At 44.2% G+C, this 144,179-nt stretch overlaps 2 long non-coding RNA genes across 3 annotated transcripts; both read right to left on the reverse strand.

The window, feature by feature from the left end:
* Nucleotides 1–5,118: 5,118 nt before the first annotated feature.
* Nucleotides 5,119–11,038, reverse strand: LOC138745339 (uncharacterized). Its single transcript, XR_011346188.1, has 4 exons — nt 10,933–11,038; nt 9,628–9,817; nt 8,898–8,978; nt 5,119–5,583 (listed from the first exon to the last, which is right to left on the reverse strand). It is a non-coding gene; the product is annotated as an uncharacterized lncRNA (long non-coding RNA).
* A 12,612-nt stretch (nt 11,039–23,650) lies between these two features.
* LOC138745340 (uncharacterized) lies at nt 23,651–93,092 on the reverse strand. Of its 2 annotated transcripts, none has more exons than XR_011346189.1 (3): nt 93,079–93,092; nt 25,289–25,353; nt 23,651–23,781 (listed from the first exon to the last, which is right to left on the reverse strand). It is a non-coding gene; the product is annotated as an uncharacterized lncRNA (long non-coding RNA). The 2 variants fall into 2 exon arrangements; XR_011346190.1 differs by lacking the exon at nt 93,079–93,092 and adding an exon at nt 41,731–41,777.
* Nucleotides 93,093–144,179: the final 51,087 nt, after the last annotated feature.

Here is a 144,179-nt window from a genome sequence, read left to right on the forward strand (position 1 = left end):
GAATCTGTTGAGCCAGAATCTCTTCCAATTGAAAAGATTCTTGTGAATCTTGAATCTAAATTATCTTATACAATGCAGGGATTATCTAAGATTATGACTGAACTTGGTACTAGGTTTAATACTTTGGTGAAAATACATTCTCAACAGATGGCTGAGTTTGGAGCTTTTCAGCTTGAAGTGAGAGATAAATTTAATTCGTGTGAAGAAGATATAGATGAAATACGGGATTAAGTTCTTGATGTGACCAAAATGGTTGAAGACTTACAAACTCAAAATAAAAATTTGGTGAGAAAGATTGATTATTTGGAAAACCAATCCAGACGGAACAATATAAAGATTATTGGTTTGCTGGAAGGAATGGAGGGACCAGACCCAAGAAAATTTTTTACTGAATGGATTCCGCAGGTGCTGGGTCAAGAACATTTCCTGGAAGGTATAATACTGGAACGTGCTCACAGAGCCTTGCGTAGAAGACCTATTTCAGGTCAAAGTCCAAGACCTGTTTTGGTTCATTGCTTGAATAATTACGACAGAGAAATAATTTTACGAGTGGCTATTAGAAATGCACAACAGAGAAAATCACCCTTGATGATTCAAAATAATCGAGTTTTCTTCTATGCGGATTTGAGTCAAGAAGTTATGTTCCAACGACGGGAATTCAACCCTGCTAAAGAGTTGTTGTGGAAGAAAGGTTACAAGGCAACCTTTAGATATCCAGCTGTTTTGAAGGTTTTTCAAGATGGTTGCCAACCAACGTTCTTTGATTCTCCAAAGGAAGCTATAGCATTTGCTCAAGAGCTGCCAATTACTCGGTTTAAACAGAGACGTAGTCCGCCGCAATCTCTAAGGAGACAAGAGATTGAAGAAAAGAGCCGTGATCCAAGAAGGAATGGTTGTAATGGTGACTCGGTAGTTGGAGCTGATTAAAAGAAGAGTTGTTCTTTTTTTTCTAATTTTTTTTTTAAAAAAGGAATATTAAGTAATGAGGATGTTAGTTTAAGATGAAGTGAGAGTTGGGGGAGAGAACTGGATAGGCACTATTTCCTGAAAGTCATCTGCTACGTGTGAGTTATCTCACACCCATTTTTTTGGGAGTTACCGCATTGCGCGGTTTAGACGGGAGGGGGTATTTTTAACCTCCTACCTGTTTTTTTTTCCTTTTTTTGTATTAGTAGATTAAAGAGTGAAGGGTTTTTTTTTGTGTTTATGAAAAAAAGCATAAGAAAGTATTTGATTGTTTAAAAAACTAAAAATTGATGTGGTTTTTTTTTGTAAAGTTTATTCAGTAGATAAGGAATATTTGAAATTTAAATGTGAATGGGATGGATAAGTTTTTTGATATATTTTTTCTTTAACTTTAAGGTGAAAGGAGTGGTAATTCTGGTGTATATTATTTTGCTATTTTAGTTATAGAACGAAGGGAATAATGGTGAAAGTTATAAATTGAATTGTACAATTCTTAATGAGGCTTGAATTTTGTTTGTGGTTTATGCTCCATTTGTTGAAGATATAGATTTTGTTGTAGATGTGTTTTTATTATTTGGATATCTGAATTTTAACATAATGATTGGGGATATTTAAATGTGGCATTGGAGCTTTTATTGGATAATTATTCAAGAGTAAATGGGAAAAATGGTGGAAGAGTACTAAAATTGAATTGTACAATGTTTAATGAGGTTTGAATTTTGTTTTAAGATGGTGGTTTATGTGACTAATATGATGATAGATGTGAAGTTAGTTGATATTTGGTGAAGGTTTATCTCTATAGAGAAAGTTTTTTTCATCTTTTTTTTCATGCTACAATTTTTTTTAAGAATTGATTATTGTTTAAGAATTTTTAATAGATAATGTTACTAACTTTACAAATTTTTTATATTAAGTTTGAGTTAAATATATGTTTAATCTTAACTCTGTTTGTTAAATATATGCATTTAAGTTTGATTTAAATATGTTTTTTAAGTCTGATATCTTAGTATTAATTACTTTTCTTTTTGTTAGTATTTTAATCGGTTATGTTTTTGTTTTTTTTTGTAAGTGGGTTTTTCTTTTTCTCACATATATGATTAACTTTATTAATTCTTCACTCTTTATTTTGGGGGGGAAGGGGGGGTTGGTCTAATTTGAGTTGGGTTATTAATGTGTAATAATTATTGGGGAGGGTATACTTTATTTAGATTACTGATACTGTATTGTAATTTTATTATTTTGTTCTTAATTTTTTTACTGTAATTCTATATGATATTCATGTTATAAAATCTTAAATAAAATTTTTTAAAAAATAATGTGGGCCACTACTATCGGTGATAAAAATTAATCGTACCAGTGAATTCTTGCAGCCACTTCATTATGTGGGGTTTGGGGAAGCACTTAACAACCTCTACCTTTTCAAGCAGGGTTTAGTTCTGTGCCTGTTCATTTGACCCCCAAGGAAGTCGAACGTTTCCAACCTGAACTGGTACTTAGCAAGGTTTATAAAGTAAGTCCAAATTCCCGCAGCCAGGCACACAGTCACATTAGACGGTCTCTGTTTAGCTTCATTGCCACCACTTTGACATCTTGTGGTTACTGCCACCCTCTGCTGTTGGAGAATATCCTCCTTGGTCTCAGCCCCTCAATGTAACTAAGAACCCCTAAAATGCCCCTAATGTTTTGGCCTTCATCACTACTCCTGGCAAGGCATTCTTGACACCCACAACTCTGGGTAAAAGAAAATACCCCTGATATCTCCCCTAAATCTTCCTCCCTTTGCTTTAGACAGATGTCTTCTAGTGTTTGCTACTCCCATCTAGGTTTCAGGCAAACTGAAGGGCATCTTTCACCGAGTTTCTGGTTTTCCAGCAGTTCTGGATGTCTCTCTCTGTATGCACTGCTCCGTGGACCACCCCGCAGTATCCCATCTAGTCCTAGAGTCTCTGTGTCAGACATTCTCTGCTGACCACTGCCTGATGGCTTTGTGGTCAAATGTGTTTGTCTATGAAACCGTTCCCAGGAAGGTAAAGGGGCAAAGTCCTGCTGACTGGAACATTGTGCAGCACCAGGGCCAGGCCAATCTTTCGCACACCTGAGCCAGGTAGAACCTCAGCACATAGCAGCATTTGGTGCCCTTGCACTTTGGTTCCAAGCACAGCCACACACAATTATGGCCATGCTGGTTACACCCTTGTCCCCATTGATTGACGATGTACACGGTCCTTCTCCAGACTCTATCCATTTTGGACCCCCACATGAATAGGAAATTTGTTTTGGGAATTGACAGGGTGGTGGTGTGGGGATGGGCCAAACCTGGCCCACGTGCAGCAGGACCGAAAGTTCCTTGCACATTGCACCTTATAATCAGGTTTTACCCGAATGTCAGAGATGGGCATCTCTGTGGTTCTCCCTGTCTCCTGGACCTGGGGGTCTTTGTACTGCTCCCCATCTCCTTAAGTTGGTGCTTTGTTCACCACCACCCCCACAAGAAATCCAAGACCCCTAGATGGAGGGCAGAGGCGCAGAGAGATCAGTGAGAACACGGGTAGTTTCAAAAGGGTGGGGTCCATCCAGGCGCCTGATAACAGGAGGAACCAAGTGGGAAGGAGGATGCAGGGCATTCGATAGCAGGACATTGCGAGAGAGTGGATTCCTCGAACTCTTGAGGGGAGAAGGTGCTGGTCGATCCATCGGTTTAGGTGGGCAGGGTATAGACATGGCAGCTGACTGGAATTGTCAGTGGGTTACTGAGACCTGGGAAAGGAGGGGAAAGAGGGTGCAGTAGTGTTCTGAGAGTGCTGAGGGAGAGGCAACATGGGTGCCACCTCAAGGCAACGGTCCCCTCATTGTTTGCAGGGATGGGCTCTGTAAATAGACTCATAGATATGCAGCACAGAGCATCTTTGTCCCCCTGCCATCAGGAAGGAGATATGGAGGAATAAAAGCAGAGCAGCCAGGGAGGGAAATAGCTTCTTCCCACAGGCCGTGCGATTGACAAGGCAACATGAGCTGGATGGCAGCTAAGAATGAAAAGGGTGAGAGGAATATCGACTGATTACAACAGCTCAGCTAGCAGGGGAGAGGGGCTGAAGGGACTGTTTCTGTTTTGTCTATCTGGACCAGCCTTTTGAGTTCAAGCGTTAAAAAATGCAATCATTTTTAAATTTAATATCAACGGTACAGAAGGAATCAAGAGACAAGATGTCTGTCCAGCAGCAAGCGTCGAAGGCACTTCCTGAAACGGAGGCTCTGAAACCACAGGGAGGTTCTGGACGGAAAGAGGCCCAGCTTCTTCTGGAAGGAGGAGAGGAGAGGCAGGGGAAATGCGGGGGAAGGGAAGGGGAGGGGAGGGGCTAGGGATGCCGTCCACCGTTCATCTCCCCTTTCCTCTACCCCGTTCCCCTCCCCTTACCACTGCCCGTTCCCCTCCCATATCCCCTCCCCTTTCCCTTCCCCAGTTCCCGTCCCCCGCTCGCCTCCCCATTCCCCTCCCTCTTCCCTTCCTCCTACTCCTAACCCTAACCTCTAACAAAATCCTAAACCTAACCTTAACACTACCGATACCCCCTACCACCACTCCACGTCCCCTAACTCTACCCCCACCCCGTCCACTAACCCTAACTTTATCCCTACGCCTATGCCGCCACTTAACACCAACCCTAATGCTACCCACCATCCCCTAACCCCAAACCTCACTCCTCCTCTACCCCCCTGCTCCTACCCCCTTCCCCTATACCTAACACAAGCCCACTTCCCCGAAATATACACCTAACCATAAACCAAGATAAAGCCCTACCCCATGTCTCCTAACACTAACCCTAATGCTACCTCTACACTGCTCGTAACCCTACCCCTAACTCTACCCAACTTCCCCAACCCTAAACTAAACCCTACCCCTATCCCTTACAACCTACCCCCTTCCCCTAACCCTACCTCCTACCACTTCCCCATACCCGCACCCCCTACAACTACCCCCTTCCCCTAACCCTACCTCCTACCCCTTCCCCATACCCACATCCCCTACAACTACCCCCTACCCTATCCCTTACAACCTACCCACTTCCCCTAACCCTACCTCCTACCCCTTCCCCATCCCCACACCCCCTACCACTACCCCCTACCCTACCCCTTACCACAACCCCTACCCTTACCCCCTTCCACTACCCCTTTTTTCCTACCCCCTTCCCCTCCCCCTCCTTCCCCTAGGTTTGGGGTAGGAAGGGGAAAGGGAAGGGGGAGGGGAAGGGGAGGAGGAGAAGGGGAGGGGAAGGGGGAGGGTTAGGGGATGGGAAGGGGGAGGGGAAGGGGAAGGGGTAAGGGGAAGGGAAGGGGAGAGGGGAAGGGGGAGGTGAAGGGAGGAGGGCTGGGGTTAGGGCATAGGTGTGAGGGCAGGGGAAGGGGAAGGTGAGCGGGAGGGGGTTGGGATGGAGGAGGGGTAGAGGAGAAGAGGGGAAGTGGGTGAAGGGACATGGAAAAGGCAGGGAATGGGGTTTGCAGGGCCAGAGGGAGAAGAAGGGGAGGGATTCAGGCCATCATGATATTCTCCGTCCTCTGTTCAGCTGGGATGCGAGGTCCTTCTGGACTCATGTCTTGTCTCTGAGATCGCTCCTTCTCCTGGAAGAGAAATACGAGTGATAGAGATACTGTCTCTGAGGCCTGATCACAATGACTTTTGAGGGTCCCAACGCTTCCCCCATTATCCCCCCTACCCCTGAACACTGGAGCCTTTCCCCTTCCTCTGCTCTACGTTAGGAAGTGTGTTTTGACAAAAACCACGATCTCTCTCTGCAGGGCTCAGAGCAAAGTGTCTCCATCAGGCAACACCCTGGTTCTCCACGATATGGCAGCAAGATGCTAGACAATCATGGATGGATCAGTCGAGACCGTTCAGCTGATCCATCTGAACCTACCCCACAACAATGTTACCCTCCCCTCCCTCACACCAGTACCCTCCATTTTTCTTTAATTCTTGTCCATATTAAAATCCTTTTCATGCCTTTTTTGGACCAGCCTCCGCTACTACCCCGGCAATGCACTCCAGCCACCCACAACATTCTGTGTGAATAAAATGTACCCCTCACGTCTTGCCTAAATTTCCCTCAGCTCACCTTATTTAGACGTCCTCTGCTTTTCTCGCCCCAGGAATGCACACAATATTCCAAGTGTGGTCTGACTAGAATTTTATACATCTGCAACGTTACCTCTCGGTGTTTGAACTCAATCCCCTGACTCCTGAAGGCCAGCACACAATACACCATCTTAAACTCCCTCTCAATTTGCACAGCAACCTTGAGTGATTTATGGAGCAGGATCTAAATATTTCTCTGTCCTGCACACTGTTCATAATCATGCCATTAACCAAGTGCTCTGCCCACACATTCTTGTAATCCGCATTCAATAAAGATATTGGTCTATATGAAACTACTTTTAATGGGTCTCAAACCTTCTTTGGAATAACTGTTATTCGTGCCCTTGAAAATGACTCTGGAAATAAACCTGGACCAGTTGCTTATTTAAGTACATCTGATTGACAGGATTGAACTCCATCTGTCACTTCTCTGCAAACTGGATGACCTATGACAACCTTCTACACTGTCTCCAACATCTCTACCTCTGTGTCATCCCCTGACGCACCCACCCTTCCACTCCCATCATCATTCATAAAAATCACAAAGAGCAGGGGTCCCAGAGCAGATCCCTTTGGAGCGCCACTAGTCATTGTTCCATCTACTACTACCCTCTGTTTTCTGCAGACAAGCCAATTCTGAATCCACACAGCCAAGGCTCCATGGATCCCATGCCTCCAGACATTCTGAATGAGGCCACCGTGGGGACCTTGTCAAGCACCTTACTAAAATCCTCGTGCAGCACATACAGACCTTGACCTTCATCTATTTCCTTTGACATCTCCTCGAAAAACTCAATTTGACTCATGAAGCAGGACCTGCTCCTCACAAAACTATCCATGAGTTTGCCCAGCATGTTTGGGCATTGCCCTCAGCCCCAACATCTGCAGACTTACTGGCCAGTCCCTACCTTACCCCTTCCCAGAGCTTCCGCATCCATTAGAACATCAAGCATTGCTGCCCAGTACAGGCCCTTTGGCCCATAAAGGCTGTACTGACCTTTGTAAATGTTCTCCACAACCTTTACCTGTACCACACCCATAGGAACATAGGAAGTGGGAACAGGAGTAGGACAAAAATGGCCTATCGAGCCTGCTCTGCCATTCAATACGATCATGGCTGATCTAATTTATGACCTAACACGACCTACCCTGCCTTCTCGCCATATCCCCAAATTCCTCTATCATTTAAAAATTCTGTTCCCTTACATCCACATGCTCATCTCAGAGACTTTTATATGTACCTATTCTACCAACCACTACCACTTTCTCCGGTGACGCATTCAAAGCTCTCACAACTCTCTGCATAAAAAAAATCTCCCCTCACCTGAAGCGGATGCTCTCTGAGATTTGTACCTGGCACTTTAGGAAAGTTTTCTGGCTGTTCATTCCATCTAAGCCCCCCACAATCTTATTTAGAATAAGTTATTAAGCTGTGGAAGGGGCAAGTTGGGAGAGGGAGGAGGAGAGAGAGCTGGTGGGGGAGGGGTGAGAGCTGGTGGGGAGGGGACAAGGCCGTGTTGGGGAGAGGGATCAGGACCGTGTTGAGGTGGTGAACGGGCAGACACGGGTGGATCTACCTGCCGAAATTAAGGAGCAATAAGAAGGCCATCTCGGGATCTACCAGCATCTTCTGGGGCTTGATGTCTCAATGGAAAACCCCCTGAGGATGGAAGTAGGCCATGCTCTGCTACAGCTGGTACATGAACATCTGGCAACACAACGATATAACATGACCCACTCTGCCTCCACACTGGCAGGGTCTGGATCCTGAGGGTAAGGGGATGTGGGTGAAGGGCCCCTCCCTGCCAATCAACATCCATCCTCATCATCCTCGCCACCCTTCTCCCCTCACTACCCTTTCTCTCCTCACCAATACCCATTGAGACCCTCATGCACCCTTCATCGATATCCAGTCCCCAGCGAGACTCAGCCAGTAAACTCCTTTATATCCTCCAACCCCACCATCCAAGCTTGCCCCAGTGGACAACCTGACCACCCAGACCCACAACCACCTTGATGTAGATCATGGGAATGGGCTGCTTGGCCTTGTTGAAGTGCTGGGCCATGCAGTGAACCGTCTCAGGAACATAGTCCAGACCCAGATTCAAATAAACCTCCTCTTTCTCTTGGACACAATACAAACATGTCAGCTGGGTTTACCCTCCAACACCCAGTGCCTCTCCCAACTGGAGTGCCAGTCCCTCCTGCTCTCTGTAGGCCTGATGCCCCCACTGCTCAACACAACATGGCATGAATCCAAGGGCTCAGCGAGCAGAGCGTCAACAGGCCGTAGTGGACCCGTCCGCTGCCCCATCATTCGGCGTCTGGTGAGAGTGCACAAAATGTGCAGCTCTGACCGCCCTCCCTCTTGAGCCAAGGATTCACCGGGAGAGAAAAACCAGTGACGTTTCGAGATGAGAAATGTTTGCAGCCGGGTGTTGGCTGGGGTCGAATATGTGGAGGCTGAGTTGTTGGGACGATTCAGAGCAGGCGTTGATTTGGAAGGGCACCAAAAGGTTCTGGGGAAGTGAGTTATGGGGGAAAATACATTCGTAAAATGAATTGGGGAAACAGACTGGAGGGGCTGAGTGGCCGAATTTGGCGACCTTGTCTTGTGGTCTTGGCTGCTGCTGTCTGGAGTTGAAATGGCAAGAGGTCATGAGTTAATATGTGAGGAGCAGGGCAGCCAGCGTCAAGGATTCGGCACTGGTCAGAGGGGCAGGATGGAGGGAACAGAGAGGCTGCAGCGAGACAGATCGATTGAAGGAATGGGGAAGGTAGCAGCAAATGAGGATCTTACCTTGACTACAGAGGAGTAGAAGTTGAGAAGAGGGACGATGATGGTGTGATCCAACTTTCACACGATCTGCAGTTTGCGGTTCTATGGCGAGAGAGGAACATCAGCAAGGCTGGGCGATGGGTCGGGGCCCTGAGGGGCGACTTGTCCAAGTTGAGGGGGGAGGCGGGGAGGAGATTCGTCAAGAGGTCAGAGGTGGGGAACTCCAAGGGAGGCCGAAGTGGGGGACTTTTCGAGAGTCAGTGGGGGGGACTTTTCGTGTCGCTGGAGTGGGGACTCGTCAGGGGGTTCAATGAAGTATCATTTCAGTTTTTATGATTGTTTTCCCAGCTTCTACTAAACAATTAATTTGCAGAAAATCTCTGATATTTGCCAGGTGTGTGTGTGTGTGTGTGTGTGTGTGTGTGTGTGTGTGTGTGTGTGTGTGTGTGTGTGTGTGTGTGTGTGTGTGTGTGTGTGTGTGTGTGTGTGTGGGGTGGGGGGTTGTGTGTGGGAACGGGGGGTGCTGTTGTGGGATTGTGAGACTTTCTCTGTTTCCAAACCCCATGGCTGCTTTGGTCTCTGTCAGATGCTCCTCTTTCCACCCACCCTTCAAAAATGTGTTTGGGTGTTTGTCAATTGGGTGTAATTGTGTGAAACGGGCTCATGTGTCGCAAGGGCCTGTGAACGTGCTGTAGGCCTAAAGTTAAATATCAGGGTGTTCCATTTCCACACAACTGCTCCTCCCCCTCACCTTGAATCTCTTGTCCTGCAAGATCTTCTTGATGGCAATCAGCTCTCCGGAGTCCACCAGCCTTGCCTGGTCCACCACACCGAATGATCCATTGTCGATAATTTTATCATCTGTGCAGGACACCACCTTGGGGACGTTGGGTCCATGACCCGGTGTGGCCACCTCTGTTGTGACCTTATTGCCATGTCCTCTGGGGCAGAAGCAGCAGCATTTACACACCCAGAGAGTACACAACAGGTCATTTATCCCAACCCAGCCTTGCTGTCCAAGTTAGTCTCTACCCCTCCCTCTAACTCCCTTCCAAGGGTCACCTAAATGTCAGAATTGATCCTCTGGTGGTTCGTTCCAGCCTCTCAGTAGAAATATTGCCACCCCAGGTCCCTCTTTGATCACTCTCCTCAGACTGAGGCCAGTTCCGCAGCCGTTCACTTTATCTACAACCCTCCCTCCATGAGAGGATCGGGACATCCTTGACCTTCAGCACGTCCCTGGGAGATGAACCACTCTGAACCCTACCACGGGTTTAGCAGAAGCCCTCCACATTCCCAGAAGCTCAGCAACACCGTGATCTTCCATGATGCAAGCGAGACCTCGTCGCCTGAGGGAGCAGGTGGTGCGGAGAGAGCCCCATGCTTCACCGTTCAACTCTGCTGGGTCCGCCGCAGCAGAAGCACTTTCTAGCACCTTGATCCAGGTCCACTGGGGGAAAGAATCCTATCCCGGTTGGGGGAGTGTGGGGGTGGAAGGGATCTTGTAACCCGGGGGGGGGGGGGCGGGTGGAGGAGCGGTCCTGTCTCTCAGTGGAGAGATCCCATTCCAGGTGGAGGGGGAGCTCTGTCCCATTTCTGTTGAAAGGTCTACCTTCCATCCCCCTCGCAACGTCTCTTCTCCCTCAGACACCTCACACTCTCCCCTGCCCCGATTCCTCTACCACGCTCTCATCCCCCACCCAACACCACCCCCATGGTTTCCCCAGTGCCTTCCGTCCCCTCGCACCCCATCCCCCCCAGCTCAACCCTATGTCCCCTACCTCTGATCCAATCTCCCTTGACATTAGCCTGTGGTGCTACCCCGTTCCTTTGTTCTCCCCTCCACTCCTACAGGCCCCATCCCTGTATCCCCTCACATGCCATTGTTCTCCCCTCCCCAGTCCCCTCCAGCTGCCTCATAAAGTGCACTGCACTCAGGATGGGGAGAGGGGAAATTAAATGCAGCCTCCATTCTCTCCGCCCACACTGGGTGAAGGATGGTGCCAGAGGAGGTTCTGTCCCAGTAGGGGAGCCTGTAACAGGCTCTTTATCTCACCCATGGGCGCAGGGTGCTTCCAAACACAACCCTGTTGATCAGAGGGTCCCTGGGATGAGACAGCGTCCTACTCTGACACGTGGGCCAGAATCCCCTTCCAGGAGAGGCATCTTTCTCGTGTTGCTGTGCCATGGCACGACTCAGCTATGGCTGCCCCATGCAGTGACATCATCACCCCCTCTGTGTCATCATCTCCCCCCTCTGTGACACCTCCCCTCTCTGTGACACCACTAGTGTAATGGGCAGGGACATCCAACCATTTAAATCCTCCTCAATTTCCCCAAGCAAGGGGAGAATAATTCAGCTGGTCTAAATTACTCGTTGTTATTTATTCTAACTCCTAGATATTTGATCCCATTTTGCCGCCACATTTGTTGACTATTTTCTTGACATTGGCTCTAATCCCCCTTCCTAAGTGACATGATTTTGCACATATCCCAAAAGAACTTATACCCAAAGATCTCCCCATAGTCCTCCAGGGTGGAGCACAACTTGGGCAATGAGTGTGTCGGGTCTGTCAGATATATCAGAACAACTTCTGCAAATAAATTGATTTCATGGTCTTCCTGGCCTGTTCTGAAACCTTTAATGCCTGAATCCTGGCAAATGGCCTCAGCTAATCGCTCCATGGCCAGTACAAACTCACTCACTTCGGGTGTGGGGGGGGGGGGAGTCTGACCTTGATCGGCATGCCTGTTGGCTACCTCTGTCCCTCTCATCTCGACATCAGTGGCTCAGGTTGGGGGTGTCTGTACTGCCTCCTGCAGTGCACAGCAGCACTGCTGGACCACCTTTATCTCATTATTTTCCTGGGCCCTCTCCAAATCTTTCCTTTCTATGATCTCACATTGGTTTCTCAGGAGAAACACTGGCAGCCAAAAGGCACCCCTGATTCCCCTTAGATTTTGGGAACCCTGACTTCTTGAAGTGGGACAACACGTGGTGACTTATTTTCTCAAGATGTGGATCCAGGAGCTTGGACCAGTCTACCAGTTTGCCGTGGTCCGCCAGCATGCTTGCCAAGCTCCCCAACCCTGCACTCTCATCAGTCCACCCGCAGATCTTGTTCTCCCTGCCTGCACTATAGTTCCTGTCCTGATTCAAAAGCATCTCCACTGCAGCTGTGTTCAGTCGGAACTCGAAGGACCCTGCTCACTGCACCAATTATTATGTGTGTGAAACTGATTCGAGGGGTCCCAAGGGTGGCGAATTTGAACACAGTTGTCTTTTATTGACACATGTAGTGAAGTCGCACGAGGAGTAAAAGACACACACAGACACAAACTCGCCGGATTAATCGATACACTTGCAACCACTCGTGGATAGAAGACTTGACAATCAACTTGTCACATATGATACCTTGAACAGGTCATTCATTCACTCATTGATCTTGGATGCCTGTGGGTGGTAGGGGATATGCAGGAGGCCCCAAATACTTGGCATCACCACCCATTGCTGGTCGGACGTTATCCGATAGGGTATTCCACATATGGAGCACGCTTAAATGGTGCTTGGTCGGCCCGCTGGCAAGATATCCAAGTATGTGCTGACCATCGTGAGAACATATCACTTTTTATTTTGGCAGGGGAGAGGCCTGATATGGTCAATTTATCAGACTTGGCCAGCTCCCGAACCCCAGCGAATGTGGCTCTTGGTTTTAATTGCTGACAAATAGGGCATTTGGCCATCACAGTTCTTGCAACATCATGAGACCCCCAGATCCTCTGTCCATCATAGTGCCCCCATATGCCCACATTTATGATGCACCAATGCTGCCAAGGCTCCAGGGTCTCTCTGCTTGGGGAAAATAGTGGCAGAGCATATTTGAGCAGCTCAGTCCACAGTGGCATTGCGTCAGCTTCAGCGGTTTTCCTGGAGGTGTGTCCATCCACGTGGTGGACCCTGACTATTCTTTTGTTGTTCCACCTCTCAGAAGATCTGCCAGTGCTGTTGTCCTCAGAGCAGGCAGCCATGGATCTGCCTCCCTGTCTCCTGACACCGACCCATCCACACTGACGTGCTGTTTGGCACAGCCCAGAAATCCTGTTGCACTGATCGGAAAAGAGGCTCCTGGGCCCGCCTGGTTGTCCCTTTTCGGATCAGTGCCACAGCTGCCAGCTTGGACAGTTGGCTCTCCCCTCCACCTCACCCTCTTGTGTCAGTACTTTATCTGTGGTGGGCTGGAGCGCTCCCACTTTACACCGTTGTTTTTCGCACCTCCACCAGCCGGAGCCGTCAGTAAACCAAGCTTTTTCCTGCTGTCCTGCATCGAGGGTGTTGAACGGTTTGCCCCAGGCCATGGTGCCAAGCTCTTCTCGGGGTCATTCAAGTGGGAGGCTGTCACTTTCGGACAGGACATGATCTGTTCTTGCAAGTGGCTCAGCCCTTCGGGCCCGGCCTCTGTGCGGTCTGCCATGTACCACTTCTTCGGTCCGCTGTGAGTGGCATCCGCAGATTTAACCCATCACATGTTGGGGAGGTGTGGCTGGAGTGTGACTGTCTCTGCTGCCATCTGGTTCTCTGTGGTGAGCAGGCGAGCATCTGACACTCAGATGGGGAGTCGCGGGAGGCAGCTTCCAGGAGGGAATTGAACAAGAAGCTGTGTGGGACTCGGCGACCTTGCCTCTTTTGCTCGAGGCTCCACTAGACCATTGTCTTCATTGCAGGGACAAGTCATTCAAAGGGTCTTCCAGTTTTGAGGGGTTGGGGGGTGCTTGTGGTCAGTGGCAGTGGTGTTCAACAGCGTGTTTTACCATTTAAGAAGCCATTTGTTGTTCAGGTCATCAATGAAGCAGAGAGTTTTTTTTTTCTGGGCAACATTATACAGTAGATGGAGGGACAGGGTGAGATGGGGAATATGTTGGCACCAGGAACCCAAAAGACCCACAAAACTTTGTGCCTCAACTTGTTGGTGGGCACCGCAATGAGGATTTTGCTTTGAGCAACCATTGATATTTCTCTGCTGCCTGGATTCTCAGGAAAAGGACTGTTGGACTAGGACCCTGGACGTTTTCCAGGTGGTGCCTCCCTGGTGCCAGTGTCTGGGGTGTTGCTGCTGGTGTCCAAGACATCCTAAAGTGGGCCAGAGGTTGTGGTACATGGAGATACCAATGACATACGGAGGAAGAGGGAAGAGTTCCTGAAAAGTGGGTCCAGGGCGTTTGGTGAGAGCTGAAAAGAAATAGCATGAGGGGAGTCATGTTGGGATGACTGTCTGGGCCATGCAACAGTGAGAGCAGGAACAGAATGAGGTGGAGGATGAAGGCGTGGCCTGAATGTGCGGGTTAAGAGCTCCATGAGGGCATCCTATTTGCCTTGCTCGGGAGGCTGATGTCGGAAGTCGATGAGCCTTGCTGCCATGTCCTGATGAGCAAGAACATCATGGAGGAGTAATGGATGTCATCAGTGGTGATCTCTTGGAGGTGGAACTGGTCCTTGGCCTGTTTGAACCCCACGTGGGGCTGCGACATCCAGAACATTGACAGCTTCAACCAAACCATCTGAAGAGCCGCCTGGACCGTGATCTTCACGTCCAACTGAAGGGCTGGGTCCTGCTGAGGTCACCACTGTAGCAGACACTTCTGTTGAAGAGAGAAGTGGGAGGGGGTAGGATATTGGGGATGGGGGTGGAGGGTGGTTTCTTTATTCTTTCTTTTATAGATGCCACACATTAGATGAGCATTATTATTAATTGTGTGAATTTGTTGTGGTTTTAAGTTTATAAATATTTTTTTAAAATGATCGGCAGGACCACGAGTGGCAGATAGGATCATGGGGACTCTCTCCCCCCAACCCACCCACCCCAAATATCAATGGGATAAACCGGGTTCATTGTCAACGTCGTCGAGGATCCCTTCCACCTGCCCACAGCATTTGGCAGCTCTTCTCATCAGGAAAGAGGTCGAGGAATATCGGAGCAAGTAGCACCAGGCCCAGAAACAGATTCTTCCTGCAAGCAGTGAGAATGGAGAATGATGGATGACCGACTCAGACAAAGACTCCATGACTCTGCTATTCATTCAACAGAATTTATTTCTTTTTTGGGAGGGACTGCACGTGTATCATTTGTCTCTCTGTGCGTAGGTCCGGTTGTGTGTTTGCAGAGGTTTCCACCATGAACACAGTTACCTCGGGTTAAATTTGAACGGGTACAGAGGAGCTTTCCTGGATTGGACAGTGTATCTCATGAAACAAAGTTGACTGAGTTCGGGCTTTTCTCTTTTTCACCCCAAAATTAACTTTATTCTAAAATTATTGACCAAGAGGACAACTGTTCCATGTCTTTTCTCATCCTCGTGTTGCATGCCTGTATTCCCTTCACTGCACATGTTCTCTGTTTAGCATCATTCCACCCCTTTGACACCTTGTGGTTACTCCCTGCACTCTGTGGTTGAAGGGGTTCCCCTTAGTCTCCGCCCCTCAAGACCCGGAGGATTAGAGTCCTTCCCCACAGCGCCCTCGTGTTGGCTGCGCCAAGCCTCAGTGCATCTCTCAGCAAACTGGAATAGACCGGTGGGCAGCGTTCCCTCACCCACATCTCCATGTGCTAAAAGACCAGCAGGTTAACGTTGAACAGTTATGCCCTTCGGACCTCGATGTTGTGCTGACCTATCAATTCCAAGCAAAATAAAAACTAGACCCTTCCTCCTTCATAACCCTCCATTCTTGCAATGGAGGGAGTGCAGAGGGGATTCACCAGGCTGATACCTGGAATGGCAGGAATGACTTATGAGGAAAGATTGCGCAAATTGGGATTGTACTCGCTGGAGTTTAGAAGATTGAGAGGGGAATCTCATAGAGACATATAAAATTCTGGCAGGACTGGACAGAATGGATGCAGAAGGGATATTTCCAATTATGGGAAAATCCAGAACCTGGGGTCATGGTTTGAGGATAATAGGCAAACCATTTAGGACCGAGATGAGGAGGAATTTCTTTACCCAGAGGGTGGTGAATCTGTGGAATTAATTGCCACAGAGGGCAGTAGAGGCAGGTTCATTAAATATATTTAAGAGGGAATTAGATATATTTCTTCAGTATAAGGGTATTAAAGGTTATGGAGAGAAGGCGGGGACGGGGTACTGAACTTTAAGATCAGCCATGATCTCATTGAATGGCGGAGCAGGCTCGAAGGGTCGAATGACCTACTCCTGCTCCTATCTTCTATGTTTCCTTCATTCATGTGTCCAAGAAGCCTTTAAATGCTGCAAATATTTTAGCCTTCATCACCACTCCTGGCAAGGCATTCCTGGCACCCACAACTCTGTGTAAAAACAAGTACCCCTTATATTGCCGCTAAACCTTCCTCCCTTTGCTTTGGGCTTCTAGTGTTTGCTTCTCTTATCTGGGTTTCAGGCAGACCAAAGGGCATCTTTCACTGAGATTCTGGTCTTCCAGCAGTTCTGGATATCTGTCTCTGGATGCTCTGCTCAGGGGACCACCCCGCAGTATCTCATCAAGTCCTAGTCTCTGTGTCAGCAGGAATTCCATGCTGACCACTGCCTGATGGCCCTGTGGTCAATAGTGTTTGTCTATGCAACCATTCCCATGAAGGTGATGGGGCAAAGTCCTGCTGACTAGGACATTGTGTGGCATCAGGGCCAGACCAATCTTTCGCAACACCTGAGCCAGGTAGAACCTCAGCACATAGCGGCTTTTGGTGCCCTTGCACTTTGTTTCCAAGCACAGCCATACACAATAGCCATGCTGGTTAGGGTTATGCCCCCATTGATTGACGACGTACATGGTCCTCCAGACTCTATCCATTTTGGACCCCCACATGAATAGGAAATGTGGTTTGGGAATTGACAGGGTGGAGGTGTGGGGATGGGCCACACCTGCCTCACGTGCAGCAGTACCAAGAGCTCCTTGCACCTGATGACCAGGTTCTACCGGATTGACAGAGTTGGGCATCTCTGTGGTTCTCCCTGTCTACTGGAACTGGGGGTCTCCTTACTGCTCCCCATCTCCTTGAGTTGGTACTTTGTTCTTCACCATCACCACAAGACAACCAAGACCCCTGGATGGAGGGCAGAGGCGCAGAGAGATCAGAGAGAATACGGGTAGTTTTAACAGGGTGGGGTCCATCCTGATGCCTGATAACAGGATGAAACCAACGGGGAAGGAGGATGCAGGGCATTTGATAGCAGGTGGGACAGGGTGTAGACATGGCAGCTGACCGGAATTGTCAGGGGGATACTGAGACCTGGGAGAGGAGGGGAAGGACGGTGCAGTTGTGTTCTGACGAGAGAGTGCTGAGGGAGAGGCAACATGGGTGGAACCTCAAGGAAAGGGACCCCTGAATTTTTTGCAGGGATGGGCTCTGTAAATAGACTCACAGATATCCAGCAAAGAGCATTTATGTCCCCCTGCCATCAGGAAGGAGATATGGAGGAATAAAAGGAGAGAAGCCAGGGAGGGAAATAGCTTCTTCCCACAGGCCGTGAGATTGACAAGGCAACATGAGCTGGATGGGAGATAAGAATGAAAAGGTGGAGAGGAATATGGACTGATTACAACAGCACAGCCAGCAGGAGAGTGGGGCCGAAGGGCCTGTTTCTGTGGTCTATCTGGACCAGCCTTTTGAGTTCAAGCTTCAAAAGACCAAACCATTTTTAAATTTAATATCAACGGTATAGAATGAATCAAGAGACAAGATGTATGTCCAGCGGCAAGCGTCGAAGTCACTTCCTGAAAGGGAGGCTCTGAAACCACTGGGAGGTTCTGGCCGGAATGAGTCCCGGCTTCCTCTGGAAGGAGGAGAGGAGGCAAGGATAATGTGGGGGTAGGGGTGGGGAGGGGAGGGGGTAGGGATGCCTTCCTCCATTCAACTCCCATTTCCTCTACACCGTACCCCTCCTCATTCCGCTGCCCATTCCTCTCCCCATCACCTCCCCATTTCCCGTGCCCTGCTCGCCTCCCCCGCTCCCCTCCCCAACCTAACCCTAACCCCTAACAAACCCTAACCTTAACGTTAACACTACCGATACCCTTAAACACTACACCACGTCCCCAAACATAACTCTTATTTCCACCCTGTCCCCTAACCCTATCCTTACGCTGTCCCCTAAACCCAACCCTAATCCTACCCACCTTCCCCAAACACCAACTCACACCCCACCCCTACCTCCTACTCTTACCCCCTTCCCCTAAACCTAACACAAGCCCACTTCCCCGAACTCTAAACCTATCCCTAAACCTCGACCAAACCCGAGCCCACATCTCCTAACCCTAAACCTAACTGTTCCTCTACCCGTCCATGACTCTTATCTTAATTCTACCCACCTTCCCCAAACTTAAACTAAACCCTACCCCTATCCTCTACACCTACACCCTTCCCCTAACCCTAACCCATACCCGCACCCCCTACCACTACCCCATTACCTACCCCTACCCTCTCACTACCCCCTTTCTCCTACCCCCTTCCCCTATCCCTCCTTCCCCTGTTAGGGGTTGGAAGGGAAGGGGAGGGGAAGGGAAGGAGGGAAAAGGTAGGAGGCGAAGTGGAGGGGGAAAGGAGAGTGGAAGGGGAGGCGAAGGGAGGAGGGCTGAGTTTTGGGCATAGGTGTGAAGGTAGGTGAAGGGGAAGGTGAGCGGGAGGGGGTTGTAATGGAGGAGAGGTAGGGGAGTAATGGGAGGGGGACGTGCGTGAAGGAATATGGAAGAGGTGGGGAATGGAGTTGGCAGGGCCAGAGGGAGAAGGGGAGGGGTTCAGGCCATCATGATGTTGTCCGTCCTCTGTTCAGCTGGGATGCAATGTTCTTCTGGACTCGTGTCTTGTCTCTGAGATCACTCCTTCTCCTGGGAAGAGAAATACGAGTGATAGAGATACTGTCTCCGTGGCCTGATCACGATGCCTTTGGAGGGCCCCAACTCTTCCCCCATCACCCCTCTCCCTACCCCTGCACACTAGGGCCTTTCCCTTCCTCTACTTTACCTGAGGAAGTGTGTTATGGAGAAAACCACAATCTATATCTTCAGACCTCAGAGTACTGTGTCTCCATCAGTCAACTCCCTGGTTCACCATGACATGGCAGCAAGATGCTGGACAAATCATGGATGGATCAGTCGAGTCCCATCAGCTGACCCATCTGAACCTACCCCACAACAATATTATTCTTCCCTCCCTCTCACCAGTACCTTCTGTTTTTCTTTTATTCCTGTCCCTATATTAAAATCTTTTTCATGCCTTGTTTGGACCAGCCTCCACTACTACCCCTGGCAATGCATTCCAGCCACCCACTACATTCTGTGTGAATAAAATGTACCCCTCACATCTTGTCTAAAGTTCCCTCATCTCAGCTTATTTAGACGTCCACTGGTATTCTCGCCCCAGGAATGCACACAATATTCCAAGTGTGGTCTGACTAGAATTTTATATATCTGCAACGTTACCTCTCGGTTCTTGAACTCAATCCCCTGACTCCTGAAGGCCAGCACACAATACACCATCTTAAACTCCTTCTCAATTTGCACAGCAACCTTGAGTGATTTATGGAGCAGGATCTAAATATTTCTCTGTCCTGCACACTGTTCATAATCCTGTCACTAACCAAGTGCTCTGCTCTCACGTTCTTGTAATCCGCATTCAATAAAGATATTGGTCTATATGAAGCTAATTCTAATGGGTCTCCAACCTTCTTTGGAATAACTTTTATTCGTGCCCTTGAAAATGACTCTGGAAATAAACCTGTACCAGTAGCTTGTTTAAGTACATCTGTATTTACAGGATTCAACTCCATCTGTCAGTTCTCTGCAAACTGGATGCCCCATGACAACCTTCTACACTGTCTACAATATTTCTACCTCTGTGTCATCCCCTGACATACCCACCCTTCCACTCCAATCATCATTCATAAAAATCACAAAGAGCAGGTGTCCCAGAGCAGATCCCTTTGGTGCGCCACTAGTCATTGTTCCATCTACTACGACCCTCTGTTTACTGCAGACAAGCCAATTCTGAATCCACACAGCCAAGGCTCCATGGATCCCATGCCTCCCGACATTCTGAATGAAGCCACCGTGATGACCTTGTCAAGCACCTTACTAAAATCCACGTGCAGCACATACAGACCTTGACCTTCATCTATTTCCTTTGACACCTCCTCGAAATACTCAATTTGACTCGTGATGCAGGACCTGCTCCTCACAAAACTATCCATGAGTTTCCCCAGCATGTTTGTGCATTGCCCTCGGCCCCAGCATCTGCAGACTTCCTGGCCAGTCCCTCCCTTACCCCTTCCCAGAGCTTCCGCATCCATTACAACATTAAGCATTGCTGCCCAGTACTGCCCAGTACAGACCTTTGTAAACGTTCTCCACAACCAACTAACCCTTACCCGTACCACACCCATAACTATGGGTGGATTAAATATCCAATTAATTTCTTTCTAAAATAATGCATCAGGAATTTGATGTTGATTCCAATTTTGAATGACTTTTCATAATTCTCGTTCAGCTCCTTTAAAGTTAGATCCATTATCAGAACATAATTCTTTTACTTGACCACGTCTAGGAATAAAACGCCAAAGAATATTAATAAAAGAGTCTGTTTCAAGCAATGACGCTGCTTCAATATGAATTGCTCTCATAGTCAAACAAGTGAAAATAACTCCATATCGTTTTTCAACACTTCGTCCTCACTTTACTTGCAAAGGACCAAAATAATCAACTTCCACGGATGTAAATGAGAATTCATCAGGTGAAACTCTGTCCTGTGGTAAATCTGCCATTTGTTGTTGTCCAGGTTTTCATTCTCTCTGTCAGTCACAAAGAGATGAAACCTCATGATTTCATTATTAATATATTTAAGCACTGATGTTCTATCAGTCCAAAACACAGGATCTGCTAACTCCATCTGTAATTCTCTTCTTAACATAGCGTCCATTTTGCTCGCCATAATAGCAGCAGTCAATTCCATTCAAGGTCTTGTGACTGACTTTAATGGAGCCACTCTGGCTTTTCCCATTACAAATCCACCATCTACTCGCACTTGGTTATTTCACAGGACTCAGTAACTGACAGGATCAAAACTACCTTCACTTAGATCAGAAAAATGGTGTAACTGAGCAAATGTGGCTACTCCAAAGTCTGTTGACGTCAAAACTTCCAAGTATTTGAAGACGCTCAATCTAATTTTTCCAATCTTGTGCAATGGATTCTGGATTAGTTTCATCCCATCCAAATGTTCTTCTGCACAAAACTGGTATTTGGCCGGGCTGATCATTAGGCTGAATTTGGCCAGTCGGGAGAAGAGGGTGTGCAGGTGAGACTTGTGTTGTGCCCAGTCTCTGCTGGCGACAAGAATGTCATCCAGATAAATGAACACGAAATTCAAATCCCTGCGCACCGTATCCATGAGGTGCCTTATGTCTGGGCGGTGTTCTTGAGCCTGAAAGGCATGCATAAAATTTCGAACAAGCCGAAGGGGGTGATGATGGCCGTTTTGGGGATGTCCTCTGGGTGCAATGGGATTTGATGGTACACGCACACCAGATCGACCTTGGAGAATACTCTCACACCATGCAGATTGGCTATAAAGTCCTGAATGTGAGGGATGGGGCAACGGTCAGGTACTGTCGTGTCATTAAGCCGTCGATAATCTCGCAGGGGCACCAGCCATCGGAGGCTTTTGGGACCAGGTGAAGCGGCGAGGCCCAAGGACTGTCGGAGGGACGAATGATCCCCAGTTCCTGCAGATGCGAGAACTCCTCTTTCGCTATCTGGAGCTTATCTGGTGGGTTTAACAGTAATGTACGATAAACTGTATCAGACACTGTGACATCAGGTTCACAGTTGGGAGAATATTTAACAGTGATATACAGTAGACTTTGGCAGATACTGTGACACCAAGTTTTCAGTAGTGAGAAGGTTTAACAGTAATGCATGATAAGCTGTGGTAGATACTGTGATATCAGGTTCACAGTTGGAAGAAGGTTTTACGGTGATGTAATATTAACTGTGGCAGATAAAGTGACACCAGGTTCACATTGGGGCGAAGTTTATGGTGATGTACGGAAGACTGACACAGATATGGTGACACCGCATTCACAACGAGGGGAAAGAATATCAGTGATGTGCAATAAACTGTGGAATATACTGTGACTCCAAGTTTACAGTGGGGAGAAGGTTGAACTCTGATGTACGATAAACAATGGGAAAAACTGTGAAAAATGGGTCAACATGGGGAGAATGTTTAATGGTGATGTACATTAACACAACATTAACACAGTTTAACAGTCATGTACAATAAACTGTGTGAGATACTGCGACACCAGGTTCAGAGTGGGGAGATGTTTTAACGGTAAAGTACAGTAGACGTTGGCATATACTGTGACGCTGAGTTCAGGGCAGTAAGAAGGCTTAATGGTGATGTGTGTTAAACTGAGGCAGATACTTTAACACCAGGTTCACAGGTTCATAATGTTTATGAACGGTAGACTGAGGCAGAAAATGTGAGATGGATTCCACAGTACTAAGAAGGTTTAACAGTGATTTACTTTAAACTGTGTCAGATACTGTGACATCATGTTCATATTGGGGAGAACGTTTAACAGTGATGTATGGTAAATTGAGATGGATACCGTGACACCGTGTGAACAGTGGGGAAGAGGTTTATCAGTGATGTACTATAGACTGAGATCAATCCTGTGACAACAAGTTCACAGTAGTGAGAAGGTTTAACGGTGATGTACAGTAGACTGAGGCAGATACTGTGACACCAGGTTCACGTTGGGGGGAAGGTTTAACGGTGATATACTGTAAATTGAGATATATACCGTGACTGCAGGTTCACAGTGGGGAGAAGGTTTAACGGTGATGGACGGTAGACTAAGGCAGATTCCATTACACCAGGTTCACAGGGGGGGGAGAAGGTTTAACAGTGATAAACTGTAAATTGGGATATACACCGTGACACCAGGTTCACAGTGGGGAGAAGGTTTAATGGTTATGGACGGTAGACTGAGGAAGATTCTATTACACCAGATTCACAGGGGGGACAAAGTTAAACGTTGATGTACGATAGACTGAGGCAGAAACTTTGAGACAGGATTTACATTCGTGAGAAGGTTTAACATTGATCTACGATTAACAGTGTCAGATACTTTGACATCAGGTTCATATTGGGGTGGCAGGCAAAGTGACACCAGATTCACAGTGGAGAGAGGTTTAATGCTGATGTATGGATGATTGAGATCGTTACTGTGACATTGGCTTCACAGCAGTGAGAAGGTTTAACAGTAATGTACGATAAACTGTGTCAGGTACTGTGACACCAGGTTCACAGTGGGGAGAATGTTTAATGAGATGTATGATAAACTGTGGCAGATTCTGTGACAACAAGTTCACAGTGCGGAGAACGTTTAATGGTGATGTACAGTAGACTGGGACAGATATACTGATGCTGGATTCACTGTAGTGAGAAGGTTTAACAGTGATGTACAATAAACTCTGACCTATACTGTGACATCAGGTTCATATTGGGGAGAAGGTTTAACAGTGATGTACGGTAGAGGGAGGCAGATACTGTGACACCAGGCTCATTGTATTGTTCATTTATCTAATTTATATGCTCCATTTTTTTGTGGCAACTTCCAAACATTCCATAAAGTTCTATTCTAATCAGATTTTGTTCATTTAAATAGGTCACCACTAAAAGCCTAAATCGTTTGGTCTCTTAAGTACGCTGCACAAAATTAAATTCTTTACCTGGGTTTGGTTCAACGGCACTTCAGTCTGCTTCATTATTTTTTCAGCCCCTCATTTTGTCCTTTCTGCTTTGCCCAGCCGATTCCCCAAATGGGCATCCAACTCTGTCTTCTCAGCTTCACCCAACGTTTCCTCTGTAAACTTGAGCAAACCAAGAAGACTAAAGTTAAAATTTTCACATTGGCATTTTCAAACACAAAAATGATGCTGTGAGTTGCAATTTCACATCAAAATCCCACTTGCTAAACTTGCAAGCAACTGAATCGCATCCAACAGCTGGAAAATTGCAAGAGAACTGCTTGGTTAAAGCAAAGACTCCACCCAGTCACCCCATTAAAGGCCTCCAAGTTAACAACAGATAGCAACCTGAAAGTTAAATACAAACATCTGCATCAGGAATATTAACAGGCTTTAAAAAAAAAATCACTTCCACTATTGAAAGAAAACTCCTCAGGGAACAATTCCTGTTGTATTGCTCAAAATGGTTTGAATCTTGATTTCAAGCAGAGTCATTTGGTGAGATTGTTGGTCCAGAACAAACCCTGCCCACACACTCCCTTAAATACCTGCAAAGACCTGGTTCAGCTCTGCTCTATGCTAAAGCTTTCAAGCTTTTCTGAAGAGATAACAAACTTCAGATGCTGGTACATTGAGTCACAAAAACACTAATGCTTCCCTGAACAACACAACAAGAACCTTCCCGAGTGGTAAATATCAACAAGACATAATATCATTTCACTGTTGTGTTTGTGTCGTTGGAGAATTCCCTTTCCATTCAATCAGAATTAGAGTTTTGGGTGCTGTATTTGAGAAAAGATGTGCTGGTGTTGGAGAAGGTCAGAGATGATTTACTGGAATGATATCAGGAATGAAAGGGTTAGTGTATGAGGAACAATTGTCGACTCTTCGACTGTATTAGTTGGAGTACAGAAGGATAAGGGGGACCTCAGAGGCATTTCAAATGCTGGAAGGCTTGGGCAGAGTACATATGGCATAGATGTTTCCCATGGTAGGGGATTCTAGGACAGGAGAGCATAATTTCAGGATAAAAGGGTGTCAATTTAAAACAAATGTGGAAAAATTGATTTTGTCAATGGGTCGTGAAACCCACGTGAGGTCATTGGGTGTATTTAAGGCAGAGATTAACAGGTATTTGATACGTCAAGGAATTAAGGGTAATGGGGAGAGAGCTGGGCAGTGGGGCTGAGTGGAAGAATGGTGGAACAGACTCGACGGGCCAACTTCTGCTCCTATATCTTGTGATCTATATCCTGCTGGAGACCTAGTGAACCCTCCTCTTGTATTCCATTCTTAGAAAACATTCTGCATCGTGGTTTTATGTCATGTGAACCCATTTCCGATTGAATCCCATGTTACAAATAACCCAATGCAAATTCTGCATTGAGAGGACTGTAGCTTCCTCTTTTTAAAAATTGTTATGGAGCAGCTCAAATGAGATTTCTTGCTTCTTTTGGTGAAAGGGTTAAAATAGAATCAAATAAAATAGGAGAGGGAAAAGCAGAAGAATTTATGTACAAGTGGGAATCAAAATTAATGGTTGGTGATAAAGATACACAATTGTTGAAACATTTGATTAATATATGGAATAAAATAAATGATGTAAACGGTGTAAGTGGATGTACATCACCCAGAATGGCTTTGATTCAAAATCCTCGTATCCTCGTATCTTCAGGATCATCAATTGCTGGATAGCTGGTTTCGTAAGGGGTTTATAAATGTTGAAGATTGTTATGAAAGGGGTCAATTAATGTCATTTGAGCAACTGAGAAATAAATATCGTATAACTCATCGCAATCTTTTTTGCTATTTCCAACTAAGAGCATATTTTTTTTTATATATATTTTTTTATTTCACACCATAAATCACATTAACCATGATACACATTTTTTCCTTTTCACACATATACAATGTCATTTTCTCCCCCCCTCCCTCCTCCCCTCCCACCCTCCCCACCTCCCCCCTCCCGTCCATTTAAGGTATAAAATCTAGGATACATTAAACCAGTCAGACAATGTTGTCATTCAATAAAAATACACCAGAAATTCCACTGAGTCCATTCTTTTCATTTCCTTTTCCTTCCGTTAACTTAGGTAGTGATTGTCCCCGGTAGGTTTTCGCTATTGTGTTTAATATAAGGCTCCCATATTTGTTCGAATATTTCAATATTATTTCTTAAATATATGTTATTTTTTTCTAATGTAATACATTTATTCATTTCTATATACCATTGTTGTATTTTGAAATTATCTTCCAATTTCCAGGTTGACATAATACATTTTTTTGCTACGGCTAGAGCTATCTTAACAAATCTTTTTTGTGCATCCTCCAAATCAATTCCAAATTCTTTGTTTTTTATGTTACTTAGGAGAAAGATCTCTGGATTCTTTGGTATATTGTTTTCTGTTATTTTATTTAATATCTGATTGAGATCTTCCCAAAATTGTTCTACTTTTTCACATGCCCAGATTGCATGAATTGTTGTTCCCATTTCTTTTTTACATCGAAAACATCTATCAGATACTGTTGGGTCCCATTTATTTAACTTTTGAGGTGTAATGTATAGCCTGTGTATCCAGTTATATTGTATCATACATAACCTCGTATTTATTGTATTTCTCATCGTTCCAGAGCATAACTTCTCCCATGTTTCCTTTTTTATCTTTATATTTAAATCCTGTTCCCATTTTTGTTTAGTTTTACCATTTGTTTCCTCATTCTCCTTTTCTTGCAGTTTAATATACATATTTGTTATAAATCTTTTGATTATCATTGTATCTGTAATCACATATTCAAAGTTACTTCCCTCTGGCAAACTCAAACTGCTTCCTAATTTATGCTTCAAGTAGGATCTCAATTGGTAATATGCCAGTGCTGTATCTTGAGTTATATTGTATTTATCTTTCATTTGTTCAAAGGATAATAATCTATTTCCTGAAAAACAATTTTCTATTCTTTTAATCCCTTTTTTCTCCCATTCTCTAAAGGAAAGGTTATCTATTGTAAAAGAGAGTAACTTGTTTTGCGTCAATATTAGTTTTGGTAATTGATAATTTGTTTTATTTCTTTCTACATGAATCTTCTTCCAAATATTGAGTAGATGATGTAATACTGGAGAACTTCTATGTTGTACCAATTTTTCATCCCATTTATATAATATGTGTTCAGGTGTCTTTTCCCCTATTTTATCTAATTCTAATCTCGTCCAATCTGGCTTTTCCCTTGTTAGATAAAAATCTGATAGGTATCTTAATTGTGCGGCTCTATAATAATTTTTTTAAGTTTGGCAGTTGTAAGCCTCCTTGTTATTACCATTCTATTAATTTATCTAGTGCTATCCTCGGTTTCCCCCCTTTCCATAAAAATTTCCTTATTATTTTCTTTAACTCCTTGAAGAATTTCTCTGTCAGTTGTATTGGCAATGCCTGAAATAGGTATAATATCCTTGGAAAAATGTTCATTTTAATACAGTTTATCCTTCCTATTAGTGTTAATGGTAAATCTTTCCAATGCTCTAAATCATCCTGTAATTTTTTCATTAGTGGATAATAATTGAGTTTATATAGTTGGCCGAGATTTTTGTTTATTTGTACACCTAGGTATCTTATTGCTTGCATTTGCCACCTAAATGGTGATTCTTTCTTAAATTTTGAGAAATCCACATCATTCATAGGCATTGCTTCACCTTTATTTACGTTGATCTTGTAACCCGACACTTCTCCATATTCCTTCAATTGATTATATAATTCTTTTATTGATAGTTCTGGTTCTGTTAAGTATACTATAACATCATCCGCAAATAAACTGATTTTATATTCCTTGTCTTTTATTTTTATCCCTTTTATATTATTTTCTGTTCTTATCAATTCTGCTAGTGGTTCTATAGCTAACGCAAACAATAAAGGTGATAGTGGGCATCCCTGTCGTGTTGACCTGCTTAAGTCCATTTACTGTCACTTTCGCTAATGGTCCCTTATATAATGCTTTAATCCAATTCATATACTTCTCCGGTAAACTGAATTTTTGCAATAATTTGAACAAATAATTCCATTCTACTCTGTCAAAGGCCTTCTCTGCGTCTAAAGCAACTGCTACTGTTGGTGCTTTATTCCCTTCTACTGCATTAATTAAGTTAATAAATTTACAAATATTGTCTGTTGTGCGTCTTTTTTTGATAAATCCAGTTTAGTCTAGATTTACCATTTTCGGTACATACTCTGCTAATCTATTTGCAAATAATTTAGCTATTAACTTATAATCTGTGTTAAGTAAAGATATTGGTCTATATGACGCTGGTGTGAGTGGATCTTTCCCTTGCTTTAGTATTACTGTAATTATTGCTGTTTTACATGAATCTGGTAAGCTTTGCGTTTTATACTAAGAGCATATTTGAAGGATAAGTTGGGACCAACCATGTTGTACTGAAATAGAAATTCCTTATAAAGAGGAATTGTTAAAAAAAATTATTTGATAATGTCCTCTTTATTACAAGTAGGAACTTTTAAATGAGAAGTTCATAAGTTGAGACAAAGGTGAGAAATGGATCTGAATATTGTAATTGATTGGCAAATATGGGGAGATCCATATCAGGATCTCAATGCAAGACATAAATTAGTTCAGTATAATTGTTTTTACATCAGTCATGTAGCAGATGTCAGCAAGGATTTTATCTGAAAGCTGCACCTGGAGTCAGGTGACTCAGGCTATTGGATTTGAAAACCTCCTCAGGAGACTGATTTGGCAATAGAAACATAGAAACATAGAAGATAGGAGCAAGAGTAGGTCATTCGACCCTTTGAGCCTGCTCCGCCATTCAACGAGATCATGGCTGATCTTAAAGTTCAATACCCCGTCCCTGCCTTCTCTCTGTAACCTTTAATACCCTTATACTGAAGAAATATATCTAATTGGCCTCTTACATATATTTAATGAACCTGCCTCGACTGCCCTCTGTGGCAATGAATTCCACAGATTCACCACCCTCTGGGTAAAGAAATTCCTCCTCATCTCGGTCCTAAATGGTTTGCCTATTATCCTCAAACCATGGCCCCGGGTTCTGGATTTTCCCATCCTTGGAAACATCCCATCTGCATTCATTCTGTCCAGTCCTGCCAGAATTTTATATGTCTCTATGAGATCCCCTCTCAATCTTCTAAACTCCAGCGAGTACAATCCCAATTTGCGCAATCTTTCCTCATAAGTCATTCCTGCCATTCCAGGTATCAGCCTGGTGAATTGCCTCTGCACTCCCTCCATTGCAAGAACATCCTTCCTTAGATAAGGTGACCAAAACTGCACACAATACTCCAGGTGCGGTCTCACCAAGGCCCTGTACAGCTGCAGTAAGGTATCCTTGTTCCTATACACAAACCCTCTTGATATGAAGGCCACATACCATTTGCCTTTTTAACCGCCTGCTGTACTTGCATGCTCGCCTTCAGAGACTGGTGTACAAGTACCCCTAGGTCTCTCTGCACTTCACCATCTCTTAATCTATTGCCATTCAAATAGTAATCTGCCCTCCGGTTTGTTTTACCAAAATGGATAACCTCACATTTATCCACATTGTAGTGCATTTGCCATCTATCTGCCCAGTCCCTCAATTTATCCAAATCACACTGGAGCTTCCGGACTCCCACTTCCGTGCACACAACCCCTCCTAGTTTAGTGTCATCTGCAAATTTGGAGATATTACATCAAATCCCCTCATCCAGATCATTAATGTAAATTGTGAACAGTTGGGGTCCCAGTACAGATCCCTGTGGCACCCCACTGGTCACAGCCTGCCACTCAGAAAATGAGCCATTTATCCCAACTCTCTGTCTTCTACCTGCCAGCCAGTTATCAATCCACATCAATACTTTGCCCCCAATCTCATGAGCCTTGATTTTGTAAGCCAGTCGTTTATGCGGGACCTTATCGAAGGCCTTTTGGAAGTCCAGGTACACCACATCCACTGGCTCTCCCCCATCTATTTTACCTGTCACCATCTCAAAGAATTCCAATAGATTTGTCAAGCACGATTTACCTTTTGTAAATCCCTGTTGACTCTGTCCGATCCCTTCTCTGCTAGTCATATGCTCCGCTATTACATCCTTAATAATGGATTCCATCATTTTGCCCACTACTGATGTAAGGCTCACCGGCCTATAATTCCCTGCTTTTTCTCTACCCCCCTTTTTAAATAGTGGGGTAACATTAGCTACCCTCCACTCCATGGGTACTGATCCTGAATCTATCGATTTCTGGAAAATAATTCTTAAAGCATCTGCTATCTGAATGGCCACTTCCTTGAGTACCCTACGATGTAGATTATTAGGTCCTTGGGATTTATCTGCCTTCAATCCCATCAATTTCCCCAAGACCATGTCCTTAGAGATACTGATTTCTTTCAGTTCCTCCCTTGCATTAGTCTCTATGTTTCCCAACATACTTGGGATGTTATTTGTATCCTTTCTTGTGAAAACAGAATGAAAGTAAGAATTTAATTGGTCTGCCATTTCCTTACACCCCATTATATATTCCCCTGATTCTGACTGCAAGGGACCTACTCTGGATTTCACCAATCTTTTCCTCTTGACATATTTATAAAAGCTTTTGCAGTCGGTTTTTATATTTCCCGCAAGCTTACTTTCATAATTTATTTTTGCTCTCTTGATCGCGTGATCTAGGGGAGTTGTATTAATTCACTTCAATGCAGCATTTTGGATCTATTGACCAAAGTTCCACACTGCAGCAGTGAGGAAGGAATTCACAACTAGTTTTTCTTCTACAGTTACTTCTTACACCAGTAAAATTGAATAGAATAAAATCAGATTTATCACATCAATGTTTTAGGTGTGGTGAAGATATCGCAACTTTCTTGCATTCAACTTATCTTTGTCCTAATGCAAGATCATTTTGGGGAGAATTACAATATTTATGGAACAAGTTATAGGAGATGTTTTTCCACAGAATCTGACCTTATTTTTATTAAGAAATATGGAAGGAACAAGGACCAAATTAAATCTATTAATATATCAATTGAAATTTGTTAAATTAACGTTAGCGGTGATGAGGACATGTATTGAACTTACTTGGAAATCCCATATATTTTTAGGGATGCCAAGATGACATGCAAAAATTCAAAGTTGTATTTCTTTGGAAAAAATTAAATAGAAACTCTATGCTTTTGCAAATTTGGCACCTGAATATTCAAATATCAGGCTTCAATTTGTAATAATGCCCTTTCCATCCCTCTAGACATGTGAGATTCTCCTCTTAGTTAATTTTTTTAAATTTAGATTTGTTAGATTTCTTCGCCACCGTGAACTCTGGGGAAGCGGACGACTAGTGCAGGGCACCAGAAAACTGAAAGACCACACCCCACCAACATCTCAGAAGCAGAGGATTCAATCCACGGGTCAGTGACCAAGGCAGCAGACCAGTGGGGGGTTCTGCAGCTGAAAGACCCACATAGGTGGCAGGCTGTTGGTGACTTGAGGAGAGGAACCCACGCAGGCTGTGGGCTTCTGGACAAAGCAGTCAAGGAACTCACACCAGGCTGTGGATTGCTAGAGACTGGGTCAAAACTGGCTAAAAGGGTGTCAGGTATCAGACCTAAGATACGAGTAAAATGGTTCCTAATTATGTCAGAGGTTCAAAACTGGAGCATACATCTGTGAGCATTAAAAGAGAATCCACAGACCCTCAGCGACTTGGCCCAGGGTTTGGGGTGGTGGGGGGGGGGGGGGAGCACTCAGTCTTTCTCTGACTGCAAGAAGCATTTCAGGAAATTTCTGCCAGAGGTAAGTCTGTCTGCCTTATAGCAAGAAAAAAGCAATTTTGTGTGACATGACACTTTTTAATTACATGACAGTAAATTGTCTCCTGAAATAGAGAGAGGTTCAAGTTTCAAACTATTACAAACTCTACTCAACAGATTATACCTCTTCCCACTTTTGTTTTTGCAAGGACACCATTGATTTGATCACAACTCCTCTGCTGCATCTGTCCTGTGACAGATTATATATTTTACATTGTATCTAGAGATGTTTTTGAAAGAGATGGATTGGAGCAGTCGTTTTGGTCACAAACAAACACATACACTGCACAAAACAGCTCTTATTTAAAATACAAGAGCTTTGTTGAGAGTGAGTCATTCAGGCGCCGAGAGTCTTTACAAAGACAAAACAAGGAGACTGTTTTGCTAAAGAATTTCAAAAGCAGGTGTAAATGGATTATTGTTTTAAAGCAACAGATTAATGGACTCAGAAGTTTGAGTCCAGTGCAGTCATCTGGCTGATACCAGTTTGCTATTCTAAGAAGGTCATGTGGTTTTGCAAGCAGAGAAGAGAGACCAAATAGGCTTTTTCTAAAAGAGAGAGAGAGAGAGAGAGATGGCAAGCCAGCATCTTGTTTTTAAGACGGGTCGTGAGTTCTCAGTTCAGCCTGTTGAAAAACAGGAAATGGCTGGCTCGAAATGATGTTTTACCTGAAATAAGGGAAACAAAAGGAAATCAATGGTGACCTGCAGAAGAGGTTATCATTTGGAAAACCCTTATGGGTCAAGGTTCTTTGGCAAGACACCAAAGTGGCTGATCAGAGGGAATCAGTTTATGTGTGTCCAATGAGCAGGAAATCCCTCTCTGAAACCAACAAGAGCTTTCCTGGAGGGTAAACATTTACTTTTAAGCACCAGAGCTTATCATTCATATTCAAATTCATAAATGGTGAATTCTATGCACAGTATAAGAATTGATAGACACCGGTGAACTTGGAGTTGTGTCAAAGAACTTTATGCACATTAAATACACCTGCACTTCGAATTAGAAGGGGGTAATGGAAGGCTGTTAATAGTGATAAGTTAAAGTTTGATCCTGTTTTTTTTAAAAAGAAAATTAAAAACAATGTTTGTTTAAGTATGAATGGTGTTAATGCTTAAAATCTGCCTGTGATGGAAAGTATTCTTGGACTGAATAGACATCTGGGCCAAATGGCTATTGAAGGACAATCTGTACATGATTGTACATCCTAAAGTACAATGACTACTTCTATCCACTAAAGATTGTTAAAGAGCAAGAATAGACAATACAATCACATAAAATTCCCATCCATACAGCACACGTATTAATACACAAAACAATCACACCTCCTTATCGGTCAGGAAGGGCCTACACTTCCCAAGGAGCCCGAGAAAGTCAAGGCTAATGGCTCTCATCCTGAGATTTTACAGGAGCGCAGTTGAGTCTCGACCTTTGGATGGTCTAGTTGCTGTATAGCATCAGACAGCAATGATGCAGAGTAGTGAGGATCACTGGGGTCTCCCTTTTTCTGTAGATGACATTTACTGGGAGTGTTGTTCAAATTGGGCTCAAGGAATAGTACAAAGACCATTTTGATCTAGTGAACAGCATCTTTAACCACGTCCATCATCAAGATCAGGACTAAAAGGCTGGGGAATAGCATCTTCCCGCAGGCTGTGAGATGGATGAAAAGTATCCTGTAAGTGTGATCATCCTCCCAAATATTTATACTTCGATAGAGCTACTAAAGCAACACACACACACACACACACACACACACATACCAGGTTAGTCAACACAAAACTGCTTTATTCAGTCTTTACAGGCTTCTTCTATTTACAGCGTGTCCCGGGCTCCATGGGTCAAGGTGGGACATCATTTGTGAGTTTGCTGCAGATCCACGGGACCACAGGTTTAAATTAAGCCCTGTGAGTGTCCTGCACCTTCCGGCAGGGGAAATCACAGATCAACGTGCCATTCCTCGACACGCAGGACCACGTGCATGCGGTCAATTAAATGGATGATTTCCCAGCTGTCTGCGTTATGATTTCATGTGCCCGCCATAGAACCTGGCTCTCTCGGCCCGCTACATAGCTGATACACACCCCACCCCCCACCAGAACCGTCGCCAGAAAGTAAAACACCAGTTGCATGCACCTTAGGTGGACACCCTCATCGTCTCGGCTGGGGGCAATGAAAGGGTGAAGCGGGATCCAAATGGGCAGAGGTTTTGTCTATACCAACTAAACAGCTGTGAATGTCCCCCAATGTCTAAAGTATACGCAAACCCATTCTTCTTTACCACCTGGAAAACACCCTCATACGGTTGTTGTAACAGCACTCCTAGGTCCTGTCTGCGCACAAAAACAAAATCAGTGTCCAGGAGTGGTGGGGTACATTCTGTTAAGGGGATCCAAGCCAGTGGGTAGGAAAAGCTTTGCTGATCGCGATACCATGTCGAAGCTGTGGAAGGAAGTTCAGATCAGAGTTGGTTGTGAAATGAATGTCCCATGAAACTGTAAGGACCGTACCATAAACCATCTCTGCGGACAATGCAGTCATATCTTACTTTGGAGCTGTGCGCACTCCCAAAAGAATGCATGGCAACTCATCAACCTAATTGGGACCAGTGACTCGGGCCTTAAAAGTGGACTTCACTTGCTGCTGGGAACGTGGGTGAATTGTGTTCCGCGGATTGAATTAATGTGGGAAAACCAAATCTAGCCATCCAGTTGACGATGAATGCTCTGGCCATTGTCTCAGTGTCACTGGATGGCAACGGGACGGCCTCTGGCCAGCACGTGAAATGTTCTACAATTGTTAGAATGTATCTCATGTTTTGAGATTCTGGCAATGATCCAAGCAGGTCTACATGCACGTGTTCCAACTGTCTGCATACCGTCGGGAAATGTTGAAGAGGTGCCTTAGTGTGGCACTGAATTTTGGCAGTCTGGCAGGAGGTACATGTGCAAACACATTGCATGACACATTCTCAGTCCATGCTATACATATTTATTTGACATGAGCTTGACAGATGTTCTGATGGACGGATGAGATAAGCTGTGTATCTGTTCAATAAGGTGTTTCCTCCAAGATGCAGGAAACATTGGTCTAATGTAGCCCAAAGACATGTCACAAAGTTAGGTTGGCCACCCAGTTGTGCTGCCCTCTGCTGTATGTCCAGGTTAGTAATGGCCGTACTGTATGCCTGAACATCGGGGTCCATTGCCTGGATACTGGCTAATTCAGAAATATCAATGTCACCCTGAATATGATATATAGTCGGTCTGGACAGCATATTCGAGATGCCATTGTTTTTACCAGATGTTATCCAAGTAGATCTAAGGGAACTCTAAATCTCTGCCCAAGGTGTCTATAACCCGCTGGCAGGTTTGAACACCATTCTTCAACTCAAGTGGCATCCTAAGACATTTAAAAAGCCCAGAAGGTGTAATAATCACCGTTTTAGGAATGTCTACCTTATGGATGGGATCTGATGGTATCTTATGACAAGATCAACCTTGGAGAAAGCACAGAAATTGTGCAGATGGGAGGCAAAATCTTGCATATGAGGGACGTTAAGACAGTGGGTCTTATCCTGAGATATGGTCTGCTGGGCTTCATAAATCATAGCATAGACTAGAGTATAGCTGGAAAGTGATGCTGCAACTGTTTAAGGCATTGGTGAGGCCAGGTTTGGAGAATTGTTTTCAGTTCTGGTCTCCAAATAGAGGAAGGAAATAGATAACGAGGAGAGGGTGCAGAAAAGATTTACAAAAATGTTACATGGCTTACAACATCTCGAGTACAGAGAAAGATTAAGGAGACAGTGACTTTATTCATTGGAACGTAGATGGATGAAGGGGGTTATGATAGAGGTATTCAAAATTATGAAAGGAATAGATAGACTAGACATGAGTAGACTCTTTCCCCTGAGGGCAGGGGAGGTTGGAACAAGAGGGCATGAGTTCAAGGTAAAGGTGCAAAACTTCAGGAGGAATGTTAGAGGATGCTTCTTCACTCAGAGAGTGGTGGCAGAATGGAATGATCTTCCAGAAGAGATCATTGCGGCAGAGTCCTTTCTGTCATTTAAGAGAAGGTTGGATGTGTCGATGGATATGAGGGGGTTGGAGGGATATGGCCAGAGTGTTGGAGGGGAAAACTAGTGGAGTTGTTCATGTGAACTGGCACAGACTAGAAGGGCCAATATGACCTGTTTCCGTGCTGTAAACAGTCATATGGTTATATGCGCTGGGCTCCACAGGACAAGGTGGGACCTCATTAAGAGTTTGCTGCCGGCAGGTTTGAATTAAGCCCAGTGAGTATCCCAAGCTTTCCGGCAGGAGACTCAAAAATTCGAAAAGATTAATTAACTATTTCCATGAACGCTCCACTTTTACGTCTATTTTTCTAAATCTACTCCATAATCTAGAAATCTTTACTTAACCCAACCCATATTTCTTCTCCCATTCAAAGCACTCAGCAATATACCAAGGCAGTAAAATAAAAACTCAATGCTGGAAATACTCAGCGGGTCATCTACTGGAAAAATAATTGGAGTTAAAACCTTCAGGTCGATAACCTTTCACTGGGATTCAGAAAGAAAATCAAATTAACCTGATACTCTTTGCTGAGAAAAAAGAAGAGGGGAAATAACAAATTCAATATGTGGGATCAAAAGCCCGAGCAGCAGAAATGGCAGTGGTGCTGGATGAGTGGAGTCGACTCGTTGATCAACACATCTGTCTGGATGGAGGGGTAAAGGATAAACAAGACGAACATGATGCCGTCACTGTGAGGTTCAATACGACAGCTGCAGAGAATCTGAAATGAAGGAATGGTGAAAATACTTGTTTTTGGATCAATGTGACAAAATTTGACCTGACAAAAGAAAACAAAATTGCTTTGCTCTGCCAGAACTCTCTAGATCAAGGGGCACAATAAAATAGTCCAGAAGTCAACATTATGAAATTGAACAAAGAAGTGATAGAAATTGGCAAGAGATAAAACACAGTTACATAATTCCATGAAAGTGGTGTCACAGGACGACAGGGTTCTAAAGACAGCTTTTGTCATCTTGGCCTTCATTAATTAACATATTGAAATTAGGAGTTGGGAAGTTATGGTGAGGTTGCAAAAGATGTTGGTGAGGGAAAAATTAGAGTATTGTGTGCAGTTATGGTCACCTAGCTACAGGATGGGTATTAGTAAGATTGAAAGAGTGCAGAGAAGATTTACTAGGAAGCTGCCAGATCTTCAGGAGTTGAGCTACAGGGAAAGCTTGAACAGGTTGGGACTTTATTCCTTGTAGTGTCGAAAAATGAGTAAGAGATTTCTTCAAGTGGCAGATGAATGGGAAAAAAGGCTGAGAAAGTCTGCAGTGGACCCAATTGTGAAGGAAATATTTTGCTTGAGAAAAATTGTCATTGGTCCATTTCCTCTAGAGTTATGAAACCACACACAGAATAAGTCAATGACGTACAATTAAAACAGTGGTTTTCAAACTTTTTCTTTCCAATCACATTTCACCTTAAGTAATTCCTTACTAACAGAGCACTTCTGGCACAAGGATTCAGTGGAATATGATCCAGGGGGTGGGGGTGTGGAGGAGGAGTTTGAAAATCACTGCTCGAGATGATAATGATTCTCCATCTCCGTTTTAAGCAGACATCCTTTTATTCTGAGGTTGTGCCCACTGGTCCTTCACTCTCCCAGTACTGGCAAAATTCTCTCTATCCAGCACTTTCACTATTCATCAGATTTCAATGAGGTCCTGCCTCATCCTTCTAAACTTGGGCGAGTACAGGCCCAGAACCATCAAATTATTCCTCTCATCCCCAGGGTCATTCTTGTAAACCACCATCACATCCTCTCTTAGAAATGGGGCCTAAAATTGCTCACAACACTTACGAGATCAGGACAACCAAAAGGTGGTCACGTGAGGGAAGACAGCTGCAGGGCTGCCTAGAGTTCATGGATTGGATGGTGTTCAAGGAGTCAGCTGAGGGGAGGTTGGGGTGGGGGGGGTCGTGGAAAGATGGCATCGGAAAATGACGTGAGAAGACACCTCTCCCTGACTGAACTATTCAATACTCGAACTGTAGTGAATTTTTTGACTTTATCAATGTTTGGAACATTAATTTACTACTGTAGGATTCTGGAAATGAAGAAAGGAAAACAGCAGTGTTGGGCACTGACAGTTGCCCTAATAATCAAAAAGACAAAGACTAAGGGGAGCGATAGGCTTTATTACACACAAGACTGCAGGCCCGCGTGCAAGCTAGGTAAGTGAAGGGATGGAAGAGGTTGCTCGACCTTTATGGCCTGGGTCACTGGGGAGGAGTCCAGGGAGGAGTCTCGGAGAGGATGTCATCAGGAGGGTGGGCCAGCCCATGCCTATACTGGTCAGTTCATACACAACCATTTCATTACCAGCAACTTAGAAAAAAACCTAGGTTTTCAACCTGTGAAAAGTGCAGAAGAAGCAAGGCCGACCTTCCAGAAGGAACCTCAGGAGCAGTTAGAGATAGATCCAAATCCTCAATGTGGAACCCAAGAGAAGCTGGAAGAAACGTCTGCATCCTCTGCGCCTCCAGAGACGCAAGATATCGCCAAGATCTTTGGCCTGGGGGTGGGCCAGGAGAGTGAGCGTGGAATCTGACCCAAGCCTGGCTTGACTAAGGAGAGCAGGGGGGTGGGTGCCCGAATGTGAGCGCGAGTTCGCGGGAAGGCGACTGACTGTATGCAGCGGCCCATCTGTAGATGCTCCTCTGGTGCTACTGAGCTTCTCAGCATGGATGGATGTTCTCACATGCAAGAAATCCGCAGTTGGGCAGCCAGGTATGAAGTGGAGGAGGACAACTCAGAAATTACAGAAGAAGAAGAGCAAGAATGACTATTTGCTGCAGTTGGACTTACTGAAGGAAGGCCTTAGGCTTTAAGAACATCTCCATCTCCAATGAAAGCTGTTGTTTAACCACAGACACCTTCCCCAGTCTTTATGGCCCATGCAACAGGGATGGAAGTCAACTTCATGTCTACAGAACTGATCCAACCAAATGAAAAGATGATGTCTTCTATGACCTAATATTTTGAAACTTTAAATGATCAATTTGCTGGTATAAAGGAAATAATGGCTGGTATGTGTGAATAAATTACATTTATTCTAGTTGATATTAATAAGAGTTTAACAGCAGTGGACACTGGACAAGATCAATTTAAGAAGATCGAAGACATTTTTATTGACTGTAAGGACAGTGGGGACCATTATGCGGAGAGAATGGATCATATTGAGGAGTTGTATACAGGCTAGGATGTCCAGAAGAGAGATTTGTTAAAAAACATTGATTCGTTAGAAAATCAAAGTTGTCGAATTAATATTAAGATAGTTGGTCTGCCGGAAGATATTGATGGTTCAGATCCTGTAAAATTATTTCTGGAAATGGATTCCAGAGATGTTGGGAGTCGAGACTTTTTAGATAGGGCTCATAGGGTGTGAAGGAGAAAACCTTTTCTGGGTCAAATGTCAAGAGCAGTTCTTTTAAGATGTTTGTGATATCAGGATAGAGAAATTATATTGCGGCTTGCAGTTCAGAAAGCTTGCCTTGATCAAAGCCCAATGATGGTTTAAGGCAATAGGGTTTTATTTTATCCTGATTTAAGTCAGGAGATTATTAAGTGATGCAAAGATTTTAATCTGGTCAAAGCAGTGCTGTGGAAGAAAGGGTATAAGTTTACTTTTCGGTGTCCGACGATATTTAAGGTGAATTATGGGCCAGATCAGTCTCAATGTTTTGAGAGTCCTTATGGTGCATTATCTTTTGCAAATTCCTTCCCAGATTTGAAGGAATTGATAGGGAAAATGCCCGAGGTTAAAATTGGGAAGGGAACAGGGAAAAGAATTAGAATCAGAATTGGTGAGTGATGTTGAAGATGAAGCTCAAGCTCAATGTGGGTGTTAACATTGGTATGTTTTAACGTTCGGTTGGGGGGTGGTGATTGACTCTGCTACTTCTAAAGCCATCTGTCAATTGTGGTATTAACTGCAGCTGGTCCACAGAGGGGGGTCCGACTTTTGTACTTGTAGATTTTTACATTTTTTACAGGGGTTTCTTATTGTTTGAAAGGGGGGTTTGGGTTTTTTAAAATATTTAATTGCTCTGTGAAGTGGCAATCTCAAGAAGAAATTAAGTTATGGCTCATTTCAATTTTGTGACCTTCAATGTTAAATGACTTAATAATCCGATGAAAATGAAGGGAATATTGGCATATATAAAGAAAATGAAGGTTGATGTTGCCTTTTTGCAAGAAACTCATTTGTCTGAGAAAGAACATATGAAATTGATGAGAGATTGGGTAGGACATGTTTTTGCATCTTCATTTAATTCGAAAGCAAGAGGTGAGTTGCTACTTTGGTTTCTAAGAAGATACCGTTTCAGTTGGAATCATTCTCTGCCACATTGGGTCGAGAGCTGTTGGTGAATTGTAAAATTTTTGCTGAAGCATGGACTTTGATGAATGTTTATCCACCCAATGAAAATAATGAAGACATTATTTCTGAAATTTTTTGAATCTGGGTCAAGCTAATGAAAATATTTTGGTTGGTGTGGAATTTAATTGTGTGTTGGATAAATTTCCAAAAACTGTACAAAGAACCAAAATGGCTAAATGGATGTTAGACTCAATGAAAGATTTGAATTTGGTGGAAATGTGGAGGAAGTTAATTCTGACAGAAAAAGACTTTTCTTTTTATTCACCCAGACATGATCCTTTTTTGAGAATCGACTTTTGCTTAACATCAGCACAATTACAGGGTAGATTTATACATGCAGAGTATATGAGTAGGATTTTATCGGATCATTCCTCATTGTTAAGTAGAAGTACACAATCCTTTTTCCAGACATCTAAAATCCGGAAAGCTCCAAACATCAGCAAGTGGGAGAGAGATGGCAGCGCGAGTCAGGCAGGTGAGGAGTGGAGCAAAAATATCAGTGTGACTGGAAGGGAGTGGGGGTGGATACAGCAGCATAATTTGGGTGGTCTTAAATCTGGCTTTCCAAAATCCAAAAAAATCTGAAATTCAGAACACAGTGACCCTACCCCCCCCAAAGGGATCTGGATAAAGGATTGTGCACCTGCACATGTTCTGGTTTGCATAATGTAGCGACCCCTTATCGGTGAAGGTTTAATGGGATGTTATTGAAGCAACCAAAGTTTCTAAGTTAAATCAAAGACCATATTCAATCTTATTTGCCAATTAATACATATTCAGTACAAAGTAAATTTGTTCTGTGGGATGCTTCAAAAGCTTATTTAAGAGGTCTGATAATCAATTATTCTGCAAGAATTAAGACGCAGCATTTGGCAGAGAGGCAAAATTTGGAGAAGGAAATAACAATTTGAGAGAAGGAATTCCAACGAAATTCGACTGTGGATAAAAAGACTTTTTTGATTCAGTTGAAACTGTTATAATATAATGCAAACATATAAATATGAAAAATTAATACAATGATCTAAATAGAATTACTATGAGTAAGGAGAAAGAGCGCATAAAGTTTTGCTTGGCAATTAAAGACTGAACAGGCATCAAGGACAATAAATGCGATAAGAAATAATATAAGAGTTACTTTTAAACCTCAGGAAATGAATGATGAATTTCACTCATTTTACCAGAATTTATATCCTTTTGATGTAAGTCAGGATGAGGAACGTGTTGAGTTTTTTTTAAGGTAGTTTGGAGTTATTGGTTTTGGACGATAAAGATAGGACAGAATTGGAAGTTCCTTTCAGTGATTTAGAAATTGAAGAAGCGATATTGAATATCACCTGGAGAAGATGGGTTTACAGGAGGATTTTATAAAGAATTTTATGAAGTCTTGTCTCCTGTTTTGATGGATGTTCTTAAACAAGCTACAGAAGAGCAAAAGCATTTCCAGAATACTTTTCTAGAGCTAGACTTAGTTAATGCAAAAAAGGAAGAGCCCCATTGAAAGTTGCCTCATATTGACCAATATCGTTATTAAATGTAGTTTATAAGATAGTAGCTAAGGTATTGGCTAATAGACTTGTGAAGTATTTATCACGTTTAATACATGTTGATCAAGCAGGTTTTATTAAGAATAGATTTTATTCTGAAAATATTGTTAGACTGTTGACGTTGATTCATGTGTCAAGACATTGTTTGAATCAATCAATGATAGTGGCATTAGATGCAGAAAAAGCCTTTGATCGAGTTGAAAGGTACTTTTTATTTAAATACTTGAAAGATTTAAGTTTGGACCTTTTTTACCTGGTTGGGTTAAAGACTTGTATAAAAATCCCTTGGTGAGGATGGTGACAAATGGACAAATTTCAGATACGTTTAATTTAACACGCTCCACTAGGCAAGGTTGTCCTTTGTCACCATTGGTGATAGAACCGCTAGCCCAAGCTATAAGACAAAATGATAAAATTAGTGGGATTAAAATAAAGGAAGAGAATATAACAAATCCAAATTTAACAAATCCTCAGTAATCGTTATGACATCTGCAAACCTGTTTGGTTCTTTTCTTTGGCTTGGCTTCGCGGACGAAGATTTATGGAGGGGGTAAAAAGTCCACGTCAGCTGCAGGCTCGTTTGTGGCTGACCAGTCCGATGCGGGACAGGCAGACACGATTGCAGCGGTTGCAAGGGAAAATTGGTTGGTTGGGGTTGGGTGTTGGGTTTTTCCTCCTTTGCCTTTTGTCAGTGAGGTGGGCTCTGCGGTCTTCTTCAAAGGAGGCTGCTGCCCGCCAAACTGTGAGGTGCCAAGATGCACGGTTTGAGGCGTTATCAGCCCACTGGCGGTGGTCAATGTGGCAGGCACCAAGAGATTTCTTTAGGCAGTCCTTGTACCTTTTCTTTGGTGCACCTCTGTCACGGTGGCCAGTGGAGAGCTCGCCATATAATGGAGAAATGTCTGGTTATAAGGTTACTCGGGATAAGAGGAAGATATTACCAATTACAGAGGAAGATTATCCTGCTTGTAAACAGATTACACAGCTTAGATGAAAAATGAAAATTAAATATTTAGAGGTAATTGTTGATGTGGATTATCAACATTTGTGTAAGTTGAACTATGTTTCTCTATTGATAAAATTAAAGCTGATTTAATCAAATGGAAAAACCTTCCTTTGACATGAATGGCACATGTGAATTGTATTAAAAAGAATAATTTTCCTTATATTCAATATCTTTTTCAATGAATTCCATGTTCGTGTCCAAACATATTTTTTAAAGAGTTATGCAGCAATCAGAATATTTTTAAAGAAAGGTTCATTGGCTAGAGTATTATTGCAAAATTTAACATGGCTATATGCATTAGGGACGACAATGGCTTCATTTTCAGAATTATTCATTAAATTATTAGTTAATTATCAGTTAAAATTTATTAATAGGATGTTCAATGTTAATCAACCTCCACACTGGGCTAAAATGTTATTATCACAGATTTCACATTTTATTATACATCAGTGTATATTTAGATGGACTCCTCGTCTTTTGCATTATTATAATGTGCCAGTATTATGACATGTATGTGATACTTGGTATAAAAGAAATCTGTCAATAGGAACTGGAGATAAGGTTTCATTACAAATTCCATCATATCAGGATAAATACATATCCTTCTCAATGAATAATCTGTGTTTAAAGATTTGCCAGATGAAAGGTATTCAAGTGTTAGCAGATTGTTTTGAAGATGGGATATTTTTTTTCCTATGTTAGGCTTCAGGAAAAAATTGAGGTACCGTTAAATTCTTTGCTTGCATATTTTCAAGTACATGCTCCAGTAGTGAAGAGTTTTGGGCGGGAATCGAACATGCCTAAGTTAACTAAATTTAAAAATTTAATTGTAAATTGGGCAGAAAGGGATTTATTTCAGAAATGTATTCTTTGTTGCAAGAGAAAATGGCCAAACTGGATTGAGATAAATCAAAGCTTAAATGGGAGAAAGATTTATCCTTAGAATTATCCCAAGAAGGATGGACTACTATGTGTGAAGATAGTGTGACTAAATTTGGTGAACTACAATTTTCTACATCAATTGAATGAAACACCAGAAAAGTTAAAAAGATATGGATTTAGTCATTCAGATTTATGTATTCATTGTGGGTCTCAAATTGGTACTTTTTTTTTCAATTCTGTCTGGTTGTGTGATAATGTAAGTCTTTTTGGATAAAAATTAAAGAGTTTAAGGCAGAATTATTGGAGACGACTTTAATGTTAGATCCACTGTTTTTTTTAAATGGGGTATATTACAACTTTAACAATGGGTTTAAGAATGGATAAATCTCAAATTGAGTTTATTCGGTTCACATTAGCATTGGTTGGGGAACGTATTGTTATTACGTGGAAAAATAATGTGGATTTAAATATGAATCATTGGCAAAATGAAAGCTTGTATTTGTTTGGAAAAGATAACATAATTTACGTGATAATTTTTTTATGTGAAGATGTGGTCTAAAATTTACAGTCTTTTGCCTCTCTTCCTTCTTAAAGAGTGGAGTAACATTTTCAATTTTCCAGTGCAGACTGGGCAGACAAGGATAGATGGACATTAAACATTAACATGGTGAGCAATTAGTGAAGCTATTCATTCAGATATACTGCTCACAACTAGGTAATTCCAAAACACCCAAGTTATAGGGTTCCACATGAGAGACGAGGCCAATAGCCGCAGAGATCAAGACAAAGCAGAATCATACACACCATTACTACCAAGATTTACATTAGTGACATATCAGAGTCAATGCGATACTTTAAGATTCGTTACAGCACAGTAACAGACACTTTAGGCCCACAAACCTGTGCCTCCCAATTCACCTTCAACACGCTCATACTTTTTGAACAGTGGGAAAAATCTGGACTCCCCTCCCCCACCCCAGGGAAAACCTGCACACACACATGGAGAACATAACTCCTCACAGAGAGAGTAGGATTTGAACCCCATCCCTATCACTAGCAGCGCAACAGAGTTGCGATTGTGCCATCCACTGTCAAACCACGTTGGATGGGAAGAAACTCAAATCAAGAAAGTCAATAAATGGAGAGCATCAATATTTCGTGAATTGGTACGGATTATTTCAGATTTTGAGAAAAGATGGATGGACAGTACTTTGCAACAACATAATGACAGTCAGTACAAAAGAAGCCACAGCAAGCTTGCATGGGAGCCAGGAAGGGAAAGGAGCCACTTTATTGAAATGGAGGCAAGAGAATGGTCTCAGGAGCAAGAACCCACGTGAGAGAAATTCTGGTTCATGAGCAAGTCACTAAAACCCAATGATACCTTCCAAAGTGCATTCCGATTTTGGAATACAAGGCATTCATCTCGACTTATTTCTCCAGTTTGGGCATTTTAGATCATTAATATTCCCCAGTATTCTTAAAAATCTGATGATGAGGTGTTACATGTGTTGCTATGAGGTGTAACAATGCAGCTCGTATTTGCACAGCAGATATAATAAGGGATCCACCCTTCCCCCTCTCCTACATAGTGTCTATTTAAGACAAACATTTTTCTCTCAATTTGCCCATAATCTGCAAAGAAATGATGATGAGATCACGAGATGTAGCAGTAGAATTTCATTCATCTTTTGATTTGATCGTCTAAACAAGCTTTAAAAAAAATTACAGAGCAGTGAGGGTCTGGGATGCATTGCTGGGGTGGAGGTGGGAGCTGGTACAATAAGGACATTCAAAACACTCTAAGATACATGGATGGAAAAATAATAGAGGGTAATGAGTGTGAGGTAGGGAAGGGTTAGATTTGTAACGGCACTGATATACCATAGTTTACAAACAATTAAAGAATACCCTCACTCGTTTCTTCCAGAAGACAATGCAGTCTTTATCCTCCTCAGACACTTTTCATTCTTCAACTCCCCAAAGACCACCCAGCCAAACCCTTTTGACTTTATCATTGGCTCAGTGCCACATTGTAATCCTGACACTCTCTCTCTACTCCTCCTGCATCCGAGATCCATCACCCATATACTGATGTTTAACACACCCACGCACATGGGCTATTCCTCCAGCGTGATGCTTCAATTACATCATCAGCGGCAACTGGCACCGTTCCCAAAGCAGGCAGATGCATCACCGTGACAGCCCCCTTCCCCCCCCCACCTCCAGCCTCCGATCCATGCAAGGAGGCGAATGAATGGAACTGTCCCCAGTGTAACAGTCTGGAGGGTTGACAGATCAGCCTGATCTCGTATGATACTGCAAGACAGGCAATGCAGGGGAACGACTGGTCCTTTCGCTCTGGCCCTGATGCAGAATGTGGACATTTGAAATAAACTGGCTTTAACCTGTTGATGGAAACAGTGTTACCTTTTCCATTCCTGTCAATCACAAAACACTATGGATGGTGCCATAAGACCCGCAAAGGACCATCGTAAATGGGCTAAAGTGGTTTACAAACAACATCATGTCAAAGAAACACACGAGTACAGTGTTGTCAATCATTTGGCACATCCACTGGAGATGATGCTGCCACATAGGAGAACATCAGAGTAATCTCATTTTCTCGAAGATGGTCAAGATAACTGACCTGTTCACGAGCACTGTGTCTGGACTCAGATTCACAAACTCAAATGGCAAGGTCAACATACAGTCATAGACTAGCTCTACCACTAAACATCCATGATCTGCCCTAAGAGCTGTAGTCATGCAAAGGAGAACCATGGGCAAACGTTCGCTCCATGTCGATGATTTGCCACCTGCTGTCAATGGTGCTTTCAATCGTCAATGAAAATGCTCAAAGACGCTGTTGGCCCTGAAATGCTTCACCATAATTCAGGTAGTGCCCAGAGGATCAGTGAGAGCTCAGATCAATGCTGACTCGAACTGAGACCCTCGATCTGTTGTAATCGTGCCCAGAACACCAAAAGATGGAATCCAATGATCCAAAAAAGTCCAAGCAATTGTCTCTGCAGAGATGCCGATGATAGGAATTTCATCCTGCCACCTGGTAGTCCTGTCCTCACCTGTGAGCAGAGAAGTACATTGCCGAGATGGCGGAAGTGGACCTTCCAAGCCACAAGGTGCACGTGCTGGAAATAGGAATCCAAAACAACAAAATCCCCTAGCTTGAATTTCATGTGCCTGGAGACTTTAGGGAGTTGACCCAGCAAGCAAGTCCTTGCCCATAATCCAACATTCTGTTTAACATGAAGCCAGGTAAGATGTTCCTTAACCAGTTTGATTGATGCTCTTCTACCAGGAAGAGATAGATTGTGAAGAGAAAATCTCCTGCCTCATAGCTGCCCACACAAACAGCCTAGTCCTTCCTGTTGGGGGAAAAAAATCACAGACCAACTTTTCAGCCGATTCATCCAGGGTCACATCTTGAAGATGGAGTCCAAAGTTGATCTGGTTACACCTGATGAAATCGGGATCAGTGCACCGTGCATGAGCCATGGCTTTGAAATTGATGTCAGTAGTTGTATGTAATGTCACACCTGGATAGTGCACCAACCACAGCATTTGCTTTCTCTCAGATGTCATGTGTGTCCGATGAAAATTGAAGGATGAAGTGCAAGTGCCGAATCTCCCTTGGCAAGTAGAGATAGAGTATGCATAAGAGGCTGGTGGTCTGTACAAATGGTCAAAGGATGACCTTCCAATAAAAAAGCTGAAATCTTGGATTGGAAATTGGGATTCATGAGGGAATTACAAAGAAACATTTCCAAATTGTATCATCTACTTCAAGAGGAATGTCCAAACCCAGACTTGAATAAATCAAAAGAAAGATGGGAATTGATTTGGGAACTGAAATTGACCCTTTTTGCTGGTCTGACATTTTTTGGGACAGTAATTAATGTTTTTGATAGATTAGTTAATTATAACTTATTCATCAATTATATTTAATGCCACATCAATTAATTTATTCCTAATTTTTCAAATTCATGTTTTAGATCTGAATCCCATCTTAAAATTGATTGTGGGGAAATGCAAAATTGTATTTCCTTAGCAAAGGTGACTTATAATATTAGAACTGGGTATGATACCTACTTCAAAATATGGAAACCATATTTAGATATGGGTTTGGATATCTAATGTATTCACTTCTCCACCCCACCACCACTTTTCTTTCATCTTAATGGTTGAACCTTATCATGTTGGTTTAATTCTACTATTTTATTAATATTCTGCCTTTCCTTTTGGGAGGGAATAGTTATCACAGTTGCTTTGCACCAAGATCTGTATTTTTTTAAAAGACTTTTTATCTCTTCTCACTTTTATGTACAGTACAACATTTATTTTTTTATTCTATTTTGATCACTGAAAGTATCATTTGGATACGATTCTATTATTATATTGAACTGTATACAAAACTATAAATATATTTTTTTTAAAAACTGAAATGTTTCACTGCGAGATAGATAGCTAAGAGTTCTTGCCCAAATGTACTATACTTTGCCTGAGCCGGTGACCGCTTGGCTGGAACAAAAAATGCCAAAGTTTACAATTGCCCACAGACTCATTGTTCGAACACTGGTCCCACAGCACTGACAGATGCATTTGTGGTAAGAGAGCAAGGCCTTGGGCATTTGATGTACAAGCTTAGTGGCATTTGTAAGAAAAGTGTTCACATCATGGAAAGCATACACGGCATCGTCTTTCAAAGTTAAGGTCTTTTTGAAAACAGACATCAGATCCTTTGAGTCGTTCAGTAAGAGGTAATAGAGATGCTGTGGCATTCACCAGGGAACAGCAATAAAAATTCCTCATACCTAAAAACCATCACAACTGGCCAAACGTAACGGAGGGAGGAAATTCTCAAATTTCATGCACTTTCCATTCATTAGGCAAAATACCATGTTGCATAAATCTAGGTTCCAAAAATACAAGATCAGAAGCTCTAGAAACACTTTCCTGGGATTGATCACGATGCCACATTCCTCAAGCCTCGGAAACAATGAGATAAGGTGGCTCTTGTGCTCCTCTTCATCCACACTTACAACCAGAATCTCCTTGATCAACACAAGCACCAAACAAACCCAAGGACAGTGAGTTTGTGGTCCATGAACCACTGGAATATCTGATCTGCTTTCCATAAACCGAATGGTATTCTCAGAAACTCAAACATGCCGAACGGGAGCATCACTGCTGTCTTTGTGACATCCGGAGACTCAAATGGAATCTAATAGTAAGCACGTTCTAGATCTATTTTAGCAAATGCATATTTGCCGTGGAGGTTTGCTGAGAGGTCTTGTAAATTTGGAATATTGTATCAGTCAAGCACGGTGGAATTGTTCAGGGGAAGATCATCTCTGCAAGGCCGCAAATCCCTAGTTTTTTTCAAAACCATATGCAACCGTGAAGCCCAGCAGCTGTCAGATCTGTGGACTACGCCCAACCCTTGACAATCCAATCTTGCGATTTTAAGATAATCTGGGGGTATTACGAGCCTGCGTCTCAGACCCTGCCTTTACAAGGTGGCTTATTGCATGTCTGTACACCATTACGATGGGGTCACAAGGAGAGGAAAACACGAGCAAGGCTTGGAAAGGGCAGGAATCAGGTTGAAGGCTTGTCAGGCAGCAGATGGCATTGGAAGGACAACAAATGCAGCTCACTTGCATTCAAGAGCTGCAGTCCACACAATGTTTTTTTCAAATACATCATAGAAAAATGTGACAAGAAATCCACTCCCAAAATGGAATTTGCCACATTTACAACTGAAAAACCACCCAAAAAGATTGCAAGACTGAAATGAAGCATGAGTAACCTGTGGCCATGTTTGAAAAAGAGAATCATTTGTGGCTGAAAGAACACATGACATATTAGAAAGACTATGTTCCTCAGGGATTGGAGGAAACGGCACTGAACCAAAGTGACAGATAATTTTGGAGTTTTACATAGAGATGGCAAACAAATAACCTACTCCAACAATTGCCTCGAATGTTTCCATTTTTCTCAGTTGCCTTCGATAATCTCTCTCAAATGAGAACAACATCCCAAGACAAAAGAACAGAACCAGGCCACCAGGCCCATTAAGTCTGCTCCGTAAATACACACTGAGCTACTCTTCACTACTTCCAATTTCCAGCCTTTTCCCCATATCCCTTCATGCCCTCACTAACGAGATACTTGTCTATTTCTTGTTTAAATACTCCCAGTGATCTGCCTTCCACTGCTGTATGAGGCAGTAAGTTCCACAGCTCCATGACACTCTGGTGAAAGAATTTCTTCCCAATCTCTATTTTGGATGGATAACCTCTAATTTTCTTGTCCTCAATTCACCCACCAAGGGAAACATCTTACCCGCATCCACCCTATCTAAATCTTTCAAAATACAAAATGTCTCCATGAGCTTTCTTCTTTAATTTCCGATACCCCAATGAATACAACCCAAGAGCTGTCAAACACTCCTCGTACATTATATTTTGTATTCTGGAAATCATCCTCATCATTCTCCTCTGCACCCTCTCCAACAACATCACATCCTTTCTCAGATAGGGGGCCCAAAACTGCACCCAGTACTCAAAAGGAGGTCTCACCAGTGCCCCATAGAGCCTCATTAACATCTCTTTACGCTTGTACACCATTTCTCATGAAATGAATGCCAACATAGCATTCGCTTTCTTCATAACCAATTTCACCCGGTCATTAACTTTTAGGTTTCCTTGCACAAGGACACCCAGGTCCCTTTGCACATCCAAGGTCTGAATTTTCATCCCATCCAAATAGTATGTTTCCTGTTTATTTCCACTGCCAAAATGTACAACTGTACATTTCTCTGTGTTAAATCTCATCTGCCATCAGTTTGCCCAGTTTCCTAATCTGTTTATATCCTTCTGCAACTTTACGGTTTCTACATTTCCTGCTCTGTCCCCTATCTTGGTGACCTCTGCAAATTTGGCCACAAAATCATTTAAACCACTATCCAAATCTTTATTTTTCCTTGGAATATATCTATCCTGCATTCCTTTTATTACTGCCACATGCCATTCCAGAATCTATCATCACTGAACCTGAAAATGTTTATTGTGATGAACATCTTCTAATAAATGTTCTGGGTTTAATTTTTTTAAATCTTGTTGTGGTTCCTTTTCATCACCTCTTTTGAAGCTGAATTCTCAAAAGTTTCCAAATATTTTTTCAGCAATAATTTTGTGGTACAGAGGATTACTCATCTTTCTTAGAGGTTAAAAGTTGCATTTTGATTTTGTTTTCTCAACTGAACATTGTACAAGGTGAAGGCTGATTAAAATGGATTCAGTAATGATGGCCTTCAAACTTTGCATTATTGCTGTGGCTACACAGCTTGAATGATAAACTGGTGTTTCTGCAGGGAATTAACTCACGGAAATATTCTAAATATATTCATTGGAGATAGACCTCTGTGAAAAGTTTACTGCCCATTGGCAACAATCCTTGAAGAGAGATGAATCATCACCCAACAGAGCAGCCCAGGAATAGGCCATTTGGTGAACAATGTCTGTGGTGACCATGATGCTCATTTAAATTAATCCCATCTGTCAGCACATGGTCCATACACATCACCCATTCCCTCTTGTTCATGTGCCCAACCAAATGCTTCTTAAATCGTGGCGATTTCACCACTATCCTGGCAGCGTGGGCCAGACCCCCACTGCACTGTGCAAAAACCTGCCTCACTTCTCTCCTTTTTCCCCTCTCATGTTCAATATAGGCATCGTAGTATTTTTACATGTCCCACGGGGTCGGGGGAAGAAGAAATCTATCTTCTCCAGGACTACAATAATTGGATAAATTTCAACCAGGCCATCACTCAGCTTCCAATCCTCCAGAGAAAACTATCCAAATTTGTCCAATCTCTCCTCAGAGCCAATGCTCTATCCCAAGCAACCCCCTGATAAACTCCTTTTGTCATGCAGCAACTAGAATTGCAGAAAACACTCAAAATGTGGCCTAATCACATTTATACATCATGTCCTGCTCAATGAAGAATAATTTCTTTAACACCCTACACTTGTGTTGCCACTTTCAAGGAGCTCGCGCTTGCACCCCAAGATCCCTCATTCCAACACGACTAAAAGTCCTCTCAAAGTGCAAGACACTTGTCCAGATTAAACTCCATCTGCCATTCCTCTGCCCACATTTATAAGTCATCTGGTTTGGAAAGGAAAATACGAGGGGGAACTGGGTGAATCAACAGGAGAGAGAGAAACATTTGGGGGTGGGGGTGTAGGCAGGTTACATGAACTTGGAAAATTCCATATTCATACCATCGATTCACAAATGCAATAAGAGATGGTTCCTCTGGATTTGACCTCACCCTGACAATGGAGGAGGCAGAAGACAAAGGTCAGTGTGGGAATGGAATGGAACTTAAAACATCTTGTGACCATGATCCACGATGGCCATTGTGATCCAAGTGGAGGCGCTCAGCCTATCTGTCATTTACTCTGCATTGGGTTTCCTGCCACAGAGTGCAAGGACATGGTTGGAGGAGGTGATCGTGAAACATCACCCTGCATGAGAATCCCTGGATGTTGGTAACTGATCTAGATTGCAGGAAAAAATGCCCGAGGACAGGGAGGAATTAGAAATCTGTAATTATTTGAAAGATGTTACTGCAAGATGTATCACCAATGAGTAGGAAAGCAGCTTCACTCTATTCTCCCTCTCAGAAAGATTTAGTTAATAAACAAAACAATCTTTCAGCACAGCCAAGGGCAAAAGGGCTCTTAATTTAGTCTTGCAATCAACAGACTTTGAAGATACCCACCGTAAAAGACTCAAAATTCAATTCTAGATTAACTTCTGGTGGAAGTATGAGAGCCATTGACTTGCTTAATCAGATTAGCCTTATTCTGAGTTTCCATTTTGACTTTCACACCATCAAATGCAAGCCGCAGTTTTTGATCCCCAAGTATTTTCTATCCTTACCCACTTTGCAACCACACCTACCTGAAATTGGAACAGAAAACAGCTAATTTTAACATGTATAAATCATATACAAAATAATTTACCCACATTTTCACATCACTGTAGCCACTGAGTGATAACTTGTGCCCATCAGGAAACTTCACCTGCCGCTAAAGGGTGATATTTACCTTGGTGTTACTGACTCTTTTCCAGTGTTACTTTCAGACATAAAGACATATTCAACATACACAATATTTCTTTTCTTACTGACCAGAACTATAAAGCATTGTGTAAAAAAGAGAAAATCTCGTCAACCAGGAGATACAAACTCCTGACTGCAATGTTGCTGTGCACATTTGCTACATTATTGAAGTCTCACAGAGCTTACAACAGATATTCAAAGTCAAGCAATAACAGAAATAACAGAATATTACGGCACGGTACAAGCCCTTTGACCCACGATGTGTTGATCTTGATATTTCTAACAAAAAAATAATACCCTGTAGCGGCTACTGCGGTAGATGCTACTAAATAAAGGCAAACACACACAAAGGTCGTCAACTCAAGACTGGTTTATTGCAGATATACACAGACCTTTTATTCCCTGCCTGTCATTGAGAATATTAGTGAACACCTTCTGGTCCACAGGACCAGCAGGTTAAAGCTACGAGCCATTAGTGCCCCATGCCTTTAGGCAGGGTCTTCACTGTACTTTGGTGTCCAGCACTCTTAGCCCGCGACGTGTCTGGTAACTCTGTGAACTGATGATGGTATTTTGTAATATCGCGCTGTGCGTCCGCTACAACCCTGTTTTTCTTTCACCCATGTATGCCTGTCTAAGAGTCTCTTAAATGCTCCTTACGTGATATTGTAATGGATAAATATATTTGGAGAATTTGGTAATATTTGGTATTTTGGTAAGGTTTAGAGTAGGTTACATACATACACACACATACATTTTAAAACATCTTATTTGAAAGACTGAAGAAATATTGAAGATCTCTGGAGAATGTTATGCACATTCACAAGTAGGTGTTAATCGAACTGATGTCATAAAATGAATGACCATTGTTTGGAAATGGAGCCAGGATGGCTACAAGTACCTTTCTGCAGGGTGCTTCCAGGAAAGTCACTTCTCGGTTTTGTTTATCTAACACTAGGTTAAGCAGAAGAAAGAACTCCTGTTGTTTGGAATAAGAGGAATGGAACTCTGTAGTAGCTTGTAGAAAGAAGTTACCATCTGGAAAACCCTAACGGGGCAAGGTTCATCAGGGAGACACTGAGGTGACTAATGGTGGTACCTCAATTGTGGAAATCCTGGAACAAATCTATCTCTAAAAACCCTACAAGAACTATCCTGAGCTGTAAACATTTACCTTTTGAGCACCAAATCCTGGTGAAATTTATACTCATTCCATTTTGTGCACAGCAGAATTGCCTGCATCCAGAGAACTTGGAAGAAGGAGAAGTGAGATTGAACTGTGAACCAAATAACTTTTCTTAAATTTAAACACATTACAAACATGTGCATTTAGAATTAATTTGGGTTAGTTAAGTATAGAGTTAAGTTAAAGTTAGATTCTATTTTCATGATTAAATTTGATTAAAAATAACTTCTGTTTTAAAAACCACTTGTCTTGGTGAATGTCTCTCGCTGCTGGGTTTTGGGATCCTATGGGCTCTTAACAATATGTGCTTGGATATTGACATTGGGCCTGTTCAAAGTAGGAAATGGCTTCTACCAGCAGGAGTTTCTATTTGATAAAAAAATATTGATAGGTGGCTGGCCACATACGTTTCCTAAAAATTAATACCCTCTCCCTCCCTAAACCACATTCAGCCCCGTGACATCTTTCTTCATTGCATTACTGGATCCACCAAGAACCTGACCCATTTCCCATCTCTCCTTGCAATGCCAATATGGCAGCTGCCATTAAGAACTGTCAAATCACATTTTAATTCAGCAAGTAACATGAAGGTTATCCTGACATCCTGCTTAAAAGGAAGGGTCAACAAACCTTCCAAATTTTGTCACTTCATTTTTATTTTGCTTCCCATGGGGCATTAGCAAAAATGTCCCATCCATTTGCTCACCAAATGATGAGTAAAATCATGATCCCTGTTCATGAAAACCCATAACATTCAACGTTACACAGATAATCTAGGAAGAATTCTGTAATAAAAGTGAATAAAAGATTGAAAGAATTTCCCCCTTATCAACGCTGAGATTGTAACGCATCAGGCAACTGGGCAAGCAAAAAAGGCCAAATCACTGCAACACTTAGACAGTCCAAGATGGCACAGAGTCCCCTTTACCACTGAGAAGGAGCCTGGGCCTAGCACCATGTGCGGGCTGAGATGCCCTTCACTTCTGCGTAGCGGCCAGCCAGCTGGAGAGTGATGCTGGAAGTCAGGGGTACGTCACCAGAAGTGAGCGGGACAGTGAGCACACGTGGGGAATTTAAACCAGTAAAGCCAGTCTTTGTTTTACACTCACCTTGTGGGGACGTCTCTTTATTTGGTAGCACTGCTGCAGCGGATGCTACAAATGGATAACTTCTTATTTGCTGCAACCAAACAGGTCTGCAAGATACACCAACCTAAATAAAAAACATGACCAGAAATCCCTGAGATCATAAATTCAAAAGGATTGGTGAAATCTTTACTCTGTTTTGTTAACACTAAAGTCCCTATATTTTTCAAGGCATTCGGACAAGTAACAGAGAAACATTACATTTTTAACACATGGTACTTCAGGATCAGAAGGATTGGAGCATTATTGTTCAACTTTAAAAAATAACATCTAACTTTATGAAGAATGTGATATTACAACAGGAAAAACGGATGGAATTAGGCACATTCTATGAGCATTGGGAAGCAAAAAATGGATTGGTTTTCCATCCCTTCCTCAGCGACCCAATGACCCCGACAGGTCCTCCCCGACCTGCGACCATAGTGTAGTCCAAAGGATCAATCAGACCCCACAATGGTCGCAAGTCGGCGTTTTGCCCCCATGCGAGGAGCCCTGAAGTCTTAGAGCCTATTTTTAAAATCAAATGATTTGACAAACGAGAACAGTCACAGGATTGAATTTGTGACTCAGGGTCCATTAGCTGGGGGCAGCCATCTTAATTTCTGTGCGCATGCGCCAATGGTCAGTTGCCGCTTGCGCAAAGGGTTCGCTTCGTCGCCCTCAATCGGCACATGCGTATCTGCAACATATGCGCGAACTCACCACGCATGCGCAAACCAGACTTGCCAATCACCTGCCCTCGCCCCTTCCCGCTGCAAGAAACCCCGAGGCCTCCAGCCTCGCCCTGTCGGCGGCATCAGGCCTCGCACCGACGCCTTGGCTCCACCAAAACACCCCGCCGGTACCAGCCGCTCCCGGGTGGGGCCCGCTGGGCTGCGGGTTGCCCGCTTTCCCTGGACCGCGCGGCTGTGGAATGTTCCGGCGCCTCCGCCAACTTCCTCCCATTCGCGCCCGCGGCTACACGATGGACCCCAAGCAGACGACGCCACCACAAATATCCCTCCTCCTCACAGCAAGAGCCAATCAGCCCGCGAACCCGCCCATCAATCCAACCCGACTTCAGCGTCCAATCCAATAGCGGCCTCACCGAATCAACCCATTGCCTCGCGCAACTGAAGCAACAAATCAGCGAGCGAGCGAATACACAGGTGAACCCAATCAGCATCAGAAGAGAAATCAAGCAGTCGAAGGATCAGAAGACCCTTCGGCCCTTCCACTTTTTACTAATCCAACAACAATCAAATCCTTGGGAAGCACAGGATCACTTTTGCCTGGCTCCAGGATTCCTCTGATCTCAAGCAATACATTGTACCCCAACTGCAAGGGAGATTATTTATTCTCAATCTTTCCTTCATATTTATTACCGCTTCCAATTTAATGTCTGCTACTTTTTTCAAAGTATCTACATCTAAGTTCAATGCATATGATCCCTCTACAAATGTGTATGGCAATAAACTCATCACAAGTCCATGGATCCCAATTTCAAATGAACCTTCCACAGGGGAGAGAATTCCAAGGATATTGCATTTTCAGTGAAGACATTTCTTAAAGTCCAAGCAGCTGATCGGTTATTGGGAAATTGTGACACTTGGTGTTCGGCTCCTTTGCATTATCCTCTCTCGATCCGTGCTGCTGTGTCCTCTCATAATGTTGGAAGGTCATCTCCCTTTTTACCAACGATCAAGAGATCCACATTCAAACTTTCCTTCTATCATCCGCTTAAAACAGGTGCTCCTGGTCCTTCCACCATTTAAAACGTACCGGGGGTTGTAGGTCATTGGTGTAATTGAGTGGTTGTGGCTCATAGGCTGAAAGGGCCTGTTCCCGGGCTGCATGTGTCAATCTAAAATCTCCATCTAAAATAATAGTCCAGCCTGTCATGAATTTTTTTAAGGATTCAACTCAAAAGAGTGGAACAGATAGAAAACTCCAAAACAGTCCTTTCGGCCCTTCTTTTCTGCTGGCCATGCTGCTTGCAAATAGTCCATATCCCTCTCAACCTTTTCATTCCACGGACCCATTCAACTCACATTACATTGTCAATCTCACGGCTTGTGGGAAGAAGTTATTTCCCTGTCTGGCAGCCTGATTTTGTTCCTCCATATCTCCTTCCTGATGGTACTGGGTCAAAGATGCTGTGCGCTGGATGTCTGTGGGTCTATTTACAGGCCCCATCCCTGGACAATCAGAGGCCCCTTGTCTCAAAGTCCCATCCATGTGGCCTCTCACTCAGCAATCCCTCGTCGGAACACAACTACCCCCTCCTTACCTACCTCTACCAGCCCTTAGTATCCTCATGACAGTTCCAGGCACCTGATATGTCGACCCTTGATGACCTGCGCCAGCTCTAATTTGGACCCTGCCTCACCTAAACCATTGGAATAACCAGCGCCTACTACCCTCGAGAGCCCGAGGGAATCTGCACCCTCAGCAGTGTCCTGCAGGTGCACCATCGAATGCCCTCCATCCCCATCCACGGGTTCCCTGCTGTTATCAGGCTCCTGGATGGACCCCACCCTGGCAAAACTACCCATATTTTCACTGATTCCTCTGTACCTCTACATTTCGTCCAGGGGTCAGCGTTGTGCTGTGGGACTGGTGGAGAACAAAGCACCAATATCAGGATACATGGAGCATTGGAGAGACACCCAGATCTGTGAGATGGGGACAGTGCAGAGACCCCCAGCTCCAGGAGACAGGGAGCAGCACAGAGACCCCCCAGTTCTGGGAGACCGGCTGAGTTATACACAAGTCTGGAAGTGGCTGGACCAGGAAGTATACAAATCTATGTTCCAGGGTAAACTGGAACAAAAGCGAGGAATGCACTTTGGTAAATCAGTCCGCTGTCCTCTTCACAGTCAGATCTGACTACCTGAAGGTGTCGGGGATCTGGCTTGGAGAGGCCGAGGCATGCAACAAAAAAATGGTCAGAGCCGATTGTAAAAGTCCACCAGAAACTGTGTCTGTGGGAATGACATTCCCTCTCAGTAATGGGGAAGAACCTGGTCATCAGGTGCAAGGTGCTCTCGGTACTGCTGCGTGTGATGCAGGCGTGGCCCATCCCACACACCTCTGCCCTGGCTATTACCAGAGCAGTTTCCCTCTTCATGTGGGGATCCAAAATGGATGGAGTGGGAAGGAGGTCCATGTACGTCACCAGACTATGGTGTTATGAGCCCAAAGGACCCCAAAACCCAGCAGCAATAGACATTCACCAGGACGGTAATTATATAAAGATAAGTTGTTTTTAATTATCTTTAAACATGAAAACAGAATCAAACTTTAACTTATCTCTATTAACTTAACTAACCTTAATCCCCTTCTAAGTCTAAGTGCACGTGTATGATGTGTGTGTAAATTTAAGAAAAGTTATTTGGTTCACAGTTCAATCGAACTTCTCATTCTTCCAAGTTCATTGGTTGTAGGCAATTCTGATACTGTGCATGGAATTGAACATGTATAAAGTTCATCAGGCTTTGCCACTCAGGAAAGTTCTGTAGGGTTTGCAGAGAGAGATTTGTTGTTACAGGATTTTGACAACTGATCTAACACCATTAGTCAGCTCAATGTGTCGCTGATAAAACTTGGCCCATCAGGGTTCTCCAGATGATAACATCTTTCTTTCAGGCTAGCACAGTGGTCCATCATGTTTCACTTATTCCGTGAGTAACTTAAGACAGCTAGCACTTCCAGCGAGCACCTAGGATTAGGTGGAGGTTAAACATGTGGCTCAAGGGGTGGAGTCAGAGACTGGGTTTCAAGTTCTTGAACAACTGGGACCTTTTTCGGGGAAGCTGGGACCTATACCATAATGATGCGTGGCATCTTAATCCCAGAGGGACCAGTCTCCTGGTGGGGACATTTTCTAGGGCTGTCAGGAGGGGTTTAAACTATTATGGTTGGGGACAGGGTTTCAAGTTAGGCAGGACGGTAGGGTGAGGGTTAGTAGGATAAGGAAAGAGACAAGTTTAAATAATTTGAGGGAGGAAAAGCAGGAAGTAGCAAACAGATGCTGCAGTGAAAATTGTGAGAATGGTAGAGAGGAGGATATGCAGAAGGTAGGATGTTGGAGATCCCTGAGTTGTATTTATTTTAATGCCAGGAGCGTAGTAAGGAAGCTGGATGAGCTAAAGGTGTGGATTGACATGTGGCATTTTGATGTGTGGCCATTAGCGAGACATGGTTGAAAGAAGGTTGTGACTGGCAGTTGAATGTTCCAGGATTTTGCTGCTTCAGATGTGACAGAGTTGGTGGATTAAGAGGGGGAGGTGTGGCATTACATGTCAAGGAGGATATTACAGCAGTGCTGAGGCAAGATAGATTGGAGGGCTCGTCAAGAGAGGCAGTGTGGGTAGAGCTGAAAAATAAGAAGGGTGAGGTTACTATTTTGGGGATTATTAAAGGCCTCCAAATGGGGAGAGGGAACTAGGAGAGCAAATGTGCAAGGAAATAGGTGAGATATGCAGGTAAAATAGGGTGGTGTTGGTTGGGGATTTCAATTTTCCAAATATTGATTGGGAAATGCAGTCAGTAAAAGGGCAGGATGGCTTAGTATTTATGCATTGTGTTCAGGATTGCTTTTTGCAGCGATATGTTGAGACGCCAACTAGAGTGGGAGCAGTGTTTGATCTGTTGTTTGGGAATGCAATGGGGCAGGTGACGGAGGTGAGCGTTAGGGAGAACTTCGGATCCAGTGATCATTTTGACATACTCTTAAAAACCTTAAAAGGGAAATTAGAAAGGCAAAAAGAAGGGATGAGGAGTCCATAGCTAATAAGGCAAAGGTGAATCCTTAGGGTTTTTACTGATATGTGATTTCCACTGGATGATGGGACTAGTGAACTATGTCAGGAACCGTATGAGATGGAGAAATATTGAACAATTTTTTTCTCGTCTGTATTCACGAGGGAAACAGACATTGGGCTATACGAAATGAGAGAGGCAAAGGGCTTAGTTATGGAAAGGATAGGGATTAGTAAAGTGAGAGGTTTGGAGCTTCTTGGGTCAATTAAAGTGGATAAGTCTCCTGGTCCTATGTGCTTTTTCCCAGGACTTTAAGGGAGGTCAGGGAACAAATAGCGGGGGCACTGACAGCGATTTTTCAAAGATCACTGGAGGAGGGTGTGGTGCTGCGGGATTGGAGGGTTGCAAATCTAGTTCTGTTGATCAAAAAAGGCAGTAGGTGAAGGCCAAGTAATTATCGGCCAGTAAGTTTGACTTCCGAATGGGGATGGTTATGGATGGTATACTTCAAGATAGTATGTACAAATATCTGGATAGGCAGGGATAGGTCAGGGGCACCCAGCATGGGTTTGTGAAGGGAAAGTCATGTTTGACGAATCTTGTTGATTTTTTTGAAGAGTTGACAAGAAAAGTGGATGAAGGTAGGGTGGTTGATGAGATCTATTTGAATTTTAGTAAGGCTTTTGATAAGGTTCTGCATGTAAGGTTATTTAGGAAGGTTCAGTCATTAGGGATTAATAGAGAGTGAGATGGGTTCAGAGGTGGCTGTAAAACAGACAGTAGAGAGTCATGGTGGACAACTGTCTGTGAGGAGAGAAGCCTGTGACGAGCGGTGTGCCTCAGGGATTGGTGCTAGGTCCCCTGATGTTTATCATTTATTTTCTTGATTTGGATGAGTGGGTGGTTAACTGGGTAATCAAATATGCAGACGATACAAAAATAGGGGGAGTGGTGGATAGTGAGGTAGATTTTCTTGGGATGAAGAATTTGGTTTGTTTGGAAAAGATGGCAGATGGAATTTAATGTTGACAAGTGTGAGGTGCTGCATTCCGGAAAAAATAATATAAATAGAACATATGCATTAAGGGGAGGGGGTCGAGGAATGAAGAGGAACAGAGCGATCTTGGAGTTATGGTACAGAGTTGACTGAAGGTGGGTTCCCAGATAGACAGGGTAGTTAAGAAGGCATATGACATGCTGGACTTCATAAGTCATAGCATAGGCTAGAGTGCAGCTGTTTAAGGCATTGGTGAGGCCATGTTTGGAGAATTGTGTTCCGTTCTGGTCTCCAAATTATAGGAAGAATATAGATAAGGTGGAGAAGGTGCAGAGAAGATTTATAAGAATGTTGCCTGGCTTACAGCATCTGGATTACAGGGAGAGTTTAAAGAGACTGGGACTTTATTCATTGGGACGTAGACGAATGAGAGGGGACAATATAGGTATTTAAAATTATGAAAGGAATATATAGACGAGACATAGACAGACACTTTCCTGTGAGGGAAGGGAAGGTTGGAACAAGAGGCCATGAGTTAATGGTAAGGAGGCAAAACTTCTGGAGAAATTTTAGAGGATGCTTCTTCACTCAGAGAGTGGAGGCAGAATGAAATGATCTTCCGAATGAGATAGTTGCGGCCGGGTTCCTTCTGTCATTTAAGAGAAGGTTGGATGTGTACATGGAGGTGAGGGGGTTGGAGGGATATTGGCGGAGATCGGGAGGATTGAGCTAGTAGAGTTGTTCTAGTGAACCGGTGCAGTCTCAAAAGGCCGACATGGCCAGTTTCCGCTCTGTAAATGGTTATATGGTTACATGGTGACACAGTTTTCATTTCAATGTCCCATCTCTCGTTACACAACTCTCTGATCTCCACGTTCATGCTGCACTTTTCTTCACTGCTGTTATGGCTGGACTCAGAAAGTATCTTTGATATTTATCCAACTTCAGTTTTGTATCTGCTTCATATCTCTGACCAAGCACAAATATTCTCAAATCCTTTTGTATTTTAATCTTCATAATTTGTCCTAATAATAGACTGAAATCCTTCCACTTTTACACAGGTCCAAACCAAATGGAAAGAAAGTTCCGATCACCTGATTACGTTGAAAACATTTCTCGGAATAACTGGAGATAAGTCCATTTCATTTATATGGAGTATAGCAGAATTGATGTGGAGAATTGTATTTTATATCTGGCATTAATCATATTTGTAACACTCTTGACACAATCTTGACCCTATTTCTTCTTGAATTTGTACATTTCAATCTTCACACCACACTGAACAGCTTCTTTCTGAAATCGTCACATCCAAGCCCGACTCCCATCTTTATCCTGAACTCTGCTATCCTGGTTTTGGATTTTCTCTCTGGAGAGCATCATATATTTCATTGATAAATTTGGGTGTATTCCCCATCCAACTCTTTGTTCCATTTCACTAATTTTAGGTGGGGTCAATGTTGGTCCCCATCTTTCTCTTAAGAACGATCTAAGTGGGAGAAAACAGAAGAAGGTCCCACTGGCCACTCCTTATTTGTGTTTAATTGTTTGAAGAATTTCTTCCATGTAGCATCTTCAAAATATCTTATACTCTGTCATAACATAAATTTAATATTCTATGGCCTCTGATCATAGGCAATAACACATTTTGACATACTTTGCTTCCCCTCCTCCATTGTTGTCAGATTCATGTGGGTCCCACAGGTTAAGAACCAGACCAAAGCAGAGGTACAAAGCACACGATTATTTTGGAGATGGAAACAGGACAACAGGGTTGATATGTTAGGCAAGCCTCTACACTTCTCATTAGGAGGGAGAAACCGACAGAGATGGGGAAATTACATGAACATACACATTCAACATTCAGGATCAAGGTGATAAAAGGTGAGGAGGAATGCAGTGGTCATTGGGGACTCCATTGTCAGAGGTACAGACAAGAGATTCTGCATGGCGTGCTGCCTCCCTGGTGCATGGGTACGGGATATCTCAAATTGGGTCCAGAGTATTGTGAAAGGAAAGGGTGAGCAGCCTGATGTCTTGGTACATGCCTCATTGGGTACTAATGACATAGATAAAAAGAGGGAAGAGGTACTAAAAAAAGATTACAGCGAGATGGGACAGAAGCTAAGAAAAAGGACCGTCAGGGTGGTGATCTCTGGATTGCTACCTGTGCCAAGTGCAACTGAGGACAAAAATGGAAGGTTAAGATAAATGAATGTGTGGCTGAGGGGCTGGTGTAAAAGACAGGGTTTTGGCTTCTTGGATCATTAGGGTCTCTTTTGGGGAAGGCATAACATTTACAAGAAGGATGGGTTACACCTAAACCCAAAAGGGGTCAATATATTGGCAGCTATGTTTGGTACAGCCGTCGGATGCAGTTTAAACTAATTAGGCAGGGGGATGGGAACCTGTATGATAGGGCAAAGGACAGGAAAGATAAAATAGGAAAAGTTAGGTTGGGCAGCGAAAGTAAAAAAAAAATCAGAAAGAGCAGGGAAGGTAAAAAAAGCAAATTTGAAGGCTTTATATCTTAATGCAAGAAGCATTCGGAACAAGGTAGATGAATTGGCTGTGGAAATTGAGACAAACAAATACGATTTGATTGGGATTACAGAAACATGGCTGCAAGGTGGGCAAGCCTGGGAACTTAACATCCCGGGGTATACAATATTTAGGAGGGATCGGCAAGAAAGAAAAGGGGGTGGGGTAGCATTGATGGTGAGAGAAGGGACCGACAGGATTGACAGAAAGGATATTAACTCGGAAGATATCGAATCTATATGGGTAGAACTAAGGAATAGCAAGGGGTGGAAAACGTTAGTGGGGGTGGTATATAGGCCTCCAAATAGTAATGTAGAGGTGAGGGAAGGCATAAAAAGAGAAATTAGAGAAGTGTGCAATAAGGGAACAGCTGTCAGAATCTTTAATTTACATATTGATTGGACTAGCCAAATTTGTAAAAATACTGAGAAGGAGGAATTCCTTGAATGTTTACGGGACGGTTATCTAGACCAATATGTTGAGGAACCAACTCGGGAGCAGGCCATTTTAGACTGGGTATTACGCAATGAAAAGGGGCTAATCAGCAATCTTGTTGTACGAGGTCCTTTGGGTAGGAGCGATCACAATATGATCGAATTCACACTCGACATGGAGAGTGAAGAAATTAAAACCGAGACTAAGGTCCTGAATTTAAATAAAGGGGATTATGATGGTATGTGATGGGAGTTGAGTAAGATTGATTGGGTGGTGTTTATGGGGGGGGGGGGATTGACGGTGGATAGACAATGGAAAGCATTCACAGATCTAATGGAAGAATTGCAGAAATCGTTTATACCAGTTTGGCATAAAAATAAACCAAAAAAGGTGACTCAACCGTGTATAACAAGGGAAATTAGAGACAGCATTAGGTCCAAAGAGAGAGCATAGCAATTGGCCAAAAAAGTACCAAATCCGAAGACTGGGAACAGTTCAAGATGCAGCAAAGGAGGACAAAGGGATTAATCAAGAGGGTAAAAATAAATTACGAGAGTAAGCTTGCGGCAAACATAAAAACCAACTGCAAAAGCTTTTATAGATATGTCAAGAGGAAAAGATTGGTGAAATCCAGAGTAGGTCCTGTTAGAATTAGAAGTACCTTTAAAGAAATTGCTTGAGACAAATATTGAGAACAAAGAACATTTATTACAACAACAATGCAAAGTTGGGTGCTTCCCCTTACCCTGGGAATACACACATACACTGGGGCTCACCCAACTTTTATACAGTAAATTTCAGTATCAGAATACCCTCCCCCTTACATTCTTCTGCCCCCTGGATGGGTTTGGCAGAGGCAATCCTTCCTGCCTCCGTGCAGTTTCAGTACACTTGGAGGACCAGGGGGTATCCTGTCGGTGTCTTCTTATGCCATTATTCTCATTGTCCTTATTCACATCCTAGCCCTTGTCCTCATTCACACCTTCCCGACTCTCAGGGCTACAGTCCCTTCATCTGCAGGGTTCGTTAATCTTGTCTAGGGTTTACTAGTTAAATATGCATACTTGAAAAATCTGTTGTATGGCTTACTAATTATATATGTATAACTTGCTAATACTGTCTAAGGTCTTCTAATTATTTATGCAAGCCTTGCTAATTCTATCCGGGGCTTGGCGACCCTTATCTCGTTCAGACTAACTCTACTTCTATTCTCAATTGTCTGTCCTTCTCTCCTTCATTCAGTGAACTTGCTGGTGTAGGAGATTCTTATCTTACTCAGACAGTGTCAGCTTCCTGCCTTCTAATATCCATGCCTCATGTTGTTTGCACTGGCTTCATTCATTTACTTATGTATCAATTTTATTTTCTTCATTTCTTCATGTTCATATTGCAATGTCAGTTTTTCTCATCTCTCACAGTCCCTTGCAGTCAGAATCAGGGGAATATATAATGGGGAATAAGGAAATGGCAGACCAATTAAATTCTTACTTTTGTTCTGTTTTCAAAAGAGAGGATACAAATAACCTCCCGAGGATGTTGGGAAACATAGAGACTAATGTAAGGGAGTAGTTGAAAGAAATCAGTATCTCTAAGGACATGGTCTTGGGGAAATTGAAGGGATTGAAGGCCGATAAATCCCAAGGGCCTGATAATCTACATCCTAGTGTACTTAAGGAAGTGGACATTCTGCATTATTTTCCAGAACTCAATAGACTCAGGATCAGTGCCCATGGATTGGAGGGTAGCTAATGTTACCCAACTATTTAAAAAGGGGGGTAGAGAAAAAGAAAAGTTAGGCCGGTGAGGCTAACATCAGTAGTGGGCAAAATGATGGAATCCATTATTAACGATGTAATAGCGGAGCATATGACTAGCAGAGAAGGGATCGGACAGAGTCAACATGGATTTACAAAAGGAAAATCGTGCTTGACAAATGTATTGGAATTCTTTGAGATGGTGACAGGTAATATAGATGGGGGAGAGCCAGTGGATGTGGTGTACCTGGACTTCCAAAAGGCCTTCGATAAGGTCCCACATAAATGTCTGGCATGCAAAATCAAGGCTCATGGGATTAAGGGCAAGGTATTGATGTGGATTGAGAACTGGCTGGCAGATAGAAGACAGAGAGTTGGGATAAATGGCTCATTTTCTGAGTGGCAGGCGGTGACCAGTGGGGTGCCACAGGGATCTGTACTGGGACCCCAACTGTTCACAATATACATTAATGATCTAGATGAGGGGATTTGATGTAATATCTCCAAATTTGCAGATGACACTAAGCAAGGAGGGGTTGTGTGCACGGAAGTGGGAGTCAGGAAGCTCCAGGGTGATTTGGATAAATTGAGGGACTGGGCAGATACATGGCAAATGCACTACAATGTGGATAAATGTGAGGTTATCCACTTTGGTAATACAAACGGAGGGCAGATTACTATTTGAATGGCAATAGATTGGGAGATGGGGAAGTGCAGAGAGACCTAGGGGGTTCTTGAGCACCAGTCACTGAAGGTGAGCATGCAGGTACAGCAGGCGGTTAAAATGGCAAATGGTATGTTGGCCTTCATATCAAGAGGGTTTGAGTATAGGAACAAGGATACCTTACTGCAGCTGTACAGGGCCTTGGTGAGACCCCACCTGGAGTATTGTGTGCAGTTTTGGTCACCTTATCTAAGGAAGGATGTTCTTGCAATGGAGGGAGTGCAGAGGCGATTCACCAGGGTGATACCTGGAATGGCAGGAATGACTTATGAGGAAAGATTGCGCAAATTGGGATTGTACTCGCTGGAGTTTAGAAGATTGAGAGGGGATCTCATAGAGACATATAAAATTCTGGCAGGACTGGATAGAATGGATGCGGAAGGGATGTTTCAAATGGTGGGGGAGTCCAGAACCCGATGCCATAGTTTGAGGATAATAGGCAAACCATTTAGGAGCGAGATGAGGAGGAATTTATTTACCAAGAGGGTGGTGAATCTGTGGAATTCATTGCCACAGAGGGCAGTAGAGGCAGGTTCATTGAATATATTTAAGAGGAAATTAGATATATTTCTTCAGTATAAGGGAATTAGGGGTTACGGAGAGAAGGCGGGGACGGGGTACTGCACTTTAAGATCAGCCATGATCTCATTGAATGGCGGAGCAGGCTCGAAGGGCCAAATGACCTCCTCCTTCTCCTATCTTCTATGTATCTATGTAAGCTATATGGGGAAAACACCACTGTCAACTATTCTGCCTTAAAGGAGTAATTATATTCAAATGGGCTGTAGATCAAGAGATGGAAACAGTGAAATCAGACAGAGGTGAGTGGCTGCTTAAATTAGAAACATTCGTGTTCATGCTATAGAGTTTAAGGCTACCCAGGAGGAATATAATGTGTTTTCTTTAAGATTGTTTGCCCTCACCCTGGCAAAGGATGGGGCCAACAGATATGTTGCTGGAAGGGTTCTAGAATTGATATGGTAGGTCACAGGAAGCTCAAGAGCGCATGTGTTTAGCAAAATGGCCACCCAGTCTGTATTTGGTCTTGCTGATATTGAGGTCAACTGAGTCGACCAAATGTATTAGAATAGGTTGGATGGAGTGCACGTGAAGCTCTGCCTCACCTGGAAGGCCTGATAGTGGCTTTGGATGGAGGTGAGAGGAGATGTAGGGACAAGTTTGGCAATTTCTGCAGTTCCAATGGGGAGTGCATCAGGTGGTGGTGGGTGGAGAGGGAAGTGCCGTCGAGGGAGTCACAGAAAGACGTGCACCTATGAAAAAAGGATATGAGTGGAGCGGGTTAGATGTAGCAGGTTAGAGGATGGTGCTGAAGTTGGAAGTGTCCAAGGATAACGTGTCAGATGTGGCAGCTGATGGGTGGTAAGTGAGAAATCTGCGGGATTCTGTCCGTGTTCTGCCGGAAAGGAGGTGGGGTAAAGGCAAAAAGATAATTGGAGATATGGGTGCAGGCTTTATCAATGACTGTATGGGGGAATCGGCAATTATTGAAGAAATAAGACATTTTGGGTATCCTGGTATGAAGACCTAAACTTGGGATTGTTACAGGCCCAGAGGACCCCAAAACCTAGCAGCAATAGAAAATCACCAAGACAAATGGATACTTCAACAAATGTCTTTTTAATTTCCTTGAAACAAAAACAACAGGATCAAACTTTAAACTATCACTATTAATGTAACTGCCTAACATTAACCCTTTCTAATTCTAAGCACAGGTGTATTTAATGTGTATAAAGTTCTTTGACACTCCTACAAGTTCACCGGTATCTATCAATTCTTATACGGTGCACAGCATTCAACATTTATGACTTTCCACCAAGCTATGGTGCTTAAAAGTAAATGTTTACCCTCCAGGAAGGCTCTTTTGGTTTCAGAGAGGGATTTCTTGCTCATTGGACAAAAAAAAACTGATTCCCTCTGATCAGCCACTTTGGTGTCTTGCCAAAGAAACTTTCACCATCAGAGTTTTCCAAATGATAACCTCTTCTGCAGGTCACCATTGAGTTCCTTTTGTTTCCCTTATTTCAAGTGAAACACCATTTCTCGGCAGCCATTTCCTCTTATATGTAGAACAAGGTTTTTCAATAGGCTGAACTGAGAACTCACAACCCGTCTTCAAAATGGGGTTTCAACAAGATGCCAGCTTGCCATCTCTCTCTCTTTTAGCAAAAAGCCTATTTGGTGTCTCCTCTCTGCTTGCAAAAGCACATGACCTTCTTAGAACAGTTAACTTCTGAGTCCAATAATATGTTGTTTTAAAAACAATATTCCATTTTGCACCTGCTTTTGAAATTATTTAGCTAAACAGTCTTTGCAAAGGCTCTCGGCGGATCTGAGCGCCTGCATGACTCTCTCTCGGCAAAGCTCTTGCATTTTAAGTAAGAGCTGTTTTGCAAAGTGTTTGTATTTGTTTGTGACCTACACGACTCCTACAATCTATCCTTCAAAAACATATCTACATACAATATAAAATATAGATAATCTGTCACAGGACAGATGCAGCAGAGGAGTTGTGATAAAATAAATGGTGTCCTTGCAAAAAAATAAGTGGGAAGAGGTATAATTCAGGTAGCTCTGGTGAGTGGAGTTTATAATAGTTTGAAACTTGAACCTCTCTCTCTATTTCAGGAGACAATTTACTGTCATGTGTTTAAAATGTGTCATATCACACAAAATTGCTTTTTTCTTGCTGAAAGACAGAAAGATTCGCCATTGGCAGAAATTGCCTGAAATGCCTCTTGCAGTCAGAGAAGGAAGGAAAAGAGAGTCACTCTCCCCCACCCCCACCATCCCGATCTTGGGCCAAGTCACTGAGGGTCTGTGGATTCTCTTTCAATGCTCACCGACCAATCCAAGCCATTGGTAATGCGAGCTCCAGTTTTGAACCTCTGACACGATTAGGTACCCTTCAGCACCCATTCATATCCCAAGTCTGACACCCTTTTAGCCAGTCTTGAACCAGTCTCTAGGAATCCACGGCCTGGTGTGAGTTCCTTGACTGCTTCTTTATCCAGAAGCCCACAGCCTGCGTGGGTTCCTCTCCTCAAGTCACCAACAGCCTGTCACCTGTGTTGGTCCTTCAGCTTCAGAACCCCTCACTGGTCTGCTTCCATTGTCACTGACCTGTGGATTGAATCCTCTGCTTCTAAGATGTTGATGGGGTTTGGTCTTCTTTTTTTCTGGTGCCCTGCACTAGTCCTGCGCTTCCCTAGAGTTCGCGGTGCCGAGGAAATTTAACACATCTAAATTAAAATTTTACAACTTAGAGGAGAATCTCCCATGTCTAGAGGGATGGAAAGGGCATTATTACAAATTGAAGCCAAATATTTGAATATTCATGTGCCAAATTTGCAAAAGCATAGAGTATATATTTCTCAAGCTATATGTAATTTTTTCCAAAAGAATACAACTTTGAATGTTTGCATGTCATCTTGGCATCCCTAAAAATATATCTGATTTCCAAGTAATGCAATACATTTCCTCATCACCACTAAGGCTAATTTAACAAATTTCAATTGATATATTAATAGTTTGAATTTGGGCCTTGTTCGTTCAATATTTCCTAATAAAAATAAAGTTCGATTTTGCGGAAAAACATCTCCTGTAGCTTGTCCAAAAAATTTATAATTCTGCCTAAAAAGATCTTACATTAGGACAAAGATAAGTTGAATTCAAGAAAGTTGCTACATCTTCACCACACGTAAAACATTGATCTGATAATTCTGATTTTATTCTAATCAATTTCTCTAGTGTAAGAAGTAACTGTAGAAGAAAAACGAGTTGTGAATTCCTTCCTCACTGCTGCAGTGTGGAACTCTGGTCAATAGTTCCAGACTGCTGAGTTGAAGTGAATTAATACATCTCCCCTGGATCAAGTGATCTCTGTTGCCAAATCAGCTTCCTGCAGTGCTTTTCATATCCAACTGCGTGAGTCACCTGATTCCAGGTGTAGCTTTCAGATAAAATCCTTGCTGACATCTGCTACATCACTGATGTAAAAAGAATTATACTGAACTAATTTATATCATACATTACTACAACATTCAAAACCATTTCCCACGTTTGTCCAGACTTATGAACTCCTCATTTAAAAGTTCCTACTTGTAATAAAGAATACATTATCGAAGTAAACATTTTAACAATTCCTCTTTATAAGGAATTTCTATTTCAGTACAACATGGTTGGTCCTCTTCAAATATGTCCTTAGTTGGAAAGAGCAAAAACGATTGCGATGAGTTATACGATATTTATTTCTCAGTTGCTCAAATGACATTATTTGACCCCTTTCATCACAATCTTCAACATTTATAATCCCCTTACGAAACCAGTTATTCAGAAATTGATGATCCTTCGAAAAAGAGATGAGGATTTGTATATCCACTTCCACCAATTTCATCATTTATTTTATTCCATATATTAATCAAATGTTTCAACAATGGTTTATCTTTATCACCAACCATTAATTTCGATTCCCATTTGGATATAAATTCTTCTGCTTTTCCTCTCTCCTATTTTATTTGATTCAATTTTAACCCATTGCAATTTTTCCCTTTCAAAAAAAGAAGCAAGAAATCTCATTTGAGCTGCTCGATACTAATTTTCAAAATAATGAAGCTGTAGTCCTGTCAATGTAGAATTTGCATTCAGACAAACGCAGCTGTCTTTAGCTATCTTATTGAATTGGCTAAAATGGCATAGCATGAGAACAAACGTCCCGGAGGAATGTGGACCACTTGTAACATGGGATTCAATCGGAAATAGTTTCACATGACATAAACTCATGACGCAGACTGTTTTATAAGAATGGAATACAAGAGGAAGGTTGTCTAGGTCTCCAGCAGGATATAGGTCACAAGATATAGGAGCAGAAGTAGGACCTTCGAGTCTGTTCCACTATTCTTCCACTCAGCCCCACTGCCCAGGTTTCTCCCCATTACCCTTGATTTCTTAACTAATCAAATACCTGTCAATCTCTGTTTTAAATAAACCCACTTACCTCAGTTCCACGGATTCATGACCCACTGACAAAATAATTTTTTCCACATCAGTTTTAAATTGACACCCTTTTATCCTGAAATTATGCTCTCCTGTACTAGAATCCTCTACCATGGGAAACAACTTTGCCATATGTACTCTGCCTAGGGCATCCAGCATTTAAAATGCCTCTGAGGTCCCCCTTACCCTTCTGTACTCCAACTAGTACAGTCAAAGAGTCGACAATTGCTCCTCATACACTAACCCTTTCATTCCTGATATCATTCCAGTAAATCATCTCTGACCTTCTCCAACACCAACACATCTTTTCTGAAATACGGCACCCAAAACTCTAATTCTGTTTGAATGGAAAGGGAATTCTCCAACGACACATAAACAACAGTGAAATGATATTATGTCTTGTTGATATTTACCAAAAATTATTAAAGAGTCAAATAATAACTTGCAAAAGATGCCGGGGCCCAATTATGGACTATTATCACAACCTAAAGAATTTGGGTTGTTCTGAAGCTTGGTGCTTTGTTACGAGACCAGAGGATCCCAAAACCCAGCAGCAATAGATATTCACCAAGACAAATGGTTGCTTAAATAAAAGTTGATTTTAATTATCTTTAAACATGAAAACGGAAATACACTTTAACTTATCACCATTTTACTAACTTACTTTACCTAACTCACCCCCCCTTCTAATTCTAAGTGCACGTGTGTGTAAGTTCAGAAAAGTTCCTTGATTCACAGTCCAATCTCACTTCTCATTCCTCCAAGTCCAATGTTTGCAGGCCATTCTTATACTGTGCACAGAATTGAACATATCAAAAGTTCACCAGACTTTGGTGCTCAAAAGGTGAATGATTACCACTCGGGAAGGTTCTAGTTGGTTTTCAGAGAGAGGTGCGTTGTTCAGGGAAGTATTAGTGTTTATTTGTGCTCAACGAATCAGCATCTGAAAACCGTTATAACATCAGAAAATCTCTGATAGCTTTAGCATCGAGCAGAGCTGAGCCAGGACTTTGCAGGTATTTAAGGGAGTGTGTGGGCAGGGTTTGTTCTGGACCAACAATCTCACCAAATGATACTGCTTGAAATCAAGATTCAAACCATTTTGAGGAATACAACAGGAATTGTTCAACAAGAGCCTGGTGTTCCCTGAGGAGTTTTCTTTCAATAGTGGAAATTATTTTTTTTAAAAAGCCCGTTAATCTTCCTGATGCAGATTATTGTATTTAACTTTCAGGTTGCTATCTGTTGAAACTGCAAGGCACAGCGTCATTTTTGTTTTTGAAAATGCAGATGTGAAAATGTTAACTTTGGTCTCCTTGGTTTGCTTAAGTTTACAGAGGAGACGTTGGGTCAAGCTGAGAAGACAGAGTTGGATGCTCATTTGGCGAATCGGCTGGGCAAAGCAGAAAGTACAAAACGAGGGGCTGAAAAAATAATGAAGCAGACTGAAGTGCCGTTGAAACCAAACCCAAGTAAAAATTTAATTTTGTGCAGTGTACTTAAGAGACCAAACGATTTGGGCTTTTAGTGGTGACCTATTTAAATGAACAAAATCTGATTAGAATTGAAGTTTATGGAATGTTTAGAAGTTGCCACAAAAAAATGGAGAGATAAATTAGATGTTGTAATTAAGATAAATGAACAATACAATGAGCCTGGTGTCACAGTATCTGCCTCACTACCATACATCACCATTAAACCTTCTCCCCAATATAGTTACACCCAATCGCTGTAACTATATACACTATATACATTGGTGATAGATCTGTACCATCACAATGTCAAAGTATATGCCAGAATTTATTGTACATCACTGTTAAACCTTCTCACTACAGTGAATCCAGCATAAGCATATCTGTCAAAGTTAACCGTACATCATCTTCAATATTCTTCCCACTCTAAACCTGGGGTCACAGTATCTAACAGAGTTTATCGTACAACAATGATAAACCTTATTCCCCCTGTGAACCTGGGGTCACAGTATCTTCCACAGTTTATCATACATCACCGCTAAACCTGCTCCCCACTGTGAACCTGAGGTTACAGTATCTTCTACAGTTTAGCGTACATCACTGATAAACCTTATCCCCATTGTGAATTCGGTGTCACAGTGTCTGCCTCAGTTTTCCGTATATCACCATTAAACCTCTCCCCAATGTGAACCTGGTGTCACTTTATCTGCCACATTTTATTTTTTTTTATCAACGTTAAACCTTATTCCCATAGTAAACCTGCTTTCACAGTATCTGCCACAGTTTATTGTACATAACTTTTAAACCTTCTCACTACTGAAAACCCGGAGTAACAGTATCTGACTCAGTCTACCGTACATCATCGTTAAACCTTATACCCACTGTGCACCTGGCATCACAGTATCTGACAGAGTTTATAGTACATCACTGTTAAACTTCTCACAAATGTGAATCCTGTCTCACAGTTTCTGCCTCAGTCTACCGTACATCACCGTAAAACATTTTCCCCACTGTGAACCTGGTGTCACAGTATCTTCCACGGTTTATCGTACATCAGTGATCAACCTCTCCCCATTGTGAACCATGTGTCGAAGTTTCTGCCACAGCCTTCCATACATAACTGTTAAACCTGATTTCCACTGTGAATCTGGTGTCTCATTAACTGACACAGTTTATTGTACATCACAGTTAAACCTTCTTACTTCTGTAAACTCGGTGTCACAGTATCTGCCAAAGTCTACCTTACATCACCATAAAACCTCCTCCCCGCTGTGAACCTGCTGTCACTGTATCTGCCTCAGTCTACAGTACATCACCATTAAACCTTATCCCCACTGTGCACCTGGTGTCACATTATCTATCTCAACATACCATACATCATCGTTAAACCTTATTCCCATGTGAACCTGGTGTCACAATATCTACCTCAGTCTACCGTACATGACTGTTAAACTTCTGTATCTGACACAGTTTATCGGACATTACCATTCAACATTCTCACTGCTGTGAACCCAGTGTCACAGTATCTGTCTCAGTCTACCGTACATCATCGTTAAACCCTCTACAACTCTGAACGTGGTGTCAATGTATCTGCCTCAGTCTACAGTACATCACCATTAAAACTTATCCCCACTATGCATCTGGTGTCAAATTATTTCCCTCAACATACTGTAATTCGCCGTTAAATCTGATCCCTCTGTGACCCTGGTGTCACAGTACCTGACACAGTTCATAGTATATCACTGTTAAACCTTCTCACAAATGTGAATCCTACTATAAAATAATGCTCCCCTTCTAAGTCTCGCTGCATTCGAATCCCCACCTATTTTAAAAATTCCAAAAAAAAAAGAGAAAAATCAATCCCAAAACAATCTACTCAAAAGTAGTAGTCCCCTAAAAATCTGGGTGTGGTAAAGTCCACAAGTGGCAGGTGACTAAAGGACTCAGTGTCACCCACACCCAGTCAGACTTTCATAAAGTACTGAAACAAAAACATTCAACGCAATGATTCCAGTCCCAATGATTGTTCTGGATCTTCAATATCAAGAAGACTTTGCATCAATTCAACTTTTTTTCATTCTTTCTATATTTTCCAATCCCATTCCCATTGACCCTTCTCTTCGGTGACAATGGTGACGATCGCCCATTTCCTCGTACATCTGGCATTAGCAAATATTAAAGCATCATGGTCATTTTCAAAAAACTGAGATTAAAAATTCCCATAAAAATCTTTCAATACTGCCGCATAACGAAAAGCAAATTTATATCCCTTTTACCACAATACTTCTTAGGCTGAATTAAATTCTCAGTCTCTTCTGATAATTTCTTGACTCAGATATGCATTAAAAAAAACCCTATTATTTTGAACCATCAGTAGAACCTGATTTTGCCGTGTTTTCTGCACCACCAATCGGAGGATCATCTCTCTGACTTGATATTTAAAACAGCGAATAAAAACTGCTCGTGGTAATTGGCCTGGAAACGGTTTCTTCCTTAACGCTCTGTTCGCTCGATCTAATTCCAGTCCATCTGGAATGAATTACCTGCCCAACACTTCTGGGAATCATTTCTTCAAAACCTTCACCGGATCCGAACCTTGCATATCTTCCGGAAGACCTACTATCTTAACATTATTTCTACGACTTTGGTTTTCTAATGAGTCAAACTTCTTCAATAATTCCTTCTTCTGAATCCCCCAATCTACAAAAGGATCTTCCACTATTTCCATTTTTTCTCTATTACGCTCCACTTGACTCTTGCATTCAAGAAAGCCTCCTCAATCTTTTTAAAATGATTTTGCACAGTATCCACTGATCGTGTCCATCTCGTAACTTCACTCTTAACTACATTAATATCTTGCTTCAGAAAAGTTATTTCTTCACACACAGTGTTCATTTTAGTTTTCATTTCTGAAAATCCTTAACTCATCTGATGAATCATCTGCATTGATATATTTGCCATATCTTCCATGAGCAGAGCAATCCCTTCCAGAATTGGAAACACAGAATCCAGTCCAGGATCCATCACCTCACTTTGAGGCCGACCGACTTTTGCCTCAGTCCCCAGTTCTTCAAACTCTAATGAAGTTGAGCTCTCTTCTTCCTCCAAAGCCGTAGGTCCTCTTCCAGTGCGGCTGCGGGTCTGGACACCCGACAACAGCATGCCTACCTCGTCACCTGGCCATCGCTCGGGCTCCCCCATAGCCCACACCTTCTCCAAAGGTTCGTGGACCCTCGACGCATGGCGCATGCCTGGTCGGGCCACCCACCGCGCAGGTGCATCTTCCGACGCTACACTGCGCACCCCCGGACCACCAGGTAATGCTGCAGGCACGCAGGCCTGTCTTCACTCAGCTGGCCTGCCCTCGTGCCCGAGTTAACGAGTGTATGAGTTGAAACCGGCCAAAGTCATCGCTGAGCCTGCACCATCTTGCGATTTCACAAGATGGCGGTGCTGTAATACTAAGCCAGGCAGGAGTCTTCTGTGGTTTGGGGACTCCAGTCAACGACTCCATTGCTTCAACTTGAACTTGGCCTCGATTCTTCAACACTTTTGTAAGGTAATTTCTTCTGTAACTGAGTTTTCACTTTTTTTCACATTTGCAGCTATTTCAATCCTCCACTATTCAAAAGTCTATAAACAGTATTTTTAATCACTTTTACAACTTTTAAAATTGAGCATTTAATAGTCTAACTAGGGAAGGGTGGAACCACACGTCTACCCTCTGCGCCATCTTGTCACAGTATCTGACACAGTTTATAGTAAATCACTGTTAAATCTTCACATTACTGTGAATGCTGTCTCTCAGTTTCTGCCTCAGTCTACCTTTAATCAACATTAAACATTCTCCCCCGTTAACTTGGTGTTAAAGTATCAGCCTAAGTTTACGACACATCACCATTAAACCTTCTCCCCAGTGTGAGACCGTTTTTACTGTATCTGCCATAGTTTATCGTAAATCACTATTATACCTTCTCACTACTGTGAACTTGGTGTTACAGAGTCTGCCAAAGTCTACCGTACATCATCAGTAAACCTTCTTCCCAATGTGAGCCTGGTGTTATTGTATCTGCCACAATTTATTGTACATCACCGTTAAGCATTTTCCCCCATGTGAACCTGGTGTCACTGTGTTCGCCAAAGGTTATCGTACAGCTCTGTTAAACATTTTCCCCACTATGAACCCAGTGTCACAGTAACTGTCTCAGTTTCCCATACATCACCAATAAACCTTCTTTTCCCACTCTGAGCCCAGTAATAACGTATCTATGTAGTCTCCCGTACATCACCATTAACCCCCTCCCCCATTTCATAGTATCTGCCACGGTTTAATGTACTTCATTTTAAAACCTTCTCACCACTGTAAACCAGGAGTCATATAATCTGACTTATTCTTCCGCACATCTCTGTTAACCCTTCTCAATACTGTGAACACAGTGTCACAGTATCTGCCAATGTCGACTGTACATCACCATTAAACATTCTCCCCATGTTGACCCATTTTTCACAGTTTTTCCCATTGTTTATCGTACATCAGAGTTCAACCTTCTCCCCACTGTAAACTTGGAGTCACAGTATATTCCACAGTTTATTGTACATCACTGATATACCTTCTCCTCATTGTGAATGTGGTGTCACCGTATCTGCGTCAGTCTTCCATACATCACCATAAACTTCTCCCCAATGTGAACTTGGTGTCACTTTATCTGCCACAGTTAATATTTCATCACCTTAAAACCTTCTTCTAACTGTGTACCTGGTATCACGGTATCTACCAGAGCTTATCATGCATTACAGTTTCACCTTCTTACTACTGTGAACTTGATGTCACAGTATCTGCCAAAGTCTAACGTATATCACTGTTAAATATTCTCCCCATTGTGAACCTCGTGTCATAGTATCTGATACAGCTTATTGTACATTACTGTTAAACCTGCCGGATAAGCTCCAGATAGCTAAAGAGGAGTTCTCGCATCTACAGGAACTGGGGCCTCGCCACTCCACCTGGTCCAGAGCCTCCGGTGGCTGGCGCCCTTACAGAGATTATCGATGGCTTAATGACACGACAGTACCTGACCATTACCCCATCCTTCTCATTCAGGATTTTACGGCCAATCTGCATGGCGCGAGCTTATTCTCCAAGGTCTCATCAAATCCCATCGTAGCCTGAGGACATCCCCCTTCAGCTAGTTCAAATTTCTACGCATGCCTTTCGAGCTCAAGAACATCACCCAGACCTTCCAGCACGTCATGAATACGGTGCGCAGGGATTTGAATTTCATGTTCATTTATCTGGATGACATTCTTGTCGACCGCAGAGACTGGGCACAAATCAAGTCTCACCTGCACACCCTCTTCTCCCGACTGGCCGAATCTGGCCTAACAATCAACCTGGCCAAATGCCAGTTCCGGAAAGAGTCCATGCAGTTTCTGGCCCACATCATCATGGCCGAAGGAGCTACACCAGCTGCTATGAAGGTCACTGCAATCAGTGATTGTCCTTGCCCGGACAACCTCAAGGGGCTACAAGAGTTCGCAGGTATGGTCAACTTCTATAACCGATTCATTCCAGGAGCTGCACACATCACGCAGCCACTCTTCGCCATGGACAAGATACTCGACTGGACTCCAGGGCATTCAAAGCCACGAAGGTTGCCCTGGTGAAGGCTACCCTGCTCCTCCACCCACGTACCAACCTTCCTATGGTGCTCTCCATCGATGCCTCTGCCACTCCCATTGGTGCTGTCTTGGAGCAGCAGGTTAATGGACAGTGGAAACCACTGGAATTCTTTAGCCAACTTCTTCATCCGCCAGACCGCAAGTATAGTGCTTTCAACCGTGAGTGGCTGGGCATGTACCTTGCTGTGCCTCATTTCCCCTCCCAGAAAGCCTTTCACCATTTATACCGACCACAAACCCCTCACTCAAGCTCTCGCTATAGCTAGAGATCCCTGGTCGGCCCACTTACACCGTCACCTGTCCTTTGTATCGGAGTTCACCACCCACATTCAGCACAAGGCAGCGAAAGACAATGTGGTCACTGAAGCGCTCTCCCAACCGGCCATTTGCTCGCTGATACCCAGTCTAGACTACGACCAGCTTGGCCCGGATCAGAAGTCCGACGAGGAGATGCAGGCCTTCAGGACTGCCATCTTGGGCCTGCGGTTCTAGATCCTCCCGAATCCTCTCAGTTATGAGTACCCTGCATCCAGTGGTTCCCCAGCAGTGGCGCAGGCAAATCTTCACCATATCCACGACCTTTTCCACCCTTCCATCAGGACCAAGGTTCATATGGTGGCAGAATACTTCGTCTGGCACGGGCTTCGAAAGGAGATTGTGGACTGGGCCAGAACCTGCACCCATTGCCAGCTTTCCAAGGCACACAGCCACACCAGAATGCCCGTGCAGGATTTTGAACACGTCCGAGAACGTTTCAGCCACATATATGTGGACATTGCCAGCCCCTTACCCGTTTCCTAAAGTAACTGTTACCTTTTCACAGTGGTAGACTGCACCACTCGTTGGCCTGAGGTGATCTTGAAGCCAGATGCCTCTACGGACTCCTACTCCCAAGCACTTTTGGCCGGTTGGGTTACCTGGTTCGGCGTCCTGGCCCACCTCACCAGCGAATGTGGCACGCAGTTCACCTCTGCACTCTGGGCACAGCTCACCAACAAACTGGGAATTGGGCTGCATCACACAACGGCCTATCACCCACTTGCCAATGGACTGGTCGAACGATTGCATTGCCACCTTAAGTCGGCACTTATGGCCTGCCTCACCGGCCCCAACTCGGTGGATGAGCTGCCTTGTGTACTCCTGGGAATCTGCTCGACACCCAAAGAAGACCTGCAGATGTCATCTGCTGATCTGGTCTATGGTAAACCACTAGCCCTGCCTGGTGAGTTTATCAATGAACCTCACAACCTGCAACAGTCACCGCACAGTTTACTTCTCCGCCTCCGGGCCCAGTTGGACTCCTTCACACCCCCATCACCGCCCAGACATGGCACACAGGCCTCTTACATCCTCAGTGAGCTGTATTCCGCAGAGGATGTATTTATCCGATGAGGCCCTTCCACAGCACTCCTTCAAAGACCATATGAAGGGCCGTACAGAGTCATCCAGCATTTGGGATCCACCTTCACACCAGACATCCGTGGTAAGAGGGAACTGTTTACTGTGAACAGATTAAAGACAGCACACCTCGACCTAACGAGCCAGTGGTCACGGCTCAACCCAAGAAGCGAGGCCGCCCAGCAAAAAAGGCCATTGGCGCTGGTTCTGGGGGGGCTGTGTGGCGGCAAGCCATGAGGCAGGCGATCTAGCCCCTCATGTCACGCACATGGCGGGGCAGCCAGCCAAAATGGCACTGTCAGGGGATTCTCCCCGACCTCGGCACCAGACTCAGAAGCCCGCAACCTGCGGCCCACGTGACCCCCCCAACGACGTCAGGGCCCCCGGTGTGCTTCTCAGCCAGGTCCGGGATGGGAGCATAAGACCAGCCAGGCAGACCTGAATAAAGGAGTTTTTGCTCACTGAACTCAACCCGTCTGGTTGTGAGGTCATTCAGAAACAGAGTAGCCACCACGATAGTCGTATCTTAGTTTCTTTTCCTTTCTTTTCTTTTTTATATGTTATCAACATATATTTGTAAACACTGTAACATTGTGATTTGATATTAATTGTTATAATATTTGATTTAAAGGAGGCTGGTCCAAAAAAGGCATATAAAACATTTTAATATGGGGACAGGAATAAAAGAAAAACAGAGGGTACTGGTGTGAGGGAGGGAAGGGTAATATTGTTGTGGGGTTGGTTCAGATGGGTCAGCTGAAGGGACTCGACTGATCCATCCATGATTTGTCCAGCATCTTGCTGCCATGTAGTGGTGAACCAGGATGTTGCCTGATGGGGACACGGTGCTCTGAGCTCTGCACAGATAGATTGTGCTTTTCTCAAAAACACACTTCCTCAGGTAAAGCAGAGGAAGTGGAAAGGCCCTAGTGTGAAGGGGTAGGGATGGGGGTGATGGGGGAAGAGTTGGGACCCTCCAAAATCATTATGATCAGGCCTCGGAGACAGCATCTCTATCACTCGTATTTCTCTTCCCAGGAGAAGGAGCGATCTTAGAGACAAGACACGAGTCCAGAAGAACATCGCATTTCAGCTGAACAGAGGACGGACAACATTATGATGGGCTGAATCTCTCCCCTTCTTCTCCCTCTGGCCCTGCCAACCCAATTCCCTGCATCTTCCACGCCCCCTTTCTCCCCTACACCTCCTCCATCCAAACCCCCTTCCCTCACACCTATGCCCTAACCCCAGCCCTCCTCCCTTCACCTCCCCTTCCCCCTCCCCCTTTCCCCTTCCTACCCTAACCTAGGGGAAGGAGTGGTAGGGGAAGGGGGATAGGAGAAAGGGGGTAATGGAAGTGGGGTGAGTAAGGGGTAGGCTTGGGGGTATGGGTATGGGATAGGGGTAAGGGGTATGGTTTGGGGAAGGGGATAGGTGTAGGGGATAGGGGTAGGGTTTAGGCTTGGGTTGGGTGAGAGTAAGGGTTAGGTCCGGGATAGAGATAACATCAAGGTTAGGGTTAAGAGACATGGGCTAGAATTAGGTCTAGGTTTAGGGTTAGGTTTAGAGTTTGGGGAAGTGGGTTTGTATTAGGTTTAGTGGAAGGGGGTAGGAGTAGGAGATAGAGGTGGGGTGAGTGTTTGGGTTAGAGGAAGATGGGTAGTATTTGGGTTGGGTTTAGGGGACGGCGTAGGGGTAGAGATAGAGTTAGGGGATGGGATAGGGGTAGAGTTAGGGGACGTGGAGTATTGATGGGGGTATTGGTAGTGTTAAGGTTAGGGTTTGTTAGGGGTTAGAGTTAGGAGTAGGGGAATGGGAAGGGGGAGGGGAACCGGGAGGCGAGCGGGGGAAGGAAATGGGGAGGGGAATGTAATGGAAGATTTAAACCGTGTTTTTTTTTAACTTTTGCAACCTTTGCTTCTGCAAGGCTGAGAACCTGCTTGTTTTTTTTAGTATCTGCAGACTTAAGCTAAATTCCACCGAGGGGCCAGAGATGCAGTTATCTGACAAAAGGACATCTGTGTACCAAGAACATTTAATCTTCCTGCTTGTTTTGGTCACAGACTGTCAGAGGCCTAGCCTTGATGCAAAATAACCATTGTATTCAAAGTGATAAGCTGAAAATTATGTTAGAAGCCTAACATGCTAGCTTTCTTGCTTATCTTTCTTACTGTGCTGGGAATAGATGCTTGGTTAAGCAGTTTTTTGGTAATATAAGCCATGGTCGCGCTGCTGAAGTTTGAGACTCTCCGAGAGGTGGCAACATCTTTCAGCAAGAAGAACTTCTAGAGTCCAGCTAACATCCCGGTCGAGGGAGGTGGAGAAGCTGCTACCGGCGCCCCGACAACCTATTACAAGTGTGCAGTCATTGCCTTGCTTTGGCACTTGGGGCCAGTGCAGGCGTTGATAAGTATAATTGGGAAGGGCTTGCATATTGTAGTTTGAAATCAGCTTTTGAATTTGTAATAAAAATTAGTTTAAACTGAACTGCTCTCGGTGTGGGTGTCTATTTTCTTTTGGTAGCTCGAACACTGTGACCAATCTAAAATGAACAAAGAGAGGTACAAGTTTACCCAGGACAGAGAACGGGGTGGAGAAAAGGGGAGGTGAATGGAGGAAGGTATCGTTACCCCCTCCCTTCCCCACCCATTCCCCTACATTATCCCTGCTTCTCCTCTCCTCCTTCTAGCAGAAGTTGGGCCTCATTCCGGCCAGAACCTCCCTGTGGTTTCAGAGCCTCCGTTTCAGGAAGTGCCTTCGATGCTCGCTGCTGGACAGACATCTTGTCTCTTGATTCATTCTGTACCGTTATTATTAAATTTAAAAATGGTTGGGTTTTTTTAAGCTTGAACTCAAAAGGCTGGTCCAGATAGACAACACAGAATCAGGCCATTTGGCCCCTCTCTCCTGCTGGCTGAGCTGTTGTAATCAGTCCATATTCCTCTCCCCCTTTTCATTCTTTGCTCCCAGCCAGCTCATGTTGCCTTGTCAATCTCATGGCCTGTGGGAAGGAGCTGTCTGGCTTTTATACCTCCATATCTCCTTCCTGATGGCAGGGGGACAAAGATGCTCTGTGCTGGATATCTATGAGTCTATTTACAAATCCCATCCCTGCAAACAATCAGGGGTTTGAGGTTCCACCCATGTTTCCTCTCCCTCAGCACTCTCTCGTCAGAACACTCCTGCACCCTCCTTCCCCTCCTCTCCCAAGTCTCAGTATCCCGCTGACAATTCCAGTCAGCTGCCATATCTATACCCTGCCCCACCTAAACCGATGGATCGATCAGCACCTTCTCCCCTCAAGAGTTCGAGGAATCCACTCTCTCGCAATGTCCTGCTAATGAATGTCCTGCATCCTCCTTCCCCCTTGGTTTCCTCCTGTTATCAGGCACCTGGATGGACCCCTACCCGTGTTCTCACTGATCTCTCTGCACCTCTGCCCTCCATCCAAAGGTCTTGGTTGTCTTGTGGGGCTGGTGGAGAACAAAGCACCAACTCAAGGAGATGGGGAGCAGTAACGAATCCCCCAACTCCAGGAGACAGGGAGAAAAACAGAGATGCAATCAGGGGTCAATCGGATAAAACCTGATCATCTGTTGAAAGGTGCAAGGAACTCTCGGTACTGCTGCACGTGGGGCAGGTGTGGCCCATCCCCACACCTCCACCCTGGCAATTCCCAAAACAGTTTCCCTATTCATGCGGGTTCCAAAATGGATAGAGTCTGGAGAAGGACCACGTACGTGGTCAATCACTGGGGGCAAGGGTGTAACCAGCATGGCCATCATTGTGTGTGGCTGTGCGTGAAACCAAAGTGCAAGGGCACCAAATGGCGCTATGTGCTGAGATTCTACCTGGCTCAGGTGTTGCAAAAGATTGGTCTGGCTGTGGTGCCCCTCAATGACCCAGTCAGCAGGACTTTGCCCCATTACCTTCCTGGGAATGGTTTCATAGACAAACACTTTTGACCACAAGGCTGTCAGGCAGTGGTCAGCAGAGCATTGCTGACACAGAGACTCTAGGACTAGATGGGATACTGCGGGGTGGTCCACGGAGCAGAGCATCCAGAGACAGACATCCAGAACTGCTGGAAGACCAGAAACTCGGTGAAAGATGTCCTTCAGTTTGCCTGAAACCCAAATGGGAGTTGCAAACACTAGAAGGCATCTGACAAAAGCAAAGGGAGGAAGGATTAGGGCAATATGAGAGGTACTTGTATTTACACAGAGTTGTGGGTGCCAGGAATGCCTTGCCAGGAGTGAAGGCCAAAACATTAGGGGCATTTAAGGGGCTCTTAGTCACATTGAGGGGCTGAGACCAAGAAATATATTCTCCAACAGCAGAGGGTGGCAGTAACCACAAGATATCAAGCTGGTGGCAATGAAGCTAAACAGAGACCACCTAAGGCAACTGTGCGCCCGGCTGCAGGAATTTGGACCTACTATAAACCTTACTTAGTGCCAGTTCAGGCTGGAAATGTTTGACTTCCTGGGGCATCAAATCAACCGGCACGGAACTAAGCCCCTGCTTGAAAAGGTAGAGGCTGTTCAGTGCTTACCCAAACACGCCATAAATTCACCGGTACAATTAATTTTTATAACCAATTCATACCAGTAGTGGCCCACATCATGCGGAGAAAGGTAAAGACATTACCTTGGACAACCTTGGAGGTGTTCCAGAGGGCCAAGGACGCACTGGCCAACACAATCCTTCTGGTAGACACCAGGCCAGAGACACCCACCACTCTCACAGTAGGTGCTTCCAGCACAGCAGTAGGGGGCGCAATGGAGCAATTCATTGAAGGGCAATGGCAGCCCCTGGCCTTCTTGAGCAGACACCTCTGGCCACACGGACTCAACTACAGCACATTTGGCTGAGAGCAATCGGTGCTGTATCTGGCAGTCTGAGGCAGGTAACCTGACCCCAGCTTCACAGTGGGGAGAATGTTTCACAGAGATGTACGAAAAACTGTCACAAACACTGTGACACTGGGTTAACAGCAGTGAAAAGGTTTAACTGTGATGTACGATAAACTATGGCAGAAGCAGTGACAAATGGTTCACATTGGGGAGAACGTTTAACTTAATGTACGGTAGATATGGCAGATATTGTGACAATGAGTTCACAGTAGTGAGAAGGTTTAACGGAGATGTACAGTGGACTGTGATGGATACTGTGAAACCGGATACACATTAGTGAGACAGTTTAATAGTGAGGTTCAATGAACTATGGTAGGTACTGTAACACCAGGTTCACATGGGGGAGAAGGTTTAACCTAATGTACGATAAACTGTGTCAGATACTATGACACCAGGTTCACATTGGTGAGAATGTTTAACAGTAATGTACGATAAACTGTGTCAAATACTGTGACACCAGGTTTACAGTGGGGAGAATGTTTAATGGTGATGAACAGTTGACTTAGGTAGGTACTGTAACACCAGTGTCGCAGTGTCACATTATCTGCCTCAGTCTACCGTACATCACTATTAAACCTTATTCCTCAATGTGCACCAGGTGTCACAGTATCTATCTCAATTTACCGTACATCATCGTTAAATCATCTTTACTATCTTCTTCAGCATGATGCTGAAAGAAGCCATGAAAGACTTCAACAATGAAGACGCTGTTTACATCCGGTACCGCACGGATGGCTGTCTCTTCAATCTGAGGCGCCTGAAAGCTCACACCAAGACACAAAAGCAACTTGTCCATGAACTACTCTTTGCAGATAATGCCGCTTTAGTTGCCCATTCAGAGCCAGCTCTTCAGCGCTTGACGTCCTGTTTTACGGAAACTGCCAAAATGTTTGGCCTGGAAGTCAGCCTGAAGAAAACTGAGGTCCTCCATCAGCCAGATCTCCACCATGGCTACCAGCCCCCCACCCCCCCACATCTCCATCGGGCACACAGAACTCAAAACGTTCAACCAGTTTACCTACCTCGGCTGCACCATTTCATCTGATGCAAGGATCGACAACGAGATAGACAACAGACTTGCCAAGGCAAATAGCACCTTTGGAAGACTACACAAAAGAGTCTGGAAAAACAACCATCTGAAGAAACACACAAAGATCAGCGTGTACAGAGCCGTTGTCATACACATGCTCCTGTTCGGCTCCAATTCATGGGTACTCTACCGGCATCACCCATGGCTCCTAGAACGCTTCCATCAGCGCTGTCTCCGCTCCATCCTCAACATTCATTGGAGTGACTTCATCACCAATATCGAATTACTCGAGCTGGCAGAGTCTGCAAGCATCGAATCCACGCTGCTGAAGACCCAACTGCACTGGGTGGGTCATGTCTCCAGAATGGAGGACCATCGCCTTCCCAAGCTTGTGTTATATGGCGAGCTCTCCACTGGGCACTGAGACAGAGGTGCACCAAAGAGGTACAAGGACTGCTTAAATAAATCTCTTGGTTCCCGCCACATTGACCACCACCAGTGGGCTGATATTGCCTCCAACCGTGCATCTTGGTGCCTCACAGTTCAGCGGGCAGCAACCACCTTTGAATAAGACCGCAGAGCCCACCTCACTGACAAAAAACAAAGGAGGAAATACCAAACCCCAACCAACCAATTTTCCCTTGCAACCGCTGCAACCGTGCCTGCCTGTCCTGCATCGGACTTGTCAATCACCAACGAGCTTGCAGCTGACGTGGAATTTACCCCTCCATAAATCTTCATCTGCGAAGCCAAGCCAAAGAAAGAAAGTAACACCAGGTTCACAGGGAGGAGAAAGTTTAATGTTGATGTACACTTGACTGAGGCAGAAACTGTGAGACAGGATTCACAGTCATGAGAAGGTTTAACAGTGATGTTCTATAAACTGTGTCAGATACTGTGAAAACCACTTTCACATTGGGAGAAGGTTTAACGGTGGTATACGGTAAACTGTTGGAGATAAAGTAAAACCGAGTTCACAGTCGGGAGAAGGTTTAACTGTGATGTACGATAAACTGTGGCAGAAACAGAAACAAATGGTTCACATTGAGGGGAATGTTTAACGTGATGTACACTCGACTGAGGCAAAAACTGTGAGACAAGATTCACAGTCGTGAGAAGGTTTAACAGTAATGTACAATAAACTGTGTCAGATGCTGTGACACCAGGTTCATAGTGGGGAGAATGTTTAACAGTAATGTACGATAAACATACATATATGTGTGTGTATGTATATACGTGTGTACATGAGTGTATCCATATTTAAAGGAAAATATATAGAGTATAGATAAGAATTAATAATGGAATGAAAGGGAAGAGAGGAAGTAAGGTTATATATGAAAATTGAAATCTTTTCTGGGGGGGGCTGGGTGGGGAGGAGATACGGTCACTGCGAAATCAGTTGACGCTTGCGATTGAATTCGCAAATCCAAATGGAGAGGGGAGATGTGGTTGCCCGACAAGGGATAAAGGGCAACTCAAGAAGGGGAGGGGATAGTGGGGTTAAAGAAATTTTAGATAGGAGAATAAGGGAAATGTTTGATGTTTTAGAAATGTTGTCTTATAAAGTGTTCAAAAAAAGAAAGCAGAAATGGATAAGAAGGAAAGGTGATTATGAGGAAACGGAAAGGGAAGATAAACAAAGTATGAAATGGCTATGTTGAACTATATGACTTTAAATATTAACGGAAAACATAACCAAATCAAAAGGAAGAAACTACTAAATTTACTGAAAAAAGAAAAAAATTGATATAGCATTCGTGCAAGAAACACACTTAACTGAAATGGAGCACAAGAAATTAAAGAGAGATTGGGTAGGACATGTAACAGCAATGTCATATAATTCAAAAGCTAGAGGAGTAGCTATATTAATCAGTAAAAATGTACCAATTAAAATAGAAAAGGAAATAATAAATCCAGCAGGGAGATATGTACTGATAAAATGTCGGATATATTCGGAGTTTTGGAATTTACTCAATCTATATTCACCTAACGAAGAAGATCAAAAATTTATGCAAGATATTTTTTTGAAGATAGCAGACACGCAAGGGAACATACTAATAGAAGGGGATTTCAACCTTAATTTGGATTCAAACATGGATAAAACTGGGAAAAAAATTAACAGAAAGAACAAAGTAACCAAATTTATAATTAAAGCGATGCAAGAAATGCAATTTTTGGACATATGGAGGAAACAACACCCAAAGGAAAAGGAATATTCATATTATTCGGGTAGACATAAAACATACTCAAGAATAGACCTATTCCTGTTATCAGTTCACATGCAAGACAGAGTTAGAAAAAAAGGAGAATGTTGGGGAGAATGTTTAACGTGATGTACACTCGACTGAGGCAGAAACTGTGAGACAAGATTCACAGTCATGAGAAGGTTTAACAGTAATGTACAATAAACTGTGTCAGATGCTGTGATACCAGGTTCATAGTGGGGAGAGGCAGGATTTTAGAGAATTCATTGAAAGACAAATTAAAATGTACTTTGGAATAAATACAGAATCAGTGAAAGAAAAGTTTATACTCTGGGATGCAATGAAAGCGTTCATTAGAGGGCAAATAATAAGTTATGTAACTAAGATGAAGAAGGACTACAATCAGGAAACAGAGCAGTTGGAAAGGGAAATAGTAAATATAGAAAAAGAATTAGCAATGAAGGAAGACACAACTAAAAGAAAAGAATTGGCAGATAAAAAAATAAAACATGAAACACTACAAACATATAAGGGTGAGAAGAACATAATGAAGACAAAACAGAAATATTATGAACTAGGAGAAAAAACGCACAAAATTCTAGCATGGCAGCTTAAGACAGAACAAACTAAGAGAATGGTATTGGCATCAAGGAAAAAAGACAAACAAATCACATATAACCCAACAGAGATTAATGAAAACTTCAGAGAATTCTATGAACAATTATACCAAACTGAAAACGAAGGGAAAGAAGATAAAATAGATGAATTTTTAAGTAAAATTGAACTACCGAAATTACAAATAGAACCATTTGAAATAGTAGAAATACAAGAGATAATAAAAAAACTACCAAATAATAAAACATCAGGAGAGGATGGATTCCCAATAGAATTCTAAAAAACATTTAAAGATTTATTAATTCCTCCCCTCCTGGAAGTAATCAACCAAATTGATAAAAAACAAAGCTTACCAGATTCATGCAAAACCGCTATAATTACAGTAATACCAAAGACAGGGAAAGATCCACTCGCACCAGCGTCATATAGACCAATATCTTTACTTAACACAGATTATAAGATAATAGCTAAACTATTAGCAAACATATTAGCTGACTGTGTACCAAAAATAGTAAATCTAGACCAAACTGGATCTATTAAAAAAAGACGAACAACAGACAATATTTGTAAATTTATTAACTTAATTCATGCAGTAGAAAGAAATAAAACTCCAACAGTAGCGGTTGCTTTAGACGCAGAGAAGGCCTTTGACAGAGTAGAATGGAATTATTTATTCAAAATATTACAAAAATTCAGTTTACCAGAGAAATATATTGATTGGATTAAACCATTATATAAGGGGCCATTGGCGAAAGTGACAGTAAATGGATATATATATCAAAGCAATTTAACTTAAGCAGATCAACAAGGCAGGGATGCCCATTATCACCCTTATTGTTCGCGTTAGCTATAGAACCACTAGCAGAATTGATAAGAACAGAAAATAAAATAAAAGGGATAAAAATAAAAGACAAGGAATATAAAATCAGTTTATTTGCAGATGACGTTATAGTATACATAACAGAACCAGAAATATCAATAAAAGAATTACAGAAGAAATTGAAGGAATATGGAGAAGTGTCGGGATACAAGATTAACACAAATAAAAGTGAAGCAATGCCAATGAATAATGTGGATTTCCCAAAATTTAAGAAAGAATCACCATTCAGATGGCAAAAGCAAGCAATACGATACCTAGGTATACAAATAAATAACAACCTCGGCCATCTATATAAACTCAATTATTATCCACTAATGAAAAAATTACAGGACAACTCAGAGCATTGGAAAGACTTGCCACTAACACTAATTGGAAGGATAAACTGTATTAAAATGAACATTTTCCCAAGGGTACAATACCTATTTCAGGCATTGCCAATACACTTGATGGAGAAATTCTTCAAGGAGTTAAAGAAAATAATAAGGAATTTTTTATGGAAAGGGGGGAAACCGAGGATAGCACTAGATAAATTATCAGAATGGTATAAACAAGGAGGCTTACAACTGCCAAACTTTAAAAATTATTATAGAGCCACACAATTAAGATACCTATCAGATTTTTATCAAACAAGGTAAAAGCCAGATTGGACTAGATTAGAACTAGATAAAATAGGGGAGAAGATACCCAAACATATATTATATAAATGGGAATAAAAATTGGTACAACTTAGGAATTCTCCAGTATTACATCATCTACTCAATATTTGGAAGAAGATTCATGTAGAAAGGAATAAAACAAATTACCAACTACCAAAACTAATACTGACGCAAAATCAGCTAATCCCTTTTACAATAGATAACCTTTCCTTTAGGGAATGGGAGAAAAAAGGGATCAAAAGAATAGAAAATTGCTTTTCAGGAAATAAATTATTATCCTTTGAACAAATGAAGGATAAATATAATATAACTCACGATACAGTGTTGGCATACTACCAACTGAAATCCTACTTGAAGGACAAATTGGGAAGCAGTCTGAGGTTACCAGAGGGAAGTAATTTTGAATATGTGATTACAGACACAATGATAATCAAAAAAATTATAACAAACATGTATATTAAACTGCAAGAAAAGGAGAATGAGGAAACAAATGGTAAAACTAAACAAAAATGGGAAAAAGATCTAAACGTAAAGATAAAGAAGGAAACATGGGAGAAGTTATGCTTAGGAACTATGAGAAATACAATAAATATGAGGTTACGTATGATACAATATAATTGGATACACAGGCTATACATTACACCTCAAAAGTTAAATAAAGGGGACCCAACAGTATCTGACAGATGTTTTCGCTGTAAAAAGGAAATAGGAACAATTCATGCAATCTGGACATGTGAGAAAGTGAAAAAATTTTGGGAAGATCTAAACCAGATATTAAATAAAATCACAAAAAGCAATATACCAAAAAACCCAGAGATTTTCCTCCTAAGTAACATAAAAAACAAAGAATTTGGACTTGATTTGGATGGTGCACAAAAAAGATTTGTTAGGATAGCCCTAGCTGTAGCAAAAAAATGTATTATGTCAGCCTGGAAATTAGAAGATAACTTGAGAATACAACAATGGTATATAGAAATGAATAAATGTATTCCATTAGAAAAAATAACATATAATTTAAGAAATAATATTACAATATTTGAAGTAATATGGGAGCCATACATGAAACATAATAGAGAAAACATACAGGAGACATCTACCACCTAAAATGACAGAAGGAGAAGAGAATGAAAAGAATTGACTCAGTGGAATTTCTTGTTTATTTTTATTGAGTGACAACATTGTTTGACGGGTTTAATGTATCTTAGATTCTGAACTTTAAATGAATGGGAGGGGAGGTAGGGAGGGTGGGATGGAAAGAGGGAGGAGGGGGAGAAAACGACACTGTATATATTTGAAAAGGAAAATGTATGTATCTTGATCAATGTGGTTTATAGTGTGAAAAATAAAAAATTCAAAAAAAAACTCTGTCAGATACTGTGACACCAGGTTCACAGTGGGGAGAATGTTTAACATGATGTACAATAAACTGTAGCAGATACTGTGATACCAGGTTCACATTGGGGAGATTGCTTAACAGTAATGTGCAATAAACTGTAGCAGATACTGTGACACCAGGTTCACAATGGGAATAAGGTTTAACGGTGATGTAAAATAAAAAGTGGCAGGCAAAGTGACACCAGATTCAGAGTGGAGAGAGGTTTAATGCTGATGTATGGACGACTGAGATCGTTACTGTGACATTGGCTTCACAGCAGTGAGAAGGTTTAACAGTAATGTACGATAAACTGTGTCAGATATTGTGACACCAGGTTCACAGTTGGGAGAATGTTTAACGAGATGTACGATAAACTATAGCAGATACTGTGACACCAGGTTCACATTGAGGAGAATGTTTAACAGTAATGTACGATAAACTGTGTCAGATACTGTGACACCAGGTTCACAGTGGGGAGAATGTTTAACATGATGTACAATAAACTGTAGCAGATACTGTGACACCAGGTTCACATTGAGGAGAATGTTTAAGAGTAATGTATGAAAAACTGCGTCAGATACTGTGACAACAAGTTCACAGTGCGGAGAATGTTTAATGGTGATGTACAGTAGACTGGGACAGAAACTGTGACACCGGGTTCAGAGTGGGAAGAATGCTGAAGGTGATGTACAGTTAACTTTGACAGATACTGCTGACACCGGATTCACTGTAGTGAGAAGGTTTAACAGTGATGTACGATTAACTGTGTCAGATACTTTGACATCAGGTTCATATTGGGGAGAAGGTTTAACGGTGATGTACGGTAGAGGGAGGCAGATACTGTGACACCAGGCTCATTGTATTGTTCATTTATCTTAATTACAACATCTAATTTATATCTCCATTTTTTTGTGGCAACTTCCAAACATTCCATAAACTTCAATTCTAATCAGATTTTGTTCATTTAAATAGGTCACCACTAAAAGCCCAAATCGTTTGGTCTCTTAAGTACACTGCACAAAATTAAATTTTTTACCTGGGTTTGGTTGAACGTCATTTCAGTCTGCTTCATTATTTTTTCAGCCCCTCGTTTTGTGCTTTCTGCTTTGCCCAGCCGATTCCCCAAATGGGCATCCCACTCTGTCTTCTCAGCTTGACCCAACTTCTCTTCTGTAAACTTAAGCAAACCAAGGAGCTCAAAGTTAAAATTTTCACATTTGCATTTTCAAAAACAAAAATGACGCTGTGACTTGCAGTTTCACATCATAATCCCACTTGCTAAACTTGCAAGCAACTGCACCGCATCCTACAGCTGGAAAATTGCAAGCGAACTGCTTGGTTAAAGCAAAGATTCCACCTAGTCATCCCATCAAAGGCCTCCAAGTTAACAACAGATAGCAACCTGCAAGTTAAACACAAAGATCTGTATCAGGAATATTATCGGGGTTTTTTAAAAAAAAATCATTTCAACTATTGAAAGAAAACACCTCAGGGAACACCAGGCTCTTGTTGAACAATTCTTGTTGTATTCCTCAAAATGGTTTGAATCTTGATTTCAAGCAGCGTCATTTGGTGAGATTGTTGGTCCAGAACAAACTCTGCCAACACACTCCCTTAACTACCTGCAAAGTCCTGGTTCAGGTCTGCTCCATGCTAAAGCTATCAGAACTTTTTTGAAGAGATAATGGAATTCAGATGCAGGTACGTTGAGTCAAAAACACCGTAATACTTCCCTGAACAACACACCTCTCTCCGAAAACCAACAAGAACCTTCCTGAGTAGTAATCATTTACCTTTCGAGCACCACAGCCTGGTAAACTTTATATATGTTCAATTCTGTGCACAGTATATGAATGGCCTGCAACAAGTGAACTTGGAGGAATGAGAAGTGAGATTGGACTATGAACCAAAAAACTTTTCTGAACTTAAACACACGTGCACTTAGAATTAGAAGTGGGGTAAGTTAAGTAAATTAAGTTAAAGTAGTAAAACAATGATAAGTTAAAATGTAAATCCGTGTTCACGTTTAAAGATAATTAAAATCAATTTTTGTTTCAGTAACCATTTGTCTTGGTGAATATCTATTGCTGGTTAGTTTTGGGATCCTCTGGTCTCATAACACAGCAGCAAGCTTCCGGTTATGATAATAGTCCAAAAAAGGGACCCGGCATCTTTTGCAAATTATTAATTGACTCTTCAATAATTTTTTGTAAATATCAACAAAACATAATATCATTTAACTGTTGTGTTTGTGTCATTGGAGAATTCCCTTTCCGTTCAATCAGAATTAGAATTTTGGCTGCCGTATTTGAGAAAAGATGTGCTGGTGTTGGAGAAGGTCAGAGATGATTTATTGGAATGATATCAGGAATGAAAGGGTGAGTGTATGAGGAACAATTGTCGACTCTTTGACTGTACTAGTTGGAGTACAGAAGGATAAGGGGGACCTCAGAGGCATTTCAAATGCTGGAAGGCCTGGACAATTAAAAACAACATTTGTTAAAGTATCGCTTTGTCTTGGTGATTTCCTATTGCTGCTAGGTTTTGGGGTCCTCTGGGCCTGTAACAGTCCCAAGATGAGGTCTTCTACTCCAGGACACCCAAAATGTCTTATTTCTTCAATAAATGCAGTTTCCCCCATACTATCTTTGATAAAATCTGCACCCGTATCTCCAATTCTCTTTCTGCCCTTACCCCACCTCCTCTCCAGCCGAACAAGGACAGAATCCCTCAGGTTTCTCACTTACCACCCATCAGCTGCCACATCTGACACGTTAACCTTGAACACTTCCAACTTCAGCACCATCCTCTAACCTGCTCCACTCAGATCCTCTTTTCACAGGGGCACATCTTTCTGTGACTCCCTCGACGGCACTTTCCTCTCCACCCACCACCACCTGATGCACTTCCCATTGAAACCGCAGAAATTGCCAAACTTGTCCCTTCCTATCCTCTCACCTCCATCCAAGGCCACTATCAGACCTTCCAGTTGAGGCAGTGTTTCACATGCACCCCATCCAACTTAATCTCCTACATTTGGTTGACTCAGTTGACCTCGATATCAGCAAGACCAAATACAGACTGGGTGGCCATTTTGCTGAACACATGCGCTCTGTGGATCTAAACTTGAGCTTCCTGTGACCTACCATATCAATTCTCGAACCCTTCCAGTAACATGTCTGTTGGCCCCATCCTTCGCCAGGGTGAGGGTAAAAAATCTTAAAGAAAACACATTATATTCCTCCTGGGCAGCCTTAAACTCTATAGCATGAACACGAATGTTTCTAATTTTAAGCAGCGACTCACCTCTGACTGATTTCATTGTTTCCATCTCTTGATCCACTGCCCATTTGAATATAATCACTCCTTTAAGGTAGAAGAGTCGACATGGTGTTTTCCCCATATAGCTTGCCATTGAACAACTGGCAAAATTAAGCGGCAGTTATTGCAGAATGAATGGGGTTATTGATTAAAATCTGCCTGTGATGGAAAGTATTCTTGGACTGAATAGACATCTGGGCCAAATGGCTATTTAAGGATAATCTGTACATGATTGTACATCCTAAAGTACAATGACTACTTCTATCCACTAAATATTGTTAAAGAGCAAGAATAGACAATACAATCACGTAAAATTCCCATCCATACAGCACACGTATTAATGCACAAAACAATCACACCTCCTTATTTGTCAGGAAGTGCCTACACTTCCCAAGGAGACTGAGGAAGTCTAGGCCAACAGCTCTCATCTTGAGATTTTACAGGAGCGCAGTTGAGTCTCCTGTCTGGCTGCATCATTGGATGGTCCAGTAGCTGTAAAGCATCAGACAGGAATGATGCAAAGGGTTCTGAGGATTACTGGGGTATCCTTTTCTTCTGACGATGACATTACTGGGAGTGTTGTTCAAATAGGGCGCAAGGAATTGTACAAAGACCATTACCATGCAGTGCACAGCATCTTTAATCATGTCCATCATCAAAATCAGGACTGCCAGGCTGGGGAATAGCTTCTTCCCACAGGGTGTGAGATGGATGAAAAGTATCTTGTAAGTGGGATAATCATCCAAAATATTTATATATGTAGCGGCTACTTTGATAGAGCTACTAAAGGAACACACATACACCAGATTAGTCAACACAAGACTGCTTTATACAGACTTTACAGGCTTCTTTTATTTATAGCTTGTCCCGGGCTCCATGGGTCAAGGTGGGACATCATTATGAGTTTGCTGCCGATCCACGGGACCCTGTGAATGTTCTGCGCCTTCCGGCAGGAGAATCCACAGATCGGCATTCCATTCTTTGGCACGCAGCACCACGCGAGGTTTGTCAATTAAATGGATGTGTACCCAGCTCTCTGCCTTATGATTTCACGCACCCGCCAAAGAACCTTGCCCACTCGGCCCACTAGTAGACAGCTGCTACACCAAACCCCCACCCCCACCCAGAACTGTCGCCAGAAACTAAACCACCAGCTGCATGCACCTTAGGTGGACCCCCTCGCCGTCTGGGCTGGGGGGAACTGAAGAGGTGAAGCAGGCTTGAGTCTGTCCACACTAAACAGCTGTGAATGCCCACCAATGTCCAAAGTATAAAGAACCCATCTATCCTCACCACGTGGAAAGGGCCCTCATACGGTCATTGTAACGGGACTCCTGGGATAAAAACAAAATCAGTATCCAGGATTGGTGGGGGAACATTCTGTTTAGGGGATCCAAGCCAGTGGTTAGGAAAAGGTTTGCTGATCGCGAAACCATGTCGGATCTGCTGAAGGATGTTCAGATCAGAGTTGGTTGTGAAAGTCCAATGAAACTGTAAGGACTGTACCATAAACCATCTCTTCGGACATTGCAGACCTATCTTCCTTTTGGAGCCGTGCGCACTCCCAATAGAACGCAGGGCAACTCATCAACCTAATTGAGACCGGTGAGTTGGGCCTTAAGTGCGGACTTCAGTTGCAGGTGGAAACATTCCACAAAGCCGTTGGACCGTGGGTGAATTGTGTTCCGCGGTCTGAAGAAATGTGGGTCGGGAAACCAAATCTAGCCATCCATTTGACGATGAATGCTCTGGCCTTTGTCTCAGTGTCACTGGATGTCAAAGGGATGGCCACTGGCCAGCGTGTGAAACATTCTACGACTGTTAGAATTTTTCTCATGTTGTGAGATACTGGCAATGGTCCAAGCAGGTCCACATGCACGTGTTCCAACCGCCTGCGTACCGCCAGGAAAGGTTGAAGAGGTGCCTTAGTGTGCCGCTGAATTTTGGCAGTCTGGCAGGAGGTACATGTGCAGACCCATTGTGTGACACCTTTTTTCAGACCATGCCATACATATTTATTTGACATGAGCTTGAAAGATGTTCTGATGCATGGATGAGACAAGCTGTGTATCTGGTCAAAAAGACGTTGACTCAAAGATGGTGGAATCACTGGTCGAGTGTAGCCCAAAGACATGTCACAAAGTAAGGTTGGCCACCCAGCTGTGTCGCCCCCTGCTGTATGTCCAGGTTAGTAATGGCCGTACTGTATTCCTGAACATCGGGGTCCATTGCCTGGACACTGGCTAATTCCGGAATATCAATGTCACCCTGAATATGATATACAGTCAATCTGGACAGAATATTCGGGATCCCATTGTTTTTACCAGAAATATAGCGCACGTCCGTGGTAAATTCTGAAATATATGATAGTGACCCTGCTGTTTTGCCGACCATGGATCCATTATTTTGCTGAAGGCAAAAACGAGTGTCTGGTGGTCTGTGAACAGAGTGAAATGCCGACCCTCCAAAACTAATCAGAAGTGCCATGTGGCTTGATATAATGCACGATATTTCATCTCCAATGGCCAAAGATGTCAGGAAAAGAACACGAGGAGTTGGCAATGGCCATCGACGTACTACTCAAGAACCACACCCAGGGCCGTACTCAAGGCATCAGGACTAAATGTCAAGGAAGTGTTGGGGTTAGGATGGGGGAAGCATTGCTGCATTGACTAAAGCATCTTTGGCATTGCAAACTCAACCTCTGCCTCTGTTGTCCAGGGATCATCCCTGTGCTTTGTGGTGAGGATTGGAAACCATGGTCGAAGAATGTCAGCAGCTGCTGGAATGAATCGGTGACAGAAGTTTTTCATGCCCAAGAATTTCTGCAGGCCCTGAACCGTGGTAGGTGTTGGAAAAGCACAGACTGCCTCTACCTTGATGGTTAAGGGAAAGACACCATTGACCATGATCTTGTGTCCCAGGAAGTCGATGGTGGACTTGCCAAATTGACATTTTCTATGGTTGATTGGAATTCCTGCAGCCATTGGAACAGACAGCCTAAATGCAGTTGGTTATATCCTGTTCAGTTTGACTAGATTTGAGGACGTCATCCAAGTAGATGGAAGTGAACTCTGCACAAAGCATTTATAAGATGTTGGAAAGTTTGAGCGGCATTCTTCAGCCCAAATGGTATCTTTAAGAAATTCAAAAAGCCCGAAAGGGGTAACAATGCCATCCTTATAGACCAGGATCTGATGGTATCGCTTGACAAGATCAACTTTGGAGAAAACATGGAAAATGTGCATATGGGCAGTGAAATCTTGCATATGAGGGAGAGGGTAATGGGACACACCCTGGTCTGTTTTGGAGGTGTTGAAATTAGGAGATAATGATGGGAAATTCATTGAGCAGGATAGCATACGCATCTTTGTGCGGGGTATGCATCCCGAGGTAGGAAATTCTCCCTTTGCTGCATACCAGTGGGTATGTTTTCAAAGTGGTGGAACAACCAATTTCCTCCACTTCACGTCTACTGGCAAATCATGGGACCTTCAAAAATTTGCACCCAAAATGACCTGTGCAACGGAAGACAATACGCAATTCCAACGGAATGTCACACCTCCTTTCCAAATTATGACCCGTCCTTTGCTAAATCAGGGAATTGTCGCCCCACTTGCTGCTTGAAGAGCCAGGTGTTGTTATTTATGTTTTTTTTTCAAAATAGGTTGGTTGGATATTTGCACTTACTAGTGTCGTCTTGAAGATACAATAGGCCGGTCAGTACTTGTGCCAGCTGCTGAGGCCCCGACTGGCAGCCGGCCTTTTCATTTCCTGCCTTTTTTCTCTAATAGGTAAATGGCTTTTTATGGGCTTTTTTCCCCATTGGAGATGGTAAAAACACCATTCTTGGTGCCCATCAGTAGGTTGATCCTTCTTTGACGGAATTGCAGATATAGGAGACTCGTAGGACACGGTAGATGGATCTACTGATCAAATCGGCTGTTTGTGAGCAGACACTTGCGTTGGAGAATGATCGGGCCTGTCAGCCTCCCACGCTACATCATGGGGATGGCAGAAATCCATGTTAACGATTGGTATTGCGACACGACCTGGGAGTTTGGACAGGAATAGAGTCTCAAAAAGTAAACAATAAGAATGGCCATCTGCTAATACGAGCATCTCATTCATTAGATCAGATGGATCCCTGTCACTCAGGCCCTCCATATTTAAAAGCTCATGTCTAATCAATTCCAGGAGAAATAGGCAGAACCTGGTTTAACTGCAGCCGTGGAGGCAGCTGCTGCAGTCGTTGTGTCCACGATCACTGGAGATTCAAGCTTCGGCTGAATCTTGCATTCGGGGCTCACCATTTCTGGCGGCAACTTCAGTACACCTACTAAAGTCATATACATACCCACGTAAGTCAACACAAGACTGCTTTATTCAAACTTTACAGACTTCTTTTATATTCCGCATTACTTGTCAGGGAAGATATTACAGCGGTGCTGAGGCAAGAGACTGGAGGTCTCATTGAGGGAGGCAGTGTGGGTAAAACTAAAAAATAAGAAGGGTGAGGTGACTATTATAGGGGTACATTATAGTCTGGCAAATGGGAAGGGAGAACTAGAAGAGCAAATGTGCACGGAATTAGCTGACATGTGCAGTAGGAATAGGGTGGTGTTGGTTGGGGATTTCAATTTTCATAACATCAATTGGGAAACACAGTCAGTGGGAGGGCAGGATGGCTTAGAGATCATGGGTCCATTAGCTTTAGTTTAATTATAGAAGGGGATAGGTCAGGTTTAAAGTCAAAGGTCTTCGAGTGGGGGAAGGCTGTATTTGAAGAAATGAGATGAGATTTGCAGAGAGTTGTGTGGGCTGATCTTTTTGCCGGAAAGGATGTAGAGGAAAATTGGAGGGTATTAAAAGGTGAGATTTTGAGAGTACAGGATCATTATGTTCCAGTCTGGCCGAAAGGCAAGACCAAAAGTTCAAGGGTTTTCTTCGAGATAGTATGTACAAATATCTGGATAGCACCCAGCATGGGTTTGTGAAAGGAAATTCACGTTTGACAAACCTTGAGTTTTTTGAAGAGGTGACAAGAAAAATGGATGAAGGTAGGGCGGTTGACGTGATCTCTTTGGATCTTAGTTAGGTTTTTGATAAAGTTCCGCACGCAAGGTTAGTTAGAAAGGTTCAGTCACTAGGGATTAATACAGAGATAGTGAGATGGGTTGAGAGGTGGCTGTAAGATAGAGAGCAGAGAGTCAGGATGGAAGCCTGTGATGAGAGGTGTGCCTCAGGGATCGGTGCTGGGTCTCGTTGTTTATCATTTATATTCATGATTTGGATGAGGGGATGGTTAATTGGGTAAGCAAATATGCAGATGATACAAAAATAGGGGGAGAGATGGTTAGTGAGGAAGGTTTTCTTGGATTACAGGATTTGGTTTGTTTGGAAAAGTGGACTGAAAGATGGCAGATGGAATTTAATGTAGACAAGTGTGAGGTGCTGCATTCCGGAAAAAAATAACCAAAATAAGACATATGCAGTTTAGGGGAGGGCGTTGAGGAATGCAGAGGAACAGAGGGATCTTGGAGTTATGGTACAGAGTTCATTGAAGGTGGATTCCCAGGTAGACAGGGTGGTTAAGAAGGCATATGGCAAACTGGCCTTCATCCATGTGTACATGGATACGAGAGGGTTGGAGGGATATGGACGGAGAGTGGTGGGGGGGAACTAGTGAGTTGTTCAAGTGAACCGGCGTGAACTCAAAAGGCCGATATAGCCTGTTTCCATGCTGTAAACTGTTAAATGGTTAAATGTGCCTGGCTCCATGAGACATGGTGAGACATCATTAAGAGTTTGATATCGATCCATGGGACCAGCAGGTTTAAATTAAGCCCTGTGAATGTCCTGTACCTACCTGCAGGAAACTCCACAGATCAACATGCCATTCCTCGGCATGCAGCACCATGTGCATGTGATCCATTAAATGGGTGAGTACCCAGCTGTCTGTTTTATGGTTTTGCGCGATGTCGGAGAACCGTGTCAGCGACGGTTCACAATGTGGGCTGTGCGCCCTCTTGGCCCACTACATATATTTATTTAGATTATTCATGTGGTCATTACATGCTGTATATTGTGTGTTTTTGTGCAGGCACCATGGTAGTTTTGTCGGGTTGCAGATGTACGACCAAGTGCATCACTCTACAGATTCACAGAACATTACAGCACCGATACTGGCCCTTAAGCTTTTCTAGTCTGTGCCAAACTCTTATTCTGCCTCGTCCCACTGACAAGCATCCAGTCCATAGCCCTCCATCCCCCTTGTATCCCAAATTCTTCAATGCTAACATTGAGCTCACATTTCCTCATGCAGCTGGCAGCTTGTTCCACTCTCCCACCACCTTGCGTAGAGAAGTTCCCACTCCTGTTTCCCCTAAACTTTTCCCCATTCATCCTTTGCCCATGTATTAAGGACTTCTCCAAGAGGTGGAGTCTCAAGAAAACAACCTCTATCCTCAAGGACCCTCACCACCCAGGCCAGGCATTCTTCACCCTGCTATCACTAGGGAAACAGGTCCAGGAGCCTCAAGATGAACACCCAATGGTACGCAGCTTCTCCACTTCTGCCATCAGATTTCTGAATGGACAAGGAACCACAGATACTCCCTCACTTACTCTTCATTTTGCACAAATGGATTTCTTTTTTTAAAATTTAATTTAGAACAATATTTGCCCCTATATTGCTGCCACAAAACGACAAATATTGTGACATATTCATCACAATAAATTTTTAATTCTGAACACTGCGCGTACATCAGATAACAATCATAGCTCAAAAAACAATTTCAAAAGATGAATTAACTATTTCCATGCACCCTTCCCTTTTATGTCTATTTTTCTCAACCCACTCCATGATCGAGACATCTCCACCTAACCCAACCCACATTTCTTCTCCTATTCAAAGAACTCAGTAATACACCAAGGCAGTAAAATAAAAACTCAATGCTGGAAATACTCAGCAGGTCATCTACTGTAAAAATAATTGGAGTTAAAACCTTCAGGTCGATAACCTTTCACTGGGATTCAGAAAGATGATCAAATAAACCTGATTCTCTTTGCTGAGAAAAAGAAGAGGGGAAATAACAAAATGAATACGTGGGATCAAAAGCCCGAGCAGCAGAAATAGCAGTGGTGCTGGATGAGTGGATTCGACTCGCTGATCAACACATCTGTCTGGATGGAGGGGTAAAGGATAAACAAGACGAACATGATGTCGTCACTGGGAGGTACAATACGACAGCTGCAGAGAATCTGAAATGAAGGAATGGTGAAAATACTTGTTTTTGGATCAATGTGACAAAATTTGACCTGACAAAAGAAAACAAAATTGTTTTGCTCTGCCAGAATTCTCTAGATCAAGGGGCACAATAAAATAGTTCAGAAGCCAACATTACGAAATTGAACAGTGAAGTTAAAGAAATCGGCAGCAAGGGATAAAGCAGAGTTACATAATTCCCTGAAAATGGTAATAAATATGAAGGAAAGTTTGATAATAAATAGTCTCCCTTGCTGTTGGGGTACAATGTGTTTCTTGAGATCAGAGGAATCCTGGAGCCAGGACCAAGAGATCTTATGAAACCCAAGGATTTGATTGAGTTGTTGGGCTAGTTGGATGTGGAAGGGCTGAAGGGTCTCCTGCTCCTTCCACTGCCTCTGTTTTCTGTATTGCGATGCTGATTGGGTGCGCCTGTGTGTTTGCTCGCTCGCTGATTGGTTGCTTCAGTTGCGCAAGCCAATGGGTTGATTCGGTGTGTCCGCTATTGGATTGGACGCTGAAATCCATTGATGGGCGGATTCATGGGCTGATTGGCTCTTGCTGTGAGGAGGCGGGATGTTGGCGGCGGCGTCGTCTGATCGGAAGGAAGACAGGGTTCTAAAGACATCTTTTGGCATCTTGGCCTTTATTAATTAACATACTGAAAATAGGAGTTGGGAAGTTATGGTGAGGTTGTATAAGATGTTGGTGAGGCCACATTTGGAGTATTGTGTGCGGTTCTGGTCGCCTAGCTACAGGAAGGGTATTAGTAAGATTGAAAGAGTGCAGAGAAGATTTACTAAGACGCTGCCAGATCTTCAGGAGTTGAGCTACAGGGAAAGGTTGAACAGGTTGGGACTTTATTCCTTGGAGTGTCGAAAAATGAGTAAGAAATTGCTTAAAGTGGAATATGATTGGGAAAAAGGCTGAGAAAGACTGCAGTGGACACAATTGTGAAGGAAATATTTTGCTTGAGAAAAATTGTCATTGGCCCATTTCCTCGGGAGTTATGAAACCATGCACAGAACAAGTCAATGAGGTACGATTAAAAAAGTGGTTTTCAAACTTTCTTTCCACTCACATCCCACTTTAAGTAATCCTCTACTAACAGAGCACTTCTGGCATAGGGATTAAGTAAAATATGAGCTGGGGAGGGGGGGGGGAGTTTGAAAATCACTTCTCTCGATGAAAAGGTTTCTCCATCTCCGTATTAAGCAGACATCCTTTTATTATGAGGTTGTGCCCACTGGTCCTAAACTCTCCCACTCCTGGCAAAATCCTCTCTATCCAGCCCTTTCACTATTCATAAGATTTCAATGAGGTCCTGCCTAATCCTTCTAAACTCAGGCGAGTCTAGGCCCAGAGCCATCAAATGCTCCTCAAACATTATTCCTCTAATCCACAGGATCCTTCTTGTAAACCACCTCTGGGCCATCACATCCTCTCTTAGAAATGGGGCCTAAAATTGCTAACAACACTTACAAGATCAGGACAACCAGAAGGTGGTCACGGGAGGGGAAGCTAGCTGCAGGACTGCCTAGAGTCCCTGGATTGGATCGTGTTCAAGAACATACCTGAGAAACTGAATCACTGTACCAGGACCATAGCGAAATTTATCAAAACAGCTGTGGACGAGGGTGTCCCCACCAAATTGTTCAGGGGATTTTCTCAACCAGAAATCCTGGATGAACAACAATATCCAGAAATTGCTGAGAGCCAAATCACAGTTTGGAGATACAGATACACAAGGAGCCAATACGAACCATGGAAACCCATCTCGCAGATGGTGGAGATTCACACGAGAATGGAAACAACAAAGGATACCCGTCAGCTGTGACAGGGGCCTAAATGACATAAAGTGCTGCATAAACAAATCTGGTGCAGTGGGAGGCGGCAAAGCCTCACTCCACATGAACTCAATGCCTTCTACACCTGATATGACCACTAGTACAGGGAAGAACCACTGCACACCCCCCCCCCCCCCGCTACATCTCTTGATGATCCGCTGCTATCAGTAACCAAAGATGACAACATGGGCTGCCTTCAGGAGAGTGAATCAAAGGAAAGGATCAAGCCTGGATGGAGAACCCAGCAGAGGACTGATAACCTGTGTTGACCAACTGGCCATGGATATCTTCAACATCTCACTCTGACAGGGTGTGGCACCCACCTGTTTCAAATAGGCATCAAACATACCAGTTCCAAAGAGTGGGGTAACCTGCCTAAATGATGATTGACAAGTGACACTCACATCCAGTGATGAGGTGGATTGAGGGGCTGGTGTTGAAGTACATCAGCTCCTGTCCAAGGGGCGACATGGATCGATTCCAATTTGGTTAATGCAGTACCAGACCTATGGCAGATGCCATCTTCACTGGCTCTGCCAAAACCCTGAAACACCCAGACGACAAAGGTGCATCCATCAGAATGCTCTTTATTGACTAGAGTCTGGTTAGTGTGGATTGGCAAGAACAACTCTTCCAAAATCTCCATTAGCTCCCAAACACCAGAGGGTTGCATATTTCACCCCTGCTCGACTCGCTTTACATCTACAGCTGCATGGCTTGGTATGACGACACCATCTACAAATTCACTGACGATAGCACAGTCATGAGCTGCATGAGGAGGGCAACGATTCAGCATTCAGGAGGGAGATTGAAAGCAGGGTTCAATCATGGACCAACAACAACCTCGCACTCAATGCCACCAAAACCAAGGAGATGATTGTCGACTGTAGGAAGAAAAAAAGATGGACACTGCCTGAATTGGAATGGTTTTGGTTTTGATACACACACACACACACACACACACACACACATATATTTGTGCAGAGTGGAGTTAGAGTGAAGTAAAAAGTGTTGTTATTAATCTTTACCAATTAAAATTATTGTTTGAAGATGCCATTGTCCTGTGAATTATCATGGACCGTTTTGTGCGAATATTAATCTTTAAAGTTACAATAGTTTATATATATTATCAAGTTATTTTGTGGGTTGGATTCAGGGTCACACACACAATCCTTTGAGATGCCAGAAGGCAAGTCATGTACGGAGATGAAACGTCTGCTCATTCTGCTTCTGAAACCGAAAGAGGAAAACCTTCATGATGGTCCTTGAGATACTGGAGTGTTTGCTTTATTAAAAACGGAAGAATTTGTGTCGTCAGGGAAGACTGCTGATCAAATCGAGAGACCATCTGTTGATTATCTGTGTTCTTAAAATTGAAACTAAGTCAATAGAGTGCTGAGAGATGGCAGCTGTTCGAATAAGCGAGTTCTTGATTCAAGGCTGGAGTCCATTGGCTCATGATTCATACTTTTGAAGAGGCTGAATGGACTTCAAAGGCAGAAATGACGGCACGTGTCATGGGATGAGCCATTCTGGAGAAACATTACAAATGAGAGGCAGAAGATGTTGTCCATGCTGTGGGGAAGAGAGGATTGAAGATACAGTCGTCAGAGAAGGTACAGTTACATCGTCTTCTCCTTTGACCAGGAGTAACAAGTGGATTTTGAAGGAGGAAGACCATTTCTAACCGTCTCTTTGAGATCAAGAGAGCAGCCTCGTTGAGACCGTGGAAATGGCCACTTTTGATGAATAAAGCCAAAGTAATCTTGCATTTGCAACATAACCATTTTTAAATGGAGACTTAGTTCAGCCCTTGACTGAGTTGATGAAATCTTGGTGGAAGAAAATAGCCACTCCACTGTCTCTTTGAAAAGACAACAGATTCATCATGTGGAACAGATTCTGAAATCTCCCTGCAAGAGAGGAAAATAAACTCTCGCAGAGTAAGTTTCAGAACAATGATTTTTCTTCCAAGAAATTCAGACGAGTTTGAAAGAGGACCGATGACGAGGTTTTGAAATCCTTCAGTTGCTTTTGCCACAATTTAAAGAAATCGACATGGTGTCAAACGACTCAAATCCAGATACAACCCTTCACAAATTGAGCTCTTCCAGCTCCATTGGGTTCAACCAGCGAAAGATGAGGGGGTAAAGCCACCGCGTTAGAGAGAGTCAGCAGGTCAAACAGACATAGAGCAAAGAGAAAGAGACATCAAACACATTGTGGGTTTGTCCCTTCATCAAAGAAAGATGAGGAAGAGAAGGTCAGAAATGGGACCATTAAATTGTGGGGATGGAGGGCAGGAGGAAGCCAACACACACAGAGAGGGGACTTGGGTACCTGGGGCAAACAGGCGGTTCCCTCCCCCTGCCCTTCCTTCTCCCCCTGCCCTTCCTTCTCCCCCTGCCCTTCCTTCTCCCCCTGCCCTTCCTTCTCCCCCTGCCCTTCCTTCTCCCCCTGCCCTTCCTTCTCCCCCTGCCCTTCCTTCTCCCCCTGCCCTTCCTTCTCCCCCTGCCCTTCCTTCTCCCCCTGCCCTTCCTTCTCCCCCTGCCCTTCCTTCTCCCCCTGCCCTTCCTTCTCCCCCTGCCCTTCCTTCTCCCCCTGCCCTTCCTTCTCCCCCTGCCCTTCCTTCTCCCCCTGCCCTTCCTTCTCCCCCTGCCCTTCCTTCTCCCCCTGCCCTTCCTTCTCCCCCTGCCCTTCCTTCTCCCCCTGCCCTTCCTTCTCCCCCTGCCCTTCCTTCTCCCCCTGCCCTTCCTTCTCCCCCTGCCCTTCCTTCTCCCCCTGCCCTTCCTTCTCCCCCTGCCCTTCCTTCTCCCCCTGCCCTTCCTTCTCCCCCTGCCCTTCCTTCTCCCCCTGCCCTTCCTTCTCCCCCTGCCCTTCCTTCTCCCCCTGCCCTTCCTTCTCCCCCTGCCCTTCCTTCTCCCCCTGCCCTTCCTTCTCCCCCTGCCCTTCCTTCTCCCCCTGCCCTTCCTTCTCCCCCTGCCCTTCCTTCTCCCCCTGCCCTTCCTTCTCCCCCTGCCCTTCCTTCTCCCCCTGCCCTTCCTTCTCCCCCTGCCCTTCCTTCTCCCCCTGCCCTTCCTTCTCCCCCTGCCCTTCCTTCTCCCCCTGCCCTTCCTTCTCCCCCTGCCCTTCCTTCTCCCCCTGCCCTTCCTTCTCCCCCTGCCCTTCCTTCTCCCCCTGCCCTTCCTTCTCCCCCTGCCCTTCCTTCTCCCCCTGCCCTTCCTTCTCCCCCTGCCCTTCCTTCTCCCCCTGCCCTTCCTTCTCCCCCTGCCCTTCCTTCTCCCCCTGCCCTTCCTTCTCCCCCTGCCCTTCCTTCTCCCCCTGCCCTTCCTTCTCCCCCTGCCCTTCCTTCTCCCCCTGCCCTTCCTTCTCCCCCTGCCCTTCCTTCTCCCCCTGCCCTTCCTTCTCCCCCTGCCCTTCCTTCTCCCCCTGCCCTTCCTTCTCCCCCTGCCCTTCCTTCTCCCCCTGCCCTTCCTTCTCCCCCTGCCCTTCCTTCTCCCCCTGCCCTTCCTTCTCCCCCTGCCCTTCCTTCTCCCCCTGCCCTTCCTTCTCCCCCTGCCCTTCCTTCTCCCCCTGCCCTTCCTTCTCCCCCTGCCCTTCCTTCTCCCCCTGCCCTTCCTTCTCCCCCTGCCCTTCCTTCTCCCCCTGCCCTTCCTTCTCCCCCTGCCCTTCCTTCTCCCCCTGCCCTTCCTTCTCCCCCTGCCCTTCCTTCTCCCCCTGCCCTTCCTTCTCCCCCTGCCCTTCCTTCTCCCCCTGCCCTTCCTTCTCCCCCTGCCCTTCCTTCTCCCCCTGCCCTTCCTTCTCCCCCTGCCCTTCCTTCTCCCCCTGCCCTTCCTTCTCCCCCTGCCCTTCCTTCTCCCCCTGCCCTTCCTTCTCCCCCTGCCCTTCCTTCTCCCCCTGCCCTTCTTCCCCGCCCCCTTCCCTCCTTGACCTGCCCCGCCCCCTCCGGGCTCCCGCCCCTCCCATCCCCCTCCCTCTCCCTCATCCCCCTCCCCTCCCCGCCTCCTGCACCGACGCCTCGGATCCACCCAAACACCCCGCCGGTACCGGCCACTCCCGGGTGGGTCCCGGCGGGCTGCGGGTCGCCCGCTTTCCCTGGACCGCGCGGCTGAGGAAGGTCCCGGCGCCGCCGCCAACTTCATCCCATTCGCGCCCGCGGCGACGCGACGGACCCCGATCAGATGACGCCGCCGCCAACGTCCCACCTCCTCACAGCAAGAGCCAATCAGCCCGCGAACCCGCCCATCAATCCAACCTGACTTCAGCGTCCAATCCAATAGCGGCCTCACCGAATCAACCCATTGGCTCGCGCAACTGAAGCAACCAATCAGCGAGCGAGCGAACACACAGGAGAACCCAATCAGCATCGCAAGACAGAAAACAAAGGCAGTGGAAGGAGCAGGAGACCTTTCGGCCCTTCCACTTACAACTACCCCAACAACTCAATCAAATCCTTGGGAAACACAGGATCACTTTGTCTTGGCTCCAGGATTCCTCTGATCTCAAGAAATACATTGTACCCCAACTGCAAGGGAGACTATTTATTATCAAACTTTCCTTCATATTTATTACCACTTCCAATTTAATGGAGGACACAAGTGGTAGTGTCAGCCAGCTGGACCGCCTCGGGGAACCTCATGGAGCAGGCAATCATGGTGAGACGGTAACTCATCCCGTGGGAGGCCGGTAGTGACCCTACATGTCATTGTAGATATGGCTGAACCTATGTGGTGCTGGCTCGAATGTCTGGGGTGGCGCCTTCACGTATGTCTGCATTTTGGTCATCTGGCAGAGTGTTCAGGCCTTGGCCCACTGACAACCTGTTTCTGGAGGCTCAGCAAGACCAACCGATTGACCACCATTTTGACAGTACTGATGGCCGGGTGCGTCAGATTGTGCACCTCATCATAAAACTGCCATCTCAATGCTATCGGCACGATGAGGTGGGGTTTGCCATTGGAATGTCGCAGAGGAGCGTCTACTTACCAGGATCGATGTTAACATCCTCCAGCCTGAGCCTGGACATTGCTGTCTTGCTTGCAAGGATCTCAGGGTCATCCTGCTGTCCCCTGCCGAGGGCTAAGTAGTCTATTCACTGGGACAGGGCCTGGATAGACTTGATTGCGGGGATGGGGCAGTGTGTCACCCACGATGTGTTGAATGTCTGTAGTGAACTCAGACTCATATGAGAGGAGTCGCTGCTGCTTGGCCGACCACAGGTCTAACACTTTATGGAAGGCAAATATTAATGGCTTCTGGTCCATGAAGACACTGAATTGTCTACCTTCCAAAAATACCTTAAGTGCCTGACTGCCAGGTACAGCACCAATTGTTCTCAGTCAAAGACGCTGTATTTGAGTTCAGGTGGCCAGAGGTGTCTGCTAAAAAAGGACAGGGGCTGCCATTCCCCTTTGATGAATTGCTCCAGTGCACCCCCTACTGCTGTGCAGGAAGCATCTACTGTGAGAGTGGTGGGTGTCTCTGGCCTGGCGTGTACCACAAGGGTTGTGTTGGCCAGTGCGTCCTTGGCCTTCTGGACGCCTCCAAATCCTATTGTCCCAGGTAATGTCTTTACCTTTCTCCGCATGATGAGGGCCACGGGGGGGCGTGGCAAGATGGCGTAAGGATCAGACGTGCCTTCCAGTCCGCTCCTGACTCTATCTTAATGTTTTGTCTAGAAATGCCCGTTAAAATTCTTTAAAAGTTTAGATAACTTCAGTGCTGTTAATTTAACTTATAATGGTAAAATTGGTGGAAAAGAGCAAAAAAAAACGACAACAGATTATCAAAAAACTACATTTTCCAAAAGTTCAAGTTTTGGAGCCTACCTACAGGAAAAACATCGAGACTCAGCCTGAAATGGATCCCAGGAGAAAGGTACAGCTTTCGGATGTAGAGCTCAATATTACATCGGTAGAGCCCACTAAAGAGGGCGCCAAACAGCCTTTAGTAAAAAGAGTTACTCAGGTTCGCACATGTGCAGTAACATCTGACGACAATGTTATGAATGAACCACTTGTAGTAACATCAGTTGAAGTACCGGCTGGGGAAAGGCATTTGTCAACTGTAGCGGTGGCACTGCAAACTGCACCTTTTGAGATAAAAGAACCTATACAACTTGATGGATGGGGAAAACCCCGGCCAGCGTCCTCCAGTCATTGCTGGAGAGGCTGTGGCAGGGGTTTCCACACGCAGCTATACTACAAGGAAGGCAACCAGAATGAAGGAAGCAAAAGAAGACCCTTTGGTTATGCAGAAGAAGCAGGAATCTGTTGAGCCAGAATCTCTTCCAATTGAAAAGATTCTTGTGAATCTTGAATCTAAATTATCTTATACAATGCAGGGATTATCCAAGATTATGACTGAACTTGGTACTAGGTTTAATACTCTGTGGTGAAAATACATTCTCAACAGATGGCTGAGTTTGGAGCTTTTAAGCTTGAAGTGAGAGATAAATTTAATTCGTGTGAAGAAGATATATACGAAATACGAGATCATGTTTCAGATGTGACCAAAATGGTCAAAGACTTACAAACTCAAAATAAAGATTTGGTGAAAAAGATTGATTATTTGGAAAACCAATCCAGACGGAACAATATAAAGATTATTGGTTTGCCGGAAGGAATGGAGGGACCAGACCCAAGAAAATGTTTTACTGAATGGATTCCGCAGGTGCTGGGTCAAGAACATTTCCCGGAAGATATAATACTGGAACGTGCTCACAGAGCCTTGCGTAGAAGACCTATTTCAGGTCAAAGTCCAAGACCTGTTTTGGTTTGTTGGTTGAATTATTATGACAGAGAAATAATTTTACGAGTGGCTATTAGAAATGCACAACAGAGAAAATCACCCTTGATGATTCAAAATAATCGAGTTTTCTTCTATGCAGATTTGAGTCAAGAAGTTATGTTCCAATGACGGGAATTCAATTCTGCTAAAGAGTTGTTGTGGAAGAAAGGTTATAAGGCAACCTTTAGATATCCAGCTGTTTTGAAGGTTTTTCAAGATGGTTGCCAACCAAATTTCTTTGATTCTCCAAAGGAAGCTATAGCATTTGCTCAAGAGCTGCCAATTACTCGGTTTCAACAGAGACGTAGTCGCCGCGATCTCTAAGGAGACAAGAGATGGAAGAAAAGAGCCGTGCTCCAAGAAGGAATGGTTGTAATGGTGACTCGGCAGTTGGAGCTGATTAAAAGAAGAGTTGTTCTTTTTTTTTAATTTTTTTTTAAAAAAGGAATATTAAATAATGATGATGTTAGTTTAAGATGAAGTGAGAGTTGGGGGAGAGAACTGGATGGGCACTATTTCCTGAAAGTCATCTGCTACGTGTGAGTTATCTCACACCCATTTTTTTTGGGAGTTACCGCATTGCGTGGTTTAGACGGGAGGGGTTATTTTTAACCTCCTACCTGTTATTTTTCCTTTTTTTGTATTATTAGATTAAAGAGTTAAGGGTTTTCTTTTGTGTTTATAAAAAAAAGCATAAGAAAGTATTTGATTGTTTAAAAAACTAAAAATTCATGTGGTTTTTTTTGTAAAGTTTATTCAGTAGATCAGGAATATTTGAAATTTAAATGTGAATGGGATGGATAAGTTTTTTTAAAATATTTTTTCTTTAACTTTAAGGTGAAAGGAGTGGTAATTCAGGTGCATATTATTTTGCTATTTTAGTTATAGAACGAAGGGAATAATGGTGAAAGTTATAAATTGAATTGTACAATTCTTAATGAGGCTTGAATTTTGTTTGTGGCTTATGCTCTATTTGTTGAAGATATAGATTTCGTTGTAGATGTATTTTTATTATTTGGATATCTGAATTTTAACGTAATGATTGGGGATATTTAAATGTGGTATTGGAGCTTTTATTGGGTAATTATTCAAGGTTAAAAGGGAAAAATGGTGGAAGAGTACCAAATTTGAATTCTACAATGTTTAATGAGGTTGGAATTTTGTTTTAAGATGGCAGTTTATGTGACTAATATGATGTTAGATGTGAAGTTAGTTGATATTTGGTGAAGGTTTATCTCTATAGAGAAAGTTTTATTGTTCATCTTTTTTTTTCTCATGCTACAATTTTTTTTAAAGAATTGATTATTGTTTAAGAATTTTTGATAGACAATGTTACTAATTTTACTAATTTTTTATTTTAAGTTTGTTAATTATATGTTTCATCTTAACTCTGTTAAATATATGCATTTAAGTTTGATTTAAATATGTTTTTTAAGTCTGATATCTTAGTATTAATTACTTTTCTTTTTGTTAGTATTTTAATCGGTTATGTTTTTGGTTTTTTTTGTAAGTGGGTTTTTTTCTCACATATATTATTAACTTTATTAATTCTTCACTCTTTATATTGGGGGGAAGGGGGGGTTGGACTAATTTGAGTTGGGTTATTAATGTGTAATAATTATTGGGGAGGGTATACTTTATTTAGATTACTGATACTGTATTGTAATTTTATTATTTTGTTCTTAATTTTTAAATGTAATTCTATATGTTATTCATGTTATAAAATCTTAAATAAAGTTTAAAAACAAAAAAAATGATGTTGGCCACTACCGGTATGAATCGGTGATAAAAATTAATCGTACCAGTGAATTCTTGCAACCCCTTCATTATGTGGGGTTTGAGGAAGCACTTAACAAACTCTATCTTTTCAAGCAGGGTTTAGTTCCGTGCCTGTTGATTTGACCCCCAAGGAAGTCGAACGTTTCCAACCTGAACTAGCACTTAGCAAGGTTTATATAGTAAGTCCAAATTCCCGCAGCCAGGCGCACAGTCACATTAGATGGTCTCTGTTTAGCTTCATTGCCACCACTTTGACATATTGTGGTTACTGCCACCCTCTGCTGTTGGAGAATATCCTCCTTGGTCTCAGCCCGTCAATGTAACTAAGAACCCCTAAAATGCCCCTAATGTTTTGGCCTTCATCACTACTCCTGGCAAGGCATTCTTGACACCCACAACTCTGGGTAAAAGAAAATACCCCTGATATCTCCCCTAAATCTTCCTCCCTTTGCTTTAGACAGATGTCTTCTAGTGTTTGCTACTCCGATCTGGGTTTCAGGCAAACTGAAGGGCATCTTTCACTGAGTTTCTGGTTTTCCAGCAGTTCTGGATGTCTGTCTCTGGATGCTCTGCTCCGTGGACCACCCCGCAGTATCCCATCTAGTCCTAGAGTCTCTGTGTCAGACATTCTCTGCTGACCACTGCCTGATGGCTTTGTGGTCAAATGTGTTTGTCTATGAAACCGTTCCCAGGAAGGTAAAGGGGCAAAGTCTTGCTGACTGGAACATTGTGCAGCACCAGAGACAGGCCAATCTTTCGCAACACCTAAGTCAGGTAGAACCTCAGCACATAGCAGCATTTGGTGCCCTTGCACTTTGGTTGCAAGCACAGCCACACACAATTATGGCCATGCTGGTTACACCCTTGTCCCCATTGATTGACGATGTACACGGTCCTTCTCCAGACTCTATCCATTTTGGACCCTCACATGAATAGGAAATTTGTTTTGGGAATTGACAGGGTGGTGGTGTGGGGATGGGCCAAACCTGGCTCACATGCAGCAGGACCGAAAGTTCCTTGCACATTGCACCTGATAATCAGGTTTTACCCGAATGACAGAGATGGGTATCTCTGTGGTTCTCCCTGTCTCCTGGACCTGGGGGTCTTTGTACTGCTCCCCATCTCCTTAAGTTGGTGCTTTGTTCTCCACCACCCCCACAAGAAATCCAAGACCCCTGGATGGAGGGCAGAGGCGCAGAGAGATCAGTGAGAACACGGGTAGTTTCAACAGGGTGGGGTCCATCCAGGCGCCTGATAACAGGAGGAACCAAGTGGGAAGGAGGATGCAGGGCATTCGATAGCAGGACATTGCGAGAGAGTGGATTCCTCGAACTCTTGAGGGGAGAAGGCGCTGGTCGATCCAGCGGTTTAGGTGGGGCAGGGTATAGACATGGCAGCTGACTGGAATTGTCAGCGGGTTACTGAGACCTGGGAAAGGAGGGGAAGGAGGGTGCAGTAGTGTTCTGAGAGTGCTGAGGGAGAGGCAACATGGGTGCCACCTCAAGGCAATGGTCCCCTGATTGATTGCAGGGATGGGCTCTGTAAATAGACTCATAGATATCCAGCACAGAGCATCTTTGTCGCCCTGCCATCAGGAAGGAGATATGGAGGAATAAAAGCAGAGCAGCCAGGGAGGGAAATAGCTTCTTCCCACAGGCCGTGCGATTGACAAGGCAACATGAGCTGGATGGGAGCTAAGAATGAAAAGGGTGAGAGGAATATGGACTGATTACAACAGCTCAGCTAGCAGGAGAGAGGGGCTGAAGGGCCTGTTTCTGTTTTGTCTATCTGGACCAGCCTTTTGAGTTCAAGCTTTAAAAAACCCAATCATTTTTAAATTTAATATCAACGGTACAGAATGAATCAAGAGACAAGATGTCTGTCCAGCAGCAAGCGTCGAAGGCACTTCCTGAAACGGAGGCTCTGAAACCACAGGGAGGTTCTGGACGGAAAGAGGCCCAGCTTCTTCTGGAAGGAGGAGAGGAGAGGCAGGGGAAATGCGGGGGAAGGGAAGGGGAGGGGAGGGGCTAGGGATGCCGTCCACCGTTCACCTCCCCTTTCCTCTACCCCGTTCCCCTCCCCTTTCCACTGCCCGTTCCCCTCCCACATCGCCTCCCCCTTCCAGTCCCCAGTTCCCGTCCCCCGCTCGCCTCCCCCATTCCCCTCCCCCTTCCCTTCCTCCTACTCCTAACCCTAACCCCTAACAAAATCCTAAACCTAACCTTAACACTACCGATACCCCCTACCACCACTCCACGTCCCCTAACTCTACCCCCACCCCATCCACTAACCCTAACTTTATTCCTACGCCTATGCCACCCCCTAACCCCAACCCTAATGCTACCCACCATCCCCTAACCCCAAACCTCACTCCTCCTCTACCCCACTGCTCCTAACACAAGCCCACTTCCCTGAACTATAGACCTAACCATAAACCAAGATATAGCCCTACCCCATGTCTCCTAACACTAACCCTAACTCTACCCAACTTCCCCAACCCTAAACTAAACCCTATCCCTATCCCTTACAACCTACCTCCTTCCCCTAACCCTACCTCCTACCCCTTCACATTCCCGCACCCCCTACAACTATCCCCTTCCCCTAACCATACCTCCTACACCTTCCCCATACCCACACCCCCTACAACTACCCCCTACCCTATCCCTTACAACCTACCCCCTTCCCCTAACCCTACCCCTTCCCCATACCTGCACCCCCTACCACTATCCCTACCCTATCCCTTACAACCTACCCACTTCCCCTAACCCTACCTCCTACCCCTTCCCCATCCCCGCACCCACTACCACTACCCCCTACCCTACCCCTTACCACAACCCCTACCCTTACCCCCTTCCACTACCCCCTTTCTCCTACCCCCTTCCCCTCCCCCTCCTTCCCCTAGGTTAGGGGTAGGAAGGGGAAAGGGAAGGGGGAGGGGAAGGGGAGGAGGAGAAAGGGAGGGGAAGGGGGAGGGTTAGGGGAGGGGATGGGGGAGGGGAAGGGGAGGGGAAAGGGGAAGGGAAGGGCGGAGGGGATGGGGGAGGTGAAGAGTGGAGGGCTGGGGTTAGGGCATAGGTGTGAGGGCAGGAGAAGGGGAAGGTGAGCGGGAGGGGGTTGGGATGGAGGAGGGGTAGAGGAGAAGAGGGGAAGTGGGTGAAGGGACATGGAAGAGGCAGGGAATGGGGTTGGCAGGGCCAGAGGGATACGACGGGGAGGGGTTCAGGCCATCATGATGTTGTCCGTCCTCTGTTCAGCTGGGATGCGAGGTTCTCTGGACTCGTGTCTTGTCTCTGAGATCGCTCCTTCTCCTGGGAAGAGAAATACGAGTGATAGAGATACTGCCTCTGAGGCCTGATCACAATGACTTTGGAGGGTCCCAACTCTTTCCCCATCATCCCCCCTACCCCTGAACACTGGAGCCTTTCCCCTTCCTCTGCTTTACCTGAGGAAGTCTGTTTTGGCGAAAACCACGATCTCTCTCTGCAGAGCTCAGAGCAACGTGTGTCCATCAGGCAACACCCTGGTTCTCCACGATATGGCAGCAAGATGTTAGACAATCATGGATGGATCAGTCGAGACCATTCAGCTGATCCATCTGAACCTACCCCACAACAATGTTACCCTCCCCTCCCTCACACCAGTACTCTCCATTTTTCTTGAATTCCTGTCCATATTAAAATCCTTTTCATGCCTTTTTTGGACCAGCCTCCGCTACTACCCCAACAATGCATTCCAGCCACCCACTACATTCTGTGTGAATAAAATGTACCCCTCACGTCTTGCCTAAATTTCCCTCAGCTCACCTTATTTAGACGTCCTCTGGTATTCTCGCCCCAGGAATGCACACAATATTCCAAGTGTGGTCTGACGAGAATTTTATACATCTGCAACGATACCTCTTGGTTTTTGAACTCAATCCACTGACTCCTGAAGGCCAGCACACAATACACCATCTTAAACTCCCTCTCAATTTGCACAGCAACTTTGAGCGATTTATGGCGCAGGATCTAAATATATCTCAGTCCTGCACACTGTTCATAATCCTGCCATTAACCAAGTGCTCTGCCCACACATTCTTGTAATCCGCATTCAATGAAGATATTGGTGTATATGAAGCTACTTTTAATGGGTCTCCAACCTTCTTTGGAATAACTGTTATTCGTGCCCTTGAAAATTACTCTGGAAATAAACCTGGACCAGTTGCTTATTTAAGTACATCTGATTTACAGGATTGAACTCCATCTGTCACTTCTCTGCAAACTGGATGACCTATGACAACCTTCTACACTGTCTACAACATCTCTACCTCTGTGTCATCCCCTGACGTACCCACCCTTCCACTCCCATCATCATTCATAAAAATCACAAAGAGCAGGGGTCCCAGAGCAGATCCCTTTGGAGCGCCACTAGTCATTGTTCCATCTACTACTACCCTCTGTTTTCTGCAGACAAGCCAATTCTGAATCCACACAGCCAAGGCTCCATGGATCCCATGCCTCCGGACATTCTGAATGAGGCCTCCGTGGGGACCTTGTCAAGCACCTTACTAAAATCCTCGTGCAGCACATACAGACTTTGACCTTCATCTATTTCCGTTGACACCTCCTCGAAAAACTCAATTTGACTCGTGAAGCAGGACCTGCTCCTCACAAAACTATCCATGAGTTTCCCCAGCATGTTTGGGCATTGCCCTCGGCCCCAGCATCTGCAGACTTCCTGGCCAATCCCTCCCTTACCCCTTCCCAGAGCTTCCGCATCCATTAGACCATCAAGCATTGCTGCCCAGTACAGGCCCTTTGGCCCATAAAGGCTGTACTGACCTTTGTAAATGTTCTCCACAACCTTTACCTGTACCACACCCATAGGAACATAGGAAGTGGGAACAGGAGTTGGACAAAAATGGCCTATCGAGCCTGCTCCGCCATTCAATATGATCATGGCTGATCTAATTTATGACCATACTCGACCTACCCTGCCTTCTCGCCATATCCCCAAATTCCCTTATCATGTAAAAATTCTGTTCCCTTACATCCACATGCTCGTCTCAGAGACTTTTATATGTACCTATTCTACCAACCGCTACCACTTTCTCCGGTGACGCATTCAAAGCTCTCACAACTCTCTGCATAAAAAAAATCTCCCCTCACCTGAAGCGGATGCTCTCTGAGATTTGCACCTGACACTTTAGGAAAGGTTTCTGGCTGTTCATTCCATCTAAGCCCCCCACAATCTTATTTAGAATAAGTTATTAAGCTGTGGAAGGGGCAAGTTGGGAGAGGGAGGAGGGGAGAGAGCTGGTGGGGGAGGGGTGAGAGCTGATGGGGAGGGGTCAAGGCCGTGTTGGGGAGAGGGATCAGGACCGCTTTGAGGTGGTGAACGGACAGACACGGGTGGATCTACCTGCCGAAATAAAGGAGCAATAAGAAGGCCATCTCGGGATCTACCAGCATCTTCTGGGGCTTGATGTCTCAATGGAAAACCCCCTGAGGATGGAAGTAGGCCATGCTCTGCCACAGCTGGTACATGAACATCTGGCAACACAACGATATAACATGACCCGCTCTGCCTCCACACTGGCCGGGTCTATATCCTGAGGGTAAGGGGAGGTGGGTGAAGGGCTCCTCCCTGCCAATCAACATCCATCCTCATCATCCTCTCCGCCCCTCTCCCCTCACTACACTTTCTCTCCTCACCAATACCCATTGAGACCCTCATGCACCCTTCATCGATATCCTGTCCCCAGCGAGACTCAGCCAGTAAACTCCTTCATATCCTCCAACCCCACCATCCAAGCTTGCCCCAGTGGACAACTTGACCACCCAGACCCACAACCACCTTGATGTAGATCATGGGAATGGGCTGCTTGGCCTTGTTGAAGTGCTGGACCATGCAGTGAACCGTCTCGGGAACATAGACCAGACCCAGATTCAAATAAACCTCCTCTTTCTCTTGGACACAATACAAACATGTCAGCTGGATTTACCCTCCAACACCCAGTGCCTCTCCCAACTGGAGTGCCAGCCCCTCCTGCTCTCTGTAGGCCTGATGCCCCCAGTGCTCAACACAACATTGCATGAATCCAAGGGCTCAGCGAGCAGAGCGTCAACAGGCCGTAGTGGACCTGTCCGCTGCCCCATCATTCGGCTTCTGGTGAGACTGCACAAAATGTGCAGCTCTGACCGCCCTCCCTCGTGAGGCAAGGAATCACCGGGAGAGAAAAACCATTGACGTTTCGAGATGAGAAATGTTTGCAGCCGGATGTTGGCTGGGGTCGAACATGTGGAGGCTGAGTTGTTGGGACGATTCAGAGCAGGCGTTGATTTGGAAGGGCACCAAAAGGTTCTGGGGAAGTGAGTTATGGGGGAAAATACATTCGTGAAATGAATTGGGGAAACAGACTGGAGGGGCTGAGTGGCCGAATTTGGCGACCTTGTCTTGTGGTCTTGCTGCTGTCTGGAGTTGAAATGGCAAGAGGTCATGAGTTAATGGGTGAGGAGCAGGGCAGCCAGTGTCAAAGAGTCGGCACTGGTCAGAGGGGCAGGATGGAGGCAACAGAGAGGCTGCAGCGAGACAGATCGATTGAAGGAATGGGGAAGGTAGCAGCAAATGATATGCATCAGAGTGGGGGTGGGGTGGGTGCAGGTGGATCTTACCTTGACTACAGAGGAGTAGAAGTTGAGAAGAGGGACGATGACGGTGTGATCCAACTTTCGCACGATCTGCAGTTTGCGGTTCTATGGCGAGAGAGGAACATCAGCAAGGCTGGGCGATGGTTCGGAGCCCTGAGGGGCGACTTGTCCAAGTTGAGGGGGGAGGCGGGGAGGAGATTCGTCAAGAGGTCAGAGGTGGTGAACTCCAAGGGATGCCGAAATGGGGGACTCGTCGAAAGTCGGTGGGGGGACTTTTTGTGTTGCTGGAGCGGGGACTCGTCAGGGGGTTCAATGAAGTATCACTTCCGTTTTTATGATTGTTTTCCCAGCTTCTACTAAACAATGAATTTGCAGAAAATCTTTGATATTTGCCAGGTGTGTGTGTGTGTGTGTGTGTGTGTGTGTGTGTGGGGTGGGGGGTTGTGTGTGGGGAGGGGGGCTGCTGTTGTGGGTTTGTGTGACTTACTCTGTTTCCAAACCCCATGGCTGCTTTGGTCTCTGTCAGATGCTCCTCTTTCCACCCACGCTTCAAAAATGTGTTTGGGGTGTTTGTCAATTGGGTGTAATTGTGTGAAACGTGCTCATGTGTCGCAAGGGCCTGTGAACGTGCTGTAGGCCCTAAAGTTAAATATCAGGGTTTTCCATTTCCACACAACTGCTCCTCCCCCTCACCTTGAATCTCTTGTCCTGCAAGATCTTCTTGATGGCAATCAGCTCTCCGGAGTCCACCAGCCTTGACTGGTACACCACACCGAAAGATCTATTGTCGATGATTTTATCATCTGTGCAGGACACCACCTTGGGGACGTTGGGTCCATGACACGGTGTGGCCACCTCTGTTGTGACCTTATTGCCATGTCCTCTGGGGCAGAAGCAGCAGCATTTACACACCCAGAGGGTACACAACAGGTCATTTATCCCAACCCAGCCTTGCTGTCCAAGTTAGTCTCTACCCCTCCCTCTAACTCCCTTCCAAGGGTCACCTAAATGTCAGAATTTATCCTCTGGTGGTTTGTTCCAGCCTCTCAGTAGAAATATTGCCACCCGAGGTCCCTCTTTGATCACTCTCCTCAGACTGAGGCCAGTTCCGCAGCCGTTCACTTTGTCTACAACCCTCCCTCCATGGGAGGATCTGGTCATCCTTGACCTTCAGCACGTCCCGGGGAGATGAACCACTCTGACCCTACCACGGGTTTAGCAGAAGCCCTCCACATTCGCAGAAGCTCAGCAACACCGTGATCTTCCATGATGCAAGTGTGACCTCGTCGCCAGAGGGAGCAGGTGGTGCAGAGAGAGCCCCACTCTTCACCGCTCAACTCTGTTGGGTCCGCCGCAGCAGAAACACTTTCTAACACCTTGATCCAGGTCCACTGGGGGAAAGAATCCTATCCCAGTTGGGGGGGTGTGGGGTGTATGCAAGGGTGGAAGTGATCTTGTAACCATGGGGGGGGAGTGGCGGGTGGAGGAGCGGTCCTGTCTCTCAGTGGACAGATCCCATTCCAGGTGGAGGGGGAGCTCTGTCCCATTTCTGCTGAAAGGTCTGCCTTCCATCCCCCTCTCAACTTCTCTTCTCCCTCAGACACCTCACACTCTCCCCTGCCCCGATTCCTCTACCACACTCTCATCCCCCACCCAACACCACCCCCATGGTTTCCCCAGTGCTTTCCGTCCCCTCGCACCCCATTCCCCCCAGCTCAACCCTATGTCCCCTATCTCAGATCCAATCTCCCTTGACATTAGCCTGTGGTGCTACCCCGTTCCTTTGTTCTCCCCTCCACTCCTACAGACCCCATCCCTGTATCCCCTCACATGCCATTGTTCTCCCCTCCCCAGTCCCCTCCAGCTGCCCCATAAAGTGCCCTGCACTCAGGATGGGGAGAGGGGATTCAATGCAGCCTCCATTCTCTCCGCTCACACTGGGTAAAGGATGGTGCCAGAGGAGGTTCTGTCCCAGTAGGGGAGCCTGTAGCAGGCTCTTTATCTCACCCATGGGCGCAGGGTGCTTCCAAACACAACCCTGTTGATCAGAGGGTCCCTGGGATGAGACAGCGTCCTACTCCGACACGCGGGCCAGAATCCCCTTCCAAGAGAGGCATCTTTCTCGTGTTGCTGTGCCATGGCACGACTCAGCTATGGCTGCCCCATGCAGTGACATCATCACCCCCTCTGTGTCATCATCTCCCCCTTCTGTGACACCTCCCCTCTCTGTGACACCACTAGTGTAATGGGCAGGGACATCCAACCATTTAAATCCTCCTCAATTTCCCCAAGCAAGGGGAGAATAATTCAGCTGGTCTAAATTACTCGTTGTTATCTATTCTAACTCCTAGATATTTGATCCCATTTTGCCGCCACATTTGTTGACTATTTTCTCGACATTGGCTCTAATCCCTCTTCCTAAGTGACATGATTTTGCACATATCCCAAAAGAACTTATACCCAGAGATCTCCCCATAGTCCTCCAGGGTGGAGCACAACTTTGGCAATGAGTGTGTCGGGTCTGTCAGATATATCAGAACAACTTCTGCAAATAAATTGATTTCATGCTCTTCCTGGCCTGTTCTGAAACCTTTAATGCCTGAATCCTGGCAAATGGCCTCAGCTAATCGCTCCATGGCCAGTACAAACTCACTCACTGGGGGAGTGGGGGGGAGTCAGACCTTGATTGGCATGCCTGTTGGCTACCTCTGTCCCTCTCATCTCGACATCAGTGGCTCAGGTTGGGAGAGTCTGTGCTGCCTCCTGCAGTGCACAGCAGCGCTGCTGGACCACCTTTATCTCCTTATTTTCATGGGCCCTCTCCAAATCTTTCCTTTCTATGATCTCACATTGGTTTCTCAGGAGAAACACTGGCAGCCAAAAGGCACCCTCTGATTCCCCTTAGATTTTGGGAACCCTGACTTCTTGAAGTGGGACAACACGTGGTGACCTATTTTCTCAAGATATGGATCCAGGAGCTTGGACCAGTCTACCAGTTTGCCGTGGTCCGCCAGCATGCTTGCCAAGCACCCCAATCCTGCACTCTCGTCAGTCCACCCGCAGATCTTGTTCTCCCTGCCTGCACTAGATTTCCAGTCCCGATTCCAAAGCAACTCCATTGCAGCTATGTTCAGTCGGAACTCGAAGGACCCTGCTCACTGCACCAATTATTATGTGTGTGAAACTGATTCGAGGGTTCCCAAGGGTGGCGAATTTGAACACAGTTGTCTTTTATTGACACATGTAGTGAAGTCGCACGAGGAGTAAAAGACACACACAGACACAAACTCGCCGGATTAATCGATACACTTGCAACCACTCATGGATAGAAGACTTGACAATCAACTTGTCACATACGATACCTTGAACAGGTCATTCATTCACTCATTGATCTTGGATGCCTGTGGGTGGTAGGGGATATGCAGGTGGCCCCAAATACTTGGCATCACCACCCATTGCTGGTCAGACGTTACCCGATAGGGTATTCCACATATGGAGCATGCTTAAATGGCACTTGGTCGACCCGCTGGCAGGACATCCGAGTATGTGCTGACCATCGTGAGAACATATCACTTTTTATTTTGGCAGGGGTGAGGCCTGATATGGTCAATTTATCAGACTTGGCCAGCTCCCGAACCCCAGCGAATGTGGCCCTTGGTTTTAATTGCTGACAAATAGGGCATTTGGCCATCACAGTTCTTGCAACATCATGAGACCCCCAGATCCTCTGGCCATCATAGTGCCCCCATATGCCCACATTTATGATGCACCAATGCTGCCAAGGCTCCGGGGTCACTCTGCTTGGGGAAAATAGTGGCAGAGCATATTTGAACAGCTCAGTCCACAGTGGCATTGCATCAGCTTCAGCGGTTTTCCTGGAGGTGTGTCCATCCACGTGGTGGACCCTGACTATTCTTTTGTTGTTCCACCTCTCAGAAGATCTGCCAGTGCTGTTGTCCTCAGAGCAGGCAGCCATGGATCTGCCTCCCTGTCTCCTGACGCCGACCCATCCACACTGACGTGCTGTTTGGCACAGCCCAGAAATCCTGTTGCACTGATCGGAAAAGAGGCTCCTGGGCCCGCCTGGTTGTCCCTTTTCGGATCAGTGCCACAGCTGCCAGCTTGGACAGTTGGCTCTCCCCTCCACCACACCCTCTTATGTCAGTACTTTATCTGTGGTGGGCTGGAGCGCTCCCACTTTACACCGTTGTTTTTCGCACATCCACCAGCTGGAGCCGTCAGTAAACCAAGCTTTTTCCTGCTGTCCAGCATCGAGGGTGTTGAACGGTTTGCCCCAGGCCATGGTGCCAAGCTCTTCTCGGGGTCATTCAAGTGGGAGGCTGTCACTTTCGGACAGGACATGATCTGTTCTTGCAAGTGGCTCAGCCCTTCGGGCCCGGCCGCTGTGCGGTCTGCCATGTACCACTTCTTCGGTCCGCTGTGAGTGGCATCCGCAGATTTAACCCATCACATGTTGGGGAGGTGTGGCTGGAGTGTGACTGTCTCTGCTGCCATCTGGTTCTCTGTGGTGAGCAGGCGAGCATCTGACACTCAGATGGGGAGTCGCGGGAGGCAGCTTCCAGGAGGGAATTGAACCAGAAGCTGTGTGGGACTCGGCGACCTTGCCTCTTTTGCTCGAGGCTCCACTAGACCATTGTCTTCATTCCAGAGACAAGTCATTCAAAGGGTCTTCCAGTTTTGAGGGGTTGGGGGGTGCTTGTGGTCAGTGGCAGTGGTGTTCAACAGCGTGTTTTACCATTTAAGAAGCCATTTGTTGTTCAGGTCATCAATGAAGCGGAGAGTTTTTTTTTCTGGGCAACATTGTACAGTAGATGGAGGGACAGGGTGAGATGGGGAATATGTTGGCACCAGTAACCCAAAAGACCCACAAAACTTTGTGCCTCAAATTGTTGGTGGGCACCGCATGAGGATTTTGCTTTGAGCAACCATTGATATTTCTCTGCTGCCTGGATGCTCAGGAAAATGACTGTTGGACTAGGACCCTGGACCTTTTCCAGGTGGTGCCTCCCTGGTGCCAGTGTCTGGGGTGTTGCTGCTGGTGTCCAAGACATCCTAAAATGGGACAGAGGTTGTGGTACATGGAGATACCAATGACATAGGGAGGAAGAGGGAAGAGTTCCTGAAAAGTGGGTCCAGGGCGTCTGGTGAGAGCTGAAAAGAAATAGCATGAGGGGAGTCATGTTGGGATGACTGTCTGGGCCATGCGACAGTGAGAGCAGGAACAGAATGAGGTAGAGGATGAAGGCGTGGCCTGAAGGTGCGGGTTAAGAGCTCCTTGAGGGCATCCTATTTGCCTTGCTCGGGAGGCTGATGTCAGAAGTCGATGAGCCTTGCTGCCATGTCCTGATGAGCAAGAACATCATGGAGGAGTAATGGATGTCATCAGCGGTGATCTCTTGGAGGTGGAACTGATCCTTGGCCTGTTTGAACCCCACGTGTGGCTGCGACATCCAGAACATTGACAGCTTCAACCAAACCATCTGAAGAGCCGCCTGGACCGTGATCTTCACGTCCAACTGAAGGGCTGGGTCCTGCTGAGGTCACCACTGTAGCAGATACTTCCATTGAAGAGAGAAGTGGGAGGGGGTAGGATATTGCGGATGGGGGTGGGGGGTGGTTTCTTTATTCTTTCTTTTATAGATGCCACACATTAGATGAGCATTATTATTAATTGTGTGAATTTGTTGTGGTTTTAAGTTTATAAATATTTTTAAAAAATGATCGGCAGGACCACGAGTGGCAGATAGGATGATGGGGACTCTCTCCCCCCAACCCACCCACCCCAAATATCAATGGGATAAACCGGGTTCATTGTCAATGTCGTCGAGGATCCCTTCCACCTGCCCACAGCATTTGGCAGCTCTTCTCATCAGGAAAGAGGTCGAGGAATATCGGAGCCAGTAGCACCAGGCCCAGAAACAGATTCTTCCTGCGAGCAGTGAGAATGGAGAATGATGGATGACCGGCTCAGACAAAGACTCCATGACTCTGCTATTGATTCAACAGAATTTATTTCTTTTTTGGGAGGGACTGCACGTGTATCATTTGTCTCTCTGTGCATAGGTCCGGTTGTGTGTTTGCAGAGATTTCCACCATGAACACAGTTTCCTCGGGTTAAATTTGAACGGGTACAGAGGAGCTTTCCTGGATTGGAGAATGTATCTCATGAAACAAAGGTGACTGAGTTCGGGCTTTTCTCTTTTTCACCCCAAAATTAACTTTATTCTAAAATTATACACCAAGAGGACAACTGTTCCATGTCTTTTCTCATCCTCGTGTTGCATGCCTATATTCCCTTCACTGCAAATGTTCTCTGTTTAGCATCATTCCACCACTTTGACACCTTGTGGTTACTCCCTGCACTCTGTGGTTGAAGGGGTTCCCCTTAGTCTCCGCCCCTCAAGACCCGGAGGATTAGAGTCCTTCCCCACAGCACCCTCGTGTTGGCTGCGCCAAGCCTCAGTGCATCTCTCAGCAACCTGGAATAGGCCGGTGGGCAGCATTCCCTCACCCACATCTCCATGTGCTAAAAGACCAGCAGGTTAACATCGAACAGTTATGCCCTTCAGACCTCAATGTTGCGCTGACCTATCAATTCCAAGCAAAATAAAAACTAGACCCTTCCTCCTTCATAACCCTCCATTCTTGCAATGGAGGGAGTGCAGAGGGGATTCACCAGGCTGATACCTGGAATGGCAGGAATGACATGACGAAAGATTGCGCAAATTGGGATTGTACTTGCTGGAGTTTAGAAGATTGAGAGGGGATCTCATAGAGACATGTAAAATTCTGGCAGTACTGGACAGAATGGATGCAGATGGGATGTTTCCAAGGATGGGAAAATGCAGAACCCGGGGCCATGGTTTGAGGATAATAGGCAAACCATTTAGTACCGAGATGAGGAGGAATTTCTTTACCCAGAGAGTGGTGAATCTGTAGAATTCATTGCCACAGAGGGCAGTAGAGGCAGGTTCATTAAATATGTTTAAGAGGGAATTAGATATATTTCTTCAGTATAAGGGTATTAAAGGTTACGGAGAGAAGGTGGGGATGGGGTACTGAAATTTAAGATCAACCATGATCTCGTTGAATGGCGGAGCAGGCTCAAAGGGTCGAATGACCTACTCCTGCTCCTATCTTCTATGTTTCCTTCATTCATGTGTCCAAGAAGCCCTTAAATGCCGCTAATATTTCAGCCTTCATCACCACTCCTGGCAAGGCATTCCTGGCATCCACAACTCTGTGTAAAAACAAGTACCCCTTATATTTCCCCTAAACCTTCCTCCCTTTGCTTTGGGCTTCTAGTGTTTGCTTCTCTTATCTGGGTTTCAGGCAGACCAAAGGGCATCTTTCACTGAGATTCTGGTCTTCCAGCAGTTCTGGATGTCTGTCTCTGGATGCTCTGTGCAGGGGACCACCCAGCAGTATCACATCAAGTCCTAGTCTCTGTGTCAGCAGGAATTCCATGCTGACCACTGCCTGATGGCCCTGTGGTCAATAGTGTTTGTCTATGCAACCATTCCCATGAAGGTGATGGGGCAAAGTCCAGCTGACAAGGACATTGTGTGGCATCAGGGCCAGACCAATCTTTCGCAACACCTGAGCCAGGTAGAACCTCAGCACATAGCGGCTTTTGGTGCCCTTGCACTTTGTTTCCAAGCACAGCCATACACAATAGCCATGCTGGTTAGGGTTATTCCCCCATTGATTGACGATGTACATGGTCCACCAGACTCTATCCATTTTGGACCCCCACATGAATAGGAAATGTGTTTTGGGAATTGACAGGGTGGAGGTGTGGGGCTGGGCCACACCTGCCTCACATGCAGCAGTACCAAGAGCTCCTTGCACCTGATGACCAGGTTCTACCGGATTGACAGAGTTGGGCATCTCTGTGGTTCTCCCTGTCACCTGGAACTGGGGGTCTCCTTACAGCTCCCCATCTCCTTGAGTTGGTACTTTGTTCTCCACCATCACCACAAGACAACCAAGACCCCTGGATGGAGGGCAGAGGCGCAGAGAAAACAGTGAGAATACGGGTAGTTTTAACAGGGTGGGGTCCATCCTGATGCCTGATAACAGGAGGAAACCAATGGGGAAGGAGGATGCAGGGCATTCGATAGCAGGTGGGGCAGGGTGTAGACATGGCAGCTGACTGGAATTGTCAGGGGGATACTGAGACCTGGGAGAGGAGGGGAAGGAGGTTGCAATTGTGTTCTAACGAGAGAGTGCTGAGGGAGAGGCAACATGGGTGGAACCTCAAGGCAAGGGACCCCTGAATTTTTTGCAGGGATGGGCTCGGTAAATAGACTCACAGATATCCAGCAAAGAGCATCTTTGTCCCCCTGCCATCAGGAAGGAGATATGGAGGAATAAAAGCAGAGAAGCCAGGGAGGGAAATAGCTTCTTCCCACAGGCCGTGAGATTGACAAGGCAACATGAGCTTGATGGGAGATAAGAATGAAAAGGTGGAGAGGAATATGGACTGATTACAACAGCACAGCCAGCAGGAGAGTGGGGCCGAAGGGCCTGTTTCTGTGTTGTCTATCTGGACCAGCCTTTTGAGTTCAAGCTTTAAAAGACCAAACCATTTTTAAATTTAATATCAACGGTATAGAATGAATCAAGAGACAAGATGTCTGTCCAGCGGCAAGCGTCGAAGGCACTTTCTGAAACAGAGTCTCTGAAACTACAGGGTGGTTCTGGCCGGAATGAGGTCCGGCTTCCTCTGGAAGGAGAAGAGGAGGCAGGGATAATGTGGTGGAAGGGGTGCCTTCCTACATTCACCTCCCATTTCCTCTACACCGTACCCCTCTTCATTTCCCTGCCCATTCCCCTCCCTCATCACCTCCCCATTTCCTGTGCTCCGCTCGCCGCCCACGCTCCCCTCCCCAACCTAACCCTAACCCCTAACAAACCCTAACCTTAACGTTAACACTACCGATACCCTTAAACACTACACCACGTCCCCAACCCTAACTCTTATTTCCACCCTGTCCTCTAACCCTATCCCTACGCTGTCCCCTAAACTCAACCCTAATCTTACCCACCTTCCCCTAACCCCAACTCACACCCCACCTCTACCTCCTACTCCTACCCCCTTCCCCTAAACTTAACAAAAGCCCACTTCCCCGAACTCTAAACCGAACCCTAAACCTCGACCTAACCCGAGCCCACATCTCCTAACCCTAAACCTAACTGTACCTCTACCCGTCCCTGACCCTTATCTTAATTCTACCCACCTTCCCCAACCCGAAGCTAAACCCTACCCCTATCCTCTACACCTACCCCCTTCCCCTAACCCTACCCCATACCCGCACCCCCTACCACTACCCCATTACCTACCCCTACCCTCTCACTACCCCCCTTTCTCCTACCCCCTTCCCCTATCCCTCCTTCCCTTAAGTTAGGGGTAGGAAGGGAAGGGGAGGGGAAGGGGAGGAGGGGAAGGGTAGGAGGCGAAGGGGAGGGGGAAAGGAGAGGGGAAGGGGAGGTGAAGGGAGGAGGGCTAAGTTTAGAGCATAGGTGTGAGGGTAGGTGAAGGGGAAGGTGAGTGGGAGGGGATTGGAATGGAGGAGAGGTAGGGGAGAAATGGGAGGGGAAGTGGGTGAAGGGATATGGAAGAGGTGGGGAATGGAGATGGCAGGGCCAGAGGGAGAAGGGGAGGGGTTCAGGCCATCATGATGTTGTCCGTCCTCTGTTCAGCTGGGATGCAATGTTCTTCTGGACTCGTGTCTTGTCTCTGAGATCGCTCCTTCTCCTGGGAAGAGAAATACGAGTGATAGAGATGCCATCTCCGAGGCCTGATCATGATGACTTTGGAGGGCCCCAACTCTTTCCCCCTCACCCCCCTCCCTACCCCTGCACACTAGGACCCTTCCCATTCCTCTGCTTTACCTGAGGAAGTGTGTTTTGGAGAAAAGCACGATCTATCTCTGCAGAGCTCAGAGCAACGTGACTCCATCAGGCAACACCCTGGTTCACCATGACATGGCAGCAAGATGCTGGACAAATCATGGATGGATCAGTCGAGTCCCTTCAGCTGACCCATCTGAACCTACCCCACAACAATATTACTCTTCCCTCCCTCTCACCAGTACCTTCTGTTTTTCTTTTATTCCTGTCCCTATATTAAAATCTTTTTCATGCCTTTTTTGGATGAGCCTCCAGTACCACCCCTGGCAATATATTCCAGCCACCCACTACATTCTGTGTGAATAAAATATCCCCCTCACATCTTGTCTAAAGTTCCCTCATCTCACCTTATTTAGACGTCCACTGGTATTCTCGCCCCAGGAATGCACACAATATTCCAAGTGTGGTCTGACGAGAATTTTGTACATCTGCAGCGTTACCTCTCAGTTCTTGAACTCAATCCCCTGACTCCTGAAGGCCAGGACACAATACACCATCTTAAACTCCCTCTCAATTTGCACAGCAACTTTGAGCGATTTATGGCGCAGGATCTAAATATATCTCAGTCCTGCACACTGTTCATAATCCTGCCATTAACCAAGTGCTCTGCCCTCACGTTCTTGTAATTCGCATTTAATAAAGATATTGGTCTATATGAAGCTAATTTTAATGGGTCTCCAACCTTCTTTGGAATAACTGTTATTCGTGCCCTTGAAAATGACTCTGGAAAAAAACCTGTACCAGTTGCTTGTTTAAGTACATCTGTATTTACAGGATTCAACTCCATCTGTCAGTTCTCTGCAAACTGGATGACCTATGACAACCTTCTACACTGTCTACAACATCTCTACCTCTGTGTCATCCCCTGACGTACCCACCCTCCCACTCCCATCATCATTCATAAAAATCACAAAGAGCAGGGGTCCCAGAGCAGATCCCTTTGGAGAGCCACTAGTCATTGTTTCATCTACTACTACCCTCTGTTTACTGCAGACAAGCCAATTCTGAATCCACACAGCCAAGGCTCCATGGATCCCATGACTCCCGATGTTCTGAATGAGGCCACCGTGACGACCTTGTCAAGCACCTTACTAAAATCCACGTGCAGCACATACAGACCTTGACCTTCATCTATTTCCTTTGACACCTCCTCGAAATACTCAATTTGACTCATGATGCAGGACCTGCTCCTCACAAAACTATCCATGAGTTTCCCCAGCATGTTTGTGCATTGCCCTCGGACCCAGCATCTGCAGACTTCCTGGCCAGTCCCTCCCTTACCCCTTCACAGAGCTTCCGCATCCATTACAACATTAAGCATTGCTGCCCAGTACTGCCCAGTACAGACCTTTGTAAACGTTCTCCACAACCAACTAACCCTTACCCATACCACACCCATAACTATGGGTGGATTAAATATCCAATTAACTTCTTTCTGAAGTAATGCATCATGAATTTATGTTGATTCCAATTTTGAATAACTTTTCATAATTCTCGTTCAGCTCCTTTAAAGTTAGATCCATTATCAGAACATAATTCTTTTACTTGACCACGTCTAGGAATAAAACTCCAAAGATCATTAATAAAAGAGTCTGTATCAAGCAATGACGCTACTTCAATATGAATTGCTCTCATAGTCAAACAAGTGAAAATAACTCCATATCGTTTTTCAACACTTCGTCCTCACTTTACTTGCAAAGGACCAAAATAATCAACTTCCACGGATGTAACTGGGAATTCATCAGGTGAAACTCTGTCCTGTGGTAAATCTGCCATTTGTTGTTGTGCAGGTTTTCATTCTCTCTGTTAGTCACAAAGAGATGAAACCTCATGATTTCATTATTAATATATTTAAGCACTGATGTTCTATCAGTCCAAAACACAGGATCTGCTAACTCCATCTGTAATTCTCTTCTTAACATAGCGTCCATTTTGCTCGCCATAATAGCAGCAGTCAATTCCATTCAAGGTCTGGTGACTGACTTTAATCGAGCCACTCTGGCTTTTCCCATTACAAATCCACCATCGACTCGCACTTGGTTATTTCACAGGACTCAGTAACTGACAGGATCAAAACCACCTTCACTTACATCAGAAAAATGGTGTAACTGAGCAAATATGGCCACTCCAAAGTCTGTTGACGTCAAAACTTCCAAGTATTTGAAGACGCTCAATCTAATTTTTCCAATCCAATGGATTCTGGATTAGTTTCATCCCATCCAAATTTTCTTCTGCACAAAACTGGTATTTGGCCGGGCTGATCATTAGGCTGAATTCAACCAGTCGGGAGAAGAGGGTGTGCAGGTGAGACTTGTGTTGTGCCCAGTCTCTGCTGGCGACAAGAATGTCATCCAGATAAATGAACACAAAATTCAAATCCCTGCGCACTGTATCCATGAGGTGCTGGAAGGTCTGGGCGGTGTTCTTGAGCCTGAAAGGCATGCATAAAAATTCGAACAAACCGAAGGGGGTGATGATGGCCGTTTTGGGGATGTCCTCGGGGTGCAATGGGATTTGATGATACACGCACACCAGATTGACCTTGGAGAATACTCTCATATCATGCAGATTGGCCATAAAGTCCTGAATGTGAGGGATGGGGTAACGGTCAGATACTGTCATGTCATTAAGCCGTCGATAATCTCCGCAGGGGTGCCAGCCATCGGAGGCTTTTGGGACCAGGTGGAGCGGTGAGCCCCAGGGCTGTCAGAGCGACGAATGATCCCCAGTTCCTTCAGATGCGAGAACTCCTCTTTCGTTATCTGGAGCTTATCTGGCGGGTTTAACAGTAATGTACGATAAATTGTATCAGACACTGTGACCCCAGGTTCACAGTTGGGAGAATATTTAACGGAGATGTACAGTCGACGACCTTGGCAGATACTGAGACACTGTGTTCACAGTACTGAGAAGGTTTAACAGAGAAGTATGGTAGAATAAGGCAGAATCTGTGACTCCAGGTTTACAGTAGTAAGAAGGTTTTAAAATGATGTATAATAAACTGAGGCAGATACTGTGAAATCTGGTTCACTGTGGGTGGAGGTTAATGGTGATGTACAGGAGACTATGTAGATACATTGATACTGGGCTCAGAGTGGGCAAAAAAAGCTTTATTGGTGTTGTATGGGAAACTGAGGCAGTTACTGTGACACCGGGTTCATAGTGGGGAAAATGTTGAACAAAGTTGTACGATAACCTTTGGCGAATATGGTGACACCAGCTTCATATTGGGGAGAATTTTTAATGATGATGTACACTAAACTGTGGCAGATACAGTAACACCAGGCTCACATTGAGGAGAAGGTTTACTGGTGATGTACGGTAGAGTGGCAGGCTCTGTAACACCGAGTTCACAGTAGTGAGAAGGTATAATAGTGATGTACGATAAACTGTGGCAGATACAGTAAAACCGGTCTCCCAATGGGGAGAAGGTTTAATGGTGATGTATGGTAAACTTAGGCTGATACTTTAACATGAAGTTAACAGGGGGAGAATGTTTAACGTTGATGAACGGTAGATTGAGGCAGAAACTGAGAGTCAGCATTCACAGTAATGTGAAGGTTTAACAGTGATTTACTATAAACTGTGTTAGATACTGTGACAAGATGGTGCAGAGGGTAGACATGTGGTTCCACCCTTCCCCAGTTAGACTATTAAATGCTCGATTTTAAAAGTTGTAAAAGTGATTAAAAATACTGTTTATAGACTTTGGAATTGTGAAGGATCAAAATAGCTACAAATGTGAAAAAATCGAAAACTCAGTTCCAGAAGAAATTACCTTACAAAAGTGTTGAAGAATTATGGCCGAGTTCAACTTGAAGCAACGGAGTTGTCGACTGGCGTCTCCAAGCCTCAGAGGATTCCTGCCCGGCGAAGTATTCCGTCGGCACCACTTGCGCTATCGCAAGATGGCACCAGCTCAGCGATGAGTTCAGCGGTTTCGACTCGTGCACTCATGAACACAGGCGTGAGGGTGGGCCAGCTGAGCGAGGACAGGCCCATGAGCCTGCAGCATTGCCTGGTGGTCAGGAGAGGTACAGTGTAGCATCAGAAGACGCACATGCGCAGTCGGTGGCCCTACCGGGCATGCACAGTGCGTCGGGGGTCCATGAACCTTTGGAGACGGTGTGGGCTATGGGGGAGCCCGAGCGATGGCCAGTTGACGAGGTAGGCATGCTGTTGTCGGGTGTCCAGACCTGCAGCTGCACTGGAAGAGGACCTACTGCTTTGGAGGAAGAAGAGAGCTCAACTTCATTAGAGTTTGAAGAACTGGGAACTGAGGCAAAAGTCGGTCGGCCTCAAAGGGAGGTGATGGATCCTGGACTGGATTCTGTGTTTGCAATTCTGGGAGGGATTGCTCTGCTCATGGAAGATATGGCAAATATATCAATGCAGATGACTCATCAGATGACTCAAGGATTTTTGGAAATGAAAACTCAAATGAACACTGTGTGTGAAGAAATAACTTTTATGAAGCAAGATATTAATGTAGTTAAGAGTGATGTTACGAGATGGACACGATTAGTGGACACTGCAAGAACATTTTAAAAAGATTGAGGAGGTTTTCTTGAATGCAAGTGTCAAGTGGAGCGTAATAGAGAAAAAATGGAAATAGTGGAAGATCCTTTTGTAGATTGGGGGATTCAGAAGAAGGAATTATTGAAGAAGTTTGACTCATTAGAAAACCAATGTCGTAGAAATAATCTTAAGATAGTAGGTCTTCCGGAAGATATGGAAGGTTCGGATCCCGTGAAGGTTTTGAAGAAATGGATCCCAGAAGTGAAGGGCAGGTAATTTGTTCCAGATGGACTGGAATTAGATCGAGTGAACAGAGCGTTAAGGAATAAACCGTTTCCAGGCCAATTACCACGAGCAGTTTTGATTCCTTGTTTTAAATAACAAGACAGAGAGATGATCCTCCGATTGGTGGTGCAGAAAACACGGCAAAATCAGGATCCACTGATGGTTCAAAATAATAGGGTTTTTTTTAATGCAGTTCTGAGTCAAGAAATTATCAGAAGAGACCGAGAATTTAATTCAGCCTTAGAAGTATTGTGGCAAAAAGGATATAAATTTGCTTTTCGTCATGCAGCAGTATTGAAAGATTTTTATGGGAATTTTCAATCTCAGTTTTTTGAGAATGACCATGATGCTTTAATACTTGCTAATTCATTGCCAGATGTACGAGGAAATGGGCAATCGTCACCATTGTCACCGAAGGGAAGGGTCAATGGGAATGGAAATGGGAAGATTGGAAAATATGGAAAGAATGGGAAAAAAGTTGAATTGACGCAAAGTCTTCTCGATATTGAAGATCCGGAACAATCAGTGGGACTGGAATCACTGGGCTGAATGTTTTTGTTTCAGTACTTTGTGAAAGTCTGACTGGGGGTGGGTGACACTGAGTCCTTTAGTCACCTGCCACTTGTGGACTTTACCGCACCCAAATTTTTAGGGGGCTACTACTTTTGAGTAGCTTGTTTTGGGATTGATTTTTCTCTCTTTTTTGGAATTTTTTAAATAGGTGGGGATTAGAATACTGTGAGACTTAGAAGGGGTGCATTATTATATCGTAGGATTCACATTTGTGAGGTTTAACAGTGATATACTATGAACTGTGTCAGATACTGTGACACCAGGTTCACAGTGGGAGAACGTTTAACAGTGATTTACGGTATGTTGAGGTAGATAATTTGACACCAGGAGTAAAGTGGGGATCAGGTTTAATGGTGATGTACTGTAGACTAAAGCAGATGCTGTGACACCAGGCTCATTGTATTGTTCATTTATCTTAATTACAACATCTAATTTATATGCTCCATTTTTTTGTGGCAACTTCCAAACATTAGATAAACTTCTATTCTAATCAGATTTTGTTCATTTAAATAGGTCACCACTAAAAGCCCAAATCGTTTGATCTCTTAAGTATTGCTGCTCAAATTAAATTCTTTACCTGGGTTTGGGTTCAACGGCACTTCAGTTTGCTTCATTAATTTTTCAGCCCCTCGTTTTGTGCTTTCTGCTTTGCTCAGCCCATTCGCCAAATGGGCATCCAACTCTGTCTTCTCAGCTTGACCCAACATCTCCTCTGTAAACTTAAGCAAACCAAAAAGACTAAAGTCAAAATTTTCACCTTGGCATTTTCAAAAACAAAAATGACGCTGTGACTTGCAGTTTCACATCATCATCCCACTTGCGCAACTGGCAAGCAACTGCACCGCATCCTACAGCTGGAAAATTGCAAGAGAACTGCTTGGTTAAAGCAAAGATTCCACCCAGTCACCCCATTAAAGGCCTCCAAGTTAACAACAGATATCAACCTGAAAGTTAAATACAAAGATCTGTATCAGGAAGATTAACTGGCTTTAAAAAAAAATCATTTCCACTATTGAAAGAAAACTCCTCAGGGAATACCAGGCTCTTGTTGAACAATTCCTGTTGTATTCCTCAAAATGGTTTGAATCTTGATTTCAAGCAGAGTCATTTGGTGAGATTGTTGGTCCAGAACAAACCCTGCCGACACACTCCCTTAAATATCTGCAAAGTCGTGGCTCAGCTCTGCTCCATGCTTAACCTATCGAGCTTTTCTGAAGAGAAAATGGACTTCAGATGCTGGTACGTTGAGTCACAAAAACACCCTAATGCTTCCCTGAACAACACACCTCTATCTGAAAACCAACAAGAACCTTCCCGAGTGGTAAATATCAACAAGACATAATATCATGTAACTGTTGTGTTTGTGTCGTGGGAGAATTGCCTTTCCATTCAATCAGAATTCGAGTTTTGGGTGCTGTATTTGAGAAAAGATGTGCTGGTGTTGGAGAAGGTCAGAGATCATTTACTGGAATGATATCAGGAATGAAAGGGTTAGTGTATGAGGAACAATTGTCGACTCTTTGACTGTACTAGTTGGAGTACAGAAGGATAAGGGGGACCTCAGAGGCATTTCAAATGCTAGATGGACTGGGCAGAGTACATATGGCAAAGATTATTTCCGATGGTAGGGGATTCTAGGACACGAGAGCATAATTTCAGGATAAAAGGGTGTCAATTTAAAACAAATGTGGAACAAATTGATTGTGTCAGTGGGTCGTGAAACCCACGTGACATCATTGGGTGTATTTAAGGCAGAGATTGACAAGGAATCAAGGGTTATTGGGAGAAAGTTGAGGAGTGGGGGTGAGTGGAAGAATGGTGGAACAGACTCGAAGGGCCTACTTCTGCTCCTATATCTTGTGATCTATATCCTGCTGGAGACCTAGTCAACCCTCCTCTTGCATCCCATTCTTAGAAAACATGCTGCATCGTGGTTTTATGTGACGTGAACCCATTTCCGATTGAATCCCATGTTACAAGTAACCCAATGCAAATTCTGCATTGAGAGGACTGCAGCTTCCTCATTTTAAAAATTGTTATGGAGCAGCTCAAATGAGATTTCTTGCTTCTTTTTTTGAAAGGGTTAAAATAGAATCAAATAAAATAGGAGAGGGAAAAGCAAAAGAATTTATGTACAAGTGGGAATCAAAATTAATGGTTGGTGATAAAGATACACAATTGTTGAAACATTTGATTAATATATGGAATAAAATAAATGATGAAATTGGTGTAAGTAGATGTCCATCACCCAGAATGGCTTTGATTCAAAATCCTCGTATCTTTTTTAAAGGATCATCAATTTCTGGATAGCTGGTTTCATAAGGGGATTATAAATGTTGAAGATTGTTATGAAAGGGGTCAATTAATGTCATTTGAGCAACTGAGAAATAAATATCGTATAACTCATCACAATCTTTTTGCTATTTCCAACTTAGAGGAATTGTTAAAAACAATTATTTGATGATGTCCTCTTTATTACAAGTAGGAACTTTTAAATGAGGAGTTCATAAGTTGAGACAAAGGTGGGAAATGGATCTGAATATTGTAATTGATTGGCAAATATGGGCAGATCCATATAAGGATCTCAATGTAATATACAAATTAGTTCAGTATAATTGTTTTGACATCAGTCATGTAGCAGATGTCAGAAAGGATTTTATCTGAAAGCTGCACCTGGAGTCAGGTGACTCAGGCTGTTGGATTTGAAAAGCTCTACAGGAAGATGATTTGGCAATAGAGATCACGTGATCCAGGGGAGATGTATTAATTCACTTCAACTCAGCAGTCTGGAACTATTGACCAGAGTTCCACACTGCAGCAGTGAGGAAGGAATTCACAACTAGTTTTTCTTCTACAGTTACTTCTTACACCAGTGAAATTGAATAGAATAAAATCAGAATTATCAGATCAATGTTTTAGGTGTGTTGAAGATGTTGCAACTTTCTTGCATTCAACTTATCTTTGTCCTAATGCAAGATCTTTTTGGGGAGAATTACAATATTAATGGAACAAGTTATAGGATATGTTTTTCCGCAGAATCTGACCTTAATTTTATTAGGAAATATTGAAGGAACAAGGCCCAAATTAAATCTATTAATATATCAATTTAAATTAGTTAAATTAACGTTAGCGGTGATGAGGACATGTATTGCATTTACTTGGAAATCAGATATATATAGATATATTTTTTTAGGGATGCCAAGATGACATGCAAATATTCAAAGTTGTATTCCTTTGGAAAGAATTACATATAGCTTGAGAAATATATACTCTATGCTTTTGCAAATTTGGCAACTGAATATTCAAATATTAGGCTTCAATTTGTAATAATGCCCTTTCCATCCCTCTAGACATGTGAGATTCTCCTCTAAGTTCAAAATCTTTTATTTAGATTTGTTAGATTTCCTCACCACCGCGAACTCTGTGGAAGTGGAGGACTAGTGCAGGGCACCATAAAACAGAAAGACCACACCCCACCAACATCTCAGAAGCAGAGGATTCAATCCATGGGTCAGTGACCAAGGAAGCAGACCAGTGAGGGGTTCTGCAACTGAAAGACCCACATAGGTGGCAGGCTGTTGGTGACTTGAGGAGAGGAACCCACACAGACTGCGGGCTTCTGGACAAAGCAATCAAGGAACTCACACCAGGCTGTGGATTGCTAAAGTGGGTCAGAATTGGCTAAAAGGATGTCAGGTATCAGACCTTGGATGAGTGAGTGCTAAATGGTTCCTAATTATGTCAGAGGTTCAAAACTGGAGCTCACATTGCCAATGACTTGGATGGTCTGTGAGCATTGAAAGAGAATCCACAGACCCTCAGTGACTTAGCCCAGGGTTCAGGGTGGCAGGGGATGGTGGGTGCAAGAGGCATTTCAGGCAATTTCTGCCAGAGGTGAGTCTGTCTGTCTTACAGCAGGAAAAAAGCAATTTTGTGTGATATGACACTTTTTAATTACATGAGAGTAAATTGTCTCCTGAAATAGAGAGAGAGGTTCAAGTTTCAAACTATTACAAATTCTACTCACCAGATTATAGCTCTTCCCACTTTTTATTTTTGCAAGAACACCGTTGATTTTATCACAACTCCTCTGCTGCGTCTGTCCTGTGACAGATTATATATTTTATATTGTATATAGAGATGTTTTTGAAAGAGATGAATTGGAGGAGTCGTTTAGGTCACAAACAAACACATACACTTCACAATACAGCTCTTATTTAAAATGCAAGAGCTTGGCTGAGAGTGAGTCATTCAGGCACCAAGAGCCTTTGCAAAGACAAAACAAGGAGACTGTTTTACTAAAGAATTTCAAAAGCAGGTGTAAATTGATTATTGCTTTTAAAGGAACAGATGAATGGACTCAGAAGTTTGGGTCCGGTGCAGTAATCTGGCTGGTTCCAGTTTGCTGTTCTAAGAAGTTCATGTGGTTTTGCAAGCAGAGAGGAGAGACCAAGTAGGCTTTTTTCTAAAAAAGAGAGAGAGAGAGAGAGAGAGAGAGAGAGAGGGAGAGAGAAAGAGAGAGAGAGAGAGAGAGAGAGAGAGAGAGATGGCAAGCTGGCATCTTGTTTTGAAGACGGGGTGTTAGTTCTCAGTTCAGCGTGTTGAAAAACTTTGTTGTCCATATAAGAGGAAATAGCTGGATAGAAATGATGTTTCACTTGAAAAAAGGGAAACAAAAGGAACTCTATGGTGACCTGCAGAAGAGGTTATCATTTGGAAAACCCTGATGGGTCAAGTTTCTTTGGCAAGACACCAAAATGGCTGATCAGAGGGAATCAGTTTATGTGTGTCCAATGAGCAAGCAATCCCTCTCTGAAACCAATAAGAGCCTTCCTGGAGGGTACACATTTACTTTTAAGCACCAGAGCTTGGTGCAAATTCATAAATGTTGAATTCTGTGCACAATATAAGAATTGATAGACACCGGTGAACTTGGAATTGTGTCAAAGAACTTTATGCACATTAAATAGACCTGCACTTAAAATTAGATGGTGGTAATGGAAGACTGTTAATAGTGATAAGTTAAAGTTTGATCCTGTTTTTTTTTTGTTTAAAGAAAATTAAAAACGATGTTTGTTTAAGAATCAATGGCGTTATTGTTCAAAATCAGCCTGTAACTGAAAGTATTCTTGGACTGAATAGACATCTGGGCCAAATGACTATTTAAAGACAATCTGTACATGATTGTACATCCTAAGGTACAATATAACCACTTAGAGCACAGAACAGGCCAGTTCGGCCCAACTAGTGCCATAACAAATTCCCACCCTCCTAGTCCCACTGACCAACACCCAGTCCATACCCCTCCAGTCCTCTCCTCTCCATGTAACTATCCAGTCTATACTTAAATGTAACCAATGATCCTGCCTCAACTGTCTGCCGGAAGCTCATTCCACATCCCTACCACCCTTTGCGTAAAGAAATTTCCCCTCATGTTCCCTTTATAATTTTACCCCTTCAATCTTAAACCATGCCCTCCAGTTTGAATCTCCCCCACTCTTAATTGAAAAAGCCTATCCACATCTACTCTGTCTGTCCCTTTTAAAATCTTAAAACACCTCTATCAAGTCCCCTGTCAATCTTCTACGCTCCAGAGAAAAAAGCCCCAGTCTGCATAACCTTTCCCTGTAACTCAAACCTTGAAATCCTGTCAACATTCTTGTGAACCTTCTTTGCACTCTCTCTATTTTGTTTATATCTTTCCTATAATTTGGTGACCAAAACTGTACACAGAACTCCAAATTTGGCCTCACCAATGCCTTGTACAATTTCATCATAACCTTCCTACACTTGAATTCAATACTCTGATTTATGAAGGCCAACATTCCAAATGCCTTCTTCACCACACCATCTACCTGAGTATCAGCCTTGAGGGAACTATTTAGCATCACTCCTACATCCCTTTGTTGTCTGCACATCTCAATAGTCTACCATTTAATGCATATGACCTATTTAGATTTGCGCTTTTTCTATCCACTAAAGATTGTTGAAGAGCAAGAATAGACAATACAATCACATAAAATTCCCATCCATACAGCACACGTATTAATACACAAAACAATCACATCTCTTTATTGGTCAGGAAGGGCCTACATTTCCCAAGGAGGCTGGGGAGGTCAAGGCCAACGGCTCTCATTCTGAGATTTTACAGGAGCGCAGTTGAGTCTCCTGTCTGGTTGCACCATTGGATGGTCTAGTTGCTGTAAAGCATCAGACAGGAATGATGCAGAGTAGTGAGGATCACTGGGGTCTCCCTTTTTCTGTAGATGACATTTACTGGGAGTGTTGTTCAAATCGGGCTCAAGGAATAGTACAAAGACCATTTTGATCTAGTGAACAGCATCTTTCACCACGTCCATCATCAAAATCAGGACTTACAGGCTGGGGAATAGCTTCTTCCCACAGGCTGTGAGATGGATGAAAAGTATCCTCTAAGTGCAATAATCCTCCAAATATTTATATATGTAGCGGCTACTTCGACAGAGCTATTAAAGCAACACACACACACACACACACAGTTTAATCAATACAAGACTGCTTTATTCAGTCTTTACAGGCTTCTTCTATTTACAGCATGTCCTGTGCTCCATGGGTCAAGGTGGAACATCATTATGTGTTTGCTGCAGATCCACGGGCCCTGTGAGTGTCCTGCACCTTCCGGCAGGAGAAATCACAGACCAACTTGCTGTTCCTTGGCAGCAGCACCACGTGCATGTGGTCAATTAAATGGATGAGTTCCCAGCTGTCTGCCTTACGATTTCATGTGCCTGCCAAAGAAACTTGCCCATTCGGCCCGCTACACAGCTGCTACACCCCCCAGAACCGTCGCCAGAAAGTAAAACACCAGCTTCATGCACCTTAGGTGGACACCCTCATCGTCTGGGCTGGGGGCACTGAATGGGTGAAGCGGGATCCACATGGGGAGGCTTGTGTCTGTCCAAACTAAACAGCTGCGAATGTGCCCCAACGTCCAAAGTATACTCAAACCCATCCTTCTTCACCATGAAGAAAAGGTCCTCATACGGTCGTTGTAACAGCATTCCTGGGTCCTGTCTGCGCACAAAAACAAAATCAGCGTCCAGGAGTGGTGGGGCACATTCTGTTAAGGGGATCCAAGCCAGTGGGTAGGAAAAGCTTTGCTGATCGTGATACCATGTCGAAGCTGCTGAAGGATGTTCAGATCAGAATTGGTTGTGAAATCAATGTCCCATGAAACTGTAAGGACCAGACCATAAAGCATCTTTGCGGAAAATACAGACATATCTTACTTTGGAGCTGTGTGCACTCCCAAAAGAATGCATGGCAACTCATCAACCTAACTGGGACCAGTGAGTCGGGCCTTAAAAGTGGACTTCAGTTGCCAGTGGGAATGAGGGTGAATTGTGTTCTGCGGACTGAATTGATGTGGGAAAACCAAATCCAGTTGACGATGCATGCTCTGGCCCTTGTCTCAGTGTCACTGGATGGCAACGGGACAGCCTCTGGCCAGCACGTGAAATGTTCTACAACTGTTAGAATGGATCTCATGTTTTGAGATTCTGGCAATGGTCCAAGCAGGTCCACATGCACGTGTTCTAACTGCCTGCATACCGTCGGGAAATGTTGAAGAGGTACCTTAGTGTGGCACTGAATCTTGGCAGTCTGGCAGGAGGTACATATGCAAATGCATTGCTCGACACCTTTTCTCAGTCCATGCTATACATATTTATTTGACATGAGCTTGACAGATGTTCTGATTGATGGATGAGATAAGCTGTGTCTCTGGTCAATAAGGTGTTTCTTCCAAGATGCAGGAAACATTGGTCCAATATCTTATCCTGAGATATGATCTGCTGGCATTCAGAAATCATATCATAGACAAGAGTATAGCTGGAAGAGATGCAGCAACTGTTTAACGCATTGGTGAGGCCAGGTTTGGAGAATTGTTTTCAGTTCTGGTCTCCAAATATAGGAATAAAATAGGTAACGTGGAGAGGGTGTAGAAAAGATTTACAAAAATGTTACGTGGCTTACAACATCTAGAGTACAGAGAAAGATTAAGGAGACAGCGACTTTATTCATTCAAACATAGATGGATGAAGGGGGTTATGATAGAGGTATTCAAATTATGAAAGGAATAGATAGACTGGACGTGAGTAGACTCTTTCCCCTGAGGGCAGGGGAGGTTGGAACAAGAGGGCATGAGTTCAAGGTAAGGGTGTAAAACTTTAGGAGGAATGTTAGAGGATGTTTCTTCACTCAGAGAGTGGTGGCAGAATGGAATGATCTTCCAGAAGAGATAATTGCGGCAGGGTCCTTTCTGTCATTTAAGAGAAGGTTGGATGTGTACATGGATATGAGGGGGTTGGAGGGATATGGCCAGCGTGTTGGAGGGGAAAACTAGTGGAGTTGTTCATGTGAACTGGCACAGACTTGAAGGGCCAATATGACCTGTTTCTGTGCTGTAAACTGTCATATTGTTATATGTGCTGGGCTCCACAGGACAAGGTGGGACATCATTAAGAGTTTGCTGCCAGCGGGTTTGAATTAAGCCCGTGAGTATCCCACGCTTTCCGGCAGGAGACTCCAAATATCGAAAAGATGTATCAACTATTTCCATGAACCCTCCACTTTTACGTCTATTTTTCTAAATCCACCCCATAATCTAGACATCTTTACTTAACACAAACCACATTTCTTCTCCCATTCAAAGCACTCAGTAATACACCAATGCAGTAAAATAAAAACTCAATGCTGGAAATACTCAGCAGGTTATCTACTTGAAAAATAATCGGAGTTAAAACCTTCAGGTCGATAACCTTTCACTGAGATTCAGAAAGATGATCAAATAAACCTGATTCTCTTTGCTGAGAAAAAGAAGAGAGGGAAATAACAAATTGATTACGTGGGATGAAAAGCCCGAGCAGCAGAAATGGCAGTGGTGCTGGATGAGTGGAGTCCACTCATTGATCAACACATCTGTCTGGATGGAGGGGTAAAGGATAAACAAGACAAACACGATGCCGTCACTGTGAGGTACAATACGACAGCTGCAGAGAATCTGAAATGAAGGAATGGTGAAAATACTTGTTTTTGGATCAATGTGACAAAATTTGACCTGACAAAAGAAAACAAAATTCCTTTGCTCTGCCAGAACTCTCTAGGTCAAGGGACACAATAAAATAATCCAAAAGCCAACGATATGAAATTGAACAGCAAGTTATAGAAATTGGTAGCAAGAGATAAAACACAGTTACATAATTCCATGAAAGTGGTGTCACAGGAAGACAGGGTTCTAAAGACAGCTTTTGTCATCTTGGCCTTCATTAATTAAAATGTTAAAAATAGGAGTTGGGAAGTTATGGTGAGGTTGTATAAGATGTTGGTGAGGCCAAATTTGGAGTATTGTGTGCAGTTCTGGTCACCTAGCTATAGGAAGGGTATTAGTAAGATTGAAAGAGTGCAGAGAAGATTTACTCGGACGCTGCCAGGTCTTCCTGAGTTGAGCTCCAGGGAAAGGTTGAACAGGTTGGGACTTTATTAATTGGAGAGTCGAAAAATGAGTAAGAGATTGCTTAAAGTGGAATATGAATGGGAAAAAGGCTGAGAAAGACTGCAGTGGACACAATTGTGAAGGAAATATTTTGCTTGAGAAAAATTGTCATTGGCCCATTTCCTCTGGAGTTATGAAACCACGCACAGAACAAGTCAATGTCATACGATTAAAACAGTGGTTTTCAAAATTTTTTCCCCAATCACATAGCTCATTAATTCCTTACTAACAGAGCACTTCTGGCAAAGGGATTTAGTGGAATATGATACAGGGGGTGGGGGTGTGGAGGAGGAGTTTGAAAATCACTGCTCTAGATGAAAAGATTTCTCCATCTCCGTTTTAAGCAGACATCCTTTTATTATGAGTTTGTGCCCACTGATCCTAAACTCTCCCACTACTGGCAATATCCTCGCTATCC

Source organism: Narcine bancroftii, chromosome 11 (genome assembly GCF_036971445.1).
Source record: "Narcine bancroftii isolate sNarBan1 chromosome 11, sNarBan1.hap1, whole genome shotgun sequence".
In the NCBI taxonomy this organism is placed as follows: domain Eukaryota; kingdom Metazoa; phylum Chordata; class Chondrichthyes; order Torpediniformes; family Narcinidae; genus Narcine; species Narcine bancroftii.